This window comes from Pristiophorus japonicus, chromosome 7 (genome assembly GCF_044704955.1).
Source record: "Pristiophorus japonicus isolate sPriJap1 chromosome 7, sPriJap1.hap1, whole genome shotgun sequence".
Taxonomy (NCBI): domain Eukaryota; kingdom Metazoa; phylum Chordata; class Chondrichthyes; family Pristiophoridae; genus Pristiophorus; species Pristiophorus japonicus.
The window spans coordinates 200,073,446-200,217,624 of NC_091983.1; the positions used below are offsets into that span (position 1 = coordinate 200,073,446).

The following is a 144,179-nucleotide window of genomic DNA, read 5'->3' on the forward strand; positions in this document are numbered from 1 at the left end:
TGTTTACCGCCCGAGAGGGGCGCTAACGGGCCGCTAAGCGTTTACCACCCGAGTGCCGCGCTGTCGGTGCCTTCCGTGTACTTCAGTGGAGGTGCTAAGAGTTAGCACTGTACACCCTAGCGCCACCCACTTGGCGACGTCAAGCGTGTGCAACGCCCTCATAGGGCCGCGGTCGTGAACTTGACTGCTTTCGCCTGCCGTAGCGCTACTCCCGTCAGGGAAAGCAGGCATCACGGAGAAGCTGCCGGGGCGATATGTCTGAGGGGGAGCGGGTAGGCAGTTAAAATGCATTTTCTTTACATTAATGCATTTCTCCGAGATGCTGGACACTGTTGTTCAGCTGCCTTGGCTTTTCTTTAACTTTTCGGGTGGTCCAGCTGACCTCCCTTTTAGGCGCTAGGATGCCGGTTTCCCAGTACCAGAACTTCAGCAGCACTCCCGCGATAATGCCCCAGGAATCAGGGTTAGCACCCTCAGAGGGGTGTGGAATGTTCCCCTTAGTGCTCCACTCCCCTCTTGGGGCGCTAAAGGTGACTATCCCGGTTGGAGGCGATAAAACATCACCCAGTGCTAAAGTTAGCAACCAGGCGGTGTCACCGCCTTAAACCGGGCCATCTTGAATTTTTAACCGATATGTCTTGTCACCTGCCCTAATGTCTCCTTATTTCGCTCGGTGTAATATTTTGTCTCAACACTCCTGTGAAGTGCCTTGGAACATTTTACTACAAGATTAAGTGAAAGTGAACTCTAGAACAAGGTTTAAGAGGCAGGTTAGTGTTTATTCTACAAATTATACTACAAGACAAACCAATTGAAAGATACAGTCCTCGGCCCCCTTAGTCTAATTAAGCACTCACCGTTTATCATGGCTGCCATTTTTACTTCATTGCTTTGGATGGATGAACAGTTGGAGGAAGATTAAGATAATTGGCAAAAAAGCCAGAGGGGAACGACCCACAGCAGAGACTTGAGATCAGAAATCTAGGCTGACACTCCAGTGCAGTGCTGAGGGTGTGCTGCGTTGTTGGAAGTGCCATCTATCGGGTAAGATGTAAAACCAAGGCCGCATCTGCTCTCTCAGATGGACGTGAAAAATCCCATGGCACTATTTTGAAGAAGAGCAGGGAAGTTCTCCCCTGTGTCCTGGCCAATATTTATCACTCAATCAAAATTGCAAAAACAGATTATCTGGTCATTATCACATGGCTGTTTTTGGGAGCTTGCTGTGTGCAAATTGGCTGCTGCGTTTCCTGCATTACGACAGTGAGTACACTCCAAAAGTACTTCATTGAGTATAGAGTGCTTTGGGATGTCCGGTGGTCGTGAAAGGTGCTATATAAATCTAAGTCTTTCTTTTTCTTTTCTTTATGAGGGGAATATTTTTAACACAGCGAGTTGTTATGATCTGGAATGCACTGCACAAAAGGATGGTGGAAGTAGATTGAATAATAACTTTCAAAAGGGAATTGGATAAATATTTGATGGGGAGAAAATGGCAGGGGAGTGAGTCTATTTGGATAGTCTTTCAAAGAACCAACACAAGCACGATGGGTCGAATGGCCTCCTTCTGTGCTGTAAGCTTCCAATTCAGGCCTCTTGTGTATCCCTGATTTTCTTCGCTCCACGATTGGTGCCTAGGCCCTTGTAATGTATGTATGCCTGCGTTTACCTGGCATTCTCCCCCCAAGATCTTGCTATCAGTCCTATTTACAAATTGAGACAGTCCAGGGCTTTCCGCTCCCTAGTTGATCGTCTCAGTTCAATTCCAGACCTGGGTGAGCTGGGTAGCCGATCTAATGGGAGTGTCGGGGATTGAAGATTCAGATTCATTGACAACAGCAGCGTCTTCTGATGGCTGAATATGAATCGGTTGGTCATTGATGGTGTCTTCTTCAAGCTGTTCCAGTTCATCTGTGTGCCGCAATTTCGTCTGATCAGTGTGCCTCCTGCATGTTTGCCCATTAGTGAGCCTGACAATAAGCACCCTGTTCCCCTCCTTGGCCGTAACAGTGCCAGTGACCCACTTGGGGCCTTGACCATAATTTAGCACATACACAGGATCATTAATAGAGATGTCGCGTGACACGGCAGTGCGATCATGATACCACTGCTAATGTTTTCGACGTGATCGTTAAGATCAGGGTGGACAAGCGAGAGCCTGGACTTGAGACCTCTCTCTTCATCAACAGTTCACAGGGAGGACCCCGGTAAGCGTGTGCGGTCTCGTCCTGTAACTAAGCAGTATGCGTGACAAGCAAGTCTGCAAAGAACCATGAGTTACGCGTTTCAGGCTCTCCTTGATGGTTTGGACAGCCCGCTCAGCTTGACCATTGGATGTGTATTTGAATGGTGCTGACCTTACGTGCTTCATACCATTGAGTTTTATAAACTCTTGAAACTCCAAACTGGTGAAGCACGATCCACTGTCGCTCACAACGATGTCGGGCAGACCAAACATGGCACGAAGGCTCTCAATGGTGGCTGTGGATGTGCTGGATGTCTTGATTACACATTCTATCCATTTGAAATAAGCATCCACCACCACCAAAAACATTTTGCCCAGGAAAGGACCTGCATAGTCGATGTGGATCCTTGACCATGGTTTGGATGGCCATGACCACAGACTTAGCGGAGATTCCACTGGTGCATTGCTTAACTGCATCCAAGTGTTGCACTGATGCACACATGACTCCAAATCAGAGTCAATGGCAGGCCACCAAATGTGAGACCAGGCAATGGCTTTCATCATCACAATACCTGGATGGGTACTGTGTAAATACTGTACAAATCTCTCCCTGCCTTTCTTGGGCATAACAACACGATTACCCCATAGCAAACAATCAGATTGAATGGATAGTTTGTCTTTGCAATGGTTGTAAGGTTTGGTCTCATCACACACTTCCCTGGGAATGGCCGACCAATCACCACTAAAAAGACAATGTTTTACAACTGATAAGATCGGATCCTGGCTGGTCCAGGTCCTAACTTGTTAAGCAGTGACAGGCGACCCTTCACTCTCAAAGGCATCCATGACCTACAGTCATGGGCTGTGGTGTTTCCACCTCCAGCGTGGGAAACGGTAAACGGCTCAATGCATCGGCACAATTCTCGGTGCCAGGTCTATGGCGAATGACATAATCATCGGCAGATAATGTCAGTACCCATCTCTGAATGCGGGACGACGCGTTGGTATTGATACCGCTATGCTCTGAAAACAAAGATATGAGCGGCTTGTGATCAGTTTCAAGCTTGAAACGAAGCCCAAACACATACTGATGCATCTTTTTGACCCCATATACGCAGGCTAAAGCTTTTCTCTCTACCATGCCGTAGGCTCTTTCCACTTTAGACATGCTGCTCGATGCGTAAGCATTGGGTTGTAGTTTGCCTGACTCATTGGATTGTTGGAGCACGCAACCAACCCCATGTGATGAAGTGTCACAGCCAATACTAAACGCATGCATGGGTCATAATGTACCAGCAATTTGTTGGAATAAAGCAGATTTCTAGCCTTCTCGAAGGCCCTGTCTTGAGATACAGAAGGGAGCAGAAGGGAGGGATTCAAATTCCTGGGATATTGGAATCGGTTCTGGGGGAGGTGGGACCAGTATAAATCGGACGATCTGCACCTGGGCAGAACCGGAACCAATGTCCTAGGGGGAGTGTTTGCTAGTGCTGTTGGGGAGGGGTTAAACTAATATGGCAGGGCGATTGGAACCTATGCAGGGATACAGTGGGAAGTAGAATGGGGGCAGAAGCAAAAGATAGAAAGAAGAAAAGTAAAAGTGGAGGGCAAAGAAACCCAAGGCAAAAATCAAAAAGCGCCACATTACAAATTCTAAAGGGGCAAAGTGTGTTAAAAAGACAAGCCTGAAGGCTCTGTTCCTAAATGCGAGGAGTATTCGTAATAAGGTGGATGAATTAACTGCGCAGGCAGCAATTAATGAATATGATATAATTGGCATCATGGAGACATGGCTCCAGGGTGACCAAGGTTGGGAACTCAACATCCAGGGGTATTCAACATTCAGGAAGGATAGACAGAAAGGAAAAGGAGGTGGGGTAGCGTTGCTGGTTAAAGAGGAAATTAACACAATAGTAAGGAAGGACATTAGCTTCGATGATGTGGAATCTGTATGGGTAGAGCTGCGAAATACCAAAGGGCAGAAAACGCTAGTGGGAGTGGTGTACAGACCACCAAACAGTAGTAGTGAGGTTGGGGACAGCATCAAACAAGAAATTACGGATGCGTGCAATAAAGGTACAGCAGTTATCATGGGTGACTTTAATATACATATAGATTGGGCTAACCAAACTGGTAGCAATACGGTGGAGGAGGATTTCCTGGTATTAGGGATGGTTTTCTAGACCAATATGCCAAGGGACCAACTAGAAGGATGGTCATCCTAGACTGGGTGATGTGTAATGAGAAAGGACTAATTAGCAATCTTGTGTGCAAGGCCCTTTGGGGAATAGTGACCATAATATGGTAGAATTCTTTATTAAGATGGAGAGCGACACAGTTAATTCAGAGACTAAGGTCCTGAACTTAAGGAAAGGTGACTTCCATGATATGAGACATGAATTGACTAGAATAGACTAGCGAATGAAACTTAAAGGGTTGACGGTGGATAGGCAATGGCAAACATTTAACGATCACATGGATGAACTTCAACAATTGTACATCCCTGTCTGGAGTAAAAATAAAACGGGAAAGATGGCTAACAAGGGAAATTAAGGATAGTGTTAAATCCAAGGAAGAGGCATATAAATTGGCCAGAAAAAGCAGCAAACCTGAGAACTGGGAGAATTTTGTAATACAGCAGAGGAGGACAAAGGGCCTAATTAGGAGGGGGGAAATAGAGTATGAGAGGAAGCTTGCTGGGAACATAGGCCCCAAGTTTCGACATGATTTGCTCCTGATTTTTAGGAGCAACTGGTGTAGAACGGAGTATCTTAGAAATCGGAATTCTCGCCATTTAGTTTGCTCCAGTTCTAGTCAGTTAGAACAGTTTCACTTTGGAACAGAATTTTTTTTTTCAAAAGGGGGCGTGTCCGGCCACTTACGCCTATTTTCAAAGTTTCGTCAGTGAAAACTTACTCCAAACTAACTTAGAATGGAGTAAGTGAAGATTTTTGTACGCTCCAAAACACCTTGTCTACACTTTAGAAAATCAGGTGTAGGTTACAAATCAGGCGTAGGGAATGGGGGGGGGGTTAAAGGGAAGTTTACAAACATTAAACACTTCAGTTTTACAAATAAAGAGCCATCATCAATAATAAATGATAAAAACATCAATAAATCAATCAAAAAAAAATGAATAAGAAATAATTTTTTTTTTAAATCAATAAATAAAACATTTTCTACTTACCGACTGCAGCACCGGGAGCCCTCCAACAGAGTGCTGGGATGCCCCCCCCCAGTGTGTCTCTGTCAGTGTCTCTATCTCACTGTCTGTCTGTCTGTGTGTGTCTCTCATTCTCTGTCTGTCAGTGTCTGTGTTTCTGACAGCGAGGGGAGGGGGAGGAGGGGGGTAGAGGGAGAGAGGGGGGGGGAGTAGAGCAAGGGAAGGGGGAGAAGGGGGAGGGGGGAGAAGGGGAGGGGGAAGGGGGAGGGGGAGGGGAGAGGAGCGGGGAGGAGGGAGGGAGAAAGGAGATGGGGGGGGAGAGAAAGGAGATGGGGGGGGAGAAAGGAGATGGGGGGGGAGAAAGGAGATGGGGGGGAGAAAGGAGATGGGGGGGGAGAAAGGAGATGGGGGGGTGAAAGGAGATGGGGGGAGGAGAGAAAGGAGATGGGGGGGGGAGAGAAAAGAGATGGGGGGTGGAGAAAGGAGATGGGGGGTGGAGAAAGGAGATGGAGGGTGGAGAAAGGAGATGGGGGGGAAGGCTGAACGGGCCGGGCCCGAGACTTCGGGCGGGGCCCAAGACTTCGGGCAGGGCCCGTCCCCAGCACCAGATTTACAGGTAGGTGGCGGTGGGTCGGGTCGGGGGTCGGTCGGTTCGGGTCGGGTGGAGGGAGGGAGAGGGAGGTCAGGTCAGGTCCAGTCGGGGGGGAAGCGGGAGTCGGGTCGGTGTCGGGTCCGGAGGCGGGAGGTGGGGGGTGGGGGGGGGGGAAGCAGGAGTCACGTCTGGTCCGGTCCAGGGGCGGGGGGGGCGGGAGTGGGAGTCGAGTCGGGTCGGGAGGAAGCAGGAGCTGGGTGTGGGAGGAGCCTTATTCACGCAGCCCCAGTGAGGCCATTCGGCCAGGGCTAGGGGCTGCGTGCTTCGGCCCCTCCCACACAGTTTTGGGCACCTCGGGCTACTGCACATGCGCGCCCACTGTAGCGCGCATGTGCAGAGGTCCCGGCACTGTTTTCAGCGCAGGGACCTGGCTCCGCCCCCTACAGCTCGTACTGCGCCGCGCCGAGCTGCAAACGACCTGCAGGGAGCTGGAGAACCTGGAAGTTTTTTTAGGCGCAGTTTGTGGCGCGAGAAACGGGCGTCCAGTTCAGGACTGCACTGTTCTAGGCGCGGCTCGAAACTTGGGCCCATAAAAACTGACTCCAAAAGCTTCTGTAGATATGTGAAAAGAAAAAGATTAGTGAAAACAAAAGTAAGTCCCTTGCAGTCAGATTCAGGTGAATTCATAATGGGGAACAAAGAAATGGCGGACCAGTTAAATAAATACTTTGGTTCTGTCTTCACGAAGGAAGACACAAATAACCTTCTGGAAATACTAGGGGACCGAGGGTCTAGTGAGAAGGAGGAACTGAAGGAAATCCTTATTAGGCAGGAAATTGTGTTAGGGAAATTAATGGGATTGAAGACCGATAAATCCCCGGGGCCTGATAGTCTGCATCCCAGAGTACTTAAGAAAGTAACCCAAGAAATAGTGGATGCATTGGTGATCGTTTTCCAACACTATCGACTCTGGATCGGTTCCTATGGACTGGAGGGTAGTTAATGTAACACCACTTTTTAAGAAAGGAGAGAGAGAGAAAACGGGTAATTATAGACTGGTTAGCCTGACATCAGTAGTGGGGAAAATGTTGGAATCAATTATTAAAGATGAAATAGCAGCACATTTGGAAAGCAGTGACGGGTTCTGTCCAAGTCAGCATGGATTTATGAATGGGAAATCAAGCTTGACAAATCTAGAATTTTTTGAGGATGTAACTGGTAGATTGGACAAGGGAGAACCAGTGGATGTAGTGTATTTGGACTTTCAAAAGGCTTTTGACAAGGTCCCACACAAGAGATTGGTGTGCAAAATTAAAGCACGTGGTATTGGGGGTAATGTACTGATGTGGATAAGAACTGGTTGGCAGACAGGAAGTGGAGAGTCGGGATAAACGGGTCCTTTTCAGAATGGCAGGCAGTGACTAGTGGAGTGCTGCAGGGCTCAGTGCTGGGACCCCAGCTATTTACAATATACATTAATGATTTGGATGAGGGAATTTGAATGTAATATCTCCAAGTTTGCAGATGACACTAAGCTGGGTGGCAGTGTGAGCTGTGAGGAGGACGCTAAAAGGCTGCATGATGACTTGGACAGGTTAGGTGAGTGGGCAAATGCATGGCAGATGCAGTATAATGTGATAAATGTGAGGTTATCCACTTTGGTGGCAAAAACACGAAGGCAGAATATTATCTGAATGGCGGCAGATTAGGAAAAGGGGAGGTGCAGCGAGACTTGGGTGTCATGGTTCATCAGTCATTGAAAGTTGGCATGCAGGTAAAGCAGGCGGTGAAGAAGACAAATGGTATGTTGGCCTTCATAGCTAGGGGTTTTGAGTATAGGAGCAGGGAGGTCTTACTGCAGTTGTACAGGGCCTTAGTGAAGCCTCACCTGGAATATTGTGTTCAGTTTTGGTCTCCTAATCTGAGGAAGGACGTTGTTGCTATTGAGGGAGTGCAGCGAAGGTTCACCAGACTGATTCCAGGGATGGTAGGACAGACATATGAGGAGAAACTGGATCGACTGGGCCTAAATTCACTGGAGTTTAGAAGGAGGAGAGGGGATCTCATAGAAACATATAAAATTCTGATGGGATTGGACAGGTTAGATGCAGGAAAAATGTTCCCGATGTTGGGGAAGTCCAGAACCAGGGGACATAGTCTAAGGATAAGGGGTAAGCCATTTATGACTGAGATGAGGAGAAACTTCTTCATTCAGAGAATTGTTAACCTGTGGAATTCCCTACCGCAGAGAGTTGTTGATGCCAGTTCATTGGATATATTTAAGGTGGAGTTAGATATGGCCCTTACGGCTAAAGAGATCAAGGGGTATGGAGAGAAAGCAGGAAAGTGGTACTGAGGTGAATGATCAGCCGTGATCTTATTAAATGGCGATGCAGGCTCGAAGGGCTGAATGGCCTACTCCTGCACCTATTTTCTATGTTTCTATGTTTCGAAAGTCGACTGGCTCATAATTGACTGACTCGCACCCGTGTCTAATTCCATAGAAACCAGCATGCCGTTCAATTTTACTTCAATCAGTTTTGGTTGGCTCTTTGTCAGGAACAAATGTACACTATACACTTCCTCCTCCGGTATCTCGGGTTGCATTGCCGGATCCGCTCCGGATCGATCATCATCATCCACATGGTGTGTCGCAGCACGCTTGATGAGCTGCGGACACATCCGCTGAAGGTGCCCCATTTTCGCACAGCCTCTACAAATATACAGGGTGAAATTGGATTCGTGTCCAATGGCGGCCTTCGAGCAACTACAGGTTTCGCAAACACAGTCAGGTAGGCCCTGCCAGGTGCAGCTGTGCCAACCGACGACACAATCTGGCGCACAGTACTTACTGTGGAGTTCCGACTCTGCGAGGATATCTGCTTTGTACTATCGACTGTGGTCAGGCAAGCCTAGACGATCGTGATAACCCTGCTCAGATCCAGCGTCTCCGCAGCCAGCAGCTTCCGCAGGATCACCTCGTGGTTTATGCCTATTACAAAGACGTCGTGCAGCATGTCTTCCAACGCGGTTCCAAACTTACACGGCCCAGCGAGGCGTCTCAGGTTGGCAACAAATTCCGCCACGTCATGGCCTGCAGAACGAACATGCTTGTAAAAGCGATATCTCGAGATAATGATGCCTTCTTTAGGTTTGAGATGGTCCCGAATCAGAGCACACAATTACTCATAGATCTTTTCCGTTGGATATGCAGGTGAGAGCAGATTCTTTATGAGGCCATAGATTTTTGGACTACAAACCGCGAGGAAAACCGCCCTGCGCCTAACTGCGTCAGCATCTTTATCCATCTTGTTGGCCACGAAGTACTGGTCGAGGCGATCTGTAAAATCCTCCCAGTCTTCTCCCTCCACGAATCACTCCAGGATTCCAAGGCTGCTCATTTTTTTTTGTGCGTGAAAGTTCGTATTGTGCCTCCTTGCCAAATGTTGGATATGCAATAACGCAATAGGCTTATTACTGTGAACTCAATCAGGTGCGACCTGACTCTACTTTCTTCGCTCTCAAAGTGAGGATTAAACATGGAGGCTTTCTTTATATACAAGGGCTATACATGTGTGTCTGTGGCCCAATTACCTCCGACGGTCGCTCCCCCTGGTGGCAGGTAAATCCAGGCATACATACATTACAGTCCTAAACTGTAGAATTCCCTCACTAAACCTCTTCACCTCTCTACCTCTCTCTCTCCTCCTTTAAGATGCTTCTTAAAACCTACCTCTTTGACCAAACTTTTGGTCATCTGCCCTAATTTCTTCTTATGTGGCTTGGTGTCCAGTTTTGCCTCCTGTGAAGTGCCTTGGGATACTTCACTACCTCAAAGGCGCTAGATAAATACAAGTTGTTGTTGTAATAAAAGGAGCAGCAGCCTCAGTAAGATGGACAAGGAGTGGCAGGGCTGTAAACTACCCATAGAAGGCTTTACCCAGCCTGCAGCATCGACGGGCCAAGACTTATTTCTTCAGATATGACGGCGGAATACTGCATCAGGAGGCTGCGTTTCACCAGTCAGGCTGTCATGGATCCGCGCAGCCTCCAGCAACAGGCTCGCTGACTGCTGGTCTGGGACGGGCGGCAGTGGCTGCTAATGTCACCCTTAGCTTTATTTGCCTCAGGCTCCTTCTAAGCTGTCACAGGGGACGGCCAGCGCACCTCCCAGCGCTGCTCCGTTTGCAAGGGCCAATCAATACATCACCGTCACCATGGATGCCAACACTCGAAGTGGGAGCGCTCTAGGATATGCAGCAGGGGTCGGCTTCCCTTGTGTCAGGGCCGGCGCAAGGGTAATCGGCGCCCGAGGCAAACTGTTCACCTGGCGCCCCGCCAATCCCACCCATTTCAACCAATTCCAATATAAAAGGAAAAAAACATTGTAAGATATTTTACATGTATTAGTTTATTATCCTATCCAAAGTCAGTGCTTCGATGCTGGGGATGTTGGCCTGATCGAGCACACTGACGTTGGTACGTCTGTCCTCCCAGGGGATTGTAGGATCTTGCAGAGACATCGTTGCTGGTATTTCTCCAGTGGTTTGAGGTGTCTGCTGTATATTCTCAACGTCTCTGAGCCATACAGGAGGGCAGGTATCACTACAGCCCTGTAGACCATAAGCTTGGTGCCAGATTTGAGGTTCTGATCTTCAAACACTCTCTTCGGCAGGCGACCGAAGGCTGCGCTGGCACACTGGAGGCAGTGTTGGACCTCGTCATCGATGTCTGCCCTTGCTAATAGTAGACTCCCGAGGTATGGAAAGTAGTCCACGTTGTCCAAGGCTACGCCATGGATCTTGATGACCGGGGGGCAGTGCTGTGCGTAGCATCTTGAGTCTCATCGCTAAGAGCATGCAGAAAACAAGCGCAGACAGCGGAAGGAGCGTGCGGAAAACCAGACTCAACCAGTTTCAACCAAGTCATATAAATACTTATCTCGGCCTATATCAATTTAATAGGTTAACATTTGGAGTGTCTTCCGCCCCCGCCATATTTCAAGGGGTGATGAACCAGATTTTGCAAGGTATCGAAGGTGTAGTATGTTATTTAGATGACATACTAATTTCAGCACCAATTCGGCAAATCCATAATAACATATTGAATGAAGTGCTCAAACAGCTAGAGAAACACAGAGAAACAAGTGACTGCTCGCAAGTGAGAGTTATTTCAAAACTCAGTGGAATATTTAGGGCACAGAGTAGACAAAGATGGTTTACATTCAACCAAGGGAAAGCTGGATGCAATTAGAAATGCACCCACTCCCAAGAGTATCACTGAACTTCGATCACTTTTGAGTCTTTTGAACTATTATAGGAAGTTCCTACCAAATTTGACTGCAGTGTTACATCCACCGAATGAGCTGTTGAAAAAACAGGTCCATTGGAAGTGGTCAGAAGAATGTGATGCGGCATTCAAGGAGTGTAAAAGCTAGTTGGTAGAGAGTACCATGTTAGTTCACAATGACGTATCTAAGGAAATTAAGTTAGTATGTGACGCCTCTCTGTATGGAGTTGCGGTAGTGATCTCTCATATACTACATTGTGGGGAGGAGAGACCAATTGCTTTTGCTTCACACACTCTCAGTGCCAGTGAGCGTAATTATGTGCAAATTGAAAGAAAAGCTTTGACATTCATTTTTGGGGTGAAGTTCCACAAATAAGTTTACCATCGTTACGGACCATAAGCCCCTGACAGCAATCCCCCATCCAAAGTTCCCAGTTCCAACCTTAGCTGCAGCCCGAATGCAGAGATGGGCTTTGATTTTGACAGCAAATACGTATGACATCGAGTACAGATGATCGGCTGTTCAGGGTAATGCTGATGCTATGTCTAGGTTGCCATCCCCATCACAAGTTACACCCGATAGGGAAGAAGTGTTCTACTTTTCATACATTGTTGAACTGCCTGTCACAGCTGAAGAGATTGGTAGAGCAACCAAATGTGACCCAGTTGTGTCAAAGGTGTATGATTACATAGCAAATGGCTGGCCAAACCAGGTATCAGAGAAAGATATTCATCCATACATCGTTCATAGAAATGAATTGGCCGTGGATAAAGATTGTATCATGTGCAGTGCAAGAGTGGTTATCCCAATAAATTATTAGGAGATCTTCACAACCAGCACCTGGGAATGTGCTTGACCAAGAGATTTGCACGCAATTACTTATGGTGGTCAGATCTAGATAAGGATATAGGGCCCAAAATTGATGAACATACCAACGGCTGCCGCTGAGTTTTCTTCATATGGCCTCCCAGAAGAAATTGTGTCTGATAATGGAGCACAATTTAGTTCAGAAGAATTTGCACAGTTCACGAGCAAAAATGGTGTGAAACATACCAAGGTTCCACCATACCACCCTGCTTCAAATGGTCAAACTGTACAAATTGTAAAATGTGCTCTCATTAAACAAATGTTGGATCCAAATCCAAAGAAATGACAGTTGTCGTTGGACCATAAATTGGCTAATTTTCTAAATACTTATTATAATATTCCTCATACAACTATTGGTAGAACATCAGCAGAGTTGTTTGTCAAACGACAGCCGCGAACCAGGTTCTTGTTGTTAAAGCCAAACCTGGCACAATCAGTAGAAGAGAAACAATTAAGACAGAAAGAGAATCATGATAGAGGTAGAATAAGAGAGAGAAGTGTGAAATTAAATCAGAAGGTGAGAGTGAAGAACCATCACCATAAATGGTTAAACTGGTTACCAGGAAGAGTAGTGAAGATATGTGGTCCTCGCACATATTTGGTCAAGATGTTTGATAATGGACAGGTTAGTTTTGCTCACATTGATCATATTTTAACAACAGATGTGGAAGGAGTTGGAAATTGGAATGATTTGATTACTTTTGACTCCTCAGGTAATCTTATTACAAGAACAGTACCAGTAACATATCCTACATCAAATGTACTAGAAACAAGTCCAAGAGAAAGTCAGAATTTAAGTCTGAGTCCGAGACAGGCAGACAAACAGTCTGAAGTTGTAGAGTTCAAATGTAGATCAAGGGTATCCCTTGGAGGAAAACTTTCCTCAGGATCAGCCTAGAATGAGTCTAAGTTCGACACCATGTTTGGAAGGTTCTGTTCGAGAGCGAAGGTATCCTCTTCAAAACAGAAAACCAGTGGTTTGATTTGTAAATATGGCATAATAAGTCCATATCTTGTTATGTATAACCATGCAAGTTGTGTATGATGATTGTTTGTTAGAATTATTTCTTCATTAAAGAGGGAGAAGTGTAATATCGGTTCCACCTAGTGGACTACTGCTCCACCTAGTGGATTATTCTGGTAATGCAGCCTCTGCTGTTTACAACAAGAATAAAAGGAATGGAGCCATCTTGGAGTCTGTGTGTGTTGTGATATGATAAGGAATACACCACAGGATAAATATTGGCCAGGATATCAGGGATAACTCCACTGCTCTTCTTCGAAATAGTGCCATGGGATCTTTTACGTCCACCTGAGAGGGCAGATGGGGCCTCGGTTTCATCAAAAAAAACGGCACGTCCAACAATGCAGCGCTCCCTCAGCACTGCACTGGAGTGTCAGCCCTAGATTATGTGCTCAAGTCTTTGGAGTGGGATTTGAACCCACAAACACCTGAGTCAGAGAGGAGAGTGCTACCCACTGAGCCACGGCTGACACCTTGAAACAAAGGTTCAGGTGTCTGGACAGGACTGGAGATTCCTACAATAAGCCCCACGCAAGGTCTATCACATCACTGTAGAGTGCTGTATGTTGCACAACATGGCAACAGAGAGAGGATTGCAGTTTGAGGGTCAGAGCAACAGGACGAGTCACCATTTGACGAGGAATGGACGGGTGAAGGAGAAACAGAAGAGTGAGGGAGAGATTGACACAATGCAGCCCGAAGGGTCAGGGATCAGTTGGTAGAACATTGCTCCCACTGATCGGCTGAGTCCAGACCCTGTGAATAGATAGAGAGAGTCCCGCTCCATGAACAGTCCTTGTTACCCCCAACATTCACTGCTCCCTTAATCCTGCATTACACAACATTGAAACCATGCAGCCAACTTTTATATCAATGGTCTACTGCCAACGCAGAAGCTGCAATGAAAAGACACTGTAGACCAAAGTGCCAAATATGGAACAGGATGATTAATTTAATGCGAAAAACAATAATTCTCTTTAATTAATTTATCATTAACCCATAATAAAACCAGATTAAACACTCAGCCTCTGTGGAGAGAGAAACAGAGTTAACGCTTCAGGTCGATGGCTGTTCATTAGAACAGCACCATGGGATCTTTTGCATCCAAAAGATGGCATCTCTGACAGTGCAGCACCAGCCTAGATTTTTGTGCTCAACTCTCTGGAGTAGGGCTTGAACTCATGACCATTCTGACTCAGCGCCAAGTGTGCTACCCACTGAGCCACAGCTGACACCCTAAACACCTATAGTGCATTTCTTAAAAGATAGTCATCTGTCTTAATATCTCCTTCTGTGGCTCGGTGTCAAATTCTGTTTGATTAAGCTCCTGTGAAGCGCCTTGGGACAATTTACTCCGTTAAAAGCAAGTTAAATTCAAGTTGTTGTTGTTGAAACGAACAGAGCAGTTTAAGACGCTATTAATTGGCAATGTTGAAATTGGCTAAGGATTATGCCGATTTGGTCGATATAAGCCACTGCCTGTTTTAAATGTAGACATTTTCAGTGGCGGGCACGGTACGTACTTGGCCGTTGAGGATTACCGTGGTAGGAATGGCCAGGAATTAGGATTGAAAGGACAGAGCTGTCGTGGCAGGGTGCGGTCAATAGGTCGAGTGGCCGACTCCGATTACTGTTAAGGGAGCGCAGTACTTTGACCTCTGTTAGACTTCCCTTCCCCTTTAAGCACCATCTACCAGTTCCAGGCGGAGAGGCCGCAGGGAGCCTGGTGGGGAAAATGGCAATGCCACACTGGGGCAGCAGGGGGGGCCCTTCTGAGGCATGTTGTTGCAGCAGAGTGAAGAGAGCCTTACTCAACCGACAGTGACTAGCACTGTCAAAGCACCCCAGCGCTGACATCCCTTAAATGACACACACATAATTTACACCCCACTCCACCCCCCCCACACACACACACACAATCAGCAGTACTATAATTGCTCCTGCATTTAAGGGAAAGTTCAATAAGTACATGAGGGGAAAAGGAATAGAAGGTTATGCTGATAGGGTGAGATTAATAAGGGTTGGAGATGGCTCGTGTGGATCATAAACACCGACATGGACCAGTTGGACTGAACGGCCTGTTTCTGTGCTGTAAATTCTACGTATTCCTGTTTTCACCTCCGTAACATCGCCTGTCTCCCCCCTTGCCTCAGCTCATCCGCTGCTGAAGCCCTCATCCATGCCTTTGTTACCTCTAGACTGGACTATTCCAATGCACTCCTGGCTGGCCTCCCACGTTCTACCCTACGTAGAAGGGATTTAGAAGAATGAGAGGGGATCTCAAAGAAACATAAAATTCTGACGGGATTGGATAGGTTAGATGCAGGAAGAATGTTCCCGATGTTGGAGAAGTCCAGAACCAGGGGTCACAGTCTAAGGATAAGGGGTAGGCCATTTAGAACTGAGATGAGGAGAAACCTCTTCACTCAGAGAATTCTCTACCACAGAAAGTTGTTGAGGCCAGTCCGTTCGATATATTCAAAAGAGAGTTAGATGTGGCCCTTACGGCTAAAGGGATCAAGGGGTATGGAGAGAAAGCAGGAAAGGGGTACTGAGGTGAATGGTCAGCCATGATATTATTAAATGGTGGTGCAGGCTCGAAGGGAAGAATGGCCTGCTCCTGCACCTATTTTCTATGTTTCTATATAAACTAGAGGTGATCCAAAACTCGGCTGCCCGTGTCCTAACCCACACTCACCCATCAGCCCTGTGCTCGCTGACTGACATTGGCTCCCAGTTAAGCAACGCGTCGATTTCAAAATTTCCATCGTTGTTTTCAAATCTGGCCATGGCCTCACCCCTCCCCATCTCTCCTCCAGCTCCACAACCCCCCCCTGAGATATCTGTGCTCATTTACTTTTACCCTCTTGAATCATAGAATCATAGAAATTCACGGCATGGAAGGAGGCCATTTCAGCCTATCGTCTCCATGCCGGCCAACAAGAGGCTATCCAGTCTAATCCACTTTCCAGCTCTAGATCCATAACCCTGCAGGTTACGGCACTTCAAGTGCCCATGCAAGTACTTTTTAAATGTGGTGAGGGTTTCTGCATCCACCACCCTTTCAGGCAGTGAGTTCCAAACCCCCACAACCCTCTGCATGAAGAAATTTCCCCTCAAATCCCCTTTGAACCTTCTACCAATAACTTTAAATGTATGCCCCCTGGTTGTTGACCCCTCTGCTAAGGGAAATATGCCCTTTCTATCCACTATATCCCGGCACCTCATAATTTTATACACCTCAATGAGGTCTCCCCTCAGCCTCCTCTGTTCCAATGAGAACAAACCTAGCCTATCCAATCTGTCTTTATAGCTAAAATTCTCCACTCACGGCAACATCCTCATAAATCTCCTCTGTATCCTCTCTAGTGCAATCACATCTTTCCTGTAATGCGGTGACCAGAACTGCACGCAGTACTCTAGCTGTGACCTAACCAGTGTTTTGTACAGTTCAAGTATAACCCCCCTGCTCTTATATTCTATGTCTCGACTAATGAAGGCAAGTATTCCATATGCCTTCTAAACCACCTTCTCTACCTGGCCTGCTACCTTCAGGGATCTATGGACATACACTCCAAGGTCCCTTTGTTCCTCTACACTTCTCAGTGTCCTACCATTTAATGTGTATTCCCTTTCCTTGTTATCTCTCTCCAAATGCAATACCTCACACTTCTCCAGATTAAATTCCATTTGCCACTGTTCTGCCCGCCTGACCAGTTGATTGATATCTTCCTGCAGTCCACAGCTTTCTTCTTCATTATCAACCACACAGCCGATTTTAGTATCATCTGCAAACTTCTTAAGCATACCCCCTATATTCAAGTCTAGATCATTGATGTATACCACAAAAAGCAAGGGGCATAGTACTGAGCCCTGCGGAACCCCACTGGAAACATCCTTCCAGTCACAAAAACACCCATCAACCATTACCCTCTGCTTCCTGCCTCTGAGCCAATTTTGGATCCAACTTGCCACTTTTCCCTGGATCCCATGGGCTTTTACTTTTGTGACCAGTCTGCCATGTGGGACCTTCTCAAAAGCTTTGCTGAAATCCATGTACACTACATCGTACACACTGCCCTCATCGACCCTCCTGGTTACCTCCTTGAAAAATTCAATCCGGTTAGTCAGACATAACCTTCCCTTAACAAATCCATGCTGACTGTACTTGATTAATCCATGTCTCTCTAAATGAAGATTTATCCAGTCCTTCAGGATTTTTTCCAATAATTTTCACACCAGTGAGGTTAGGCTGACTGGCCTGTAATTACTCAGTATATCCCTTTATCCCTTCTTAAACAAAGGTACCACATTAGCAGTCCTCCAGTCCTCTGGCAGCACACCTGAAGCCAGAGAGGATTGGAAAATGATGGTCAAAGCCTCTGCTATTTCATCTTTTGCTTCGCTTAATAGCCTGGGATACATTTCACCTGGGCCTGGGGACTAATCCACTTTCAAAGCTGCTAAACCCCTTAATACCTCCTCTCTCACTATATGTTTATTTCATCTAATATTTCACACTCCTCCTCCTCAATATCACTGATTATAATCGCTCAACCATTGGTGGCTGTGCCTTTTGTTGCTTTGGCCCCAAGCTCTGGAATTCCCTGCCTAAACCTCTCTGCCTCTCTACCTCTCTTTCCTCCTTCAAGACGCTCCTTAAAACCTACCTCTTTGACCAAGCTTTTGACCATCTGTCCTAATTTCTCCTTATATAGCTCGGAGTCAAATTTTACTTCATAACGCTCCTGTAAACAAGTTACTACGTTAAAGACGCTGTATAAATACAAGTTGTTGTTGTTGGTCTAAATCTCATTTTCGATCCACCGCTGCTTGTTCTGTTGGACACTGCTGCCCCCTACTGGTTGAACATAGATACACACTGACTGACTGCTGCTGACTGAAAGAACTGCTTTGTAGCAGTGATTCAGTCGCTTCAGCTGGGCTGAGCACTGCTGCACGAATGGATAATGCCTGCTGTCGCAAGCTGAGCTGATCTAACAAAAATGTACCATGTGGACTGAACTTGCCTGGCCCACTGCCGGACAAACTTGGAATGCTGTTCCCTTCCAGTGCCTGTCATCCTCCGAGCCCCCGAATGATGCCAAAGGCAATTAACACAGGCAGGAGACCATCCCAATATTTACTGCCTCCTCTCTGATGTGGGATGTCTGCGACCAGCTCAGTCAAGGGTCAAGGCTCCAGGCTCCATACTGAGGTGCCTGCTCCTTGCTGTGGTTCTGTTCATTTTACCCTCTATTTCTGTTCTTCCCGCTCTCTTGAAAGTGCTGATTCTGACTGGGTGATATTTCACTCCATGGGCACCAGCTGCTGCCTCCTATCTCATTCAAGTGGCCCTTCGTCATGTGTAATCCTCAAGTATCGGCCAGCTGTTTGACCGTGGGGGCATCGCAGCTGAGACTGACTGTCCTCACTCAACACAGAGACACACACACACACACACTCATACTTGCGCACACACACACACTTACTTATTTACACACACTTGGCACACACACTTGCAGACACACACTCGCACAGACACACACTTGCACAACATTTTTGCACACACTTGCGCACACAGACTCGCGACGAGTCACACACTCGCACGGACACACTCCCAAGCAGCTGGTCGATGTTAGCAGAGGGCGTTAGGAAAAGCGCTAGCCTCCTTAATGAGCACTAGCGGGGAATCTCATTGTCAATCAGCCCCCTAATGATCCTCCATTCTTTAGCAAGATGACGCCTTGCGCAGGCTAAACCGGCATTAAAGGATAAGATCCCATCTTAGCCACCTTGGAGGCTCTTTAGTAGGTGGGGAAAATCGCTCCCTTGAGCTCCTGATCTTGGCCGACATTTCAGTGCAATCCTGAGGGAGTGCTGCGCTGTCAGAGGTGCAGTATTTTGGATGACATGTTAAACTAAAGTCTTGTCTACCCTCTCAGGTGATCGTAAAAGATCTCACGGCACTATTTCGAAGAAAAGTGGAGGTCTCCCTGGTGCCCTGGTCAATATTTATCCCTCAACCAGCATCACTAAAAACAGATTCTCTGGTTATTATCACACTGTTCTTTGCGGGAGCTTGCTGTGTGCAAATTGGCTGCCATGTTTCCTGCATTACAACACTGACTACATTCCAAAAGTACTTCATTGGCTTTAAAGCGCTTTGGGACACTGTGAGGTCATGAAAGGTGCAAAAGAAATGCAAGTCTTTCTTTCTTTCGCTTACCACTTCAACATCAGGGACCAAATGTCTACCCACTATTATGACTAGTTAACAGGACACACAAACAACAGCTCCCATGCTTCTGTTAATGCTGCAATAAAAATTCTGCTGATAACTACTTAACTCAGTTGGTAGCACTCTTGGGTCTAAAGGCTGTGAGTTCAAGCTCCACTCCAAGATTTAAGCACACAATCTAAGCTGTTTAATCATCGCAACCCCAAGGGAGTGCTGACTTGTGGCTATGTCTGCCTGTTCTGGTGATATCAAAGACCCCGAAGCACTATTTGAAGAAAGGTAGTGAGTGCTGACAAACATTTCTCATTCATAGGTACATAGGAATTGCGAGGCAAAATGACCAAAGCCCATCTCATTTGCCGGCTAGCACCCTGGTAGTCACATGGTACATCCATAATACATAAGAATTAGGAACAGGAGTAGACCATCTAGCCCCTCGAGCCTGCTCCGCCATTCAACAAGATCATGGCTGATCTGGCCGTGGACTCAGCTTCACTTACCCGCCCGCTCCCCATAACCCTTAATTCCCTTATTGGTTAAAAAATGGAGTTGTTGACTGAGTATAGCAATCACCCTCCAGCAATTATCGACAACAGACCAAGGAAACACTCTGTGGTGGAGAGCGTTGGGAACCAACAGAAGTCAGCTGTTCCTCCTGAGCACGCTACACTTACCACATGTCATGTCTCAAATTACTCATACACTGTATCCCAAAACGTTATTTTCTGAAAGAAATCTATCTGATTTGCATTTGAATGATTCAACATTATTTGCTTCCACTGTCTCCCGAGGACACCCATTCCAGAGATTGATCACTCAGTGAAATATTGGGGATGAAATTGCGTATCGCTTCATTTAGGGGTGGTAACCCGCTCCGCGACCTAAATTGGAGTTACTGCCCGCGAGAGGAAGTGTCGGGCAATGTCGGGCGCTCCACTTCTTCGTGGGGGCGGCTCTGCGGCGTTAGGTGCATGCAAGTCGGAGCGTTCCTGTGGCCTCCCCGCGATACGATCACAGGGCCCTCCCCTTACGTTAATGAGGGGGGGGGGCGCGCTGCGAGTTCTGTATGGGTCTCGTGGGCCTCCAACGGACCACCGGGCTTGCGGGGTGCCGTGGCTGCCCCATCATGGCACGGACCTCGTGAAAAATCACACGGAGCCTGGTAAGCTGGAGGACAACACAAAATGGCGCTGCGATCCTCCCCTTTATATTTTGCCCTGTGGGCGGAGTGCAGCTTGGTTTGTGGCCCGCGAGGCTGGTGCTAACATCGCCCGCGGCTGCCTCACTGGGCGCTACCCAATGTCCGCCACGGGGCGCTGTGCAGACCGATGAATTCATCGCCCGAGGCTCAGTGGCCCGGGGGCACTACCGGCGGGACGGGGCGTTACCGGTTCTGCGCCTCCGCTAACTCCCGTGCAATCTCACCCCCCACCCACCCACCCCCCGGATGCGCTAATGGCAGTCGCAAACCATGCGAATTTCTCCCCCATCGTTTCTGTAGATTTGTTTTGAATTTTACTCCCTTCAAGCAACAGCAGTGCACTCTGGTCCTACAGTTCTGGACAAGGTGAGACAGCTTCAAAACATAAGAAATAGGAGTAGGCCACGAGACCCCTGGAGCTTGTTCCGCCATTCAATAAGATCATGGCTAATCTGATCTTGGCCTCAACTCCACCTTCCCGCTGGATCCACATCACCCTAGGATTCTTCTAAAGTCCAAAAATCTATATTATCTAATCGCTCTAGATTAGTGCTAAAAACAGCAAACAACCAGTGAGAGATGAACTGGTTATTTGTCCGATATAGTGTTGTGCAGATTGCTGTTTGCCTACACAGTGACTACACCTCAAAAGCACTTCTGAGCTGCTGGGCTCCACAGTTTCCACCTCGAACTCATTCGTTCCCAGAAGGTAAAAACTATGGGACTCCCCATCTCCCTCAGTCCTCACTCCCCCGCCCCCCCGCTACAATCTCAAACAGGAAGCTCGATCACGCCCTTCACATCAGCCATAGTGATCTGTTTTAGAAAGATCGGAGGCAGTTGTTCATTGGCTGTAACTCTATTTATCTAGAGTGTAGACAGTAGGGAGGGCAGGGAGTTATGGACCTCCACTTTGAGTGCCGTCTATGGGGTCTGTAATGTATGCACTTGTCAATATGCTCACAGGTTTTTAGAACTGTTGACTCTGCGCGCTTTCGGGTTCGGGACGCATTTCGTCACTCGGATCTGACTTTTGTACGCCGCCGCGGAGTGTCTGATTAAGGTTAACGGGACCAAGCGCAGCTCTCCACCGGCTGGAGTGGCGGCTGTCCTGCAGGAGCCGCTGCTCGGGAATCCGTACCTCCACGACCGAGGTTTCAGGTGGCAGTCGGACGAGAGGGCTGTGAATGGCGAGGTGACCAGGGTCGGGGACCTGCTCGATGGCGGAGGAACGGGCTGGATGGCGCCAGACACGCTGGCACAGCGCCTAAATTGGGCCGACGTCTGCCGCGCGGCCGATGCCATCGAGTCACTAAAAACAGCTCTGGGCCCTGACTCCGTTAGGTGTGTCGAGGAGGCTCAAGTACATGGGGAGATCCCGTCCGAACTGACCCCCGTCGGATGGAATTCCTTATCGGCGCCAAACCCTGAAACCTCCCTCGTGAGCCGGCGTCTCACAAATTGAGCCGCCTCGGGGAAATCCCCTCCGTGCCTTTCAGTTCTGCACGGAGGGGTTTCCTGTACGGGCTGCTCCTGCACACCCTCAACTTTGCCATCCTCGCCTGCCGTCCGGACACGCCATGGCGTACCATCTTGCCGTCCGGAGGAGGCGGGGGTCCCCGATGGAGGGCACTCTACGCGGGAGTCCTCCCAGTATTTATTGGGGACTTGGCCTGGAGGGTGGTGCACGGAGCAGTCCCGTGTAATAAGTTTTTAAGCCGGTTCACGGGCTCCCAGGCCGTCTGCAATTTCTGCGGTCTGGAAGAGTCCGTGTTCCACGTTTTTATTGAATGTATGAGGTTGCAGCCCCTGTTCCATTATTTAAAGGGGCTGCTCCTCAGTCCCACACTCCTGATCTTTGGACACCCTGTGCGGAGGGGAGCGGGTAGGTCCGAGGGCCTCCCCGTAGGACTGCTCCTGGGCACGGCCAAGGGTGCCATCAGCCGGTCCAGGCAGCGGACGGTCGAGGGGGTCGTTCAGCCTGACTGCCTGCCTCTCTTCCGCGCCTACATCCGGGCCAGCGTGTCCCTAGAGATGGAGCACGCGGTGTCCACCGGTACGCTCGCGGCCTTCCGCGAGAGGTGGGCACCGGAGGGACTGGAGTGCATTATCACCCCCAGCAACCAAATTGTAATTTGATTTTATATGTTTTAAAGTTTAATTTGTTTTAATTGCCGGGTTTTTAGTGCCCCCCTCCCCTTTTATAGGGGACACTTGTAAAATTTATGATTTTAATGCCTCCAAAATAACTCAAAAAACCCCCCAAAAAAACAAAGAAAAAGGGCAGTTGAAAAGTATCTGGAGTGTCCCCTAGATCGGGGGCACTTGAACTAATGTTTATTTTGTCTCCTTTAAAAGAGTTTTAGAACTATTGACTCTGCGTGCTTTCGGGTTCGGGACGCATTTCGTCACTCGGATCCGACTTTGGTACACCGCCGCGGAGTGTCTGATTAAGGTTAACGGGTCCTTGACGGCGCCCCTTCGCTTTGGGAAAGGAGTGCACCAGGGATGCCCCATGTCTGGCCAGTTATATGCCATCCGTGTGGAGCCTTTCCTGCGCCTCTTGCGGACGAGGTTGACGGGACTGGCTCTGCAAGAGCCGGGCGTGGAGGTCGTCCTCTCGGCTTACGCCGATGACGTGCTCCTCACGGTAGAGGATCCCATTGACCTGCGGAGGATACGTGAGTGCCAGGAGATTTACTCAGCCGCATCCTCCACCAGGATCAACTGGGAGAAATGTTCCGGACTCCTGGTGGGTCAGTGGCGGGTGGACTCCCTGCCGGAGGAGCTCAGGCCTTTTGCCTGGAGCACGACCCATCTCCTCTATCTGGAAGTCTACTTTAGCCCTGACGAGGAAGCCTGGCCGGCGAACTGGCAAGAGCTGGAGGCCAAGGTCGCCGCTCGCCTAGGGCGCTGGACAAGACTGCTCCGAGTGCTGTCCTACAGGGTTCGAGCGCTAGTCATAAACCAGCTGGTGGCCGCTATGCTGTGGTACCGGCTGGTCACTTTGACCCCTCCCCCTGCGTTTGTCGCCAAGATACAGAAGAAGCTTGTGGACTTCCACTGGAACAACAGTAAACACTGGGTCTCTGTCGCGGTCTTCAGGCTCCCGCTTGGGAAGGGCGGTCAGTCGTTGGTGTGCGTCGGCACCCAGCTCGCGACTTTCCGTCTTCAGACCCTGCAGAGATAGCTTTACGTTGAGCCCCCTCCTAGGTGGTGTGCTCTGACGACGTATTTCTTCCGCCAGCAGTATAGCCTCAATTACGACACGCAGCTCCCGTTTGTGAAATTGGGGGGCGTCAGGACCGCTGTCCAGGGGCTGCCTGTCTTTTACCAGGAACTCACCAGGGTCTGGAACAAAGTCTCCACCAAGCGCAGCTCTCCATCGGCTGGAGTGGCGGCTGTCCTGCAGGAGCCGCTGCTCGGGAATCCGTACCTCCACGACCGCGGTTTTAGGTGGCAGGCGGACGAGAGGGCTGTGGCTGGCGAGGTGACCAGGGTCAGGGACCTGCTCGATGGCGGAGGAGCGGGCTGGATGGCGCCAGACGTGCTGGCGCGGCGCCTAAATTGGGCCGACGTCTGCCGCGCAGCCGATGCCATCGAGTCGCTAAAAACAGCGCTGGGCCCTGACTCTGTTAGGTGTGTCGAGGAGGCCCAAGCACGTGGGGAGATCCCGTCCGAACTGACCCCCGTCCGGACGGAATTCCTCATCGGCGCCAAACCCCGAAATCTCCCTCGGGAGCCGGCGCCTCACAACTTGAGCCGCCTCGGGGAAATCCCCTCCGTGCCTTTCAGTTCTGCGCGGAGGGGTTTCCTGTACGGGCAGCTCCTGCACATTCTCAACCTTGCCATCCTCGCCTGCCGTCTGGACATGCCATGGTGTACCATCTTGCCGTCCGGAGGAGGCGGGGGTCCCCGATGGAGTGCACTCTACGCGGGAGTCCTCCCACTATTTATCGGGGACTTGGCCTGGAGGGTGGTGCATGGAGCAGTCCCGTGCAACAAATTCTTAAGCCGGTTCACGGGCTCCCAGGCCGCCTGCAATTTCTGCGGTCTTGAAGAGTCCGTTGTCATGTATCTTACATTATTATATATAACTGTATCCTAACATGCTATACATTACTGTAATAAGATATGACCTGTAACCACCAGCATACCTTACCACCAGGGGTGCACTTGCAAGAGACAGGTATATAAGGACAGGTCTCAGGCAAGTGCAGCATTCCAGAGCTGTGAAATAAAGGTGCAGGTCCAGAGTGACCTTGACTTCACTACATGCCTCGTGTGAATCTGTACTGAGAGGACAGGACTTTACAGTGGCGACGAGTTACGGGATAACAGAATCCACAGAATGGCGAACAACAGATCAGATGAAAAGTACAATGCTGGAGACAATTGGGAGGACTTTATTGAAAGGCTCCAGCAAAGCTTTGTAACCAAAGACTGGTTAGGAGATGACAAAGCAGACAAGAGAAGAGCCCATCTCTTGACCAGCTGTGGCTCGAAAAAATACGCTTTAATGAAGGATCTGCTGGCACCCGAGAAACCAGCAAGCAAGTTGTTTGAAGAATTGAGCACACTGGTAAGAGACCACCTGAAGCCAGCGAGCAGCCTACACATGGCCAGACACAGGTTCTACAACTACAGACGCTGTGTGGGCCAGAGCATACCCAACTTCGTGGCGGAACTTCGGAGGTTGGCTAGTTTATGTGAGTTCTCCGATGAACTGAGGAGAGAAATGCTGAGAGACTTTTTCATTGAAGGAATAGGTCACGCAGGCATATTCCGAAAGCTCATAGAGACCAAGAACCTGACCTTAGAGACAGCAGCACTGGTTGCGCAGACATTCTTGGTAGGGGAAGAAGAAACGAGGTTGATTTACAATGCAGGTACGACAACTAACGAAATAATGGAACAAGGAGTTCACAGCATTAGACAAGCTGCTACCCCCACACACAGACAAAACTGGGAGAATAGGCTCTCGACAGCAGGCAGTGGCGCCAGAAGCCCTCAAGGGCCACAGGAATGGCCGTTCACACCTCATCAACCCACAATGCGAGCAATCAACTACAAACTGCGAGAAGCTCAAGAGAGATCAGCCATACGCAGCTCATTCTTTGGGAACAATGAAAGCAGTCTGTGCTGGAGGTGTGGGGGTGGGCACTTGTCAAGGGGATGTCGATTTCAGCAGGCTGTTTGCAGGAACTGTGAATATACAGGGCATTTGGCCCGCATGTGCAAAAAAACGGCAGCTCGGCTGGTATACGAATCGGATGGGTCGGAAAGCAGACCAGAAGACGGTGGGGACAGTACCCGGGACACCAATGTACAACGGGCCAACACGATCAATGGCCGCTGCTCCTACAACAGGACGCCTCCTATAATGATGAGGGTCCTACTCAACGGGATACCTGTCAACATGGAGCTGGATACGGGAGCAAGTCAATTTCTCATGGGCGCTCAACAATTTGAACATCTGTGACCGCATACAAGAAACAGACCAAAACTCACAAGGGTCGATACCAAACTAAGGACCTATACCAAAGAAATCGTACCAGTCCTCGGCAGCGCCATGCTCTCTGTCACACACAAAGGGACAGTGAACCAACTTCCCCTGTGGATTGTCTCCGGAGACCCCCCAGCACTGCTGGGGAGAAGCTGGCTGGCAAAACTAAACTGGAAGTGGGATGATGTCCATGCCATGTCATTAGAGGAACAGACCTCCTGCTCAACAGTTATAAAGCGATTTGAACATCTCTTTCAGCCAAGTGTGGGCACTTTCAAAGGGGGCAAAGTCAAAATCTACATCACACAGGATGCTAGACCAGTCCATCACAAGGCCAGAGCTGTACCCTATGTGATGAGGGAAAAGATTGAATACGAACTAGACAGGCTTCTGCGGGAAGGCATTATATCACCTGTGGAATTTAGCGACTGGGCAAGTCCCATCGTCCCAGTCATGAAGCCTGATGGATTCGTACAAATCTGTAGGGACTACAAATCTACTATAAACAGAGTCTCCCTACAGGACCAGTACCCGCTGCCCAGAGCAGAGGACTTATTTGCCACATTGGCTGGAGGTAAACTTTTCTCAAAACTAGACCTCACATCTGCGTATATGACGCAAGAATTGACGGAAGAATCCAAGCTACTCACCACCATCAACACACATCGAGGCCTTTTCATGTACAATCGATGCCCATTCGGCATCAGGTCGGCAGCTGCCATATTCCAGCGCAACATGGAGAGTCTGCTCAAGTCCATCCCAGGGACGGTTGTATTTCAAGACGACATACTTATCACGGGCAGGGACACCGACTCCCATCTCCGTAATTTGGAGGAAGTACTAAAGCGGTTGGATCGAGTAGGCCTACAAGTCAAGAAATCCAAGTGCCTGTTTCTCGCACCCGAGGTTGAAGGATTGCTGCTGATGGAATCCGCCCAACAGAGTCCAAAACAGAAGCAATTCGCCTGGCACCCAGGCCCCGGAATGTCTCAGAACTGCGCGCCTTTCTCGGGCTACTCAATTACTTTGGGAACTTTATGCAGAACTTAAGCACGCTGCTGGAGCCTCACCATGTGCTACTCAGGAAGGGGTGCGATTGTTTTTGGGGGGACGCCCAGGAACGCGCCTTCAATAAGGCACGCAACCTCTGTGTTCCAACAGTGTTTTGACTTTCTTTGATCCAGGTAAAAAGTTAGTTCTCACATGCGATGCATCAGCGTATGGGGTCGGGTGCGTTTTACAACATGTCAATAGTGCGGGCAAATTACAACCCACAGCTTATGCCTCCAGGTCACTTTCGCGGGCGGAGCGCGGGTACGGTGTCAAAAAGATGCATCAATAGCTTTTTGGGGCCAAGTTCGCGTTAGAAACCGACCACAAGCCCCTCACATTCCTCCTATCCGAGAGCAAGGCAATAAACGCCAACGCCTCGGCGCGAATTCAATGGTGGGCACTCATGCTGGCGACCTACGACTATACCATAAGGCACAGACAACTGTGCCAACGCGCTCAGCAGGCTACCCCTGGCGACCACGGAAGGGTCTGACGAACAGCACTGTGAGATAGTCATGGCAATCAAGGGGGCAGACAAAAGGCAGGTAACTATAGGCCGGTTAGTTTAACATCTGTAGTGGGGAAAATGCTTGAAACTATCATTAAGGAAGAAATAGCGGGACATCTAGATAGGAATAGTGCAATCAGGCAGACGCAGCATGGATTCATGAAGGGGAAATCATGTTTAACTAATTTACTAGAATTCTTTGAGGATATAACGAGCATGGTGGATAGCAGTGTACCGATAGATGTGGTGTATTTAGATTTCCAAAAGGCATTCGATAAGGTGCCACACAAAAGGTTACTGCAGAAGATAGAGGTACGCAGAGTCAGAGGAAATGTATTAGCATGGATAGAGAATTGGCTGGCGAACAGAAAGCAGAGAGTCGGGATAAATGGGTCCTTTTCGGGTTGGAAATCGGTGGTTAGTGGTGTGCCACAGGGATCAGTGCTGGGACCACAACTGTTTACAATATACATAGGTGACCTGGAAGAGGGGACAGAGTGTAGTGTAACAAAATTTGCAGATGACACTAAGATTAGTGGGAAAGCGGGTTGTGTAGAGGACACAGAGAGGCTGTAAAGAGATTTGGATAGGTTAAGCGAAATGGCTAAGGTTTGGCAGATGGAATACAATGTCGGAAAGTGTGAGGTCATCCACCTTGGGGAAAAAAAACAGTAAAAGGGAATATTATTTGAATGGGAGAAATTACAACATGCTGCGGTGCAGAGGGATCTGGGGGTCCTTGTGCATGAATCCCAAAAAGTTAGTTTGCAGGTGCAGCAGGTAATCAGGAAGGCGAATGGAATGTTGGCCTTCATTGTGAGAGGGATGCAGTACAAAAGCAGGGAGGTTCTGCTGCAACTGTATAGGGTATTGGTAAGGCCGCACCTGGAGTACTGCGTGCAGTTTTGGTCACCTTACTTAAGGAAGGACATACTGGCTTTGGAGGGGGTACAGAGACGATTTACTAGGCTGATTCCGGAGATGAGGGGGTTATCTTATGATGATAGATTGAGTAGATTGGGTCTTTACTCGTTGGAGTTCAGAAGGATGAGGGGTGATCTTATAGAAACATTTAAAATCATGAAAGGGATAGACAAGATAGAGGCAGAGAGGTTGTTTCCACTGGTAGGGTAGACTAGAACTAGGGGGCACAGCCTCAAAATATGGGGAACCAATTTAAAACAGAGTTGAGAAGGAATTTCTTCTCCCAGAGAGTTGTGAATCTGTGGAATTCTCTGCCCAAGGAAGCAGTTGAGGCTAGCTCATTGAATGTATTCAAATCACAGATAGATAGATTTTTAACCAAGAAGGGAATTAATGGTTACGGGGAGAGGGCGGGTAAGTGGAGCTGAGTCCACGGCCAGATCAGCCATGATCTTATTGAATGGTGGAGCAGGCTCGAGGGGCTAGATGGCCTACTCCTGTTCCTAATTCTTATGTTATCAATGCCTTTGAGTCCACAGGTTTGCCCATGACAGCTCGCCAAATCAGAGCCTGCACGGCCAGCGACCCCACGTTATCCTTAGTAAAAAGATGTGTCCTAACCAGTGACTGGGCAGAGGCTCGCGATGCCTGCCATGAGGAATTAAAACCCTTTCACAGGCGCATGCATGAGCTATCAGTACAAGCAGACTGCCTGATGTGGGGCAGCCGAGTAGTCATGCCTCTGCGAGGCAGAGAGGCATTTGTCCGGGAGCTCCACCGCGAGCACCCGGGGATCGTTCTCATGTCTGGTGGCCTGGTATTGACGCGGACTTGGAGCTCTGCGTCCAAAGATGCACCATTTGTGCCCAACTCAGCAATGCCCCCAGGGAGGCTCCGCTGAGCCCCTGGCCCTGGCCTACCAAACCGTGGTCACGGGTGCATGTAGACTATGCGGGCCCATTCATGGGCAAAATGTTCCTCGTAGTCGTAGATGCATTTTCAAAGTGGATCGAATGCACCATTTTAAACTCGAGCACAACCTCCACCACTGTGGAGAGCCTCGCAACCATGTTTGCAACGCACGGAATCCCTGAGATATTGGTCAGTGACAATGGTCCGTGCTTCACCAACGCAGAATTCCAAGATTTTATAATTGACCACGGCATAAATCACGTCAAAACGGCACCGTTCAAGCCGGCCTCCAATGGCCAGGTGGAGAGAGCAGTGCAAATCATTAAACAAGGCATGCTTAAAATCCAAGGTCTCACGCTGCAGGGTCGCCTGTCGCGACTGCTGCTGGCATACAGATCTCGTCCGCACTCATTGACTGGGATCCCCAACGCGCAACTGTTGATGAAAAGGACTTTAAAAACAAGGCTCTCATTAATCCTCCCAGACATGCACAAAATCGTTGAGGCAAAGCGCCGTAAGCTGACTGAGTACCATGACAGAAATTCGAGGGGGAGATGGAATGAGATAGGGGACAAAGTGTTTGTACCTAACTATGGCAGGGGTCCCAAATGGCTTGCAGGGACAGTAACAGGCAAGGAAGGAAACAAGCTACTGGTAGTACAAATGGACAATGGCAAAACCTGCCGGAGGCATGTAGACCAAGTCAAAAGCAGATTTACCAACAACACTGCGGAACCAGAGGCAGACTACAATGTGGAACTCGCACCACACCTGGTGGACAGACAGAGGGAACAACCTGAGGAAAGGGCAATCCCAACAGACAGCCCAGGTGAGTCAACAACAATCACACCAATTGAAACAGACAGCCCAGGTGAGATACCAGCAACCACACCCAAAGAAAAACAGACACCAAGGCAAACAACTGAACCACAACTCAGATGCTCAACGCGAGAGCGTAGACCACCTGAGAGACTGAACCTATAAAGACAATAAGACCTTGGGGGAGGGTGATGTCATGTATCTTACATTATTATATATAACTGTATCCTAACATGCTATACATGACTGTAATAAGATATGACCTGTAATAACCAGTATACCTTACCACCAGGGGTGCACTTGCAAGAGACAGGTATATAAGGACAGGTCTCAGGGAAGTGCAGCATTCCAGAGCTGTGAAATAAAGGTGCAGGTCCAGAGTGACCTTGACTTCACTACATGCCTCGTGTGAATCTGTACTGAGGGGAAAGGACTTTACAGCCGTGTTCCATGTTTTTATGGAATGTTCGAGGTTGCAGCCCCGGTTCCACTATTTAAAGGGGCTGCTCCTGAAATTCTGGTTGCACTTCAGTCCCACACTCCTGATCTTTGGGCACCCTGTGCGGAGGGGAGCGGGTAGGTCCGAAGGCCTCCTTGTAGGACTGCTCCTGGGCACGGCCAAGTGTGCCATCAGCCGGTGCAGGCAGCAGGGGATCGTTCAGTCTGACTGCCTGCCTCTCTTCCGTGCTTACATCCGGGCCAGGGTGTCCCTGGAGATGGAGCACGCGGTGTCCACCGGTACGCTCGCGGCATTCCGCGAGAGGTGGGCGCCGGAGGGACTAGAGTGCATCATCACTCCCGGCAACCAAATTTTCATTTGATTTTAGATGTTTTAAAGTTTAATTTATTTTATTGCCGGTTTTAGTGTCCCCCTCCCCTTTTACAGGGGGCACTTGTATGTATTTATGTTTTAACTGCCCAAAAAAAAAGCAAAAAACCCCACAAAAATCACCCACAATCCCAGTACTGAGACCACAATCCCAGTACTGAGACCACAATCATAGAAACATAGAAAATAGATGAAGGAGTAGGCCATTCGGTCCTTCGAGCCTGCACCGCCATTCAATGACTTCATGGCTGAACATGCAACTTCAGTACCCCATTCCTGCTTTCTCGCCATACCCCTTGATCCCCCTAGTAGTAAGGACTACATCTAACTCCTTTTTGAATATATTTAGTGAATTGGCCTCAACAACTTCCTGTGGTAGAGAATTCCACAGGTTCACCACTCTCTGGGTGAAGAAGTTTCTCCTCATCTCGGTCCTAAATGGCTTACCCCTTATCCTTAGACTGTGACCCCTGGTTCTGGACTTCCCCAACATTGGGAACATTCTTCCTGCATCTAACCTGTCTAAATCCTTCAGAATTTTAAACATTTCTATGAGATCCCTTCTCATTCTTCTGAACTCCAGTGAATACAAGCCCAGTTGATCCAGTCTTTCTTGATATATCAGTCCCGCCATCCCGGGAATCAGTCTGGTGAACCTTCGCTGCACTCCCTCAATAGCAAGAATATCCTTCCTCAATTTAGGAGACCAAAACTGTACACAATACTCCAGGTGTGGCCTCACCAAGACCCTGTTCAACTGTAGTAACACCTCCCTGCCCCTGTACTCAAATCCCCTCGCTATGAAGGCCAACATGCCATTTGCTTTCTTAACCGCCTGCTGTACCTGCATGCCAACCTTCAATGACTGATGTACCATGACACCCAGGTCTCGTTGCACCTCCCCTTTTCCTAATCTGTCACCATTCAGATAATAATCTGTCTCTCTGTTTTTACCACCAAAGTGGATAACCTCACATTTATCCACATTATACTTCATCTGCCATGCATTTGCCCACTCACCTAACCTATCCAAGTCACTCTGCAGCCTCATAGCATCCTCCTTGCAGCTCACACTGCCACCCAACTTAGTGTCATCCGCAAATTTGGAGATACTACATTTAATCCCCTCGTCTAAATCATTAATGTACAATGTAAACAGCTGGGGTCCCAGCATAGAACCTTGCGGTACCCCACTAATCACTGCCTGCCATTCTGAAAAGTACCCATTTACTCCTACTCTTTGCTTCCTGTCTGACAACCAGTTCTCAATCCACGTCAGGACACTACCCCCAATCCCCGTGTTTTAACTTTTCAATTTAATCTCTTGTGTGGGACCTTGTCGAAGGCCTTCTGAAAGTCCAAATACACCACATCAACTGGTTCTCCCTTGTCCACTCTACTGGAAACATCCTCAAAAAATTCCAGAAGATTTGTCAAGCATGATTTCCCTTTCACAAATCCATGCTGACTTGGACCTATCATGTCACCTCTTTCCAAATGTGCTGCTATGACATCCTTAATAATTGATTTCATTATTTTATCCACTACCCGGTACTGAAACCCACAATCCCAGTAATGAGACCACAATCCCAGTACTGAGACCACAATCCCAGTACCGAGACCCACAATTCCAGTACCGAGACCCACAATTCCGGTAAGGAGACCACAATCCCAGTACTGAGGCCCACAATCCTAGTACTGAGACCACAATCCCAGTGCTGAGACCCACAATCCCAGTACTGAGACCACAATCCCAGTACTGAGACCCACAATCCCGGTACTGAGACCCACAATCTCGGTACTGAGACCACAATCCCAGTGCTGAGACCAACAATCCCAGTACTGAGACCCACAATCCGGTACTGAGACCCACAATCCCAGTACTGAGGCCCACAATCCCAGTACTGAGACCCACAATCCCGGTACTGAGACCCACAATCGCAGTACTGAGACACACAATCCCGGTACTGAGATCCATAATCCCGGTACTGAGACCCACAATCCCAGTGCTGAGACCCACAATCCCAGTACTGAGACCCACAATCCCGGTACTGAGACCCACAATCCCAGTACTTGGACCCACAATCCCAGTACTGAGACCACAATCCGAGTGCTGAGACCCACAATCCCAGTACTGAGACCACAATCCCAGTACTGAGACCCACAATCCCGGTACTGAGACCCACAATCCCAGTACTGAGGCCCACAATCCCAGTACTGAGGCCCACAATCCCGGTACTGAGGCCCACAATCCCGGTACTGAGACCCACAATCCCAGTACTGAGGCCCACAATCCCGGTACTGAGACCCACAATCCCAGTACTGAGACCCACAATCCCGGTACTGAGACCCGCAATCCCAGTACTCGAATGCACAACAACAACTTGCATTTATATGATATATAAAAACAGAAAATGCTGGAAATACTCAGCCGGTTAGGCAGCTTCCGTGAAGAGAGAAACAGAGTTAACGTTTCAGGTAGATGACCTTTTTGTGAGCTCTGATGAGTAATATGACGCAAAGCCACTGAGCACACCCAGTACACATTTTCAGGGCTCTGGGGACAGAACAACGGAGTGGGTCTAATCGGATAGCTCTTTCCAAGAGTCGGCACAGGAGCGATGGGCTGAATAGCCTACTTCTGAGCTGTGTGATTCTATGTAAACCCAGTACTGTACCAGACAGAACCATTACAGCACTGTGGAAACGCAGTACCATGCAGGACAGGTCCAATACTGGACCGGGCAAGGTCAGTACTCCTGCAGGCAGTCTCAATTCAGCTTTTCCCGCTCAGACACACACACATAATTCTCAGGAAAAGTACTCACAGCCCTGGCAAGCTCAATGGCATTTTGACATAGAGCTGACTCCCCCACAACACTGGGTCCAAAATGTCAGGGTTGTACTTGGCTTAATTCACAAACCAAGAGTTGTGTGGGAAGCCTCATTCCTTCTGGATACGTCATTTCCAATATTAAAAGAAATGTAACAAAACAAAATCATTGCGTTAAACATTACTGCTCGTTTAAGTGTTTAACATTAGAACCTCAATTCCTCCACTTGGTTCAAAGTAAAAGCATTTGATGTATGTGTACATTTTGCTTTAATTTATTCACACAATGTGGGCATCACTGGCAAGGCCAGCATTTATTGCCTTGAGAAGGTGGAGTCCGAGTGAAGACCGCTTCAGTCCGTGTGGTGAAGGTACTCCCACAGTGCTGACTTTGGTGTAACTGTTTTGCCTTGCCAGGCCATTTCAGAGTCAACCACATTGCTGTGGGGTGGAGTCACATACAGGCCAGACCGGGTAAGGATGCCAGATTTCCTTCCCAAAAGGACATTAGTGAACCAGTTGGGTTTTTCTGACAATTTGGTAGTTTCATAACTAGTTAGCTTTTAAATTCCAGATTTATTTAATTAACTGAATTTAAATTCCCCAGCAGTCATGGTGGAATTTGAACTCACGTCCCTGGATTATTAGCCCAGACCTCTGGTTATAGGCCCAGTGACATAACCGCTATGTTACTGTACACTTTACATAGATTACTTTGAAGATTTTAACTAGTTGTCAGCACAGCTTATTAACAGGAGTCGCAGGCTGTGTGGAATCTGTGTGGAAGGCTTTTCCTTGTCTACCAGAGGCTATCCTCTGTAGTACAGATGTCAAAAGATGCACTGCTTTCCAATTGCATTATAACTTGTGAGGTATGGTGCATTAAAGAATATAAAATACAACTTACATTTATAGAGTGCCTTTAATGTAGTAAAACGTCCCAAGGCGCTTCACAGGAGCGTTATATAACCTAAAATTTGACACCGAACTATATAAAAAGAAATTAAGGCAGATGACCAAAGGCTTGGTCAAAGAGGTAGGTTTTAATGAGTGTCTTAAAGGAGGAAGGAGAGGTAGAGAGATGGAGAGGTTTAGGGAGGGAGTTCCAGAGCTTAGGCAGCTGAAGGCACGGCCACCAATGGTAATGGAATTCCTGTGGCACAATCACTGGACGATTTGCCTCGCAAAAATGGCGGCTCAGTGAATTTTGAGAAGTTGCTGCATTTTCACATTAATTGCCAATTAAGCTTGCTGCAGAAAGCTGGAACTTAACAGCGCCAGTACCTTTTTAATGAGGCAATGTATGTTCCTGCACTGCCACCTGCAGCCCAGAAAGGGAACAATTTAAATGTGGGAGCTCATTCCCACAGGTAGCAAATTGTTCTTAGAGAGGTTTCAAAGACATTTTACTTTATCTTTCTGACTCTTTTCTCCTTATTTCTAATCAAATCATTCTTTCCTTCTCTTTAGTTCTTATTCTATACCGGGTTTGACTCTAATTCATTCTTTCCTTCTCTTTATTTCTTCTTCTGTACCGGCTTTGACTCTAATTCATTCTATTTTCTTCTCTGTTGTTCCTATGTTTATTTCTCAATCCTTCAATCCTATTTGTTAAGGAGATGCACTGTTGGTCTCATCGTTCACCAAGGTCCCAGAAGCCCTGTTGCCCTTGCACTTCCAACAACTTACAGGGCTAAACATTTTCAAGCTGAAGGGTGAGGGAGAACGCCTAACAGTGCACACAGTGAGATGCCTCACTTCAGCAAAATCTGGGCCATTATCTGTTTATGATTACATTGCTGCTTGTGGGAGCTTGCTGTGCGCATTGTAGCTGCAGTGATCCCCTACATTACAACAGTGACTACATTTCAAAAAGTACTTCATTGGCTGAGGATATACTGAGGACGTAAAAGATGCTATAGAAATACCTATTCTTTCTTTCTCACTGATATTCTTTAAAAAGACTTGGCCTTTGCACAAATTACCCTTTTCGAACAGATGTAGCCTTTGCTCATTGATAAAATGGGAGAGTGTGCAGAGTATGGGACCAGCAGACAACAACCAGAATAATTCCTGTACTTCAACTCACGCTGGCATTCATTCATCCAGCTGGGCCTTTAGCCCCCACCCTTCCCCCATCCCTCTACCCCTCCAACCCCTCTCTCGTGAACCTCCTCCGCCACCCAACCCCACCTCCACCTCCCCTCTCGTGAACCCCCTCCCCCGCCCAATCCTACCTCACCTCTCGCTACCGCCCCACTCCACCCCACCACCCCTCTCGATACCACCCCCACCTCGCCTCTCGATAACCCCCCCAACCTCCCCTCTCGATACCCTCCACCCCACCTCCCCTCTCAATACCCACTCCACCTCCCCTCTCGATAATCCCCCCCCACCTCTCCTCTCGATATCCCCCACCTCCCACCTCTCGATACCCCCCCAACCCGCTCGATACCCCCCCACCCCACCTCCCCTCTCGATACCCTCCACCCCACCTCCCCTCTCGATACCCTCCACCCCACCTCCCCTCTCGATAACCCCCCCCACCTCCCCTCTCGATATCCCCCACCTCTCGATACCCCCCCAACCCACTCGATACCCCCCCACCCCACCTCCCCTCTCGATACCCTCTTCCCCCACCTCCCCTCTCGATAACCCCCATCCCAGCTCCCCTCTCGATACCCCGCACCCCACCTCCCCTCTCGATACCCCCCTCCACCTCTCATTACACCCACCACCTCCCCTCTCGATCATCATCATGGGCGGTCCCTCGAAATGAGGATGACTTGCTTCCACGCCGAAAAAAGGAAGAGTTCACAGGTGTTTCAATGAAGGACCCAAACTACATCATGAAGGGTGGAAGATGCCTGTGCGTGCATTTTTTTTAACGTGGGGTGGCCGTTGCATTCCAGCTACCACACGGGCTTGACAGAGCTAGGTCTTGGTCCAGAGTGGGGTATCGAGAGGACCTCCCCTCTCGATAACCCCCACCCCACCTCCCCTCTCGATAACCCCCACCCCACCTCCCCTCCCACCACCCCACCCCCCTCTTACTATTCTCACCACTCCTCTCTCCACCTCCCAACCCCATTCTCACCTCCCTTTCACCCCATCCCCCTCTCACCACCCCCTCACCCTCTCACCACCCCCTCCTCCCACTCCCTACAACTCCGCTCCCCCAACCCTAACTCCCCTCTCAACATCTCCTTCCCCACCCCCTCCCCCTTCTCCACTCCTCTCACACTACCCCCCCCTCACACTACCCCCCTTGCCAACCCCCTCACCCCACCTCCCCTCTGCCCACCACCCCCTCACCCTCACCCCTCTCACCATCCCCCCAACCCCATCTCCCATCACACATCAACCTTGAACATCCTCTGAGCTACAAAGCAACATGAACAACTGCTATCAGGATTGCTTCCACTGGAGTTTTGTTTAACATTTCTAAATTAATTACTGACTAAAGGAGTCAACAAATACCATTCTTTATGTCATATTTTCCATGAGTAATATTTCCATTGTGAAGCACATTTTTGAATTAGTTGACCTTTACAAGCTTTTCCAACTAACTTCTTCAGAGAATCGTCGCATGCAAGTACTGCTTGTCTGGCCACAGAATTCTGCCATTCCTCAAATTGTCCAGACGTTTGAACCACCGATGCCAGTCTGCTTCAATCCAAAGTAGGAGACTATAAATTAGGGAGAAGGCCATTCACTACTGCCCTGTGTGCAGAAGTTTCCCCATGATCCTCCTGAATGGGCGAGATCTATATTTAAGATAATGTCCACTCGTTCTTGATAGCTCCCACCATATCGACCCTGTTGAATCAATTTATCATTTTAAACAACTTGATCAGATCACTTCTCCGCCATGTTTACTAGCACAGTTTACCTTCGGACAGCTTCTATTAACGGCCCCTCAACTTATTCTAATGTAATTAATGAAGAACCAGAAATGAATTTTAAGCGGTAATGCAAAATGGGCGGTATCACATCAACCGCATGTTATAGGCCTTACCTGATAGTCTATCCATTGACTGCCAGTGCAAGAACATCCCCTGAATTACAGGAGAGAGCCAGAACAAGAATAAAATAGAGTAACGTGATTCGATATGAATCCCCATGGGATACCATATTTTGGTATATACATTAAATGTCAATTAGTACAAGATTACAAACTGGTGATTGATCAGTTAGTGTAAGTATAGTGTGTGACTGAGATAACCCTTTCTTCTCTCAATTAAAAATATAAGTTGTCCCTTCAAAACAGGTATAGAATCATGTCAACAAACAAGAGGAAGAATTCATTGGAAAAAAGGAGCAGCACTGATCTTTGACACTCAAATTTGTTGGAAATTATTCTCGGGAATGCTGGAACAGGTCAGTTCACAGTGACAAGATGCCAACAAACTCCCGACAGGCTCCACTTCCCTCCCCTTAAATTGTTCTCAACTGGAGGCCCTACAAAGGGTTAAACCCAAATCTGCAGGCCCAAGATTGCATTGTGATTGCAGAAAACAATCACTTGTGCTGTGTATGTTGTGATATTCTGACCTGATGATATAATCCCTTCCCTTCACTCAATGGGCAGCAAGAGATTAAGGAACAGTGCAGAGTCTCTGTCTGGGGATATCTTGCAGGGCAGTCCATGGACACTTGGAGAAGCAGATTTACCGATGGGGAAAGGGGAGGGAAAAGGTGGATTATGAGTATCCACAATATAGATGAGCCTTTTTCCCTTTAAACACTGATGCAAGCATTTCTTCCAAACAATGCCTTGCTTAAATTTCTTGTCTGATCTTGACGGCCATACCTTACGTATTTTGGCTCGTACTCCTCGCTGATTAACTCAACTTCAACTGCCCAGTCCCAAGTAAACAGAACACAAGCCTCGAGGGCAGAGTCGACAGGGAGAAGGTTTCGTTGCGAGATCCACCAGATGATTTAGCACAATGAAATTTTGTTGAAATCTTTCAATCTACCAAGCTGTCTCCAATGGGCCGTTAATGCAGAAAAGCTGCAAGATCAGGAAGAAACTTGTTTTTCAGAACCACTTGAAAGGGTTTCAAAATAAAGCGAGAGAGCAGTGCTGAATTACCCAGTCTGCCATAGAAGAAAGACTTGCATTCATATAGCGCCTATCACAACCTCAGGACGTCCCAAAGGGCTTTACAACCAATTAAGTACTTTTGATTGTAGTCACTGATGTAATGTAGGAAACACAGTAGTCAATTTGCGCACAAGAAAGCTCCCACAAATAACAATGGGAGAATGACCAGATTATCAGTAGAGGGACAAATATTGTCCAGTACACCAGAGAGAACTCCCTTCCTCTTCTTCGAAAGTATACTGTGGGATCTTTTATGTCCACCCAAGAGGGCAGTCTGGGCCTTGACTTATTGTCTCATCTGAAAGACGGCACCTCCGGCAGTGCAGCACTCCCTCAGTACTGCAGAGGAGAGTCAAATAACAAGACAAGTTTACAGTGCTGAAGGAGGCCATTTGACTGTACCTGTGCCAGCTATTTGCTGGACCAACCGTGAACAAATTCTACTGACCTGCTCTGCCCCCACTGCACTGTACGTTCTACTCCAGGAACGACCGGGAATTTCCTCGGCTCCGGCCTAAGGCAGTTGTTATGTCAGGATGAACAAAGCCCAGCTCAGCGTTAGTGGAGCCCACCCACAGGTACACTGGAACTGTAAAGGAACGAGATCAGCCCCCTTGTAAAGGGGGAGGGGGAGAGAGAGAGCTACAGAGATATTAAAACCGATGGGGGGGGGGGGGGGGAGGGGGGGGGAAGTCTCCACCCTCCCCCCACGAATGTCCAAAGTGATGCGGCCACCCACTGCTAACACTCAAATGAGGTAGCATCGGCCCATCGCTCAGGCTGCGTCCATGGCGGACATTTGTGGTTGGAAGGTCAAAGTACTTACACTGAGATCCACAAGCCCAAGATTTTCAGACCCTTGGCTGGAGGACAGCAGGCAGAGGGCAGGTTTCCATATTTACAAAAGGATATACTTGCTTTGGAGGCAGTTCAGAGAAGGTTCACTAGGTTGATTCCAGAGATGAGGGGGTTGACTTATGAGGAAAGGTTGAGTCAGTTGGGCCTTTACTCATTGGAATTCAGAACGAAACATATAAGATTATGAGGGGGCTTGACAGGGTTGGTGCAGAGAGGATGTTTCCACTGATGGGGGAGACTCGAACTAGAGGGCATGATCTTAGAATAAGGGGCAGGCCCCTATTAAAACAGAGATGAGGAGAAATTTCTTCTGAGGGTTGTAAATCTGTGGAATTTTCTGCTTCAGAGAGCTGTGGAAGCTGGGACATTGAATAAATTTAAGACAGAAATAGACGGTTTCTTAATCAATAAGAGGATAAGGGGTTATGGGGAGCGGGCAGTGAAGTGGAGCTGAGTCCATGATCAGATCAGCCATGATCTTATTGAATGGCGGAGCAGGCTCGAGAGGCCGTATGGCCTACTCCTGTTCCTATTTCTTGTGTTCTTATGTAAAAGTTACGTTTCTAGGACTGGAAAGGTGCAGTTTCCACAGGGGTTGTGTTTTGGGGTCACTCATACTTGCTACATACACAAATGATCTGACCTTTGGAAATGAATGAACGATATTGCAACTGGGAGGTATGTAAAACTGTGGAATGCTGGATGGGCAGATAGGCGACAGGCACAGTTCAACATAGAAAAGGGTGATATTGTACACTTTCTGGAAGCAAGAATCGGCAAATACACCTTAAATGCATATTCAAGACTGAGAAAGATTTTTATTCGGCAAATGTATCAAGGGATATGGAGCAAAGTAATTGAGGTGCAGATCATCCATGATCTAATTAAATGGTGAAACAGGTTCAAGGGGCTGAATGGCCTACTCCTGACCCTATGTAAGAATTAAAAAAGAGGGACAAGGGTGTGCTGATACACTGGTCATTAAAGGTGGTGAGTGGTCCAGGCAAATGGAAATCCCTGGTTTTGTCTCTAGAAATATCAAGAACAACAGGAAAGTGGTGATTTTCAACTTGTTTAAAACTTTAGTTAGGCTGCAACTGTAATATCGTGTGCAGTTTTGGCCACCCCATTATAGGAAGGCTATGGAAGGAATGGAAAAGGAGCTACGTAGACTCTCTGGGATATTACCAGGGATAAGGAATGAGAGTTATGGGGCTAGACTTTCGGTACATCACCACCCATTTATCGGCTATTTAGTGCCCATATAAGCGCTGAGATTCAGGCTATCGACCATTTTGGATAAAAAATGGAAACTAGCAACCGATAATAGCCCGTTTATCTCTGTGCAACTTTCGGCATACAGGAATGAGCTGCATCGCTTGGCCTATTTAAAAAAAAAAGACATCATCCTCGTGCAAGGCCGAGAACACTGGTTATAGTGGAAACTAGCGCCCGATTATGGCCCAGATGATCGCTGAGTGCTACTTTCAGCATTTCGCCCATAATTCGCCCAAATGATCGCTGACCCAAAAAGACACTGAAGAAAAGTTGCAATCACCTGACCTTAACTCAGCACTACAGATGCCATTTTGTAACTCGGAGGATCTTTAATAAAAGGCTGCTTAAAGTGCTTGTCAGTGGAAGCAATTTGAGAGTGATTTTAAGGATGTTTTTGACTCTTGCCAATCACCTAATCACATTTGTATTTGTTGAGGACAAATTAATGGTATTTATAGTGATGGGGCCTATAATTTTTAACCAGTATTGATGAATAATCAAATGCTGCAGAATAGAGATGGGAGAGCGTATATTGAAGAGCATTATGTGCCCAAATAGGTGGCAGACTGCTCACGAGGAGACGTTATACCCAACGCATTTACAGGGATATGTGATCATGCCTAAACTTATCCGATAACACATGCGTTAAAAGGCTACGATTCCGAAAGTTCATCAGTGAGATATACCAGCTAATTAAGGGAGATTTGCAGCCTACCAGCACCATCAGGACTGCACTGCCCGTTGAGGTTAAGGTTACTGCGGCACTTTCCTTCTATGCATCGGGCTCCTTTCAGGCCTCAGCTTGCGTCATTTGCGGTATCTCTCAGCACGTCACACATTGCTGCATTCGACAGGTGACCAAAGTCCTTTGCACATGCAGGATGGACTTTATAAACTTCCCTATGACCAGAGAGGCACAGACTGAGAGGGCTTTGGGTTTCTCCAGAATAGCAAACTTCCCCAAGGTGCAGGGAGCAATAAACTGTACGCACATCGCCCTGCGAGCACCTTTACAGGATGCAGAGGTGTTTCAGAACCGAAAGGGATTCCACTCCCTGAATGTGCAGCTCGTTGTCGACCACAAGCAAATAATCATGGCAGTAAATGCAAATTTTCCAGTGAGCATCCATGATGGGCACATCTTGCATGAGAGCACTGTCTCTGACCTGTTTAAGAGCCAGCCACAAGGTCACGGTTGGATGCTGGGGGATAAAGGATATGGCCTTGCCAGCTGGCTCATGACCCTCCCTGCGTAAGCCCCAGATGGAAGCAGAGAAGTGCCACAACGAAAGGAATATAGCTACATGCAATATCATTGAAAAGACAATTGGAGTGCTTAAGCAGTGCTTCAGATGCCTGGACCACTCAGGAGGCAACATACAAGATCACCCTGAGCAGGTCGCTGAGTTCATTGTGGTGTGCTGCATGTGGCATAACCTAGCTATCAGGAGAGGACAACAATTGCCAGATGGGACTGTCGGTCCACCTCAGGAGAGAGGGGAGGCAGAAGAGGAGGATGAGGAGGAGGACAAGGACTTTAGGGAGGACAATCAGCCTGGCAATGTACCCATGCACCCCGCCTCCCACACCACTGGAAAAGCCCCGTGGTAGTTACGCAGCTGAAAAACTATTGCGTCTGCAGCTCATAAATGAACGCTTTGCATAAAGTTACGTTGATGACAGTTACAGTTGCGTTATGTTTCACCCTTGCCTGGCTATGGCCATTGTTTCCAACCATTGTATTGATGTTTTACCTTACATTATTAGAAGACACTTCACAACAATTGTAAACTTAAATAAATGTTTTAAATAATTTAACAGATTTTTTTTTAAAAACAAACGTATATAACACAACAGATATTGCAATCCACAATTAGTCACCCCCATATGTTATTTATTGTTAATGTTAACGTTATAGGCTAATACGGTTTGTATCCACAATGGATGCATGGTTATAACATCTATGTTCAGAGAAAATATTTAATAAGATCGTGTTTATCAACTAATGCTTGACACCAAACATCTCGCGTACAATTTCCACGAAAGGCCCCATCCACGGGCCGTGCCATTCGGAGCCTGTGCGGAGGTAGGTGGTTTATTTGAATCGGTGGAGGTCCCCCAGGGGGGGAAATCAGGACCGTCGGCAATGACAGGAGTGTAATGGGAGGGGTCACCATGTCTATGGGTGCTCAGAGACCTCCGTATAGCCGGAACTAATGTCCCAAAGTATCCCAGGACAGAGAGAGAGCCAGGGCAGCTCTCCCCCAGTCTAGGCTGGGTCATTGTGTGAGTGACAGCAGCCGGAGAGACTCACAGAGTCTGGGTAAAGGTGACCGGACCCCTTGGTGCTCAGTCGTGCCCCATCTACCAACATAACCAAAAAGGAGACTTCCTCACAGCACACAAAAATTCTTCCTCTAAAGTAAAGTGGTAGAAACGCCGAATGTTTGCGGTCTGTCTGTTTCCAATCATTACTTTGGCCACAATTTTTGATCAAAGCCTTTAAATAATAATAATTCTGTTAATTGTATGTAAGGCATCTCAGCAAAATTAGACTTAAAGGGCGCAGGTTCCGACCCCAGTCCAAATCTTAGCAGGGAAGCTACCCAAGATTACCCATCTTAATTACAATCTGGCAGATTTACATTCTAATGAACGAGTCAGTACATTATTACAATTTAAAATGTAATAATTGAATACTTACTCTTGCCGATGCAACCCGACTGTTCCATCGCTTGCGGCACTGGTCTGCCTCACGCCTATCATGGGCTACCGATGAGACTACGGCAGTGATATCAGCCCATATTTTTTGATATACATGGGGGGGGGGGGGGGAAGGGTGGCGGTGGCTTTCCACGCCCATCCCGGATTAATTGGCACCACCGATTTTCGACCAGGGCCTCGTTGGCCTCATCAGAGAAGGCTTTCGCCCTCCTTCTCCCCGACAGCTCCTGCTGCATACTACAATTGCTCGATTGGTTTGACATTTTTCACCCTCCACAGACTGCTTTTCAGCTTCCTTTTCTCTCACCCTCTGTTTCAGTCTACTGAGCATGTGCAGATGACCCCTGAACTCCCGAATTGCGGGAAAAATTCTTTGCTGAAAAAAAAACACGCGCATGCGCAGAACGGCTGTTGCTATGGATGCCAGCCTTGCACGACTGAATATATCGCTAAGGCCCACTTCACATCGTAAGGTTAACACCCAAATGAAAAAGCCGAAGCTAGCGGTTTTAAAAATGGGCGATATTCCAGTGATCCTGAAAAATAACAAAAGCACTAAGGCCGGAAATATCGCCCATTTTTGGGTGATAGCGATAATAGTGAAAAGTATAGCCCTGTGCTATCTTTCATTAGAGTGGAGAAGGCTAAAGGCTAAAGGCTGACCCGAGAAAGTTCTTCCAAGATTACAAAGGCTTGTGATGAGGTAGATAGTGACAGATTGTTCCCACTGGTTGTCGAGATAACAACATCTCACCAATTGAAGTCATGGAAAGAATTAAAGGAGAGGCTAGAAAAAAAATCTACAAATTTGTGTTCTCCACCACAAACATTGTAAAGCAGAGTCTATAACTATCCCACCGTAGGCAACTAGGCCCATACAGTACAGCCTGCTCTCCAGTCATCTTGGGCCCCCTTGCCACTGGACCTTGCTCTTCTAAGCCCGTGTGGTAGCTGGTGTACAACGGCCACCCCACGTTAAAATAACTCACACACAGGCATCTGCCACCCTTCAAAATGAAGTTCAGGACCTGGAATGTCAGGACATTCGTGGACAACCCCAACAGCGACAGACCGGAACGTCGCACTGCTATCGTTGCTCAGGAACTTAGACGCTTCGTCATCAACATCGCCGCCCTAAGTGAGATCCGGCAGGCAGGGGAAGGCCAGCTCAAAGAACAAAGTGGAGGTTACACCTTCTTCTGGTTCACCCTAGCCCGGTACCAGTGCGTTAGTTATCAGCGCATATGCCCCAACACTCGACGCAACAGATGAGACCAAAGAGGAATTCTACTCCAATCTTAAACAATTTCTGTCCTGAGTCCCTACGGACAACAAACTGATCCTCCTCGGTGACTTCAACGCCAGGGTCAGAAAGGACGCAGATCTCTGGGGAGGCGTGATCCACAGAGAGGAGATAGGGAAAACCAACTCCAGCAGTAACCTGCTCCTGACAAAATGCTTAGAACATGACCTTGTCATCACCAACACCTTGTTCCATCAAAAGGACAAGTACAAGGCATTGTGGCAATACCCTTGCTCCAAGCACTGGCACCTGCTTGACTATGTCATCGTCCGAGCGAGGGACCGCAAGGACGTGCGCATCACCCGACAACTGTTGGACGGACCGCCGCCTAATCCGCTCTGTCATTATCAATATAGCCCCAAAGCAGCGACGGCAACAGAAACAATGCCGCAGAAAAATCAACGCCAGGGCACTCAAAGACCCAGTTAAGAAAACCCTATACAGCCAGCGCCTCACTGCCAACCTGACCCTCAATGACCCTGAGACACAGAGTGCCCACAGTGCCAGGTTTGCCCTCCAGGCCACCATAACCAGCACCTGCAAAGAGATGCTCAGTCACTCAACCAGGAAACACCAAGACTGGTTTGACGAGAACGACCAGGAGATCCATGAGCTAATAAGCTGCAAGTGCCAGGCATTTCTGAACTTAAAGCAGCAACCCAATTCAGGAGCAGCAAAGCAGCTCTGCAGGCGGCTGAAGGCCGAGGTCCAACAGAAAACCTGTGACCTAAAGAATAGATTGTGGGTGGAGAAAGCACAGGAGATCCAGCAGCTGGCCGACAGCCATGACGTGCAAGGATTCTTCACCGCAGTTAAGTCCACCTATGGTCCAAGCACCCAAGGCCCCACCCCACCCCACTGCTGGCCAAGAACGGGGAGGCACTCATTAAGGACACTGAGGCAGTCAGGGCCCGCTGGGAGGAGCACTTCGAAGATCTCCCTAACCGAGATTCTGCCTTCGACGCGAGTGTCCTCGGCTCCATCCCGCAGCATGCTACCCGCCACCACCTCAGCAAAACTCCAGCCCTGCATGAGGTAGAAAAGGCCATCCATCAGCTCAAGATGGAATCCTCACTGAGGTACTGAAGTGTGGCAGAGAAGCACTATTGGCACGAATGCATGACCTCATCTCTCTTATCTGGAAGGAGCGTGCCGGGAGATCTGAGAGATGCCGTAATCGTAACCATCTTCAAAAAAGGGGACAAGTCCGACTGCGGCAACAACAGAGGAATCTCCCTGCTGTCAGTCACTGGGACCGACCTAAGTGAAGGAAGTGCATCCGGGAGTACGTTGAGCACCTTGAGAATCATCGCCGAGAGCATGCACAGGCAGCGGATGGAGCGTGCGGCAAAGCAGACACCCCACCCACCCTTTCCTCCAACGACTGCTTGCCCCACCTGTGACCGAGACTGTAATTCCTGCATTGGACTGTTCAGTCACCTGAGAACTCACTTTTAGAGTGGAAGCAAGTCTTCCTCGATTTCGAGGGACTTCCTATGATGATGATGATAATGGCATTCTAGTTCTGACGTAATGTCAGAAATCCAGTTCTGATGTAATGTCATCGACCGGAAAGGTTAACTCTTCTTTCTTTCTCCATAGATGCTGCCTGACGTGATGAATATTTATGGCACTTTGTTTTTATTTTGGATTTCCAGCATCTGCAGTATTGTGCTTTTCTACAATTGCATTTTTTTTTAAGAAAAGAGAATTGGATAGTTTCTTGAATAAAGGAAATATCAAAGTTCATGGGGAGCAAGGAACGAGGGATTAGTGAACTGAGCGACATTGCAGCTGTATCACCTGTAATAGGACAAAGAACTTTGTTCTAAGTAAATGTTTTCCTCAGTATTTTGTGCGAAGGGGTTGGAACTGCTGTTTTTAAACCATGTTTCTGTTCCTGGCACAAGACAATGCCTCGGGCATTCAGCTGAAGATCTCCCATCTCGGATCAGCCCAGTGTCGGCCTGTGTGCGCACCAATGTTTCAGATACATTACAGTTTATATTGGCACACTTGTACCAGTTTTTGATGTTGTAACCTTTACAATTGGCAGTGTACAAGACTCTGTGGTAATTAAGGTAGAAAGAGACACGTGATGGTTCTAAAGCCTCTTGATTGGAAGTTGATGAAATGTTTTGGTGCTGCAGCAGACATGACACTCACTGACACTAGCACAGTATTTACAAGTGAGAAATACCCATCCAGTCTTTTCGTTTGAAAATAAAAATTCATTTTGGGGATGTGGGCATCACAGGCAAGGCTGGCATTTATTGCCCATCCCCACAGTTGTCCCAAGGAAGTGGTGGTGGTCTTCTTTACTGAACCACTGCAGAAGCAGTTTGATACAACACAAACGGCTTGCTAGGCCACTACATAGGACTGTTACGAGTAAACCAGGTTGTTTTGGGACTAGAGTTGCATACAAGGCAGACAGCAGGCTTCCCCCCAACCCCAACCAACCTATTAGAAACAAACCATCATAGAGATCTGATGAGGACAAGAATAGGGCGTGGCTAGGAAATAGCTCCACAAGTGAAATAGCCTCACGGTCCAGCCAGCGTCTCACAAAGAAAAATGGCCAGGTGCGTACAGTGGTGGAGGGCTACTCACGGATCCCTAACTGCGAGGAAGGCCAATGCTTTCAGAACAAATTGGAGGGAGGGAAAATGTTAATTCTTTTCCATTATCTAGCGATAACAGGATGAGAACTTAACGGCAAGATCTTTACCAAAGACATGATGGTACCCAGTCCCGATTTTCCCTCACACGATCTTTGAGACTTCATTCTTACAGCTACATAAGACTTTGTAATAATTTAAAAAAAAAACATAAATAAGTGCTTCACTTCCTTGTCCTTTAAGCTGTCAGTCAAGTGCTGGCAGTATGGCTTGGAGTGAAAGCCCAAGCTGATTGGAGCACGTGGTCCTGGTCACACCCATATGCTTGACAGATATGTCACAAGAACATCAATCAGGTGGGGTAATAGTGGGGATGTGAAATTTCCACTCATTGGGATGTTCCCCCCCATTGTATTTTCGGGATAATGGTGGTTGTGCAGAATTACTGTTAAATTGTAAGTCATCCAATTTTCCAATGACATATGTTGATCTTTCCAAATTTAAGTTTTTTTATTCATTCATGGGATGTGGGTGTCGTTGGCTAGGCCAGCATTTATTGCCCAGATGTAGATAAATTTGGCAGACATTTAAGGAGATATTTCATAACTCTCAACAAAAATATATTCCAGTGAGAAGGAAAGACTTTAAGAGAAGGGAAAACAATCTGTGGTTAACAAAAGAAGTAAAGGATGGTATCAATTTGAAAAAAAGGCATACAAAGTTGCCAAGATTAGTGGGAGGCCAGAGGATTGGGAAATATTTAAAAATCAGCAAAGCATGACTAAAAAAAGGGAGGGAAGATAGAGTACGAGAGTAAACTAGCAAGAAATATAAAAGCAGATAGCAAAAGCTTCGACAGGTATATAAAAAAGGAAGAGAGTAGCTCAAGTAAACGTTGGTCCCTCAGAGGAGGCTGGGGAATTAATAATGGGGAACAGGGAAATGGCAGAGACTTTGAACAGATATTTTGTATCAGTCTTCACGGTAGAAGACACTAAAAATATCCCAATAATTGATAATCAAGGGGCTATAGGAAGGGAAAAACTTAAAACAACCATCATTAAAAAAACGACTCCGTAAAATGGGATTAAAGGTGGACAAGTCCCCTGGACTTGATGGCCTGCATCCTAGGGTCGTAAAAGTAGAGGTTACAGCTAGTGGATGCATTGGTTGTAATCTACAAAAATTCCCTGGATTCTGGAGAGGTCCCAGCGGATTAGAAAACCGCAAATGTAATGCCCCTATTTTAAAAAAGAGGCAGACAGAAGGCAGTAAACTATAGATCAGTTAGCCTAACATTTGTTATTGGTAAAATTCTGGAGTCCATTATTAACAAAGCAGTAGCAGGACATAATACAGTCAAGCAGAGTCAACATGGCTTTATGAAAGGGAGTTCATGTTTGACAAATTTTCTGCAGTTCTTTGAGGATGTAACGAGCAGGTTGGATAAGGGGGGGGGGGGGGGGAAGGGGACCAGTGGATGTGGTGTATTTGGATTTCCAGAAGGCATTCGATAAGGTGCCACATAAAAGGTTACTGCACAAGATAAAAGTTCACAGGGTTGGGGGTAATAAGCATGGATAACGGATTGGCTAACTAACAGAAAACAGAGTGGAGATAAATGGGTCATTTTCTGGTTGCCAAACTGTAACTAATGGGGTGCCATAGGGACCAGTGCTGGGGCCTCAACTATTTACAATCTATATTAATGACTTGGATGAAGGGGCCGAGTGTAATGTAGCCAAATTTGCTGATGATACAAAGATGGATGGGAAAGCAAGTTATGAGGACACAAAAAATCTGCAAAGGGATATAGACTTGCTAAGTGAGTGGGCAAACATTTGGCAGATGGAGTATAATGTGGAAAAGTGAGAAGTTATGCATTTTGGCAGGAAAAATAAGAGCGCAAATTATTATTTAAATGGAAACTACAAAATGCTCCAGTAGAGGGACCTGGGGGTTTTTGTGCATGAAACACAAAAAGTGAGCATGCAGGTGTAGCAAGTAATTAGGAAGGCAAATGAAATGTTGCAAGGGGGATAGAGTATAAAAGCAGAGAAGTCCTGCTACAAATGTACATGGTATTGGTGAGGCCACACCTGGAGTACGGTGTACAGTTTTGGATCCTTATTTAAGGAAGGATATACTTGCATTGGAGGCAGTTCAGAGGTTCACTCGGTTGATTCCAGAGATGAGGGGGTTGACTTATGAAGAACGTATGATCAGGTTGGGTCTATACTCATTGGAGTTTACAAGAATGAGAGGTGATCTTATTGAAACATTTAATATGCTGAGGGTGATCTAAAGTGAGTAATCCTGCTGGAGGCATATAAAATTAAAAAATTACAACACAGGCCATTCGGCCCATTGTGTCCGTGCCAGTCGAGTTACCCGGTCTAATCCCACCTTTCAGCACTTGGTTGGTAGCCCTGGAAGTTACGACTAAGTGCACATCCAAGTAACTTTTAAATGTGATGAGGGTTTCTGCCTCTACCACCTTTCAGGCAGAGAGTTCCAGAGCAACACCATCTGGGTGAAAAAATGTTTCCTCATTTCCCCTCTAATCCTTCTACCAACTACTTTAAATCTATGCCCCCTGGTTATTGACCCCTCTGCCAAGGAAATTAGGTCCTTCCTGTCTACTCTAGGCCCCCCATTATTTTATACATCATCATTAAATCTCCCCTCAGCCTCCACTGTTCCAAAGTCTACCCAATCTTTCCTCATAGCTAATGTTTTCCATTCCTGACAATATCCTTGTAAATCTCCTTTGCACCCTTTCTAGTGCAATCACATCCTTCCTGGAATGTGGTGACCAGAACTGTACGCAGTACTCAAGCTGTGGCCTAACTAGTGTTGTATACAGTTCTAGCATAACTTCCCTACTCTTGTATTCTATACCTCAGCTAATAAAGGAAAGCATTCCGTATGTCTTTTTAACCACCTTATCGGCATGACCTGCTACCTTTAACGATCTGTGGACATATAATCCAAAGTCCCTCTGCTCCTCACCTCTCGGTATCCTCCCATTGTGTATTCCCTTCCTGTCCCTCCCCAAATGCATTACCTCACACGTTTCCAGATTGAATTCCATTTGCCACTTTTCTGCCCAACTGACCAGTTCATCGATATCGTCCTACAGCTTTCCTCCTCCCACGACCAATCTTTGTATCGTCTGCAAATCTCTATCATGCCCCTTACATTGAAGTCTAAATCATTAATATATACTACAAAAAGTAAGGGACAGAGTGGAACCCCACTGGAAACAGTCACAAAAACTCCCTTTAACCATTACCCTTTGCCTCCTGCCACTGAGCCAATTTTGGATCCAATTTGCCACTCTCCCTTGGATCCCATGGGCTTTTACTATTTTGATTAGCCTACCATGTGGGATCTTGTCAAAAGCCTTGCTAAAATCTATAAACTACATCAAACGCACTGCCCTCATCGACCCCGCTCAAAGAATTCAATCAAGTTAGTCAGAGACGACCTTCCTATGCTGACTCCTTGTGTCTTTCTAAATGAAGATTTGTACTGTCCCTCAGAATTGATTGCAGTAATTTGCCCACCACCGAGGTTAAACTAACTGGCCTGTAATTGCTTGGTTTAGCCCTTCCTCCCTTTTTAAATAATGGTACGTGAAACAAAATTAAACAAACTGGAAACGCAACTGGAGACAATGTGCAACTGGACAGAGCAATGACTTTAATACATAGGAAGAAAAAAAATGGCCAGCCCAGGGGCTCCAGGAATGGTGGTTTGAATTGGCTGAGTGAAGTTGAAAGAGTTCTAGTGGCTCTGGTAGGCTCGAGTGGTCAACAGGCCCAACTCTTGTAAAGCAGCAAGCGACGAATAAATATCACACACAATTATGGGCAACGGAAGCAACCAATAGAGAAGCTAAGCAGCTGGGCAAAGCCATCCGTTCAACACCCACCAAAAATCTCTCCTGCCACTAGTGCCACCCTCCCCTCTCCTACCACCCTCCTCTCTTCCTGCCACTGATGCCAACTTCCCCTCTCCTGCCACTCATTGACGCTGCACAATCTTAACATCGCAGTCGACCTTCACACCCCGCACCCCCACCTTTACCAAGAGTTCTCCCACCTGTACACCCGTCTCTTCCCCGACCTCAACCCCCACATCACCGCCTTTCATACTCCAATCCCAGCCTCCTGTGGATGGCCCCCACCCACTTTTGCCTCACCATTGGTGGCCCATCTTTCCATCGCTTATCCTCTACTCACTCCTTCGCTCAGCATTCCCTACATTAAAACAATGACTGCACATCAAAGTAGTACTTCATTGGCTGTGAAGTGTTTTGAGGTCGGGAAAGACAGTGTAGGTCTGTCTTTTCTGAGTGTCTCTGGTCTTTCTCCTCCTCTTCTCAAAAAACTCTTCAAAAACCAATTCTGTTTTCTGTCACCTCTTGACTTGAAGCCCACTCCCTTCTGCTGTTTCTCTACAGTAAGTGCCTCGCGACATCGAAAGATGCGATAGAATTGAACATTGTTGGGATAAGGTGGGCTGGAGAGCTTTTCTGATCCTGACTCTTCTCCCGCCTGCCCAATACACTAAATAAACAGAGTGACAACACTGCAAAGGCAAACAAGAGAGACGGTAAATTAAAGGCTGACGGTTGGCTTGGGCTTTTGGACTGTGATTTCAAATAGTGACCGGTCTCGGAACCTTTAATTCAACCTCTTCAAGAGGATTTCAGACGGGATTGAATGGGGTGAGAATTCCGGCGTGGCTTGGGGCTCAACGGGCCGGGGGAGGGGGAACGGGTTACCGGGCAGTGAACCAATCGCCGTCGCCGCGGTGAAAGTCGCCACGCTGCCCGCCTGTCTTGCTGATCAGCTTCACCTCTTCGATCACGATGCCGTGCGAGACCGCCTTGCACATGTCGTAGACGGTCAGGGCTGCCACGCTGGCCGCCACCAGGGCCTCCATCTCCACTCCCGTCTTGCCGTCGGCGCCGCAGGTGGCCGTGACCACCGCCGCCAGCCGGGCCTCGTCCAGTTCCAGCGTGACGTCGACCCGGTGCAGCTGGACGGGGTGGCACAGCGGGATGAGCTGGCTGGTCAGCTTGGCCCCGCCAATGCCGGCCAGCTGGGCCGTCACCAGCGCGTCGCCCTTGCGTAGCTGGTTGGCCCGTACCAGCCGGTAGGCCCGCTCCCCCAGCCGTACCACGGCCTGGGCCACGGCCGTGCGCCGTGACTCAGGCTTGCCGCCCACGTCCACCATGATGGCCTTGCCCCGCGCGTCGGTGTGAGTCAAGAGCTCGGTCTCCTCGTCGACCCCCGCCTTAGGTCCGCCTCTGGTCAGCCCTGGCTCAGCCGGGCCGCAGCCTTCCGGATCGGTCGCACTCTCTCCCCCGCTCGCGTGACGCTGCGCCCTTGGGCGGGCTGCGCCCCGGATGTCGGATCCGGCAGCAGTGCTGAGGCACTCTGAGCCCCTTTTGGCAAGTCTGCCCCTGTCAGTACAGTATGTTCGCAGCACAGGCCAGACGGTGCTGACTGCGGGTCCCACGCTGCCATGGAGAGTTGGCAGGCCTCCTTCACTTGTAAACACATCATTCCTGAATGTTCTTCCCTTTGGAGCAGGCAGCGGGCTGTTCCAAATTGGCCTCCGGTCCAGTCGGATTAAATTTACGACTCCCCGAGCTGCACTGGAAGGAAAAAGCTCTTCCCCTGGAAACAGAAAAAGAATTGAGAGAAGAGAAGTGAAATAAAGCACAGTCAACTGGGAGAGCGCGTTTGGTCTAAACGGTGGCTGCATGTTGTGCCCACGCAGAGGACACCGGGAGCGTTTCAGGTCACCCGTCATCCTTGGGAGCGTGAGAAGATGTCGCGGGATCGCGCGAGGAGCACTACGCTGTCAGAGGAACCGCCTTTTGGACGAGACGTTAAACCCAGGCTCTGTCTGCCCCATCAAGTGCCCCCGGCACTTGTTATCGCATTGCTGCTTGTGGGAACTTGCTGTGCGCAGATTGACTGCCGTGACTCGCTCACAGTGACTACACTTCGGAAGTACCTCACTGGCCATAAAGCGCTTTGGGTCAGAAAAGGCACTACAGTAATGCAAGGTCTTTCTATTCTTTTGAGGCCCTGTTCACATCAATTTACATTCATCTTCGAGAGAAATGTGCAGACAAGTTGGATTGAAGCAGAGGGGATTTGACACACTTCAGGAATGTAACTCTCAGGGGGATAGGGACAAATAAGCCCACGCAATTGAGGGTGACCAAAGCAGCCATTAGAGTAGCTCGGAGATCTCTGGAAAAAACGATGGTGCGTAATTGTGGTAGTCTGGAGTCAGAAGACCACTAAAAGTTTTGATCGTCCAAGGGGGTCGGAGAGGAATTTTCCAGTGAATTGTTTCCCTTAATGGCCTTGGGATTTTGAGATCCCCCTGGAGATTACATGGCTGTGGGTGTCTGGGGGGTGGGGAGGAAGTGACTGGGCACAGCGTTCCAGCCATCATGCATGTTGGGCAAGGTTTGATGGACCCGCTGGTCTTTACCTGTCCATCAAATGCTCATATCTGGTGAGTGTGCTGCAAAGTCCTCGTGTGTGGACACGGGTTGTAGGCAGGATCAGGCTCAGAGATGGGTTTCTTGCACAAACAAATAGCTTCTTGAAGCACAGCGTCTAAGCTCCTTGACACAAGTACATTAAAAGTCTTACATTTCTATCCCACCTTTCACAACCTCAGCTCATTCCAAAGCACTTAACAATGAAGTACTTAAAAAAAAAAATGTAGTTACTTTTGTCATCTAGGAAATGCGGCAGCCAATTTGCACACAGCAAGATGCCAGAAATAACAATGTCCTAATGACCAGATAATCTGTTTTACTGGTGTTGGTTGAGTGATGAATATTGGCCAGGATACCGGGAAAAACTCTCCTGTTTTTCGAAATCGTGCCATGGGATCTTTCACGTCCACCTGAGGGGGAAGATGCGGCCTCAGTTTAACGCCTCATCGAAAGACGGCACCTCCGACAGTGCAGCACTCCCTCAGTACTGCTCTGGAGTGTCAGCCTAGACTTGGTGATCAAGTCTCTGGATTGGGACTTGAGCCCACAACCTTCTGACTCAGTTTCGAGCGCGAGCACTGAGCCAACACACATGCACATGTAGGATAATCGGTAAAATAACCGGGGCAGATAATATTTTATTTTTATGCAGATTTATGATGACCTGAAATGTACGCTTGAAAGGGTGGTGCAAGCAGACTCCATGGTAACTTGCAAATGGGAATTGGATAAATACTTGAAAAGGAAAAAAATTGCAGATCTATGGGGGAAAAAGCAGGAGGAATAGGACTAATTAGATAGCTCTTTCAAAGGACCAGCACAGTCACGATGGGCCTAATAGCCTCCTGCTGTGTCATTCTATAATAATAAAGTAGAGCACATGGTTTTGCCTGTGAACGATTACTGATTCAGAATTTCCAAGGCATCTGTGACTCTCACAGGGCCCAGAGTGTGTGTGGGGGGGAGGTGAGGTGAAACAGAGGATCTGTATATAAAGTTACAGAGGCACGCGAGGGGCTGCTGTTGAACAAATTTGCTCATTTTCTTACGTTGCCTCAAAGAAATTTTAAAAACAAAATTTAAAAAAAAAATACAGAAACCTAGCCAAGCCAGTACGTCACATTCCCTCCTCACATCCTCTTACTAAAAATAAGAAAAACATTTGGCTGGATTCTTTTGAGCCTGGAACAGGCGATCCGCCTGGGGATTAAGCATATGGACATATTTGTATTACATCCCAAAATTATTTCTTGCTTCAACAAAAAGGCAGCGGATTCCTAGGAGCTATGGCAATGCTCACTTGCTGAGCGGCCGGTGAGAATTGCTAAGCAAAAGCAACCATGCACTTGACAGTATATTGGACGCCATTTTACTCTTAGTTGCAACTTGCTCTTTGAGTCTGCCTCTGCTGTTAATGGAGGGTTAGAATCATAGAAATTTACAGCACGGAAGGAGGCCATTTCGGCCCGTTGTGTCCCTACCAGCTGACAGAGAGCTATTCAGCCTAATCCCACTTTCCAGCTCTTGGTCCATAGACCTGTAGGTTATGGCACTTCAAGTGCACATCCAAGTACTTTCTTAAAAATGTGGTGAAGTTTTGTGTCTCTACCACCCTTTCAGGCAGTGAGTTCCAGACCCACACCACCCTCTGGGTGAAGACATTTCCCCTCAACTCCTCGCTAAACCTCCCCCCCCCAATTACTTTAAATCTATGCCTTCTGGTTGTTGACCCTCTTACTAAGGGAAATTGGTCCTTCCTATCCACTCTATCCAGGCACCTCATAATTTTATACACCTCAATCAGGTCTCCCCTCAGCCTCCTCTGTTCCAATGAAAATATCACCAACCTATCCAATCTTTCCTCATAGCTAAAATTCTCCAATCCAAGCAACATCCTTGTAAATCTCCTCTGTACCCTCTCGAGTGCAATCGCATCTTTCCTGTAATATGGTGACCAGAACTGCACGCAGTACTCTAGCTGTGGCCTAACTAGTATTTTATACAGTTCAAGCATAACCTCCCTGCTCTTGTATTCTATGCCTCGGCTAATAAAGGCAAGTATTCCATATGCCTTCTTAACTACCTTATCTACCTGACCTGCTACCTTCAGGGATCTGTGGACATGCACTCCAAGGTCCCTTTGTTCCTCTACATTTCTCAGTGTCCTATTATTTAATGTGTAATCCCTTTCCTTGTTAGCTCTCCCAAAATGCATTACCTCACACTTCTCTGGATTGAATTCCATTTGCCAATGTTCTGCCCACCTGACCAGTTCATTGATATCTTCTTGCAGTCTACAGCTTTCTTCATTATCAACCAGCCAATTTTTGTATCATCTGCAAACTTCTTAATCATATTTCCTACATTCAAGACTAGATCATTGATATATACCACAAATAGCAAGGGACCGAGCACTCTGAGCCCTGCGAAACCTCACTAGCAATAGCCTTCCAGTCACAAAAACACCCGTCATTGAAGGTTGGCATGCAGGTACAGCAGGCGGTTAAGAAAGCAAATGGAATGTTGGCCTTCATAGCGAGGGGATTTGAGTACAGGGGCAGGGAGGTGTTACTACAGTTGAACAGGGCCTTGGTGAGGCCACACCTGGAGTATTGTGTACAGTTTTGGTCTCCTAACTTGAGGAAAGACATTTTTTCTATTGAGGGAGTGCAGCGAAGGTTCACCAGACTGATTCCCGGGATGGCGGGACTGATATATCAAGACAGACTGGATCAACTGGGCTTGTATTCACTGGAGTTCAGAAGAATGAGAGGGGATCTCATAGAAACGTTTAAAATTCTGACCGTTTAGACAGGTTAGATGCAGGAAGAATATTCCCAATGTTGGGGAAGTCCAGAACCAGGGGTCACAGTCTAAGGATAAGGGGTAAGCCATTTAGGACCGAGATGAGGAGAAACTTCTTCACCCAGAGAGTGGTGAACCTGTGGAATTCTCTACCACAGAAAGTTGTTGAGGCCAATTCACTAAATATATTCAAAAAGGAGTTAGATGTAGTCCTTACTACTAGGGGGATTAAGGGGTATGGTGAGAAAGCAGGACTGGGGTACTGAAGTTGCATGTTCAGCCATGAACTCATTGAATGGCGGTGCAGGCTCGAAGGGCCGAATGGCCTACTCCTGCACCTATTTTCTATGTTTCTATGTTTCAACCATTACCCTTTATTTCCTGCCTCAGTCAATTTTGGATTCAACTTGCCACTTTGCCCTGGATCCCATGGGCTTTTACTTTTGCGATCAGTCTACCATGTGGGACCTCATCAAAAGCCTTACTAAAATCCATATACACTACATTAAACACACTACCCTCATCGACTCTCCTTGTTACCTCCTCAAAAAATTAAATCAAGTTAGTTAGACACGACCTACCCTTAACAAATCCATGCTCAGTACTTGATTAATCCATGTTTTTCTAAATGAAGATTTATCCTGTTCCTCAGAATTTTCTCCAATCATTTTTCCACCACTGAGGTTAAGCAGACTGGCCTGTGATTACTCGGTCTATCCCTTTCTCCCGTTTTAAAAAAGGTACAACATTAGCAGTTCTCCAGCACCACACCTGTAGCCAGAGAGGATTGGAAAATGGTCAGTGCCTCTGCTATTTTCTCTTTTGCTTCTCTCAAGAGCCTGGGATACATTTCATCTGGGCCTGGAGATTTATTCACGTTCAAAGCTGCTAAACCCCTTAATGCTTCCCCTCTCTCTGATTATTTCATCTAATATTTCACACTCCTCCTCCCTGATTACAGTGTCTGCATCACCCCCTCTTCCTTTGTGAAAACAGACGCAAAGTATCCATTAAGATACATACCAGCGTCTTCCACCTCCACACACAGGTTACCTTTATGCATTAGAGGGAGCAGCGTGCGGTGACCCGGCCCGGAAATTGGCACGGTCCCGGCCTGCAAGACCATCAACAGGCCGGGGCCATTGGAGGGAGCAGCGTGCGGCGGTATACCACTACAGGAGGGTGACGGCTGTGAAGTCAGGTCGCTGATTGCAGTGTGGGCAGGCACAGCAGGAGGGGCGAAGAAGCGGCAAGAGTTTGTAGAAGGAAGTGACCGGGGCCCGGGGCAGCACGAGCCAGCCCACACTGCTATATGTGTGCGCGCTCGGTCCGTGCAGCAGAGCTGGTCTCCAGTCGTCTTGGGTAATACTTGCCACTGGACCAGGATCTAGCTCTGTCAAGCCCGTGTGGTGACTGGTGTGCAACGGCCACCACACGTTAAAAAAAATCCAAGCATTGGCATCTTCCACCCTTCAACATGTAGTTCAGGATCTGGAATATTAGGTCCTTCATTGAAACACCTGTGAACTCATCCTTTTTGGCGTGGAAGCAAATCATCCTCACTTCGAGGGATTGTCTATGATGATCTTTAATAGGCCCTACTCTTTAGTTATCCTCTTGCTCTTAATGGATTTATAAAACCTCTTTGGGTTTTCCTTGATTTTACTTGTCAAAATTTTTTCATGCTCCCTTTGCTTTTCCAATTTCTTTTTTAATTGAACCCCTGCACTTTCTATACTCCTCTAGGCTTTCTGCAGTATTTAGCACTCGGTGTCTGTCACAGCATTTTTTTTCTACCCTGTATGCCCCGCGACATCCAGGGGGCTCTAGATTTGTTAGTCCCACCCTTTTTCTTTAAGGGAACATACTTGCTCTGAACCTTCAGGATCTCCTCTTTGAATGCCTTCCACTGCTCAGACACTGATTTACCTTCAAGTAGCTGTTTCCAGTCCACTTTGGCTAAATCCCATCTCAGCTTTCCTCCAATTGAGAACTGTTATTCCTGGTCTATCCTTGCCCTTTTTCATAACTACCCTAAATCTAACTGAATTATGATCACTAGCACCAAAATGCTCTCCCACTGATATCCCTTTCACCTGCCCAGCTTCATTCCTTAAAACGAAGACCAGAACCGCCCCGCAGTTGGGCTTGCTACATATTGGCTAATGAAAGTTCCCTGAATGCATTTTAGGAATTCTGCATCCTCTTTTCCTTTCACACTAATTCTTTCCCAGTTAATATTAGGGTAGTTGAAATCCCCTATTACTGCCTGATAGTTTTTGCACTTCTCAAAAATGTGCCTATATATTTGTTCTTCTATCTCCCTCTGACTGTTTGGGGGTCTATAGTACTCCCAGCAGTGTGATCGCCCCCTTTTTGTTCTTCAATTCAACCCATGTGGCCTCATTGCCTCATTTGATGATCCCTCTAACATATCATCCCTCCTGACAGATATAATAGCTTCTTTAAATAATACTGCGACCCACCCTCCCTTTTTGTGGGAGCAGCGGGGGCAATGGAACATTTTTAACAGGACGAGGCCATTCAGCCCCTCGGGCCGAGTTCAGCCATTCAATTGGATCATGGCTGATCTATACCTCAACTCCATTATCCCGTCTTTGCACCACAGTCTTTGTTACCCTTACCATCAAAAATCTATCGATCGCAGTTTCAAACACCCCATTCCTCCGACCTTGTAATATGCAAATCGGGGGCCCAAGACGGGCTCATACATCCTGCCCTCTCATCTTCAGCCCAGTCTTCACTGATCTATACTGGCCCTCCATCACCAGAAGTCTTTAGTTCGAAATCCTAGTCCTCATCTATTAATCTTTCCGTGGCTTCGCTCCACCCTATCTCTCGTTGAGAATCTGCTTAAAAACTATCACATCAATCTAGCTTTCAGTGACCGTGCCTAACCGCCCCAGTCTTGAGAATTTTAGAATTCTCATCCTTGCTTTAAGAACATAAGAAATAGGAGCAGGAGTAGGTCATTTGGCACCTCGAACCTGCTCTGCCATTTAATAAGATCATGGCTGATCTGATCTTGGCCTCAACTCCACTTCCCCACCTGCTCCCCATAACCCTGGACTCCCTTATCATTCAAGAATTTGTCTATCTCAACCTTGAATATATTCAATGACCCAGCCTCCACAGCTCTTTGGGGTAGAGAATTCCATTGATTTACAACCCTCAGAAGAAATTCCTCCTCATCTCAGCTTTAAATGTGCGAACCCTTATTCTGAAACTATGCCCCCTAGTTCTAGATTCCCCCATGAGGGGAAACGACCTCTCTGCATCTACCCTATTGAGCCCCCCCAAGAATCTTATATGTTTCAATAAGATCACCTCTCATTCTTCTAAACTCTAGTGAGTATAGACATAAGTTGCTCAACCTTTCTTCATAAGACAACCCCTTCATCTCAGGAATCAACCTAATGAACCTTCTCTGAACTACCGCTGATGCAAGTATATCCCTCCTTAAATAAGGAGACCAAAACTGTACGCAGTACTCAGTTTTCAAATCTCTTCATGGCCTCAGCCCTCCCTATCTCTGTAACTGGATGGGCAAATAAATACTGGCTGTGCCAGCAACGCCCACATCCCAGGAACTAAAAAACCCATCTCCTCCAGCCCTACAAAACTCAGATCTCTGCGCTCCCATAATGCTGGCCTCTTGTGCATCCCCGATTTTAATTGCTCCACCATTGGCGGCCATGCCCTCAGCAGCCTAGGCCCTATGCTCTGGAATTCCCTCCCTAAACCTCTTTCTCCTCCTTCAAGACACTCCTTAAAACCTGCCTCTTTGGTCAGCTGTCCTAGTATCTCCTTATATGGCTTGGTGTCAAATTTTATTTGATAAAATGTTCCTGTGAAGCACCTTGGGACACGTTACTACATTAAAGGCGCTGTATAAATGCAAGTTGTTGTTGTTGGCTTGGTGTCTTTTTTCATTACGCATTGGGTTTTGTTTTACAGTAAAAGTGCTGTGCAATCCCAACTGTGATGTTGTCTCACACTGTTGAAAGAGTGGGTAGGCAAGGGTTGGCAGAGGGGGGGCGGCGAAGGATGTAAATTATCTACCACTTAACCAAACCACGGAAACTCCTGTGGAGCCCCTCGCTTGAAGATATGCGTGCAGAACAAAGGGAGGAAGACGACCGTATTGAATGGTAAATTAAAAAGTCAATAGTACGTACTGCTGCGTCACCCACCAATCAGGATCATGGGCCTGTTCTTCATCTGCGATATGTTGAACATCCCTGAAAAGGAACCAGCAGGTGGAAGTGAACAACTAAAATGGCCTGTCTTCCAGCAATCGATTTGAAAACCTGCCCTCCTTAACCCCAGTTCAGATTTCGATGAAAGAGCTGGCATAATGCTTCGCAAGTCACCCAAATTAGCCGTTTACAACGAGAGTCTAGTCGTTTTCTTCAGAATCATAGAATGAAACAGCACAGGAGGCCATTCAGCCCATCGTGCCTGCGTCAGCTCTTTGAAAGAACTATCCAATTACTCTGCATCCCTTTCCCCATAGCCCTGCATAGTTCCTCGCTCGTGTCTTCAACTGTGAGCCTGGATAGTATCGGCGAGCTATTTGACTAGAAGCGATGGAGCCAATCCCAATCGTGTCCTCGCCAATGTTCCCTCGAATTTTCCCCCCTCCTTTAAACTTGCGCGGGATCGCTTCCAGCAGTAGCAGCTGGTGAGCAGCCTGTACGGGACCTCGTGCGACTGCACACCTCAGGGGGAACATTAGGCCCTGTCAAACATCCATGCAGGGAGCAGCCAGGCTGTGGGCAATAGTTGGGAACCCCTGGGTAGATTTTGTTATACCCCCACCCCCGAAACCCAACTGCAGCGTCCATTGCCACTGGCCGAGTGGCCATCAGCTGATGCAGCATAGATTGGGGACTGAACCAAAGACCCTCCCCCCTCCTATCGATGGGCTCCTCGTGGAGATTCCCCACCCCCCCCACCCCACCAAACCCGGCTTCATCCTGTTTTACATAACCTCAGGGTCTCCTGGTTGAGAGTTCAACATTCAGATCTGAACCTCTCAAATGACTGATTAGTCAACCCCCGTCTCCAAGCCTGGATCAGTGATTTTAAGCCCTGGACAGAGGTGGCTATGGTACCCTAATGGTTACGTGCCTGTGTCAGCTCTTTGAAAGAGCTATCCAATTAATGGCCTGTTTCTGTGCTGTAAATACTATGTGACGTTACACTTTGTGAAGACAGTCGTTGGTGTTTATTATTTACCCGACATATTTTCTTCCTTCCAAAGCTGATACCACAATTTTAAGGCCCTGAGTTTTCGGATTGTGGACTTTTAGATTAGTTTTAACGCAGATTTTCCCCATAGCTCTGCAAAACTTTTCCCCTTCAAATATTTATCCAATTCCTTTTGGAATGTTAATATTGAATCTGCTTGTGCCATCCTCAGGCAGTGCGATCCAGATCATAATAACTTGCTGCGTAAAAACAAATTCTCATCTCCCAATCTGCTTCTTTTGCCAATTATCTTAAATCTGTCCCCTCAGGTTACCTCCCCTCCTCCCCATTTAATGGCCTGGGTTTTGTATCTTTTTTTTTGCCTCTCCCAGGAGATCACATGGTTTCGGGTGGGGTGAAGAGTATATGTTGTGATACACAAGGTATCGTGATTGTGTGGCTCAGGATCGATGGACTAGATGTTCGTTTTATGTCCGTTATTTTTCGTATGTCGTATTCTATCAAAACCCATCATAATTTTGAACACCTCTATTAAATCTCCCCTCTTGGAACAATAAACAGCCTCAGTAACCTTACCCGCATGTTGCTGCTTCTTCCTGCCCACTGCGGCTCCGATGATCTCCAGTATGGCCTCCTCTGTGGCTCCGGACCGCAGCACGTCCCTCAGGGATACTTCGGTATTCCCGAAGAGGCACACCTGCACATTGAAACATAACCGGCAACTAAACAACGTGACCGTGGAAATCCAGAGAATTCCCGTGAAACACGGTCTAAGGAGGACTTGCAGTTTGAGGTTGCCTTCGTCTCCTGAATTCCAGACTTATTTAATTCAAGTTCCGGGGGAAAAATCGAGTGAAAATCAGCAGGGAGCAAACCTGGGTTAAAACTAAAATGGGAAGTCCACAATATGAAACATCAGGGCCTTAAAATTACTGAGATAGCCTCGGAAGGAAAAAAGTAAATATATCAGGTAACTAATAAACACCTACACCACTGTCCTCACAAAGTGTAATGTTACATAGAATGTACAGCACAGAAACTGGTCCACGCTGGTGTTTAAGCTCCACATGAGCCTCCTCCCACCTTACTTCATCAGCATAACCTTTTAGTCCTTTCTCCCTCATGTGTTTATCTAGTTTCTAGTGACTAGTGGGGTACCGCAAAGTTCTGTGCTGGGGCCCCAGCTGTTTACATTGTACATTAATGATTTAGACGAGGGGATTAAATGTAGTATCTCCAAATTTGCGAATGACACTAAGTTGGGTGGCAGTGTGAGCCGCGAGGAGGATGCTATGAGGCTGCAGAGCGACTTGGATAGGTTAGGTGAGTGGGCAAATGCATGGCAGATGAAGTATAATGTGGATAAATGTGAGGTTATCCACTTTGGTGGTAAAAACAGAGAGACAGACTATTATCTGAATGGTGACAGATTAGGAAAAGGGGAGGTGCAGAGACCTGGGTGTCATGGTACATCAGTCATTGAAGGTTGGCATGCAGGTACAGCAGGCGGTTAAGAAAGCAAATGGCATGTTGGCCTTCATAGCGAGGGGATTTGAGTACAGGGGCAGGGAGGTGTTACTACAGTTGAACAGGGCCTTGGTGAGGCCACACCTGGAGTATTGTGTACAGTTTTGGTCTCCTAAATTGAGGAAGGATATTCTTGCTATTGAGGGAGTGCAGCGAAGGTTCACCAGACTGATTCCCGGGATGGCGGGACTGACCTATCAAGAAAGACTGGATCAACTGGGCTTGTATTCACTGGAGTTCAGAAGAATGAGGGGACCTCATAGAAACGTTTAAAATTCTGACGGGGTTAGACAGGTTAGATGCAGGAAGAATGTTCCCAATGTTGGGGAAGTCCAGAACCAGGGGACACAGTCTAAGGATAAGGGGGAAGCCATTTAGGACCGAGATGAGGAGGAATTTCTTCACCCAGAGAGTGGTGAACCTGTGGAATTCTCTACCACAGAAAGTTGTTGAGGCCAATTCACTAAATATATTCAAAAAGGAGTTAGATGAAGTCCTTACTACTAGGGGAATCAAGGGGTATGGTGAGAAAGCAGGAATGGGGTACTGAAGTTGCATGTTCAGCCATGAACTCATTGAATGGCAGTGCAGGCTAGAAGGGCCGAATGGCCTACTCCTGCACCTATTTTCTATGTTTCTATCTTTCTATGTTTCTCCTTAAATGCATCTATGCTATTCGCTTAACTACATCTTGTGATCTATAAAAAAATTATTTGTTCACGGGATGTGGGCGTCGCTGGTAAGGCCAGCATTTATTGCCCATCCCTAATCGTCCTCGAGAAGGTGGTGGTGGGCCGCCTCCTTGAACCGCGGAGGGAAGGTAAAAGTCGACCACATTGCTGTGGGCCTGGAGTCACCGATAGGCTAGTCTGGGTAAGGGCAGCAGATTTCCTTCCTTAAAAAGGACATTAGTAAACCAGATGGGTTTTTACGACAATCTGGTCGTTCCAATATTACTGATACAAGCTTTTTATTCCAGATTTATTTAATTAACAGAATTTCAATTCCCCAGCTGCTGTGGTGGAACTTGAACTCTGGATCATTAATCCAGACCTAGTCCAGTAACATAACCACTATGCTACTGTATCCGATAACGAGTGCCACCTTCTAACCACTCTCTGGGTAAAGACGTTTCTCCCGAATTCCCCATTGGATTTATTAGTGACTATCTAGCTTGTATTTATGGCCCTTAGTTTTGGTCTCCCCACACAAGTGGAAACATAAGAACATAAGAAATAGGAACAGGAGTAGGCCATACTGCCCCTCAAGCCTGCTCCGCCATTCACTAAGATCATGGCTGATCTGATCATGGACTCAGTTCCACTTCCCCGCCCACTCCCCATAACCCCTTATCGTTTAAGAAACTGTCTTTGTCTGTCTTAAATTTATTCAATGTCCCAACTTCCACATCTCTGAGGCAGCGAATTCCACAGATTTACAACCCTCAGAGAAGAAATTCCTCCTCATCTCTGTTTTAAATGGGCGGCCCCTTATTCTAAGATCATGCCCTCTAGTTCTAGTCTTCCCCATCAGTGGAAACATCCTCTTTGCATCCACCTTGTCAAGCCCCCTCATAATCTTATACGTTTCGATAAGATCACCTCTCATTCTTCTGAATTCTAATGAGTAGAGGCCCAACTTACTCATAAGTCAACCCCCTCATCTCCGGAATCAACCTAGTGAACCTTCTTTGAACTGCCTCCAAAGCAAGTACCGTATATACTCGCGTATCATGCGACTTTTGAAGACCTAAATTGTAACCTAAATTTGGGGGGTCGCATGATACGCGAGATACAAAATTTGCGGGTGTGAAGTGCTGGCCAAGATTAGGCTGTTAAGCTGTTAAGCAGACCGTATCCACGCTGAATCTCGGCAGGTATCTCCTGGGCTGGATTGCAGCCTCTATTGTCACTTGTACTGTATCTTTGCTGTGGTCTAGAGATCGCCACCCACAACTCCCTCTGAAGTTTGCTGCATTATTAGAGGCTCCATCTATCTCAGCCCATGCTTCTTTTACCCGCAAACACAGTAGAGGCTGTGGCTGAACGATGCTCGTCAAGCCAGCTGGAATGATTGCTGTATCGGTGTTCGATTCGCGAACAGCTTTCACAGCAGAATCCACTCGATGTTTCATGATTCGGTTGTTAAGGTCTGTATTCGATCGTTGTTATGTGTTAGGGTACTTGTTACGTGTTGGGTACTTGTTAAACTTGTTTGAAAGCCTAGCCTAGTGGCATCTGGTATCTCAAAAAAGTGACTCGCATGATACATGAGATATATGATAAAATCATGTTTTGGGGACGAAAATTTAGGGGTCGCATGGTACGTGAGATCGTAGGATACGCGAGTATATACGGTAGATCCTTTTGTAAATATCTTCTCTACGTCTACCCCATCAAATCCTTTCATAATCTTGAAGACCTCTAACAGGACACCTCTCAATCTTGTCTTTTCTAGAGAAAAGAGCCCCAGCCTGTTCGATCTCTCCTGATAACCCCTCAGTTCTGGTATCATTCAAGTAAATCCTTTTTACACCTTCTCCAGTGGCTCCATATCCTTTTTATAACATATAGACCAGAATTGTACGCAGTACACAAAATGTGGTCGAATCAAGGTGCCATACAAGTTTAACATAATGTCTCTGCTTTTCAATTCTAACCCTCTAGAAATAACTCCCATTGCTTTCTTATTGCTTTTTTATGGCCTTATTAATCTGTGTCGCTACTTTTAGTGATCTGTATATTTGTACTTCGATCCCTTTACTCCGCTACACCATTTAGATTCTTATTTTCCAAGGGGGGAGGTGGGAAGATGGACCTGTACAGGCCGAATGGGTTGCTCCTCAAAAGAGCTGGAACGGGGGGGAAAAAAAGAGAGAGGAGGTTTGTTAGTGCTGTTGGGGAGGGTTTAAACTAATTTGGCAGAGGGATGGGCACTAGGATGTAGCATTAGAACGCAGAAACAAGGTGCACAAAGGATTAGGAGAGACAGATAGCACTAGAGTAAGAAATAGTACGGTAAATAGTTAGGTATGGTCAGACCATGAGAGAATACAAGGAGGTTTAAGATAGGTTTACAGTGCATGTGTGTGTGAATGAACAAAGTGTGGTAAATAATGTTGCTGAGCTGTAGGCTCAAATAGACACATGGGAATATGATGTTATGGTGATAACAGAGACCTGGCTCAAAAAAGGGCAGGATTGGGTAGTAAATATTCCTGGAATATTACAGGTGTTCAGGAAAGATAGCGAAGGAAAGAACGGAGGCAGGGTGGTAATATTGATGAGAGAGAATATTAGTGCTGGAGAGAGAGGATGTCCTGGAGGGGTCAAGGACAGTATCTAGTTGGTTAGATTTGAGAAACAATACAGGTGTCATTACACTATTAGGTGTATTCTATAGGCCACCAACTAGCGGGAAGGAGAGAGGAGCAAATTTGCAGGGAAATTACAGAGAGTGCAAGAACTATAGTAGTGATAATGGGGGACTTCAACTATCCCAATATAGACTGGGATAGTAATAGTGCAAAGGGGAGAGAGGGGCAAGAATTTCTGAAGTGTGTTCAGGAGAACTTTCTTGATCAGAACGAGAGAGGAGGCATTACTGGATCTGGTTCTGGGGAATGAGGTGGATCAAGTGGAGCAAGTGTCAGTAGGGGAACATTTAGGGAACAGTGATCATAGTATCATAAGGTTTAGATTAGCTACGGAAAAGGACAGGGAGAAATCGAGAGTAAAAATACTTAATTGAAGGAAAGCCAATTTCAGTGGGTTGAGAATGGATCTGGCCTGAGTAAATTGGATTCAAAGATTGGCAGGCAAAACTGAACAATGGGCTGCCTTTAAAGAGGAGATGGTTCGGGTACAGTCGAGGTGCATTCCCACAAGGGGGCAAGGTAGGGCAACCAAAGCCAGAGCTCCCTGGATGACGAAAGAGAGAGTGAGTAAGATGAAGCAGAAAGTATGACAGATGTCAGGTTGAGAATACAAGTGAAAACAGGCTAAATACAGAAAGTTCAGAAGGGAAGTGAAAAAGGAAATAAGAAGGGCAGAGAGAGTATGAGAATAGATTGTCAGTTAACATAATAGGGAATCCAAAAGCCTTCTATAGGCATATAAATATCAAACGAGCAGTAAGAGGGGTGGGGCCGATTAGGGACCAAAATGGAGACCTACACATGGAGGCAGAAGGTATGGCTGAGGTACTACATCAGTGCTTTGCATCTGTCTTCACCAAGGAAGATGCTGCCAAAGTCATAGTTAAAGAGGTAGTGGAGATACTGAATGGGTTAAAAATTGCTAAGGAGGAGGTACTAGGAAGGCTGGCTGTACTTAAAGTAGATAAGTCATCAGGACCGGATGGGATGCATCCTTGGATGCCGAGGGAAGTAAAGGTGGAAATCGCAGAGGTACTGGCCAGAATCTTCCAATCCTCCTTAGATACAGGGATGGTGCCAGAGGACTGGAGAGTTGCAAATGTGACTCCTTTGTTCAAAAAAGGGTGTAAGGTTAAACTCAGTAACTACAGGCCGGTCAATTTAACCTCGGTAGTGGGGAAGCTTTTAGAAAAATAATCCAGGACAAAATTAAGTCACTTGGATAAATATGGATTAATTAAGGAAAGCCAGCATGGATTTGTTAAGATCCCCCATAGCAGACTGGTCGTGAATGTAAAACCCCATGGGATCCAGAGCAAAGTGGAAAATTGGATCCAAAATTGGCTCAAAGGCAGGAAGCAAAGGGTAATGGTTGATGGTTGTTTTTGTGACTGGAATGCTGTTTCCATTGGCTCAGTACTAGGTCCCTTGCTTTTTGTGGTATACATCAATGATCTAGACTTGAAATATAGGGGGTATGATTAGGAAGTTTGCAGATGATACTAAAATCGGCTGTGTGGTTGATGATGAAGAAGAAAGCTATAAACTGCAGGAAGATATCAATAAACTGGTCAGGTGGGCAGAACAGTGGCTTCAAAGTGGCCTATTATGTGGCACTTTATCAACGCCTTTTGGAAGTCCATGTACAACACATCAAACGCACTACCCTCATCAATCCTCCTGGTTACCTCCTCAAAAAATTCAATCTAGTTAGTCAGACACGACCTTCCCTTAACAAAGCCGTGCTGACTCTCCTTGATTAATTCATGTCTTTCTAAATAAAGATTTGTCCTGTCCTTTAGAATTTTTTCCCGATAATTTTCCCACTACTGAGGTTAGGCTGACTGGCCTGTAATTCTCAGTCTATCCCTTTCTCCCTTCTTAAACAAAAGGTACCACATTTGCAATCCTCCAGTCCTCTGGCACCACTTGAAGCCAGAGAAGATTGGAAAATAATGGTCATAGCTTCTGCTATTTCCTCCTTTGCTTCGCTCAACAGCCTGGGATACATTTCATTTGGGCCTGGGGTCTTATCCACTTTCAAAGCTGCTAAACCCCTTAATACTTCTTGTCTCACTATGTTTATTTCATACTCTTCCTCAGCAATAGCAGTGTCTGCATCGCCCCTCTCCTTTGTGCAAACAGACGCAAAGTATTCATTAAGAACCATACCCACATCTCCCGCCTCCACACACACAGATTACCCTCAAGGTCTCTATTAGGTCCTACCCTTTCTTTAGTTATCCTCTTGCTCTTAATACATTTATAAAACATCTTTGGGTTTTCCTTGATTTTACTTGCCAAGAATTTTTCATGCTCTCTCTTTGCTTTCCTAATATCGCTTTTAATATCACCCCTGCACTTTCTACACTCCTCCAGAGATTCTACAGTATTGAGCCCTCGGTATCTGTCATAAGCCTCCCTTTTTTTCTTTATCCTACCCTGTATGTCCCTTGACATCCAGGGGGCTCTAGATTTGTTCGTCCCACCCTTTTTCTTTCAGGGCATATATTTGGTCTGAACCCTCCGGATCTCCTCTTTGACTGCCTCAACTGCTCCGACACTGATTTAGCTTCAAGTAGCTGTTTCCAGTCCACTATGGCCAAATCACCTCTCAGCTTAGCAAAGTTGGCTTTTCCCTAATTTAGAACTTTTATTCCTGGTCTACACTTGTCCTTTTTCAAAACTACCTTAAATCTAACTGAATTATGGTCACTAGCATCTAACTGCTCTCCCACTGATACCCCTTCCAGAACAGTGACGAGGAGAGTGATCGACTTCAAGAAGACATTGACAGGCTGGTGAAATGGGAAGACACATGGGAGATGAAATTTAACGCAGAAAAGTGCACATTGATACATTTTGGTAGGAAGAACGAGGAGAAGCAATATAAACTAAAGGGTACAATTCTAAAAGGGGTGCACGGACAGAGAGACCAAGGGGTATATGTGCACAAATCATTGAAGGTGGCAGGGCAGGTTGAGAAAGCGGTTAAAAGAGCATATGGGATTCCTGATTTCATAAATAGAGGCACAGAGTACAAAAGCAAGGAAGTTATGAAGAACCTGTATAAAACACTGGTTTGGCCTCAACTGAAGTAGTGTGTTCAATTCTGGGCACCGCACTTTAGGAAGAATTTGAAGGCCTTAGAGAGTGTGAGAGAAGATTTACGAGAATGATTTCAGGGATGAGGGACTTCAGTTGCGTGGATAGACTGGAGAAGCTGGAGTTGTTCCCCTTAGAGCAGAGAAGATTGAGAGCAGATTTGATAGAGGTGTTCAAAATCATGAAGGGTCTAGACAGGGTAGATAGAGAGAAACTGTTCCCATTGGTGGAAGGGTCGAGAACCAGATGACACAGATTTAAGGTGATTGGCAGAAGAACCAAAGGCGACATGAGGAAAATCGTAGCGAGTGGTTAGGATCTGGAATGCACTGCCTGAAAGGGTGGTGGGGGCAGATTCAATTGTGGTTTTCAAAAGGGAATTGGATAAGTACCTAAAGGAAAAAAATGTGCAGGGCTATGGGGAAAGAGCAGGGGAGTGGGACTAGCTGAGGTTCTCTTGCACGGGCTGAATAGCTTCCTTCTAACCTGTAAACATTCTATGATTCCAATAATAAGTTATTAATAATAACTTATTTATATAGAGCCTTTAACACAGTAAAATGTCCCAAGGCGCTTCACAACATATTAGATATTTTATGTGGCCTTCTTACACTTCCTTCCAAAATGTACCACCTCACACTTCTCGATATTGAAGTTCATTTGCCAATTGCATGTCCATTCTGCAAGTTTATTAATATCTTGCTGTATTTTGTCACTGTCCTCCTCTGTATTAGCTACAGCCCCCAATTTGGTGTCATCCTCCAATTTTGAAAAAGTACTTCTGATTCCAGAGTCCAAATGTTTTATGTAAATGGTTAGCGGTCCCAGCACCGATAGCAGTGGAACACCACTTGCCAGCATTTGTCAATCCGACTAACTGCTTTTAACCCCCACTCGCTGTTTTCTGTTGTGTAGCCAGTTTCTGTACTGTGCAATGCATCAAAATCATTTGGAGCAATTCCGGATGGGGAAATGGGATGGGGGAAGCTGATCCACCTCGGATCAGCAGGCCTGAACAGCCACCCCTCAGGGAGGGCAAACTAAAAGGCCCAGTGTCCGGGCCCCTTACCTTCAGGTTGCCATCGGCGGTGATCCTTAGTCGATTGCAGGAGCCACAGAAATGTTCGGACATGGAGGTGATGAATCCAATCTGGCCCTGGAAGTGAGGCACTTTGTAAGCCTGTGGGAAGTTACGGGAGGGAAAAGATGAAAGGTAAAAGTCCTGGAGGTGAATTCTCGCCGCTCACAAATATCCAAAAGCATTCCTGGGAGTCAGATTCCCTTTTTTTTTTTGCTTTCAAGGCTCGCCCTTCCTGCTAGCTGACCCTTGAGTGGGGAAAAAGTCCGCGTGTGGTGGGTGTAGGTCATGGTGGGACAGCTTCAGGCTTGCTCCCAAGGCCTCTGAGATAATTAGACCACAAGAACTAAGGAGTGGAAATTGTCCCCCTCCTTAAGCTCCATTACCACCTCCAAGAGGCAGTAATGGGACGGAGAGGCCTCACCGACTGGGGGCAGACAGATGGGGTGACCCTTCCTATGTTGCCCCGGGCCGGGAGCGGCAGGAATGGGTTTCCGCGCTGCCCGTTGGGCACGCACCGACCCCGCGGGGAATTGCCCCGAAGGAGCAGAGCCCCCGACAGCTTTCCCCTGCGGGAAGCCGTGTACACCTGGGCGGCCTTAAAGGGGAGGGCACTCTGCCGCGGTCGCCATCTTATTTTAATTGTCGGCTGACTGCCAGGTTGGCCCGGCAATGGTGACCACGGGTTCGGTCAGGCCACCATCAGGCAGCCCGGCAGCCCCTCTTGGGCGCCAGACCGCTGGCCCGGCCAAAACCCTCCCTGGTGGGCCTAACTAAACCCCATGCAGAGTCTATAGCGGCCCTCGCAGATCGGATTCATCACCTCCATGTCCGAACAGAAAGGGAAGGATGTTGTGACGCGTCAGCGTGACGCTGATGTCCGAGAGGGACGGCTGCCCCGCTCCAAGGGAACTTACGCCCCTCAACACCATCCCAACTGGAAATAAACACCAAAGAGGTGAATATCGGTCCAATAAGCCCCCCACCCACGGATTGGGGCGGAGACAGACCGAAGGAATCAGCGAGTGCGCTTACATTCTGGCTGGGGGGCAAATTTGGCCCTGAAATAGCTCCGGTATTCCCTTCAACTGACTCTACTGGAGTCACCCCGGCTGCCCTGGGGTACCTCGCCCAAGATCTAGTCTTCACTTGAGTGCCTGGAGAGTGTTGGTGGGTAGCAGGCTATTCGACCATAGAGGGCGGGGGGGGGAGGGAGCCGTGCAACCCAGCCCGAACAGTGGGCTTGACTGCGCACCCTCTACAATCGAATAACCTGACACTCTCAGTCCAGGCTGGGTAGAGATGGGCAATACCAGCTTCCCCTCAGAGAATCCCAAGACATTCCACCTAGCAGATCGGACATGAAGCAACGAAACTCATTCCGACCGCGTCACGCAACAACAGCTTGCATTCATATAGCGCCTATAACGCAGCAAAACGTCCCAAGGCGCTTCACAAGAATGATTATCAAACAAAATTTGACACCGAGCCGCAGGAGGCGATATTAGGACAGGTGACTAAAAGTTTGGTAAGAGTTAAGTTTAAGGACAGGGAGGAGAGAGAGGCAGAGAGATTTAGGGAGGGAATTCCAGAGCTTAGGGCTTAGGCAACAGAAGGCACAGCCACTCATGGCGGAGCGATTAAAATCGATTTGGAAATGGTTAGAGAGATAGGGAGGGACAAGGCCATGGACGGATTTGAAAACAAGGATGATAATTGCCTTGAGATTGAGGCAACGTAGGTGCAAGTAACATACAATCAATCCACAGCCAGCTAGCTTCAGACCCCAGTACAGAAGCTGTATGGTGTCAGGCTGTAGATCCTGTGTGTGAACTTTCTCATTACTAAGTCCAAATTTTTTAAAAGTCAATATTAAAAGTAGTTTTTAAAACTCGTTTTTTTTACTTGGTATTTTTCAGATTTTTTTTTAAAAACTGGATGGAACCCTAAAAACCAGGGTAAATTTGGTGAAAAAAACCCCCCAAAATTTAGACCAATACTAAACTTCAGGAAGACAAGCAAGAGATTGGCTAAAAGACACAGTTATATTAAGTAACAGCCCACAATTATTTACACAGTTCACAGACGCCAATTCTATGGTCTTTGACTGCAGTTCCCAAAGTTCAGGTTTTTATTTCTAGGCGCTTTTTATTTGTGAACCTGTAAGGTCGGCACCATTGTGGGCAAGAAAGGGGGACTTTGCAGAGCAGTGAGATTTGTAAAAAAGCAAAGGATGCTGAAAATCTGAAATAAAAACCGAAAATTCTAGAAACACTCAGCAGGTCAGACAGCATCTGTGGAGAGAGAAACAGAGTTAACGTTTCAGGTCGATGAACCTTCGTAAGAATTGGAAAAAGTTAGAGGGGCAACAGATTTTAAGCAAGTGTAGGGGCAGGGAAAGAGGGGGTGGAAGAGGGGAATAAAGAACAGTCACAGAAACTGGATACACAACAGAAAACAGAGAGCAAGGGTTAAAGGTCGTTGGTCAGATTGGCAAATGGTGGGAAGTGGTGTTCCACAGGGATCGGTGCTGGGACAACTGCTGTTCACCATTTACACAAACGATTTGCCTCACCATTGGTGGCCCAATTGCAACTTACGATTTGTAAGTTCAGTGCGCAGTTCCCCATCTTTAAAGCTGCACATAGCAGCATGCTTGGCTCAGTGTAGGACTCTGGCAGCTCAATCAGCAGGTCCAGTACGCAATCTAGGTTGATGCTCCAATGCAGTGCTGAGGGAGTGCTGCACTACCGGTGGTGAAATATCCCAAGGCACTATTTGATGTAGAGCGGGGGAATGCTGACCAACATTTATCCCTCAACCAACACCACAAAGACAGATTTAATCGCCTTGCTATGTGCAGATTGACTGCCACATTTGTCTGCATGCCAAATATAGCTACTTGTTGGCCATAAAGCGCTTTGGGGCGTTCGGAGGACGTGAAGAGCACGGTATTAAAAGTAAGTACTTGCATACTTTTCCAAACTGCTGAAAGAATCACCTGAAGTTACCTCCTGGTCAGGATTTAGCCCTGCAATCGGATCCTGGAATGCGCACACATCAGTGACATCATCACGCCCGCTGCACGATCCACATTCGGTGCCATTATCCACGGGTGTGATGAGATCACTAATCCACACGCGTCCCAGGACCCACGTAAACCAGGGAGAATCCGGAGGGAACTGCTTTTGACTGGTGAACAAAAACTGCAAACCTAGCGTTAAAAAAACCCCCCACTATTTTAACACACTTATTTTAAAGATATGATGACGGCAGTACGGGAACTGGAATAAATTCCCACGTTTTACAGCTAGCGCTCCTAAATCAAGAAAAGCACAGGCGGTACAGAAAAAAAAAGTTCCTCTTTTATGCTCTGGGGATGTGGCTGTTGGTATTTACTGCCCAGTGTCCCGAGAGAATCAAAGGCCAAACACATTGTGTGGGGACTGGGGTAGGGGTGGCAGGTTCCCTTCCCTGAAGGATACTCAAGCAGGTGGGGTTTCCATGGTTATTTTATCTGGTGCCAGCCCACAAATTACCAGATTTATTGAATTTAATTTCACAACTTGGAACGTTGGGATTTGAACTCCTTCAACCTCTGCGTTGCTCGACCTTAACCGTAACTAGGCTACTGTACCAGAGCGTTCTCTGCCCCCAACCAGCTTGACCTCAATCTCAGAAAAGTCCATCAGTGTTTAACTAATTTGCCACTTCGACAATCCTGTACAGTCGATCGGATCGAGTGGGACGTGGCCTCATGCCCACCGGGATTGGGAGGGGGAGGGAAGGTGGAAAGTGGCTTAGGCCTTCCCCAAGTTCAGTTTGGCCAATTATTTGTGCAGATTGTAGGGAGAGGAGCCTTGTGTCCGTCACTCTGAGATTAAGAGAGTAAGTGGCAAATTTCTTGAACCCAATGCAGAAAGTTCTGGAAATGCACTGCAGCGCAGTTAGCTCTCAAAGAGATAAAAGACACAAGAACAGGAGTAGACCTATCAGCCCCTCGAGCCTGTTCCGCCATGCAATGAGATCATGGCTGATCTGTATCTTAACTCCATCCACCTGCCTTGGCTCCAGATCCTTTTTTGCCCTTGGCTAGCAAAAATAAACGGGTTAAAGTCTTGGCATCGAGATACCTTTTGACTGAGCACAAAGGATCTTTTCTCTTTTTAAACAGGCCTGTAGTGGCAAAATTTTCTGCATCCATTAGTCTGGTCTCAATCCAAACCCAGATGTCAGAGGATTGTGTGTAACGGTTTTGTTGTACAAAAGACTTACTGTGACCTTGAAGTACAGTCTCCCCTCATTAATAATTATTAGGTCTCTTAACTTGTTAAAAAAAACAAATGGATCAGAGAAGCGTTGAGAACTTGCCGACACATTTATGGGCTTTCGGCCTTGATCCCACCCCTTTCTGGACATGGCCCAGGATCAGAACGGCGCTGGGCAGGAACATTAACAGATGCCAGAGCTGGCCAAGGGCCTGCAGAATGAGTGGGTGTTGAACCTAGACTATGGAACGGGTTCACAGCCTGCATGCAACCTGGTGACAAGCCGAGGATAGAATAATCAAATCTGGTCTGTGGATGGAGCAGGCTCTTGGGCCTAGTGGCCTTTTCTGGCTCAGGTGCGGGTCTCACTGCTCTTGGCGCGCTGTGATTGGTGCGCCAGTTCACACGTTCACGCTATTTACTGTCACTGCCATTTCACAATGAAGAGAAATAAAGAACAAAAAAGAAGGAAAGAAAAAAGGAAACAAATAAAGAGAGAAAGAAACCATTGCATTTTTATAGCGCCTTTCACGACCTCTGGACGCCTAAAACACTTTACAGCCAATGAAGTGCTTTCAGAGTGTAGTCAAAGGCGAGAGTGCTGCCACCTAGCCACAGTTGACACCATTGAATAGGTTAATGGCCTCATTAAAAGGGACTCGGAACTCCTACACAGCAAGCAAGCCCCAGGTGGGCAGAGGAAACGTTTCACCGACACCCGCAAAGCCTCCCTGATAAAATGCAACATCCCCACTGACATCTGGGAGTCCCTGGCCCAAGTCCGCCCTAAACGGTGGAAGAGCATCCGGGAAGGCACTGAGCACCTCGAGTCTCATCGCCGAGAGCTTGCAGAAATCAAGCGCAGGCAGCGGAAGGAGCGTGCGGGAAACTAATCCCAACCACCCTTTCCCTCAACCACTGTCTGTCCCACCTGTGACAGAGATTGTAATCCCCGTATTGGACTGTTCAGTCACCTGAGATCTCACTTTCAGAGTGGAAGTAAGTCTTCCTCGATTTCGAGGGACTGCCTATGATGATGATGATGATGATGAAAAGGGACTTAGTGCGAACAAGGTTTTACAACTCTTTTGGGGGGAACAAAATAAACATTAGATCAAGTGCCCCCCCCGATCTGGGGGACACTCCAGACACTTAATTGCCCTCTTTTTTCATATTTTTTTGTGTTTTTTTTAATTTTTTGGGGGCATTAAAATTACATATTTTACAAGTGCCCCCTATAAAAGGGGAGGGGGACACTAAAACCCCGGCAATTAAAACAAATTAAACTTTAAAACATGTAAAATCAAATTAAAATTTGGTTGCCGGGGGTGATAATGCACTCCAGTACCCCCGGCGTCCACCTCTCGCGTACCGGTGGACACCACGTGCTCCATCTCCAGGGACACCCTGGCCCGGATGCAAGCATGGAAGAGAGGCAGGCAGTCAGGCTGAACGACCCCCTCGACCGCCCGCTTCCTGGACCGGCTGATGGCCCCCTTGGCCATGCCCAGGAGCAGACAAGGTTTTACACAGAGGAAATGAAACCTGCAGGTGTCTTAATTACTGTTTAGAAATTTAGGGACTGCCCACTTGGACAGCAGGTGACCCTCCCTCCCCCTCCCCTCACCTGGATAATTGCACTCACCTTTGCGGTGTCGGAGGTTCCTGAAGGCAGCAGCTCCAGCTCGGGCCACCTCTGCTGGATGGTGCCCAGCATCTCCTGGTAGCTCACCATCTTCTTAAAATTCCACTTATTGCCTAGCAAAACAAACAGCAAAGATAACAGGAGCCGCACAGAGCGTGACCACGTCAGACCCAATCCCAGGCAACCTTTTCTTTTGTGTTAGCCAGATGCACAGAAATTCACTGTCCCCAAACTAAACTGAGAAAACCCAAAGCCGGTGCTTGGGTGGGGACTGCGTGTTGGAGCCCCGGTGACAGTGGGCGAGTCTGCACCCATGGTGTTGACCTTTCACCTTCTCCTAGGCTCCTGGAACAGTGCTTTCTGTCTCCATTTCTCCCTACCTCACCCCCAACACCGTAGCTCTTCACACGTTCTCTATGCTTCGTAAATGTCTTTGACTTCCTCTCATTTTACCTCGAGTGAATATCACTTCGCCATTTAACCGTATCTGCTTGTCCATTTAAGCACTTTATAGACCTTTCTACTCTCTCCCCCGGGGCGGCTGCTGGGTGTTTGCACTCCATTTTAATCGCTCCACCATTGGCGGCCGTGCCTTTGGCTTCCAAGGCCCTAAGCTCTGGCATTCCCTCCCTATATCTCGTGTGTAACTGAAGGCTTGAGCAGACTCTGGATAGACGCCAGCCCACCCTACCCCATAGCAATGGCTTATTCGACTGCTAACTACCATCTGGAAAGCTTCATTAGGAAGGAAAAAGGGAAAGGGAGGGGTAGCCTTTCCACAGCTGACACGATTAAATTTAACAACGCATTAATAAAATTTTACAATTTAATGGTATTGGGCAGCTGTATAACAAATTCTCTTTAAAGTTTTACAGCCTAGTCGGGTGGAACCAAAATCCGAGCAGGAGAGGATATATTTAAGCACGTCCGCAATTGGCAGACATTCTAAAATTCCAGGTACCCGAGCGTGCCGTCGACAAGATGCACTGCAGCAACTCGCCAAGGCTCCTTCGACAGCTCCTCCCAAACCCGCGACCTCTACCACCTGGAAGGACAAGGGTAGCAGGCGTATAGGAACACCATCATCTGCAACGTCCCCAAGTTACACACCACCCTGACTTGGAAATATATTGCTGTTCCCTCATTGTCGCTGGGTCAAATTCCTGGAACTCCCTCCCTACCTTCACCACACGGGCTGCAGCGGTTCAAGGCGGCGGCTCACCACCATCTTCTTAAGTGCAAATAGGGACGGCCTTGTCAGTGACGCGCACATCCCATGTACAAATAAAAAAAAACGCAGGTGGAGGTACGTCACCCCACCAACCTGAGAACACAAGAACATAATAGGAGCAGGAGTTGGCCACCAGGCCCCTCGAGCCTGCTCCGCTATTTAATTAGATCGTGGCTGATCTGATCATGGACTCAGCTCCACTTCCCTGCTCTGGCAAAGGGATGCACGGTAGCTGGCCCAATGGTCTAGTGGGTGAAAGGCACTGTGTGAAGCTTCAGCCTGGCAGAAGCTCCCTGATCTGTGCAGGATTAGCCAGTCTCTGCTGGAGTGACGGCTCGATTTGTACAATTAGTCTCACCGCCCCGGAGCTAGAGAAGGAAAACTCAGTCTCGGTCAATTATTCCCGGTGGGAAACATGGGCGCCTGGACCTTGGGCAAGGGCTCGCCTACAACGTACCCATGGTTAAACATGGTTGAATGGGGAGAAATGACAACATGCTGCGATGCAGAGGGACCTGGGGGTCCTTGTGCATGAATCCCAAAAAGTTAGTTTGCAGGTGCAGCAGATAATCAGGAAGGCGAATGGAATGTTGGCCTTCATTGCGAGAGGGATGCAGTACAAAAGCAGGGAGGTCCTGCTGCAACTGTATAGGGTATTGGTGAGGCCGCACCTGGAGTACTGCGTGCAGTTTTGGTCACCTTACTTAAGGAAGGCTATACTAGCTTTGGAGGGGGTAGAGAGACGATTCACTAGGCTGATTCCGGAGATGAGGGGGTTACCTTATGATGATAGATTGAGTAGACTGGGTCTTTACTCGTTGGAGTTCAGAAGGATGAGGGGTGATCTTATAGAAACATTTAAAATAATGAAAGGGATAGACAAGATAGAGGCAGAAGGTTGTTTCCACTGGTCGGGGAGACTAGAACTAGGGGGCACAGTTGAGAAGGAATTTCTTCTCCCAGAGGGTTGTGAATCTGTGGAATTCTCTGCCCAGGAAGCAATTGAGGCTAACTCATTGAATGTATTCAAGTCACAGATAGATAGATTTTTAACCAATAAGGGAATTAAGGGTTACGGGGAGCAGGCGGGTAAGTGGAGCTGAGTCCACGGCCAGATCAGCCATGGCGGAGCGGGCTCGAGGGGCTGGATGGCCTGTTCCATGTTCTTATGTTCTCCCGCGGCACTATTTCGAAGAAGAGCAGGAGAGCTCTCCTTGCTGTCCCGGCCAACATTCTTAGGGGAGGACGAAAACCCCCTCATTTTACCCAGAAGGAAAAGGACTGTGGGATCAGTCTGTGCTGTGAATTGAAACCGATACAGTTTGACCTTGGCAGAGCAGTGATTGGACGGGGGAGGACACCGGAGGGCCAATGGTGGGACAGAGTCAGCCCGAAGCATGGGGCTTTCAAGCCAATGGGAGAGCACTTGCTCGAAAACTGTGGGACTGACTCATCGCCATTATCGGGCTATTGTCTTCCCCATGTTTACACTATGGAAGGAAATTATGCAGACCTTCAGAAACCAGGGAACCCAAAACAACCCAAGGGCCTACACAATGGCTACAGGAGGCCAACGAAATCAACACCCACTCAAACCTTGAATAGGTTAACATCAGTGGAAAAAAACCCGCAATAATCTAAAACTGCTGCATTTTTCAAAATCACAAAGCCCACCAATGGGAAGAATCGATTTCAGCAGGAGAGGCGGACTGGATAATCTGGCTATAAAAAGGGGTTTCTGACATAGTGGGTGGTTCCCTGCCCTCGATCCAACAACCAGCAAGTCTCTTGACACTGAAGGAAAACCAGTGTCCGAAGACACCGAAGATAGAAGAAACAAACCACCAGACTACAGAAGGCACAGTAGTGAGTATAACCTCTGGTCCCCGGAACTCCCAACTCAGTTAGGCCAGGAAAGGTGGGAGGTTGGGCATTGTACTGCTAAACTTGTGTAAAGATTTTTGTTGTGTTCGTTAGTGGGATTTAGGGGGATTGTTTTGTTGGTCTATCTTCGGTGTCAGGCCAGGCATAAGCTGTGAGGGCAGAAGCCCAGAGAGAGACACCCAAGGCACAACAACACTCCCCGAGAACCCCTTACAGAACATGGTGACTGCGGCAGGACATAAGCAAACAGGAGATGTTAATATAACAGATGAGGTGATGAGAGGAAACTAAAATGGAGGAGAGAATTTCTTCATACATTTTTGGCAAGGTGAACCTCACCAAACCTTGGGTGCAAGCCCTCACTCGGGCAGAGCGCCCAGTGGATGCTGCTGCCCAGTGGACAGCAGGGAAGGACCACAACCGCAGGGTGGAAAAGGCCATCTGGCTTACCTGCTTCACCCGCCAAGTCCGAAAACTCGACCAGCGGGTGAAGGACTTGGAACAGAGTCTTCAGAAATCAGAGGAGCTCTCTGCTAGCCGGGCTGCGGTTGGGGACAACCTGCTGGCCGGGGACAACCTGCTGGCCGAATTAGCTGGGGAGCAGCAAGGGAAGAGGCAGTTGGAGGAGACCTTCTGATATAGCCGGGACTATCTTCAGTGTCAGGTCACTGAGGCCAAGGGTAGTGAGGGGTTCCTCCAGGAACAGAACTCTCGGTACACCCAGAAAATTTGGGAACTAGAGAATAAATTAAAAGACGTACAGGCAGCCTATAAAGTGGCCAGTAGCAGTGAATTTGCAGATCACGGTCCCTGCCAGGAGAGGATTAAAACTCTCACCCACGCTCTATCCCAGGCAAAGGGGATGGTCGCCCTGATAGGACCTGGAGTGTCCACAGGGGACAAAGAAGAGTATTGGGGGGTAGAGGAGAATCCAAAGGCAAGAGACGCCCGACCACCTCCTGAGGCACCGGTGGTTTGTCCGGTGGGGTACCAGGAGGAGCGGGGCGCGCAGGAAGTAGCATACCCAGGGCTGGGGGCAGGACCAATGTGTCCCGCTCGGCAGCAGGGATGTGAGGCTCCAGCCGAGGGTCAGTTAAAGGCTGGATCAGGCGACCAGGCACTGTCTGCTGCACCGGGTATGGTGAGACAGCCGGTGGTAGAAGTACCAGCGCAGAAAGATCCTGAACAAGGGCGGATGTGCCCGGTCAGGCAGCGCAAGTATGGTCCTCCACAGACAGGTGGCCAAGGTCGGGGAGCGCTGGAGAGCGACTTTATTATTCCCCACGGAGTTCAATCACTCAGGGCCATGGTGGCCCACTTGGCCAAACTCACTCGCAGCGGGGACCCGTCTATCCACTTCATGGAGGTGATGCAGGCAGGGGAAATTAATGGGTGCCAAGCTGCTGCTCTTCTCTCTGGACAGCAAATTGTACCAGGCCCTACCGGTAGAATGCCGGAGGGGGCAGCGCACATTTACTGAGGTCCAGAAGGCTGGCCCTGAGGCTATGGGCTTCGATGACGGCAGTCCTTTCGAACGGGTCGAAAGGACAAGGCAGCTCGCAGGGGAAAACCCCGCAGGCGTTTGCAGACAGGCTGTGGGTGGTATACCACGCAGCCTGTGGGGAGCTTCTCGACCAGGCAAATCTTTCCGCGGTATAGACTGGCCGCTGGCTGAGGATGCTGGTGGCAAACTGCTTGCCCCGGCTCAAGGCCAGGGCAGAACTGTGGTTCGATTCCCGGGACCCCAACCTCACCGAGGAAGCAGTGGTCAGGCAACTGGCACTGGTCCAACGGAATGGAGGAGGGGAGGAGGAGAAAACCTCCAAAGGTCGGGCAAATGAAGTAAAACCCAACTCGATTCCCAAAAGGGAATGGCACCAGGAGGGTGACCGCTCATCTGTTAAGGAGGGAGTGTGCTGCGGGTGCAGGAAAGCTGGGCATTTTAAAAGGGATTGCAGGAGCCCAGTAAAGAGATATGGGGGGAGAAGTCCTTCAGGAGCCGCCTAGAGTGGGGGAAGTGGAGGGAGCTCCTCACCATCCCTTGACGAGATAGTAGCTGCAGTGAGGACAGCGCTGGAGGGGACTGGGAAGGTAGCCACGGCAACAGGCAGGGAAGCACCAGCAACCCTGCCAGTACAGAGGCCGTGACTAGCCCAGACCCAGCCTGCATACCTGTGCCCACTAGAATACGACCCCTGGGGACGACCCTGGGTCAAGATGGAGGTTGAGGGTGTATAGGGTACTTACCTTTTGGACACTGGTGCTTCCAGCACGATAGTCCCATTCGGAGGACCCCGCAACCTCACCTCTATCAAACGGGGTGCCGTATCAACTAGTTGGGTTCACAGGAAAGGAGAAGGCTGGGTTTTTCTCAGTCCCGCTCGCAGTTCGTTTAGGAGCACTCCAAACACAATGGAAGTGCGTCCTGATGAACTGGGAGCAGGTGGGAAAAGGGATCTTGGGGGCTGATTTCATCATCGCTCGCCAGATCCTAGTAGACTTGAGGAATCATTGTCTATGGGGCACAGTGGGCACGGGAGCAGAGGGAGAAGTCAAGGGAAAAGGGACTCTGTACAATGAAGCCAAAAGTGTGTTGCGACCTGGAGGTTCTGGTCGGTAACATCCCGGCCGAGTACCAGGCCTATGTGCAAGCAAATCTTGCAGCATTTGCCACCCATAAACACGACTGTGGGAGAGTCACAGGAGTGGAGGTTAGAATAGATGGGGATCCCATGTCCCGCCTGCAAAAGCAGTATGGCTTTCCCAGAGAGGCAGAAGCAGGCTTGTCGAGCAGGGTGTTTTGAGACCCATAGCTACCCATGTCAACTCCCCGCTTTGGACGGTTAGGAAACCGGACAATTCTTGGAGGGCTACGGTGGATTATAGGGTGCTCAATAAAAACATCCCAGCTTGTGCTCACACAGTAGTGGCAGTTGCGGATTTGATAGGGGAAATTCCTGCATCCGCAACCACGTTCACAGTGTTGGACATATCCAACGGGTTCTGGTCTATCCCTGTACGGAGGGAAGGCCAGTACAAGTTTGCCTTCACCTTCCGGGAACAGCAGTATACATGGAGCTGCCTCCACAGGGCTTTCATAATAGTCCCAGCATCTTTCACCAATGCATGGCAAACTGCTTAAAAGGCTTCAGCCAGCCACACCAGCTGGTCCAGTATGTGGACGACCTGTTGTTGTTCACAGACAGCAGTGAGGAACACGGTCCACTGCTGGCCGAACTGCTGGTCTTACTGAAGGAAGGGGTTTTAAAGTTAACCCCAAGAAAGCCCAGATAGGTCTAGGAGAAGTAAAATTCCTGGGCCTGACGATAAGGGCAGGAGAAAGGGCCATTGATGAGGCTAGAAGAAAGGCAGTGCAGGAACTCCCTGTCCCTAGGGATGTGTCGGGGGCAAGGTCTTTCCTGGGAATCACTGGTTACTGTAGGGATTTCATCGAGGACTATGCAGCCACTGCCGCCCCTCTGCTCAGACTCCTACACAAGGGGGTCGAGTGGGAATGGGACGAGGGCTGTGAGGCAGCATTCGTCCGTTTTAAGAGAGACCTGCAGGTAGCACCAGCCCTAGGGGCAATTGATGGGGGGGGCTGGAATTCTTCCTGGAGGTGGCAGCCAGTGGCGACAGCTTAAGTGCAGTGTTGCTCCAGGGGCGAAACGGTCAGCTGAGACCAGTGGTGTACTCCTCCAGGGTCCTCAAGGAGGTAGAAAAGGGATACTCCAATTGTGAGAGGCACTTGCTTGCCACCCACTGGGCAGTAAAGAGAGCTCAGATCTTTACCGGAGTGTCCCCCATTACACTCCTCACCCATCATACCCCGACACAGATGCTGTTGGACGGGAGGATTAAGGACGGGACAGTGAGCAGTGCTAGAATCACTCGCTGGACCCTCCTCCTCTCCCAAATGACTTTAAAGGTCAAGGGCCTCTGCGGGCCCAGGCTCGCAGCAAATTTAATCTATCCAGGGCAGCCGCATCGATGCTCTGTGGAGGGAGTATGGGACATTAACTTTGGATTTCGGGCAGGGATACACCCCACATGCCGCGGGATCTACGTTGATGGCTCCAGTTCAGTGTCCGCGGGTACAAGACTCACGGGCTGTGGTGTTTGGGATCCCAAGGCAGGGATTGCCTTGGCTCTTAAACTCCCATGCACCCTGAGCGCCCAACAGGCGGAACTCTCGGCGGTGATGTATGTGGTCACACACCCCGAGGAATTCCCTACCCCATACACGATTTGCTCGGACAGTATGTTCACTTGCAATTCGTGTACAGAGTATCTGGCGATTTGGTCACGCCGGGGGTACACCTCTGCGGATGGGAAGCCCCTTGTGACCAAACCCCTGCTAGAAAAGACCGTGGCTGCAGTGGGAGAAACCGGGGATGTATATATCTATAAGGTAAAGGCCCACTCCAAAACTGAGCCACGGGGGGAAGGTAACCAGCAGGCAGACCTGCTGGCAAGGGAAGGTGCTCGCACAGGTCGCCCATGGGACCCATACGAGGCAGGCAGGATATCAGCAGCAAGAAGCAAGCCAGGGACACAAGGGAGCGTAGGGGCGGCTGCGGCCCCGGACCTTAAAGTAGTCCAGATGCAGGATCCGGTCCTGAAGGCTGCCTTGGCTGCTATCAAAAAGGGGGAAAAGGCGGAGGGCCCATACAGTGCTGCAGATATTGCTGTGCGGGAAGGCATGTTGTTTAAAGGGGACAAATGGGTAGTGCCGCCACAACACCGAGAGAATTCCTTCAGCTGGCCCATGAGGGTCCAGGTGCGGGACACCCTGGGCCGGAATCTACCTAGCAACGGGTAGAAAAGGCAGGGTGGTGGCCAGGCCTCCGGGAAGACGTCCGCAACTTCTGTGCGGGCTGTCTGGTTTGCGCAGCAAACAACCCAGACCCTCAGAAAAGGAAGGTGTCTATGGGACACGTCAGGCGGGTAGAGGGACCGTGGCAGTCGATCCAGATCGACTACATCGGACCCCTACCGGTTGCCTAGGGAGGTTATAAATACTGCCTCGTCCTGGTGGATGTGTTTTCCAAGTGGGTGGAAGCCTTCCCTTGCCGAACAGCTACCGCGGTGGGGACTGCAAAAATCCTGGTGAGGGAGGTGTTCTCTCGGTGGGGTCTACCTCAAATCGTGGAGTCCGACCGGGGAAGCCACTTCACCGGCCAGGTGATGCAGGCCACCCTAAAGGTGCTGGGGAAAAGAGCCAAATGGCATGTCGCCTACAACCCTCAGTCCTCAGGCCCCGTAGAACGCCTGAACCGGACCCTAAAGGAAAGGCTGCGCAAGGAGACGGGAGACTCATCGAACAAGTGGGTGGAGGTCTTACCGTTGGTCCTCATGGGAATCCGGGCCAGTCAGTCAAAGAGCACAGGGTACTCACCCCATGAGCTGATGACGGGTCGGATCATGAGAACCCCAGTGCATGTGTTGGCGCCGGTTCTCACCGAAGGGCAGCTTCGAGAGGTGAACCGTGACCGCTTCGTCAGGAATCTGTTTGAACAGCTTCAACAGCAGGTGGACAACAACATGGGTAAACAGCACCGTGCCAATCGACTGCTGCTGGAACCCCGTGGTCACCATGATTGGGAGGTGGGCGACCAGGTGATGGTGAGAAGCTTCGCCCGGGTCGGGGTATTTGAACCACTGTATATGGGACCATACACAACACAGACAAGGCTAGCCCTATGGTCTATGGGTTCAATTGCCTCGCCGGGTGAAGTGGTATCACATTAATCAGTGTGACCCCAAAAGAGGTAAAAAAAACCGAGGGGACGAGCAAGGGAAGGGAATCAGGCACTTGGGGAAGAACAGGCCCCGGTGGATTTGGAGGCTCCGGTGGATTTGGAGGCTCCGGAGGAGGCAGCGGGCCCCGAAGCTCTACAGCCGGGGCTGGTTCACTGCTCCTGTAAGGCTATCCCACCACTGGATAGAGGTTCCCAGCCCACTAACAAAAGTAGGGAGAAAGACTCTACCATTAGCAAGGTCCAAGGGGAAGCTGAACCTCCCATGGTGGATCAGCTGGGGCTAGCCCAAGAGGTGGAGGAGATAGCATTGCAGCCCATAATTTGGGACTGCACCAACAGTAAGGAGGAGTAACAGAGTGCCACAGCCCAGGGCGCCGTGGTCCCCTGTTTACTTAGCTCCCCGCCCCAGACCGAGAAGGCGAAAGACAACAGGGAGGGTGCTCTGTTGCGCTAGCAAGGGTCCCCTACCGATTATCCGGGGCTCGGGAGGGCCTTGGAGGGCAGCACAAGACTCATTAAGGGGGACTATACGAGCCCCTCAGCGGAGGGCATCCTGGTCCCCAGGGTACGGTCAGCCGAGTGGTCGACGACGCCTGTACAGTGACAGGATATAGCCTGGTCACCCGGGGACGGGTGGCGGTGTGTATATGTTCCCTTCCTGTTTTGTTACTTTGTGTTGTGTGCAGATGTGTTTACGTAAGGCAGTGATGGTTGGGTACAGCATTTTTGTGTTCGGAACATGTTAGGCGGGCCGAGCCTGGAGAGGTCTTTCAAGGCAAGGCCATGTTCTTCTTGCCTTTCAGATGTCAACACCTCCCTACTGGACGTTAGTGATGCTGGTATCGCTAAGGATCTGCACCGGGCACCGAGGGGACACCGAGGACTCCCTGGTTTTCGGATGCTCCGGGGACAGAGCGCCGACAGTGACCACAGGAGAAGGGACTCCGGCGGCGGATGGCTGGGTCACCTACTCCCACGAGGGGAGATGGTCTGGGTGGTTGGGATTGAACTCCACCAAGTACTCCAACCATAAGGACTTTACCTATGGAGAGGCCTCCATCCCCTGCCCGGAGATCACTGTGGCCACTTCCAGAGTGAGAGTGACAGAAGGCAGGAAGGTATGCCTAACTTGCCAAGGGGACATACCTCAGAAAGCTCAAGAGGGACATGGAAGACTGACACTCGGACTGGGAACGTCTGGATAATGATACCTACAGAACCATCATGGGGTCATCTGGCGGGGTCACGGTGTGCTGGGAGAAATGGTGGGCGTACGACCAAGGAATTTATTTGTGTATGTGGGGATCCACTCGCGTGTATTCAGAGGGGGTCTCCATTGCTTTCTATAGGTGGTGGCACGATGTCGGGAAGGGGTGGTATGGGATCGCAGCGGGGAGGCGTGTGTGATCCCCAATCCCCGGGTACCAGTAAACGCCACCGAACTTGTAGTTCGGGAAAGAAAAACCCACCCACAGCCAAGCCCACCGCCACACGGGTGCCCGACAACAATCAGGGGGCCGGGGAATGGTTAAGTGTTGGTCCCTACCGAGAAACTACTTTATCAGGGGTTACACTAAGCGGTGGCATCAGTGGTGCTAAATCTGACAGAAGTCCGCCTACCTACGTGGTGTCCCCGGGAAACCGAGCTGTTATACCAGGCTCTGCTGCGGGAGATGTTCCGGAAGTTCTATGAACTGGACTTCGGGGATGTCAAAGTGACAGACTTGTATAAACAGTGGGATAGGGCCGAACTGGGCAGGCAGAGGCGTGGCACTTTAAATGACATTTTCACGGGGTTTAACACTGGGGCGTCCGCCATAAACAGTTTGGATAACATGCAGCTGGCCCTCCAGATAAATGGGTTAAAGAATCAGCTGCGCAAAGTCCTGGGGGACGAGAATACCGTAGTGGGATCCGCGCTCCACGAAGAGGTGGCAATGACAGTTCACTTAAAGGAGATTATCTCTCAATTGGAGGAACAGGCCAGGGCTGTAAACGCCTTGATTCGGGAAGATAGAAACGCCTCCGATCAAGCCGCCCAAAATGAGGTGTGCGTGCTCTATGGGGCCTGGTTGCTGGGAAAGGGACGGAGTAACCTTGAGGATCTGAGACAGGGACACGTCTCCTCCTGGATCAGCAACCAGCACTTAATAGCACTGCACCCTTATGATAATGTTTTGAGTCCTTGCCAACTTCGTGTAACGTCGGAAGCCTACCCGGTGCCGGTGGACTGTGGAAAGTCAAACCATACCATCATAGGTGTGGTGGTCAGGATGCCAGTGATGGGGTCGTGCCCACGACCAGCACCCCTGTACAGAGTGGAGAATGTGGGAGTCATTCGTGGAGGGGTGCATGTTCGATTCCAAGAGGTCCCATCTTATGTCACAATGTGGGAGCACACTGACAGGTACAGACCTCTCGGGTTGTCGGAGCAGGGGAGCACAGGTAATCCTGTGCCCCCAGCACCTGAATGCTTTTGTAAGGCCACAATGCGGGTTTCAGCACTGCTGGGGCAGAGCCTATCAATTGCACAATGGAGGTAATGGCCCCTAACCACATGCCTCCACAGGTAGCATATGTAGTCGGTGGGACATATTGTGTCACCACAAGTGCCCAACAGCATGAACACGGACCGGGAAGGTGGTGTCCAATACCGTACAGCAGCTTTTGCTTTAAACCCAGGGCTGAGGTTCAAGTGGCACACACCAGAATCACACCCATCCCTGAACCTTCCACGATTCACCTCATGGTACAAAACCTCAGCCAGCTACAACAATATGTCGCCCAGTTTGGCTATCCCATTGCCCCACTACCTGAGAAACTTACAGCCCTCCTCCAGGCAGTGGATTTGTCTCAAAAACATTTTTACACCATGGAGCAGAAAACTGAAATTCTAGCAGGGGAGATTGCCCAGATTAAACCCAGATTAAATGGTGGGATTTGGGGATACGGGAATTTGCGTGGATCCGGATGGGATCGCATGCCTTAGTAATCGGCCAACTCCTGATTGTAGCTTATCTGCTAGTTACAAGCTGTAAGCTCAGGATAAAAAGAAAAAGAAAGCAGTTCCTCAGGCTACTACACAGCCAGCAGAGCCGTTGCTAAACACTCAAGGCGTGTAAACAAAGCTTGACCGCGACACTTAGACGGTTTTGTTATTCCCAGGGATGACTGCGTTTTCATACATGGCCCCTGGGGAGTTTGCAGGGCAGGTTTCTTTGTTTTACGGTTAAGACTGAAATGAGACTCAATGTACAATTGCTGCTGTAACCTTATGTATATTACTGTCGCATATTGTAACCTGTTGGATTCTGTGTTTTGTACCACGTTAAAAGGAATTACGATATATATCGACGGGATCAGTTTAGAGTTAAACTGGGGAAAGTTGGGCAATTTGGGAGACCTAGGGTTTTCTCACCACCCTGAACTTTGACACACTCGAGTGGTGTCTGACTGTGTCAGATGGGGGATTATGTAGGGGAGGACAAAAACCCCCTCATTTCACCCAGAAGGAAAAGGGCTGTGGGATCTGTCTGTGCTGTGAATTGAAACCGAGACGGTTTGACCTTGGCAGAGCAGTGATTGGACGGGGGAGGACACCGGAGGGCCAATGGTGGAACAGAGTCAGCCCGAAGCATGGGGCTTTCAAGCCAATGGGAGAGCACTTGCTCGAAAACTGTGGGACTGACTCACAGCCATTATCGGACTATTGTCTTCCCCATGTTTACACTATGGAAGGAAATTATGCAGACCTTCAGAAACCAGGGAACCCAAAACAACCCAAGGGCCTACACAATGGCTACAGGAGGCCAACACAATCAACACCCACTCAAACCTTGAGTAGGTTAACATCAGTGGAAAAAACCCACAATAATCTAAGACTGCTGCATTTTTCAAAATCACAAAGCCCACCAATGGGAAGAATCGATTTCAGCAGGAGAGGCGGACTGGATAATCTGGCTATAAAAAGGGGTTTCTGACGTAGTGTGGGTGGTTCCCTGCCCTCGTCATCCAACAACCAGCAAGCCTCTCGACACTGAAGGAAAACCAGTGCCCGAAGACACCGAAGATAGAAGAAACAAACCACCAGACTGAAGGCGGCACAGTAGTGAGTATAACCTCTGGTCCCCAGAACTCCCAACTCAGTTAGGCCAGGAAAATGGGAGGTTGGGCATTGTACTGCTAAACTCGTGTAAAGATTTTCGTTGTGTCCATTTAGTGGGATTTAGGGGGATTGTTTTGTTGGTGTATTGCTGTTTGTTGAGATACACCTTGTCAAATAAATTGGAAGCCAAAAGTTCCTCTTGGAATCACCTTGTCTCAGTTCTATTGTATTACATCTCCTGATCATGAGTCTTATGTGAGAACAGTGTAAGGGAAGCAAGGAGCGCCTCGAAAACGCTCAACTGTGTGTCACAGGCTAGGGAAGAAGGGGTTAGGAGTGTTTGATACTCACAGGTGCCTCACAGGCTAGGCATAAGCTGTGGGGACGCACAAGTCTCAAAACCCTCTTCATAAGCTGTGGACACAGTCTCTCCAGGGGTGCTCTTGCAGCACTCAGGGTACCTCACAGGCCAGGCATGAGCTGTGAGGGCAGAAGCCCAGAGAGAGACACCCAAGGCACAACAACACTCCGAGAACCCCTTACAATTACTCCCTCAATCAACATAACAAAAACAGATTATCTGGTCATCATCACATTGCTGTCTGTGGGAGCTTGCTGTGCCCAAATTGGCTGCCGCGTTTCCTACAGAATAACAGTGACTGCACTTCAAAAAGTAACCCATTGGATGCAAAACGCTTAGGGGAGGGGGAGACACCCTTAAACAGCTGATAGCTAAGAACTGTGAAAATGGGGTAACAAAAACTGTTCCACAATGACATGAATGGTTTCTTCATAGTGGAACAAACTTTTCATAGGCTATGGGAGGGATTAGCCTCTCAATTTACAGACAGGGAGCGGGGGGGGGGGGGGGCGACATGTACCATTATAAAGCTACACCACCCCGACGTCACACCTTGGGGGGACACCTCGGACCTCGCGCATCCCAGCCCCAGTCGGTGCCAATTCAACCAGGGATGCAGCATCAGCCCCGAGACACGGCCCGGCCGATCGAGGGTCGGTCACCGACACGGCCCGGTCACCGACACGGCCCGGCCGATCGAGGGTCGGTCACCGAGTCACGGCCCGGTCACAGACACGGCCCGGCCGATCGAGGGTCGGTCGCCGACACGGCCCGGCCGATCGAGGGTCGGTCGCCGACACGGCCCGGTCACCGACACGGCCCGGCCGATCGAGGGTCGGTCACCGACACGGCCCGGTCACCGACACGGCCCGGCCGATCGAGGGTCGGTCGCCGACACGGCCCGGCCGATCGAGGGTCGGTCGCCGACACGGCCCGGTCACCGACGAGGGTCGGTCACCGACACGGCCCGGCCGATCGAGGGTCGGTCACCGACACGGCCCGGCCGATCGAGGGTCGGTCACCGACACGGCCCGGCCGATCGAGGGTCGGTCACCGACACGGCCCGGCCGATCGAGGGTCGGTCACCGACACGGCCCGGCCGATCGAGGGTCGGTCACCGACACGGCCCGGCCGATCGAGGGTCGGTCACCGACACGGCCCGGCCGATCGAGGGTCGGTCACCGACACGGCCCGGCCGATCGAGGGTCGGTCACCGACACGGCCCGGCCGATCGAGGGTCGGTCACCGACACGGCCCGGCCGATCGAGGGTCGGTCACCGACACGGCCCGGCCGATCGAGGGTCGGTCACCGACACGGCCCGGCCGATCGAGGGTCGGTCACCGACACGGCCCGGCCGATCGAGGGTCGGTCACCGACACGGCCCGGCCGATCGAGGGTCGGTCACCGACACGGCCCGGCCGATCGAGGGTCGGTCACCGACACGGCCCGGCCGATCGAGGGTCGGTCACCGACACGGCCCGGCCGATCGAGGGTCGGTCACCGACACGGCCCGGCCGATCGAGGGTCGGTCACCGACACGGCCCGGCCGATCGAGGGTCGGTCACCGACACGGCCCGGCCGATCGAGGGTCGGTCACCGACACGGCCCGGCCGATCGAGGGTCGGTCACCGACACGGCCCGGCGCTGCAATAATATTTAACCCGACGTATACGCACCATCAAAAGGCATGTACTCAATAAACCGTACATCCAGAGGCTTCTTCTCGGTCAGCTTCACAAAGTCCAGTAGCTCATCCTCGTTCAGACCCCTCATTACTACACAGTTCACCTAGACAAAGGTTAAAGAACAAAGGTCACTCGCTGTTGGTGACTTCCATCGTTTCAACACTGTCTTTCGGATGAGATGTTAAACTGTCTGCTCTCTCTCAGGTGAATGTAAAAGATCCTATGGCACAATTCTAAGTCTCCAGTTAGCTATTGAACCGATAAGTAACATGGCACCAGCCCTCCAGTCAAAATAACTCCAACCCTAAATCATCAGCAGCTTGTCTGACTTGCTAGGAGAATCTCCAAGCCAATTGGAAGGGTTAAACCCATGCTGGCCTCCAAGATATGGCTTGGATTATTTTGTTGGGTACAATGGAGGAGTCTAACAAGCTGGCCTGATCCAATCTGGGTCAGATTTGGGGAAAAGCCCAATCACACCCAGCATTGCAACGTTCCCTTTGGCCAACCTCTGTCGGAGAGAGTTTTAGACATATGCCTGCTCGCTTTCAGGCACCAGTGTCCCCTGTACGTTCACTGGCCTCGAGCAACATCCCCACCGACACCTGGGAGTCCCTGGCCAAAGACCGCCCTGAGTGGAGGAAGAGCATCCGGGAGGGCCACCTCAAGTCTCGTCGCCGAGAGCATGCAGAAAACAAGCGCAGACAGCGGAAGATGCCTGTGGCAAACCAGACTCCCCGCCCACCCTTTCCTTCAACAACTGTCTGTCTCACCTATCAGAGACTGTAATTCCTGTAGTGGACACTGTACAGTCACCTGAGAACTCATTTTTAAGAGTGGAAGCAAGTCTTGCTCGATTTCGAGGGATTGCTTATGATGATGGCCTCGAGCATGCTGGGTGCTCACAAGGAGGAGCTCGGTGATCACATGTTAGGATTAGGAGAGTTAGTTTGCTTGGAGAGAGGAAAAGGGAAGTTAATTGAAGGGGTCCAGTTAGCTCAACAGGGACCGGTTAAAGAGAAAAGGACCGGCTAAACTGGGAAGGGCACAGGTTAAAGGGAAACAGACTAGTTAAACCGGAAAGGACTAGTTAAACTGGAAAGGACTAGTTAAACCGGAAAGGAATCATAGAATCATAGAATCATAGAAGTTTACAGCACGGAAGGAGGCCATTTCGGCCTATCGTGTCCATGCCAGCCAACAAGAGGCTATCTAGCCTAATCCCACTTACCAGCTCTAGGTCTGCAACCCTATAGGTTACAGCACTTCAAGTGCACATCCAAGCACTTTTTAAAATGTGGCGACAGTTTCTGCCTCCACCACCCTTTCAGGCAGTGAGTTCCAGACCCCCATCACCTTCTGGGTGTAGAAATTGCCCCTCAAATCTCCTCAACCTTCTACCAATTACTTTAAATTTATGCCCCCTGGTTGTTGACCTCTCAAGGGAAATAGGTCCTTTCTATCCACTATATCTAGGCCCCTCAATTTTATACACCTCAATCAGCCTCTTCTGTTCCAATCTGTCCTCATAGCCAAGATTCACCTGGCAACATCCTCGTAAATCTCCTCTGTATCCTCTGCAGTGCAATCACATCCTTCCTGTAATGCGGTGACCAGAACTGCACGCAGTACTCTAGCTGTGGCCTAACTCATTTTTTTTCAGTTCAAGCATAACCTCCTTGTTCTTGTATTCCATGCCTCGGCTAATAAAGGCAAGCATTCCGTATGCCTTCTTAACCACCTTATCTACCTGACCTGCTACTTTCAGGGATCTGTGGACCTGCACTCCAAGGTCCCTTTGTTCCTACACACTTTTCAATGACCTACCATTTATCGTGTATTCCCTTGCCTTCTTAGACCTCCCCACATGCATTACCTCACACCTCTCCTGATTAAATTCCATTTGCCACTGTTCTGCCCACCTGACCAGTTGATGGATATCTTCCTGATTAAATGGGAAAGGACCGGAAACGGGAAAGGACCAGTTACTTCAAAAAGTCTTTTGGGAAATTGGAAAATAAAGATAAAGAAAGAGGACGACAGAGAATAATGAGGCCAAATAATGTTTGTTGTAAACATTTACTGTTTTAGACTATTGATTCTGTTATGATAAAATGTCAATTGACTTGAGTTGGGTCCATATATTATATTTAGTGTAACTGCACATTGGACTTTTGACACAGTATATCCAATCAATAAATAAACGATAAATTTATAAAACGGCTCGAGAAATGTAATTGTGCCCCAATTGGCATCGCACCAGGAAAGGAATCGCAATAATTACCAGCTCAATAATGCATGCAATTAAATTAGCGCTGATTAACTTATTACATACTTCCTAATCATGGAGAAACTGAATTGAAAGGTCAAAGTTCATAGTTGCACATCCACAACTAGGCTGATGAGCACAACAGCTGATATGGTAAAACTTCAAACACTTGCCTTAACTGGATTATAGCCCAGATCGATAGCTTTGTTAATACCCTCCATCACCTTGTGAAAACCTGAGTAAAAAGGGACGACAAGGTGGTCAACTGAACCATCAAGAACAACTTGCATCTTTATAGCGCATTTAACACCAAGAAACGTCCCAGGCCACTCGCTACTTGGTGGGAGGAAGACAGCGACGAGCAGAGCCGACGGGATGGGCCTTGAGGAGGCTTCTGAGGAAAGAGAAGTGGAGTAGCAGAGGGATTTAGGGAGGGAATTCCAAGGTGGCTTCATGTTAAGAGTGGGGATAGGGAATGCTGCACAGAAGTCAGAGGAACAGAGCGTTTGGAAGGGGATACAGAGTTAGAGGAGACTGCGGACATAGGGTGGGACAAGCCCAGTGGGAGTGGGAGGATTTATGATCAAGAACAAGATCTGGGGGGCGGGGGGGAAAGAGGAAGCCAGTGTAAGACCGAGTAAGGACAGGGTTGAAAAGTAAGTGGGACTAGGTGCAGGACAGAATACATGTCGCAGAGTTTTGGAGGAGTAGAGAGTTTATGGAAGGTGCAGGTTCGGTGGGGGGGGGGGGGGGAAGACACAAGCACAGGGGTGGGGGTGGGCAGAAGAGTTGCAGTAGTCGAGTCCTGGTTTCACCAGCGGCGGAGTGGAGGTAGGGGCGGAAGCTGGCGGTAATTAGCCGCCTCGGTGATGGGTAGGTTTAAAACCCAGCTCAGCGTCCAACCAAACAAGAGGATTGCGGACAGCCTGGTTCCATTTGACGAGAGTGGAATGGGTTCAGTGGCAAGGGACGGGCGCTTGTGGTGGTGGGGGGGGGGGGGGGGAAACAAAGGCGATTGCTGCGGTTTCCCAGATGTTGAGCTGCGAGAAGTTGGTGACTCACCCAAGGCTCGGGTGTCAGGTAAGCAGCGTGATGGGAGGAGAGGCAGTGAAGAGATCGAGGGACGAGGTACAGGGAGGGAGCTGGGGGCTGCGTGTGAAAGTCGAGCTGAGGCCTGATGTCACCGAGGGGTAACTCAGATCTTCCAGGGGACACCGGAGATGACAGGCTGGGGAAAGGGAGGAGAAGCGTTTGCTTGGAGATTTGCTGGCTGGGCTTAGATAGGTAGGAAAGGAACCATGGGAAGAGCTGAGTGATAGGTGCTGGAGGAGGAACGTGTGGTCAAGCAACACCAACTACTTGCACTTGCATAGCGTGTTTCACATAGTAAAATGTCCCAAGGTACATCACAGGGGAGTTATCAAACAAAACTCAACACCGAGCCTCGAGGAGATATTAGGGCAGGAGACCAAAAGCTTGGTCAGAGAGGTAGGTTTTAAGGAGTGTCTTAAGGGAGGAAAGAGAGGTCGAGAGGCGGAGAGGTTTAGGCAGGGAATTCCAGAGCTTAGGATCTAGGCACGCACGACCATAGATGCTGCAGAAAGGGGCAGTCAAAAAGAATGGGCTGTTTTTGACGCCAAGGGCAAAAACCAAACTGGAGGGATTCAAACAGGGAGTCTCCAGAGAGATGGGCCAGGATGTGGAGACATGTTCACGTGGGAGGTGGGGAGAACTCCTTCGAAATACTGCCATGGGATCTTTTATATCAACCTGAGCGGCCAGTTGGGGCCTCGCTTAACATCTCATCTGAAAGGCAGAGCCTCTGACAGTGCAGCACTGCCTCAGCACTGCCCTGGAGTGTCAGCCGAGAGTGTGTGCTCAAGTCACAGGACTGGGACTTGAATCAATGACCTTTTGGCTAGGAGGCGAGCGTGCTACCAACTGAGCCACATCTGACACAAAATGAAGACCATGCTTTCCCCTGATAGCCAGAAGTGAGAGGCAGATACTAGGGAAAAGGGAGAGAGTCTGGGGGAAAGGCTCGAGTGTGGTTTGGAGGCAGCTACTGATTTTCTAGGTACTGAACAGACGGCCTGCACTCGGGGCTATCGTCGTTGGGCTTATAGCACCACCATGTGGCAGCTGGGTGCAACTACAGCACCATTGTTGGGGAAAGCTTTGGAAAAAAATAAGAGATCAAATTGAAATTATACAGTCAGTATAAAGGATCATGTAAATAATCAAATGTAATCATTCAAATGAATAACGACAGCATGTGTTTGGAGTACAAGGCTGGTTTGGATATTGAACAATGGGATGGATTACAAGGGCTGGAATCTAATCGAGGGGGTCAACAATGCACGAACTGTGTGCTATAGCGCCAGATGGGCACAGTTGGTGTCACACGGTGCACATACCCTGCAATTGTAGTGTCTGAGTGACGTAGTCTGGCTTCCTATTGATATTCCAGTTATAGGGTCTGAATCCAGAGTCAGAACCCGAGGCAGCACCAGAGTGAAGTGGAGCGAGACTCTCCGAAGGCGACTCAGTGAGGGAAGAGTGTTTTAAATCCCTCTTCACTTCGGAATACGTTTGGGCCTTGCCACCCAATTTACACTCAACAACTTGCATTTATATAGCGCCTTTAACGCAGTAAAATGTCCCAAGGCGCTTCACATATGCATAGTCAAACAAAATTTGACACTCGCTGAGTTTAGCCTCGCTTTGCTTGGCCGATAAATTGCAGTGAGAGTGTGCACAGTTGGTATATCGAAAACAAAAAATCCAACTAGAAAGACATGCATTATATAGCGCCTTTCACAACCTCAGGATGCCCCAAAGCACTTTACAGCCAATGAAGTACTTTGGAAGTGCACTCACTGTACTAATGTAGGAAACACAGCAGCCAATGTGTGCACTGCAAGCTCCCACAAACAGCAATGAGATAATGACCAGATAACCTGTTTCAGTGGCTGAGGGATAAATATTGGCCAGGATACCAGGAAGAACTCCCCTGGTCTTCTTTGAAATAGTGCCATGGGATCTTTTACATCCACCTGAGAGAGAGTAGACATGGTCTCGATTTTATGTCTCATCGGAAAAATGGCTCCTCCGACAGTGCAGCTTAGCACTGCACTGGAGTGTCAGCCTAGATTTCGTGCTCAAATCTCCGGAGTGGGACTTGAACCCACAACCTTTTGACGAAGAGGCGAGAGTGCTACCCACTGAGCCACAGCCGACATCAAGGTCAGAGGAATCTCGATAATGAAACCCGGGCTGGATCTGTGACTCGAGGCGCTGGGTGAGCATTCGAAGTTGCTGTCCTTTTCCGTCATCTTTTTCCCCCCCCTTCCATTTCCTCCTTTCTTGTATTCAGTTCAGCAGCAGCAACACCTTAATTGAGCAATTACTATCGTTGGCGGAGCTTCGACAGCAGGTTATACAGCCATGGGGGTCATCAGTCAAGTTTGATCTGGTCTACACATGGGTCCTTACAAGGGTCAAGTGATCAGGAATGGGAACTCTGGCTGGTTGCCAAGCACCCACTGCGCCCCCTCCCACCCACACCAGAGGGCACAAGTGCTTTTTGTAGCAATCCCACCATCTCCCCAGCAGAGACAGGAGATTTGTGACAGTCTCGCGTGGGACCCGACATCAGAGCCAGTCTAGACACAAGGTCAGGGGGCACGACCTCCAGGAGAAAGGCAGCTGGGAACATGGGAACCCTCCAAGTTACACACCATCCTGACTTGGAAATATATTGCCGTTCCTTCACTGTCGCTGGGTCAAAATCCTGGAACTCCCTCCCTAACAGCACTGTGGGAGTACCTTCACCACACAGACTGCAGCGGTTCAATAAGCGGCTCACCACCACCTTCTCAAGGACAATTGGGGACGGGTAATAAATGCTGGCCTTGCCAGCGACACCCACGTCCCATGAATTTTTTTAAAAAGAAAGTCAACCTGGGACTTTCCAGGGATCGGTATAGCCCAGCTGGTCACTGGACACATTTGCATAGGTGCCTAACTTGTACTTTTAGTCAAGGAGTATCGGCAGGGGGTGTGACTGCATTTGCCCATCAGACTTTGAACAAGTGGAACAAAAGCAGTGCACTAGCATAAAGCAATGGGGCATCAACCCGATCTGCTACTGCAGGAAGGGAGGGAGGGAGAAGGGTCACTGGGAGGGAATTTGGGTGGGGGGGGGGGGGAAATTAGACAGTTATGATTCTCCCCCGTTGAAGTTACTGACCAGCCATTACACTTGCAGGAGTCAGGGCCAGAGCAAGAGCCAGGCTCCTGCCTGAGTGAAGGCAGGAATATCAGAAGTGGGCACTGTTACCTAGCAACCTGCTCTATATGGGGGGGGGGGGGGGGCCTTGGAACAGGTTGTCCAACCAGCTGCCTGCTGAGCTGCATGGTGATCTAGGCGAGGGAAGAGGGGTGTGAAACCAATAAAAAAGATATTTAAACCTTCCAAAAATAACTTTCGCCCTCCCATTTCATTCTCCGGCACAAGCGCCCAGAAGAAATGAATGCAAACAAAAGTCCTTGATAGTAAAGGCACTTGCAGGTGTTTCCCTGGCCTGGGCGATCTCAACTATCTAGAGAGCAGGAGCGGGGTGAAATGGCCGGGGGGGGGGGGGGGGGGGAAAAGAGGGGTTGTTCCCTGTCGGAGTCATCGCCCAGCAGTCTATCACTGAAGGGCGCACGTTGGAGGATGACAGAATGAGGATTGTTCCTCCGCACGGGTGAACAGCCTGCCGGTGGTGGCTGTCTGGGGTTCAGTCACAAAGAACGATCACTCGGGTGTTTTGAAGACTGAATCCCAACGAGAAGTCAGCACCGACGACAGAGAGAAAGCTGCGAGGTGGGGATTATACAAATACGTGGATCCGTACCTCTCCTTCGTGCAATAAACTCAAACTTGGCGGGGACCAGCGTATCCAGGCTGACGTTGAGCAGGTTCAGACCAGCCTCCTGTAGGCCCGGCAGCAGCCTGGCTAAATTGATGCCGTTGGTGGTAACAGCGATAGTTTTGAGCTTTTCCAGTTCCCGCAGTCGAGCTGTTTGGGAGGTGGGGGGGGGGGAAAGCAAACATGAGGAAGAAGGAAAGATGGGAATCGCCCAGTCAAAATGAACATACATACATTTATACAGCGTCTTTAATGTAGTAAAATATCCCAAGGCACTTCACAGGAACTTTACCAAACAAAATTTGACACCGAGCCACACAAGGAGATATTAGGACAGGAAGAGGTAGGTTTTAAGGAGCTCCTTAAAGGAGGAGAGAGGTAGAGAGGTGAAGAGGTTTAGGGAGGGAATTAAGGAGCGTAGGGCCTCGACAACTGAAGGCACGGCCGGCAACGGTGAAGCGATTAGAATCGGGAATATGCAAGAGGCCAGAATTGGAGGAGCGCTCAGTGTGTCTGAAGATGTAAAGAAAGAAAGTCTTACATTTATATAGCATCTTTCACGATCACCGGACGTCTCAAAGCGCTTTACAGCCGATGATGTGTTTTTGGAGTGCAGTAACTGTTGTAATGTGGGAAATGCGGCACACAGCAAATTCCCACACACAGCAATGTGATAATGAGCAGGTAATCTTTCTTTTGTGATGTTGATTGCGATATAAATATTGGCCAGGACACTGGGGATAACTGCCCTGCTCTTCTTCGAAATAGTGCCATGGGATATTTTATCTCCACCCGAGAGAGCAGACGGTTTAACATCTCATCCGAAAGACGGCGCCTCCGACAGTGCAGCACTCCCTCAGCCTAGATTTATGTGCTCAAGTACCTGGAGTGCGACTTGAACCCACAACCCTCTGACTCAGAGGCGAGTGTGCTACCCACTGAGCCACAGCTGACACTGAACAGACAGGAGTGTTATACTATGCATGTTATTATATAGTAACAAGGGCAGTGGATGTGTCTCGATTGCCCTTTTCTATGGGGCGTCAAGCAGTTGCCTGGAGGAAAGCTGCCTGCTGCTAATCTGGAGCGGTGTTTGAAGATAAGCAGCTTGTCCTGACAGAGTGAGCTGAGCCAAAAACCTGACCATCCAGGGGACCAACTGCGCTCTCTGGGGGAAAGGTTGGAAATAGGCACAATCTGATGCCAATTAGAAGCTTCTGTTGGTGCAGTTCAGGGAAGTTCCTTGTAAATCCCCAGTCTCTCCACCCACCCGCCCAAACCCTGCTCCTCCCACTCGGGGACAGACAAAGTCATCAAGGTCAACAAAAAACAGACAGAAATACTGGCTTTCCTCTTTTTAAAAAAAAAACATTATTTCCAAAATGTTCCTGTTACGACTGTTTTAGGAATACGATATCTGATCCAATCAAGTCCAAGCGCGACATCCTGCAATGGCCCTGATACGGGAATTTCGATCGCCCATGGCATTGCTCACACTCCTTGTACTCCCAGATACCAGCACCCCGCTCCCCACCATGGGACGGGGGCTAGCCAGGTGGACTCTCCGCATCCTCCTCCCGAGTAACCTCAGCTTTCGCCGGCCGTCGGTAAACATAACCTACGTCATTTGGAGGCACATCTCAACTTACTGACAATTTGCACCACATCGGGCCTGATGAGTGGCTCGCCGCCCGTCAATCGGATTTTATCGACTCCTTCCCTCACAAAGAGCCCGGCAAGGGTGACGATCTCCTCAGTGGTGAGCACCTGCGATCTAGGGGTGAGCTTCACCCCATCCTCGGGCATGCAGTACTGACCTACAGGGGCAAGGCAGAAACAGCTGGGACATCAATCACCAATAATTCTGGGCTGGGGGGGGGGGGGGGGGGGGGGGAAAAAGAGGGGTGTCCGTCCTCCGACAGTGCCGCGGGAGGAAAAAACCAAAAGTGGCACTGCAGGAGGGAGGGAAGTAGACTGTGTCCGTTTCACTGGATAACTTGGTAATAATTACAGTGAAACACAGAATCACGGAGCACATCCCGAGCTGTCCAACTTACAGCCGCTTCCTATAATCTGTCACATTCAGCACTTGGATATCCCTGTGGCCCAGTGTGTCAATGCCTGTGGAGCTGCACTCCAGAGTCAATGCCAATAATGTTGGCAGTTGGCGGTGCGGCCCCTCCCAGGGGCACTAATCTTCAGGCCGTCCTTTCTTCTGCCCGTGCGATGGACCAAGAGTCGACACGGCCGGCTTTTCTACAACTTCAATCTTTTAACTCAGTTCCTCTGCGTACCTTTTTAAAAACGTTCAAAGCGTTGGCACTGAGGGAGGGAACATTTCTCAACCTCGGGCACTCGGTCTCAGCACCGAGCTCTCTCAGGCCAAGGGACGGCACCGACTGGTGCTGTAAAATAAAATGAGACCCAGCCCCAAACGCAGAAGAGAGCCTCCGCTTCATCAAACCGACTCTGACATCTTAACCCCTCCCGCCCGCACACATCGCTCCCGCCTGGGGAGGGGGCTAAAATGGAACCTCACACATTGGGACAATGTAGAGGGACCTTCACTCTGCACCAAATCATGCTACAGCTGACCAGAATTGCTATTTTAACAATAATTCTCCTTTCTACAGCACAAGCATCGTTCATTCGATCACACAACGAATTTACAATTTGAAAAGCACACTCCGCCACCCGAACTGAGTATCTAATGTTTTACGAGGGGAACAGACCGTGCTGGTGACCAGGACATTGAAGGGTTAAAGGTGTACTTACATCGCAGGTTACACTTTTCCGTCACTGAGATCCGCAGGTAGCTGTGCTGCCTCCCAAAACTGTCCGTCAGGAACGCGGAAAAGGGCAGCGGCTCACGGATGAAACGACTCCTCACCTGTGGGCCAATTGGGTGCTAAATGAGAAAAGAAATGTTGGGGAGGTGCACTTTTCATTTCTAAACTAGTCCGAAAGGATTTCTTTGCAGCCAACTCATGCTGTCGGGGGGGGGGGGGGGCGCGAGAGGGGGGGGCGCGGCGAGGCCAGACAGACAGACAGACAGACAGACACAGAGCATGCCTGGGATAGATAAAAAGAGACACACTTACAGAAAAAGATGAAAGAAGTTGAGGGATAAGTGAGTTAAGGGTTACAGAGAGCGGGCAGGGAAGTGGAGTTGAGGCCAGGATCACATCAGCCATGATCTTATTGATTCGCGGAGAAAGCTCAAGGGGCCAAATGGCCTGCTCCTGCTCCTATTTCTTATGTTTAAAATAGACGCTTTGCCGGGTGAGAGAGATAAAGTGAAAGTCCTTTGTACAATCTGATAGAACTTTGTTAGTTGTAACAGTCTATGCTCACCCAGTGACCTCTCCAGGTATCGGACTTTGGATTCGTCAATAAGAGAAGCAGGAAATGAAGAGCAAGAGCACCGAGACCTTAGATTACTGAAACCTGTTACGATAAAGAACCTTTTTCCCGATTCTTGCATATTCACAAACATCACTCGGGCACATGGTGACCTTTTACCGTAGGAACAACTGTAAACAACCCTGTCATTGTATTGTGACTCATTTCTCAAATAGTTCACGTATGTTTCTTATGTTCTTATGAAGTTCATTCCCCGTCTACCACTCCCTTCCTGAGGGGCCTTGACCCTGCCAATAACAAATTGCATTTATATAGTGCCTTTAACATAATAAAACATCCCAAGGTGCTTCAAGGTGCTTTATCAAACAGAAACTGGAACATGAGGAGATATTAGGACAGATGGATAAAAGCAGAAAGAACAGACTGAGGCAATGCAGTGGAGACATACAGTGGCATTCCCGAGGTTCAGCACTAGGAACACTGCTGCTTTTAATACACATTAATGACGAACTTGGGGGCACAGGACACAATTTCAAAATTTGTTGATGGCATGAAACTTGGAAGTGTAGTCACAGTGAGGAAGACAGCGATAGACCTGGAGGACATCGACTGGTGGAATGGGCAAAATCACGAGTAGTAAAAGTAGAATTTGACTTTGTCACCATAAACTGGTGACCCTGAACATTGGTTAAGATTTGGGGCAGCTTTAACCAGAAATAACTCATCTGTGACAACTGAGCTGTGACTGACAAATTGTTGGGCTTGTTTAGCTGCCGAGGCAAGAGCTGTGTTCAACCTGACCTGTCCCTTTAAGACCATGGCCCAGGCACTGTCCAAGGGTGGAGGGGGGAAATGAATTACAGGCAAGTTGCCAACCAATGTTTCTGCGGCTTAGCAGCTCTGCCTACCCTTAAGGAGAGGCCAGGTATTTAAGATTGGAAGAAAACAGCAGGAAATGACTGGCTTTTCACCGCTATCCCACCTTCTTAAATATACTTTTGATATTTTGAAAGGCGATGTCTGAACTTGAACACCTGAAGTGTGGCAGATGGAAGAGGAAAGACGATCAAAGAGAGCGAGGCAGATGACCAACACTCGCACACGAAGCTGAGACTTTTTGACGAGAAAGACTGACGTTCATTTAAATTTTTTCGCAGCCAATCTTTCCAATTCTTTGTCAGATCACAAACGCCAGAGGTCACCTTGCACACATCAAGGATCACCCTGCGCTAATGCTCTTAGCCAAAAGGCCTAGAGCCCAAGCACCGTTCCTGGAAGTACTGCAATACCAGGTTCGTGCCATGGAGGTGGATGGGTCAGCAACCCCACACACCTCCGTGGAGGTGGATGGGTCAAGCCACCCCACCCACCTCCTATTTCCAAAAAGCATAGGAGAACCACCTTCCTGATCCAGGGAGAACCACGTTGGGGTCATGGTTACTCCCCTGTCAGGTCAGTTACGCATGATCTTAGCCAAAAGGCCGAGAAGCGATACTGACGTCCATTTATACAGTGCCTCGTGACCTCAGGTGTCCTAAAGTGCTTTGCAGCCAGCAAAGTACTTTTAAAGTGTAGTCGCTGGTGCAATGCAGGGCAGCTACCACTTTTGTCAAAACTGCCAATTCTCACTATCGAGCGTGCTGCGACAGGTTTGCCTCCATGACAAACTGCAACTGGCAACCTAGCAGTTAAAGGGCCCCACCCTAGTGTTAAACTGGCTGTTTCCTGCTAGATGTCGACTGACCTGCTCTGTACTTCCATTAGATTTTGTTTCTATTCCAGGCCCGACATTCTTCCTTCCCCCTCGCCCTCTTTGGCTCACGTCAATTCGTAAATAACATAAATGACGTATGCTTGGAGCCTTGTTTGCATATCACTCATCACAACAACTTGCATTTATATAGCGTCTTTAAAAGTAGTAAAACGTCACAAGGCGCTTCATAGGAGCATGAAGAAACAAAGTATGACACCAAGCCACATAAGGGGATATTAGGATAGGTGACCAAAAGCTTGGTCCAAGAGGTAGGTTTTGCACAGCGTATTAAAGGAGGAGAGAGAGAGGTAGAGAGGCGGAGAGGTTTAGGGAGGGAATTCCAGAGCTTAGGGCCGAGGCAGCAGAAGGGACGTCCGCCAATGGTGGCATAATGAAAATCAGGGATGCACAAGAGGCCAGAATTGTAGGAGCGCAGAGATCTGGGAGGGTTGTGTGGCTGGAGGAGGAGGCGACAGATAAGGAAAGGCAAAGGAGGGATTTGAACACTGGGATGAGAATTTTAAAATTGAAAAGTTGTTGGACTGGGAGCCAATGTTCTCCCTCCCAAACCCAACAAAAGTTACTAAACATTTGGCAAACAACAATTTGTATTTTGATAGCGCCTTTAACACAGTGAAACGCCCCAAGGTGCTTCACAGGAGTATCATGAGATAAAAATTTGACACTGAGCTGCATAGCGAGGGGATTTGAGTACAGGGGCAGGGAGGTGTTACTACAGTTGTACAGGGCCTTGGTGAGGCCACATCTGGAGTATTGTGTACAGTTTTGGTCTCCTAACTTGAGGAAGGACATTCTTGCTATTGAGAGAGTGCAGCGAAGGTTCACCAGACTGATTCCCGGGATGGCAGGACTGACATATCAAGAAAGACTGGATCAACTGGGCTTGTATTCACTGGAGTTCAGAAGAATGAGAAGGGATCTTATAGAAACGTTTAAAATTCTGACGGGTTTAGACAGGTTAGATGCAGGAAGAATGTTCCCAATGTTGGGGAAGTCCAGAACCAGGGGTCACAGTCTAAGGATAAGGGGTAAGCCATTTAGGACCGAGATGAGGAGAAACTTCTTCACCCAGAGAGTGGTGAACCTGTGGAATTCTCTACCACAGAAAGTTGTTGAGGCCAATTCACTAAATATATTCAAAAAGGAGTTAGATGTAGTCCTTACTACTCGGGGGGTCAAGGGGTATAGCAAGAAAGCAGGAATAGGGTACTGAAGTTGCATGTTCAGCCATGAACTCATTGAATGGCGGTGCAGGCTCGAAGGGCCGAATGGCCTATCCTGTACTGATTTTCAATGTTTCTATAAGTAGAAATTAGCACAGATGACCAAAAGCTTGGTCAAAGAGGTAGGTTTTAAGGAGTGCCTTGGAGGAAAGAGAGGTAGAGAGTTAGAGAGGTTTAGGGAGAGAGTTCCAGAGCTTTGGGCCGAGGCAACAGAAGGGCACAGCCACCAATGGTTGAGTGATTATAACCAGGGATACTCAAGAGAGCAGAATTAGAGGAGCACAGACATCTAGCAGGGTTGTGGGGCTGGAGGAGATTACAGAAATGTATCTAAAATAAATATATATTTTTTTTTATTGTGGGGGACTCCCTGCAAATATTATCACAGGTCCACAGACAGTCACGCAAACACTGGCACATGCCCCAAGTACCCCAGGACAATATTGACATATTCTGGGAACTCACTACAGTTACTGGCACACTGCTGGGAAACGCTTGCTCTCCAGTTGTTGATGAATGATTGGTGGCCCCTGCCCAACAAATACTGACAATCTCCCAGTGACCCTGTTACAAGTACGGACACCGTCCATGAAAATCCAATACATGCACAATGCTGGACAGCCTCTGCATATAGTGAACCCCACCCCTCACTCATTTCTACAGGACAGTTTTCCTTTGGGGAGCTGATGATGCCATGGCAGAAAACAGGGTTTTTTTCCCCCTCCCAGAAACAATGCAACAGAAACAAGATGCTGGTAAATAAACATATTGAAAAGTGGAGAATTCAGAATTCGAGGGGTTCTATGCCCGAGTCTAAGAGGATAGAAATCAGAGTGGTAGCCAAGTCAGAAGGTTGTGGGTTTGGAGTCAGAAACTCTAAAGACACTTAAGCCCTTTATTCAGGTTGACACTCCCAGTGCTGTACCGAGGGAGTGCTGCACTGTCGTAGGTGCTGTCTTTTGGATGAGATGTTAAACCTAGGCCCCGTCTGTCCTCTCTCACCTGATGTAAAAGATACTATGCCACTATTTTGAAGAAGAGCTGGTGAGTTCTTCCCAGTGTTCTGGCCTATATCCTTGAACCAACTAAAAACATCTGTAACCGGGGGCATAAATTTAAAGTAGTTTGTAGAAGGATCAGAGGGGAGATGAGGAAACATTTCTTTACCAAGAGGGAACTCACTGCCTGAAAGGTGGTAGAGGCAGAAACCCTCACCACATTTAAAAAGTACTTGGATGTGTACTTGAAGTGCCATAACCTACAGGGCTACAGACCTCGGGCTGGAAAGTGGGATTAGGCTGGATCATCATCATAGGCAGTCCCTCAGAATCGAGGAAGACTTGCTTTCACTCCTGAAGTGAGTTCTTTGGTGACTGAACAGTCCAATATGAGAGCCAGTCTCTGTCACAGGTGGGACAGATAGTCGTTGAGGGAAGGAGTGGGTGGGACTAGTTTTCCGTACTCTCTTTCCTCTTTCCGCTGTCCGCGCTTGATTTCTGCATGCTCTCGGCGTTGAGACTCAAAAGTGCTCAGTGCCCTCTCGGATGTACTTTCTCCACTTCGGGCAGTCTTTGGTCATGGACTCCCAGGTGTCAGTGGGGATGTCGCACTTTATCAGGGAGGCTTTGAGGGTTTATGGAGTGTCCTCCTCCGTTTTGGATGCCCCCAAAACATTTGTCAACATCCTTCGCCTGCTGCATGACGACATGCAGGCCGTGATCCTTACCAACGGATCCATTGCAGTCCCAATCCACGTCCGGACCGGGGTCAAACAGGGCTACATCATCACTCCAACCCTCTTCTCAATCTTCCTCACTGCCATGCTCCCCCTCACAGTCAATAAACTCCCGGCTGGAGTGGAACTAAACTACAGAAGCAGTGGGAAGCTGCTTAACCTTCGCCGCCTCCAGGCCGGGTCCAAGACCATCCTAACCTCTGTCGTATGCTGGATAGCTCTTGGTCGGCCGGCGCGGACACGATGGGCCGAATGGCCTCCTCCTCCGCTGTAAATGTCTATGAAAACAGGTGATTTGGCCATTTTGCACATTGCTGTTTGTGGGAGCTTACTGTGTGCAAATTGGCTGCCGTGTTTCCCTACATTACAACAGTGACTACACTTCGAACAAAGGACTTCATTGGCTGTAAAGCGCTTTGGGATGTGCTGAGGCACTATGTTATATATTATACACAGACACATGGACATTCTCCCTTTCACCCCTCGAAGGGAGGTTGAAAACCTGTATCGCGCACACTACTCCCGAGGACCCAGGAGTTTGCAGAACATCAGTGACAGCCGTGGCCGGGAGAAAATGCTCAATTGCCGGGATTGTAAAACAAAGCAAAGCTTCGGAGCCCGACAGTGCGGAGGGAGGAGGGAGGAGGGGGCGACCGTGCACCGTGCACCGGGCCAAGGGAGCAGCCAACCAGGCGGTAAACAACTTGACAGATTATAATATCATTAACAAACTTTTGCAAACTCACTCCGGCGACCCGCTCCAACGCCGGCTGCGGCTGCGGCTGCCGGGCACTCGGCGCCGATTCCCCGCTCAGGCTCTGGGTACCGCGGTGAAGCTGCTGGGTGCGAGCCGCCCGCGGGAGGGGCTGGGGCCGGGGCAAGGGCAAGGGCAAGGGCAGAGCCGGCAGCCTCATGCTTCCGAACACCGTGCCGGCAGCTTCGCACTCGCAACACAACCCAGCCCGACCCGGCCCACAACCTCAATCTAACCGGGCTGTGGGCGGGCCTGCCGTCGGCCCACTGCGCATGCTCGGCCCCGCCCCCGCCCCCGCTGTATCCTGGGACCTGTAGTCCGCCCGCCCGGTGAAAGCCAAGGCCGGGGGACAGTCTGCGAACTACAACCCGCGCTAGCGGGCCTAACATCACCCCGCACCGCCAAACAAAAACTGAGGCTGCAGAAAGGAGTGTCCTTATTTGGAAGGAGGTTTTTTTTTTGGGGGGGGGGCGGAGTCATGTTACAACTCTTTTGGGGGAAACAAAATAAACAATAAATCGAGTGCCCCCCGATCTGGGGAACACTCCAGACACTTTCAACTGCCCTCTTTTTTTTTCCCTTTTTTTTTGTGCGTTTTTTTTTGTGATTTTTTTTTGGGCATTAAAATCATATAATTTACAAGTGCCCCCTATAAAAGGGGAGGGGGACACTAAACCCCGGCAATTAAAACAAATTAAACTTTAAAACATAAAATCAAATTAAACTTTGGTTGGTAGTCATGTTACAAAGGGCGGAAAGCCCGTCGTCTCTCCCGCACCGCAACTGTCTGTGGGACTGAGAAACATCATCATCCATGTTTTGTATGTAAACACAACCAATGTGTAAGGCTTGCCACCAGGGGGCACACCTGTGGGAGACCCAAGGGTCACCTGCACACCCTGGGCAAGCAGGTATAAAAGGCAGTCTACCATGCTGCCTCCGCACTCTGGAGTTACAATAAAGAGACCAAGGTCACAACAGTTTGAGCTGAAGATGTACAGTCTAAACATAACAATTGGCGACGAGTAACAGATCACAAACTTTCACGCAGTTATGGCTGCTGTTGGTATTCTTGAGAGATTTGTTGAGGCTGATAATCGGGAAGCCTTCGTTGAGCGTCTTGACCAGTACTTTGTGGCCAACGAGCTGCAAAAGGCAGAAACCGCGATCAAGCGCAGGGCGATTCTCCTCACCGTTTGCGGGTCCACGATATATGGCCTCATCAAAAATCTGCTAGCACCGATGAAACCAACGGACAAGACATATGAAGAGTTGTGCACGCTGGTTCGGGAACACCTCAAGCCGAAGGAGAGCATCTTGATGGCTAGGTATCGCTTTTATACGCACCACCGCTCCGAGGGCCAGGACGTGGCGAGCTATGTCGCCGACCTAAGGCGCCTTGCGGGACCGTGCATATTTGCTGGATTTTTGGGGGAAATGTTGCGGGACATTTTCGTGCTTGGAATCGGCCACGAGGTCATTCTTTGCAAACTGCTGTCTGACGAATCCCTAGATCTGAGCAAGGTCATCACGATAGCCCAGGCTTTTATGTCCATGAACGATGACACTAAACAGATATCATTGCAGCATCGGAACTCACCAGCAAGTACTGTGCATAAAATAATGCCTTCAGCAGGCAGAACTGTACATGGCAGGGCTTACACGTGCGCAGAGGCCAGACCCAGGATGATTCTGCTGTGGGATGTAAATGTGAATCTATTAGCACCGTGTTGGCGCTGCGAGGGTAATCATTGAGCCAATAATGTCGATTCAAGCACAATGTGTGCAAGGGCACCTCCAGCGAATGTACAGATGTACTGCGACTCACCACGTGGCAGAGTCGGCAGAAAATGACCGATCCGGCGCAGATCACGCTGAACAAGTAAGAGAAGCACTCAACCCGAGGCTGAAGAGGAAGTGTATGGGGTACACACCTTCACCACCAAAAGCCCTCCAATAATGTTAAAAGTCAAATTAAACGGAATTCCAGTTTCCATGGAATTGGACACAGGGGTGAGTCAGTCAATTATGAGCCAAGGCTTTTGAGAAACTGTGGGGCAACAAGGCACAAAGGCCAAAACTAAGTTCGATACACACCAAACTGCACACTTACACTGAAGATCTCATACCAGTCATTGGCAGTGCAGCAGTGAAGGTATCGTACGCTGGAGCTGTGCGTGATTTACCACTATGGATTGTACCAATGCTGTTCGGCAGAAGCTGGATAGGAAAGATCCGATGGAACTGGGACAACATCAAAGCACTGTCTTCAAAGGATGACGTCTCATGTGCCCAAGTGCTAAACAAATTTCCGTCGTTATTCGAGCCAGGCATCGGCAACTTCACAGGCGCCAAAGTGCAGATCTAGACCCTGATGCAAGACCGTTCATACAAGGCCCGAGCGGTTCCATACATGATGCGAGAGAAAGTCGAGATCGAGCTGGACAGACTTCAACGAGAGGGGATCATATCGCCAGTCGAGTTCAACGAGTGGGCCAGTCCAATTGTTCCGGTGTTGAAGAACGATGGGACGGTCAGAATCTGCAGGGACTACAAGGTAACGATCAACCGAGTCCCTGTAGATTACAGGACCAGTACCCACTAACCAAAGTGGATGACCTGTTTGCAACGCTAGCAGGAGGGAAGTCGTTCACCAAGCTGGATCTAACCTCTGCTTACATGACACAGGAGCTGGCTGAATCTTTGAAAAAACTGACGTGCACCAACACGCACAAAGGACTGTTCATATACGAAGGTTCACCAGACTGATTCCCGGGATGGCGGGACTGACCTATCAAGAAAGACTGGATCAACTGGGCTTGTATTCACTGGAGTTCAGAAGAATGAGAGGGGACCTCATAGAAACATATAAAATTCTGACGGGGTTAGACAGGTTAGATGCAGGAAGAATGTTCCCAATGTTGGGGAAGTCCAGAACCAGGGGTCACAGTCTAAGGATAAGGGGTAAGCCATTTAGGACCGAGATGCGGAGGAACTTCTTCACCCAGAGAGTGGTGAACCTGTGGAATTCTCTACCACAGAAAGTTGTTGAGGCCAATTCACTAAATATATTCAAAAAGGAGTTAGATGAGGTCCTTACTGCTAGGGGGATCAAGGGGTATGGCGAGAAAGCAGGAATGGGGTACTGAAGTTGAATGTTCAGCCATGAACTCATTGAATGGCGGTGCAGGCTAGAAGGGCCGAATGGCCTACTCCTGCACCTATTTTCTATGTTTCTATGTTTCTATGAAGATGCCCCTTTGGGATTCGTTCGGCGGCAGCCATCTTCCAGAGGAACATGGAGAGTCTGCTGAAATCGGTTCCATGCACCGTGGTGTTCCAAGACGACATCTTGATCATTGGCCGCAACACCACCGAACACTTGCACAACCTGGAAGAGGTTCTCAAGCGACTGGACAGAGTGGAACTCAGGTTGAAATGCTCCAAGTGCGTTTTCCTGGCACTAGAGGTCGAATTTCTGGGGAGAAAGATTGCGGCGGACACCATCAGACCCACGGACTCCAAGACGGAGGCTATAAAAATGCACCCAGACCACATAATGTGATGGAGCTTATTCGTTCCTGGGACTCCTCAACTATTTTGGTAACTGTAAATGCCTTACTCTACAGCATGAAACCACACGAGGCACATTCTGGGGACAAGGTCACTCTGTGAACTTAACTCTTTATTCACAGGACTCCAAAGACGATGACCCTGCATGGGACCTCCCTTTTTATGCCTGTGAGATCAGGTAAGGAGTGTCTCCCACAAGTTCACCCCTTGTGGTCAAGGTGTGTATCTAGGTTGAGAGTATACAGTAATACAGTGGTGTTACATTGTGGTTACATACATGACATCACCTTTCCCCCCTCAAAGTCTTATTGGGATCATAGGTTTAGTCTTTCAGATGGTCTGCGCTCCCTCGTGGAGCGCCGCAGTTGGGGCTCTGGTTGTTGGGCACTGACGTGAGTGTCTGTCACCTGTGGCGATTCCAGTCTGTCCGGGCTGACGGCAGAGACTGTGCATTCTTCTGATTGCTCTTGTTGCGCGTTCACTGACGGTGTTGTGAGCTCCAGCTCATGGTCTTCTTCAGGTTCCTCCGTGTCGATGCTGAACCTTTTTTTGACTTGGTCCAGATGCTTACGGCATATCTGACCATTGTTGAGTTTAACCACGATGACCCTATTCTCCTCTTTGTCAATTACAGTGCCCTTAAGCCATTTGGGCCCCGTGGCGTGATTGAGGACGAATACAGGATCATTTATTTCTATATATCTCCCCCTCGAAATACGGTCATGGTACTCGTTTTGTGACTTGCGCTTGCCCTCAACTATGTTGGTTGGGACTGGGTGAATGAGGGACAACCGAGTTTTGAGTGTCCGTTTCATTAGTAGCTCTGCGGCCGGGACCCCCGTGAGCGAGTGCGGTCGGGATCTATAGGCCAGCAGGAGACGCGATAGGCGGCATTGTAGGGAGGGTCCTTGAATCCTAAGCATACCTTGCTTAATGATTTGGACCGTACGTTCCGCCTGGCCATTGGAGGCTGACTTGAACGGTGCAGTCCTGACGTGGTTGATGCCATTGCCCGACATAAACTCTCGGAATTCGGAGCTTGTGAAACATGGGCCATTATCACTAACCAGGATGTTCGGCAAGCCATGGGTTGCAAAGATCGCACGTAGGCTTTCCATGGTGGTGGATGACGTGCATGAATTCAGAATGATGCACTCGATCCATTTCGAGTACGTATCTACCACAATAAGGAACATCTTACCCATGAACAAGCCCGCTTGGCCACGGGCTGAGCGGGGGCATTACCCAGTTGGGCACACGTCGTGCACCTGTGAACATAGTGTTCCAGGTCTGAATCAATTCCAGGCTACCAAACGTGTGACCAGGCAATGGCCTTCATCAGCACAATGCCTGGGTGCTCGCTGTGGAGTTCCCTGATGAATGCCTCCCTACCCTTCTGGGGCATAACTACCCGGCTGCCCCATAGTAGGCAGTCGGCTTGGATGGAGAGCTCATCCATCCATCTGTGGAACGGTCTGACCTCCTCAGGGCATGCTCCGTGTGCGGGCGCCCAACCGCCAGTCAGGACACATTTCTTAATCAGGGATAGGAGGGGATCTCTGTTTGTCCAGATTTTGATCTGGCGGGCTGTGATGGGGGAGCCTGCACTGTCAAAGGCATCAACAGCCATGACCATCTCAGCGCTTTGCTCCGCTGCCCCCTCAGTGGTGGCCAGTGGAAGCCTGCTGAGCATGTCAGCGTAATTTTCAGTGCCGGGCCGGTGCCGGCTTGAGCAGCCAGCGTGAGAGCCATCGCTGTATGCGAGCTGATGCGTTGGCATTGATAGCCTTGCTGTCTGACAACAGGGATGTTAATGGCTTGTGGTCCATCTCCAATTCAAACTTCCTACCAAAGAGGTACTGATGCATTTTTTTTACACCATAGACACATACAAGCACTTCCTTCTCGACCATCCCATATCCCCGTTCTGCTTGAGCGTGCGACCTGGAGGCATAAGCCACAGGTTGTAGTTGACCCTCAGCATTGCCCTGCTGCAACACGCACCCAACCCCATAGGACGATTCACCACATGTCAGAACCAACTTTTTACAGGGGTCATACAGGGTCAACAACTTGTTTGAACAAAGTAGGTTTCGTGCCCGATCAAAAGCCCGTTCCTAACAGTCCCCCGAAAACCAATCGCAACCCTTATGCAGGAGCACGTGTAGCGGCTCCAACAATGTGCTCAAGTTCGGCAGAAAGTTCCCGAAATAGTTCAACAGTCCCAGGAATGAACGCAACTCTGATGTGTTGCAGGTCCTGGGTGCTCGTCGAATCGCCTCTGTTTTGGATTCGGTGGGCCGAATCCCATCTGCAGCAACCCTCCTGTCCAGAAACTCAACCTCAGAAGCCAAGAACACATATTTAGACTTCTTGAGTTGCAGGCCTACCCATTCCAGTCGGCGTAGCACCTCCTCCAGGTTGTGGAGGTGTTCCTCGGTGTCTCGACCCGTGATGAGGATGCAGTCCTGGAATACGATCGTTCCAGGAATAGATTTAAGCAGGCTTTTCATGTTTCGTTGAAAAATCGCGGCCGCTGATCGATTGCCAAATGGGCACCTGTTATAAACGAACAGTCCCTTGTGCGTGGTGATGGTGGTCAGTAGTTTAGATTTGTCGGCCAGTTTCTGGATCATATAGGCTGAAGTGAGGTCCAACTTGGTGAACAGCTTGCCGCCTGCCAGCGTGGCGAAGAGGTCCTCCGCTCTCGGGAGCTGGTATTGATCTTGTAGGGACACCCGATTGATAGTGGCCTTGTAGTTGCCACAGATCCTGACAGAGCCATCCGCTTTTAGGATGGGAATGATGGGGCTTGCCCAGTCGCTGAACAGCCGGTCCAATTCGCTCTCAATCTTTTCCTGCATCACATACAGCACCACTCTGGCTTTGTGGTGCACTGGCGTCCGGGGTGATGTGTATCACTACTTTAGTGCCTTTGAAAGTCCCGACGTCAGGTTGGAATAGTGAATCGAATTGTTGTAAGACTTGTGAGCACAAACTTCGCTCCACAGATGACATTGCGTGAACATCCCCCCATTTCCTGTTCACCTCGGCTAACCAGCTCCTCCCCAACACTGCGGGACCATTGCCCGGGACAATTCAGAGCGGCAGCCGATTCACTAACCCATTGTGTGTGACAGCCAACATTGCACTGCCTAGCACCGGAATGATTTCTTTAGTGTAAGTCCGTAATTATGTCTCAATACGTGCTAATTTGGGTCTACTGGCTTTAAGTGACCATCGCTTCTCAAATTGCTGAACGCCCATGAATGACTGGCTGGCTCCAGTGTCCAGTTCCATGTGTACAGGGTTTTAATAAAACCCTCATCATCACTGGTGGCGTTTTGGTGTATGAACTATGAATATTCGCCACATGGACCCGCTGAACCTCGGCGTCCATCGATTTTCCCCAAAAGTCATCCTGTCTCAAAGAACCCTCTTCTGGTCCATCCGCCTCATATATATTAGTCTGGTAGCAGACTTCCTGCACATTTGAGCTAAGTGGCCACTGAGATTGCAGTTCCTGCAGGCAAACTGTTGAAATCTGCAAGTTCTAGCTGAGTGTTTTTCCCCACACCTCCAGCATGAGTTAGTTTCCATTGTTGGGAACAAAGGGACTATGGCCAGGCATTCCGCGCTGACTGTCCCTTTGACTGCTCTTCAGTACCCTATTAGTGGGTGTCAATGGCCCCATCCCGGGCTGCATTGTCCACTGTGATGGCGTGAATGTCCGTTCAACCTGCCATTGCCTCTGTTGAAGTCCTATTCTGGGGTCTATTGCTGCCTGGGGAGTGTCGGACTGCCCCTGCCTGCCTGCGGGGCTCTGAGTCACATTGATGATGTTGACTCCCTGATCCATCATCGCGTTAGAGGCAGAATTGCGCGCGTAAATTATTTTTGTCTCTTCCTCCCCCGCCATGAAAGTTTGAGCTATCAACGCCGCCGCTTCCAAGGTCAAATCCTTGGTCTCAATTAATTTGCGGAAAATTCCCGCATGACCGATGCCCTCGATAAAGAAGTCCCTCAGCATCTCCCCCCCTGCAGGCATCTGTGAACTTAGAGACTGGCCAAATGCCGGAGGTCCGCTACGAAGTCTGGTATGCTCTGTCCTTCACGACGTCGGTGGGTATAGAATCTGTGTCGGGCCATAAGTATGCAACTCACCGGTTTGAGGTGCTCCCCGATCAATTTGCTAAGTTCTTCAAAGGTTTTGTCCGCCGGCTTTTTGGGTGCTAGTAAGTCCTTCATGAGCGCGTAAGTCTTTGGTCCGCAGCTGGTCAAAAGATGAGCCCTTCGCTTGTCAGCCGCTGCATCCCCCAGCCATCCTTTCGTAACGAAGCTTTGCTGAAGGCTCTCGACAAAATCGTCCCAGTCTTCCCCAACATAGTACCTTTCCTCTGTGCTACCGGTGGCCATTCTCGTGGGCCATGAATTCCTGTTTCTCGTCGCCAATGTAAAGTCCTTACTCTACAGCATGAAACCACACGAGGCAAATTCTGGGGACCAGGTCACTCTGTGACCTTAACTCTTTATTCACAGGACTCCAAAGACGATGACCCTGCATGGGACCTCCCTTTTTATACCTGTGAGATCAGGTAAGGAGTGTCTCCCACAAGTTCACCCCTTGTGGTCAAGGTGTGCATCTAGGTTGCGAGTATACAATAATACAGTGGTGTTACATTATGGTTACATACAGGACAGTAACTTTCTACCGAGGTTGAGCACTTTGCTGAAACTATTGCATTTATTGCGACGCAAGGGTGACGACTGGGTTTGGGGTAAAGCTCAAGAGACAGCCTGTAACAAGACCAGAAACCTGCTATGTTCCAACAAGTTACTTGTATGTCTCGTGTAAACATTTAGTACTAGCTTGTAATGTATCTTCGTACGGGGTCGGGTGTGTGTTACAGCAAGCCAAATAGGTCAGACAAACTGCAACCGGTTGCATATGTGTCCAGAAGCATATCTAAGGTTGAAAGAGCCTATAGTATGGTTGAAAAAGACTCATTAGCATGCGTATACAGGGTTAAGAAAATGCACAAATACCTGTTTAGGCTCTGGTTCGAGCTTGAAACCGACCACAAGCCGCACATTTCGTTGTCCTCAGAAAGCAAAGGTATTAACACCAATGCTTCATCCTGCATCCAAAGATGGGCACTAACGTTATCTGCGTATGACTATGTAATCCACCACAGACCAGGCACGGAGAACTGTGCGGATGCCCTCAGTCGGCTACCATTGCCCACCACCGGGGTGGAAATGGCGCAACCCGCAGACTTGCTCCTTGTAATGGATGCTTTTGAAGCGAGGGGTCGCCCGTCACAGCTTGCCAGATCAGGACCTGGACTAGCCAGGACCCGGTGCTATCACTAGTGAAAAGCTGTGTCCTCAATGGGAACTGGTCGGCGGTCCCAGGGGAAATGCAAGACGAAATTAAGCCGTTCCACCGACGCAAGAATGAAATGTCCATCCATTCGGACTGCCTCCTATGGGAGAATCATGTAATTTTGCCAAAAAAGGCAGGGAAATGTTTATACGTGACCTTCACAGCACCCACCCAGGCATAGTCATGATGAAGGCTATCGCCAGGTCACATGTTTGGTGGCCCGGCATTGACATGGAATTGGAGTCATGCAACACTTGCTCACAGTTGAGCAATGCACCAAGAGAGGCCCCACTGAGTCTGTGGTCATGGCCCCTCAAACTGTGGTCAAGGGTCCATGTAGATTTCGCTGCCCCCTTTCTAGGAAAGATGTTCCAGTAGCAGTGGACGCTTACTCTAAATGGATTGAATGTACAATAATGTCCTCATGTACGTCCACTGCCACCATTGAAAGCCTCCGGCCATGTTCGCCACCCATGGTTTGCCCGACGTCCTTGTTAGTGACAATGGACCATGCTTCATCAGCTCGGAATTCAATGAGTTCATGACCTGCAATGGCATCAAGCATGTCAGGTCTGCGCCGTTTAAGCCCGCATCCAATGGTCAAGTGGAATGGGCAGTCCAAACCATCAAAACGCGTGTCGGACGGTTCCCTGCAGACCCGGCTGTCTCAGATTCTGCTCAGCTACCGCACGCGATCCCACTTGCTCACCGGGGTTCCCCCTGCAGAATTACTAATGAAGAGAGCACTCAAAACCAGGCTCTCCTGAGTCCACCCGGATCTCAATGATCATGTAGAAACCCGGCGTCACCGGCATAAAGTGTACCACGATCGCGCAGCTGTATCACGTGACATTGAAGTTAATGACCCTGTGTTTGTTCTTAATTATGGTCATTAATTATGTTAGCCAAGGAGGGGAATAGAGTGTTTGTTGTCAAACTTTTGAACGAACAAACGTGCAGAAAGCACTTGGATCAGACCAAACTGCAGTTCACTGACAACCAAGAACAGTTTGAAGAGGACGTTACCATCATTGATCCACTCACACACACCCAACCAGCAATCGACCTCACGGTCAAACATGAGGATGAACCCACCATGTCCGACAGTCCGATCAGACCAGCCACACCACAGTGCAGCAATGATCTGACCGACTCACCCATACCAGGACTTCAGCTCAAGAGATCAACCCGGGAACGCAGAGCCCCAGATCGCCTCAACTTGTAAATATCTTGTACATAAGACTTTGGGGGGGGAAATGATGTTATGTATGTAAACATTACCAATGTGTAAGACTTGCCACCAGGGGGCACACCTGTGGGAGACCCAAGGGTTACCTGCACTCCCTGGGCAAGCAGGTATAAAAGGCAGTCTACCATGCTGCCTCCTCACTCTGGAGTTATAATAAAGAGACCAAGGTCACAACAGTTTGAGCTTAAGATATACAGTCGTGTGGAGTTATTCTAAACATAACAATCATCATAGGCTTTCCCTCGAAATTGAGGAAGACTTGCTTCCACTCTAAGAGTAAGTTTTCAGGTGACTGAACAGTCCAGTACGGAAATGACAGTCTCTGTCACAGGTGGGACAGACAGTCGTTGAAGGAAAGGGTGGGTGGGACTGGTTTGCCACACGCTCCTTCTGCTGTCTCCGCTTGTTTTCTGCATGCTCTCGGCAACGAGACTTGAGGTGCTCAGCGCCCTCCCGGATGCTCTTCCTCCACTCAGGGCGGTCTTTGGCCAGGGACTCCCAGGTGCCAGTGGGGCTGTTGCGTTTTATCTAGGAGACTTTGAGGGTGTCCTTGAAACGTTTCCTCTGCCCATTTGGGGCTCGCTTGCCATTAGGAATTCTGAGTAGAGCGCTTGCTTTGGGAGTCTTGTGTCAGGCATGCAAACAATGTGACCCGCCCAACGGAGCTGGTCGAGTGTGGTCAGTGCTTCGGTGCTGGGAATGTTTTACAGGGCTGTAGTGATACCCGCCCTCCTCTATGGCTCAGAGACCTGGACTATATACCGTAGACACCTCAAATCCAGCTTCTGACAGGAAGTGTTGCTTACTGTTTTCTTCAGTTTATTTGCAGACGTGCTGTTTTCACAGCTATAAAGCTGCTGGCTAAGTTTTGCATTGAAAGGCGACTAGTTAGGGCCAAAAGCAAAATACTGCGGATGCTGGAAATCTGAAATAAAACCAAAAAATGCTGGGAATACTCAGGAAAAACCCTATATGGGATCCTTGGCTATAAACAGACATAGAGTACAAAAGCAAGAAGCCTTTATAAATACAAAAGCAAAATACCGAGGATGCTGTAACTACTCAGCCGGTCGGGCAGCATCTGCGGAGAGAAAAACAGAGTTAACGTTTCAGGTCGATAACCTTTGGTCAGAACTGGAAAAAGTTAGAGATACAGCAGGTTTTAAACAAGTGCAGGGGCAGAGAGAGGCGGGGAGGGGAGTAAAGAACAAAAGGAAATTCGCTTGGTTTGCGACTGCCATTGGCGCTAACGGGATGCAAACCATTTCTCGCCCGGGGGGAGGGGGAAATTGCGTGGGAGTTAGCGGGAGCGCACAACCAGTAACGTCCCACTCCCGCTTGTAGTGCCCCAATCATCGGCCTGCGCAGCTCCCCGTTTTCACCCCACGACGGAAATTGGCCAGCGCCCCACGAGGCCGCCGCGGGCAATGTTAGCGCCAGCCTCGTGGGCCGCACTCGGCTCGCGGGGCGAAATTTAAAGGGGAGATGTGCGCTGCCATTTTGATTTTTCGGCCAACTTACCGGTCCGGCCTTCCATGCCGCGATGGTGCAGCCCAGCACTCCGCTTCTGTGCCGGGCTGCGGCCACGACACCCCGCATCCCCGAGGCCCCTCAAAAACCACTGCAGAGCTCGCAGTGTGCCCTTCTCCTTTAACGGAAGGGGAAGGCTCTGTGATCACGCCAGCACTACATGGTTAGCTCCTCCTCTTGGGGCGGTAATCCCAATTTTGGTCGTGGGGCGGGACTTCTGCGCCGGGCACTGCAAGTCCTGCCCCATCAAGGTTACCCGCCCCCAAACGGGGCGATACGCAATTTCGGCCCCAAGTGTAGAGATCATGGGAACTATGGGAGGATACTTTGGTGTAATATATGCTAAAATGCTATTGTTGAATTAAACGTAGCTCTGCAGGAGTTAAATTCGTCAGAAAGCAGGAGCGAGAATTATAGATTATGAATCAGACGGAGTGTCTGAGACACTGTGTATCATGTGGGTGGAGCAGAGAGAGGAAAGTTGGGTGGGGAGAATCACACACCTGTTACAGAACCAGCCTAACTTTCTTCCCATTCAGTTGGTTCTGAACATCGTGAAATTAAATTACGAAGGAAAATTGAGGAAGCCCAGTCTTGTTTTTCTTTCAAAGGAAGAAAGACTTGCATTTATAGAGCACGTTTCACAATCTCAGAACATCCCAAAGTGCTTTAAAAGAAAGACTTGTATTTATAATGCGCCTTTCACAGTCTCAGGATGTCTTAAGGCATTTTTTTTTTAAATGTAGTCGCTGTTGTTATTGTGTTCCTAACACAGATGAGACTGCACACAGGGAGGTTAAAGTAACAGTGACCTCAGTCTTTATTAAGACACTCCAGAGTGAGGAACAGGCCTTAGGGGGCCGGCTTATGTACAGTGCTCCCAAGGGATGCTGAGATCCCTTGGGACTTCAGGGGATGCACTCCCTGGTGGCGGAACATGGGAGTGCATGCTTTACAGATACACAACATCACTCCTCCGCCAAAGTCAAAGTGAAAACTATTTACAGGGTGAGGCGGTCGGGAGCCTTTCTTTCCCTGGTAGACCGCCTAAGTACAAATGTCTGTTCTGGTGTGTTGGCTGTGCCTTCGATGAGCTGGCGTGTTGTTGGCCCTGCAGGGCTGCTCGGTGAGCCTGGCCTTGCTGGGCTGTTGGGCGTGTTGGGTTCGATTTCCTGGTCCGGGGTGGTGTCGTTGATCCTTTGGATGTGTGTTGAGGGCTCGAAAAAGGTGGTGTCTGCTGTGGGTTGTTCAGGGCAGTCTGTGAACCGCAGCCTCGTTTTGTCCAGGTGCTTTCTGAAAATTTGTCCATTGTCTAGTTTGACTACAAACACCCTATTCCCTTCTTTAGCTATCAGCGTGCCCGCGATCCAGTTGGGACCATGTCCATTGTTTAGCACATACACAGGGTCATTCAGATCAATTTCCCGTGATACAGTGGCGCGACCATCATTTACATTTTGTTGCTGCCTCCTGCTCTCTACCTGATCATGCAGGTTGGGGTGAACCAGCAAGAGTCTGGTTTTAAGTGTCCTTTTCATGAGTAGCTCAGCCGGGGACACCCCTGTGAGCGAGTAGGGTCTCGTGCGGTAGCTGAGCAGTACTCGGGACAGGTGGGTTTGGAGTGAGCCTTCTGTGACTCGTTTGAGGCTCTGTTTGATTGTTTGTACTGCTCGCTCTGCCTGCCCATTGGAGGCTGGTTTAAACAGGGCCGAGGTGACATGTTTGATCCCATTGCGGATCATGAATTCTTTAAATTCGGCACTGGTGAAACATGGCCCGTTGTCACTGACCAGTATGTCAGGCAGACCGTGGTTGGGAAACATGGCCCTCAGGCTTTCAATGGTGGCGGTAGCGGTGCTTTCCGGCATTATTTCACATTCAATCCATTTTGAAAAAGCATCCACCACCACCAGAAACATTTTACCGAGAAACGGGCTCGCATAGTCGACATGGATCCTCGAGCATGGTCTGGAGGGCCAGGACCACAAACTTAGTGGTGCCTCTCTGGGCGCGTTGCTCAACTGAGCACACACACGGCATTGCCGTACACAGGACTCTTAAGTCACAGTCTATACCAGGCCACCACACGTGGGATCTGGCTATCGCTTTCATCATTACTATACCCGGGTGTGTGCTGTGGAGATCCAAGATGAACGTCTCCCTGCCCTTTTTTGGTAGCACTACGCGGTTACCCCACAACAGGCAGTCTGCCTGAATGGACAGCTCGTCCTTTCACCACTGGAACGGCTTGATTAGCTCTTGCATTTCAACGGGGATGCTGGCCCAGCTCCCATGCAGTACACAGTTTATTACTAGGGACAGCAGAGGATCTTGGCTGGTCCAAGTCCTAATCTGACAGGCCGTGACAGGCGATTTATCATTTTCAAACGCTTCCATGACCATCAACAAGTCTGCGGGCTGCGCCACCATCAACAAGTTTGTAGGCTGCGCCATTTCCACCCCCGTGGTGGGCAATGGTAGCCGACTGAGAGCATCCGCACAGTTCTCGGTGCCTGGCCTAGAGTGGATGGTATGGTTATACACTGATAGCGCGAGTGCCCACGAGTGATATGCGGGCTGAGGCATTCGTACTTATCCCCTTGTTTTCAGCGAACAGGGATGTGAGGGGCTTGTGATTGAATTCCAGCTCAAATTTGAAGCCAAACAGGTACTGATGCATTTTCTTTACTCCGAACACACACGCTAATGCCTCTTTCTCAATCATGCTGTAGGCCCTAGCGGCCTTAGACAAGCTCCTGGAAGCATAGGCGACAGGTTGCAACTTCCCCGCAACGTTAGCTTGTTGTAATACACACCCGACTCCGTACGACGATGCATCACATGCTAGCACAAGTCTTTTACACGGGTTATACAATAGAAGCAGCTTGTTGAAGCATAAAATGTTTCTGGCTTTCTCAAAAGCAATTACTTGTTTTTTTCCCCATACCCAGTTCTCACCTTTACGCAATAACACATGTAGAGGCTCTAAGAGGGTGCTTAACCCCGATAGTTACTTACCAAAAAAGTTGAGGAGTCCCAGGAACGACCACAGCTCCGTGACGTTCTGTGGCCTGGGCACGTTCCTGATAGCCTCTGTTTTGGCATATGTGGGCCGAATGCCTTCCGCCGCGATCTTTCTCCCCAAAAATTCCACTTCTGTTGCCATAAAGACGCATTTCGACCTCTTCAGCCGCAGCCCGACTCGATCCAGTCACTGGAGGACCTGCCTCCAGGTTTTGTAGGTGCTCGACGGTGCCCCAACCCGTGACCAATATGTCGTCCTGAAAAACCACCGTGCGTGGTACCAACTTGAGTAGGTTCTCCATGTTTCTCTGGAAGATCGCTGCAGCCGACTGAATTCCAAATGGGCATCTGTTGCAGATGAACAGACTCTTGTGCGTGTTAATGCAGGTGAGGCCCTTCGAAGACTCCTCCAGCTCCTGCGTCATGTAGGCCGAAGTCAGGTTGAGCTTGGTGAACGTCTTGCCTCCTGCCAGCGTCGCAAATAGGTCGTCTGCCTTAGGTAACAGATATTGGTCCTGTCGCGGAAATGATTAATAGTTACTTTATAATCGCCGCAAATCCTGACCATGCCATCACTTTTGAGTACAGGAACAATCGGGCTGGCCCACTCGCTGAATTCCACTAGGGAAATGATGCCCTCGCGTTGCAGCCTGTCCAGCTCGATTTCCACTCTCTCCCCCATCATGTGAAGTACCACTCGCGCCTTATGGTGAATGGGTCATACCTCTGGGACCAAGTGGATCCGCACCTTCACCCCAGAAAAGTTTCCTATGCCTGGCTCAAAAAAGGAAGGACATTTGTTAAGAACCTGGGTACATGAGGCCTCGTCGACATGTGATAGCGCTCGGATGTCATTCCAGTTCCAGCGGATTTTGCCCAGCGAACTCCTTCTAAGCAGTGTGGGGCCATCGTCCGGGACAATCCAGAGTGGCAGTTCGTGCACCGTGCCCTCGTAAGTGACCTTGACCATGGCGCTGCCCAGGACAGTGATGAGCTCTTTGGTGTACATTCTCAGTTTTGTGTGGATGGGGCTCAGGGCTGGTCTGAATGCCTTGTTGCACCACAGTATCTCAAACATTTTTTTACTCATGATGGATTGGCTAGTGCCGGTGTCCAGTTCCATGCCTACGGGTAAGCCATTCAATTTTGCGTTTAGCATTACAGGTGGACATTTCGTCGAAAATGTGTGCACCCCGTGTACTTCAGCATCTGCCTCCTCTCTCTGAGGCTCGAAATTGCTTTGATCCACCATGGACTGATCTTCCTCTGCCACATGGTGGTTAGCAGGTTTTGCAGAGCTTGCAGCTCGTTTGCAAGCTCGTTGGAGGTGCCCCATTGTTCCACAGCTCTTGCAAACATACCCTTTGAAGCGGCATGAATAGGCTGAATGGAAGCCTCCACAACGCCAACAAGGTGTGAATTGCTTTGCATTCATCCTTTGTTGGGGACTCTGAGTCATCTGGGTCACCTGAGGCCTGCTGGCAGTTGCAGACCACTGGGTTCTGCCCTGTACATTTCTGCTCGCAAACACAGATCCAGTTAATTTATGAACATTGCTAGCACTTGTGTGCTGAGAGATTTGTTTGGTGTTATCACTGGTGGACATAAACGCCTGTGCTATCGCAATGGCCTTACTGAGGGTCGGTGTCTCTACAGTCAAAAGTTTTCGTAGGATGGTCTCGTGGCCAATGCGCAGTACAAAAAAGTCTGAGCATCTGCTCCAGGTAGCCATCAAACTCACATTGTCCTGCAAGTCGCCTTAGCTCGGCGACGTAGCTCGCCACTTCCTGACCTTCAGATCGTTGACACGTGTATAACCGATACCTCGCCATCAGCACGCTCTCCCTCGGGTTAAGATGCTCCCAAACCAATGTACACAGCTCCTCATACGACTTGTCTGTGGGTTTCACCGGAGCCAGAAGATTCTTCATGAGGCTGTAGGTCGGTGCCCCACAGACCATGAGGAGGACCGCTCTCCTTTTTGCAGCGCTTCCTTCTCCGTCTAGCTCGTTGGCTACAAAGTACTGCTCTAGCCGTTCAACATAGGCTTCCCAGTCCTCACCCTCCGAGAACATCTCCAGGATGCCCACAGTTTGCTGCATCTTTGCGTTGGATTCGTATACTCAGTCTTTATTAAGACACTCCAGAGTGAGGAACAGGCTTTAGGGGCCGGCTTATATACAGTGCTCCCAAGGGATGCTGGGATCCCTTGGGACTTCAGGGGATGCGCTCCCTGGTGGCAGAACATGGGAGGGCATGCTTTACAGATATACAACAGTTGTAATGTAGGAAAGATGAGGCTTCAAATTGACCTAATTGTACTTTTAAAGATTCTGAATGAGTTGGATGAACTCGATCCAGGAAAATTGCTCACTTTACAGCAAAATTCTAAAGGGTCAAAGTGTAATAAGGCAAGCCTGAAAGCTCGGTGCCTCAATGCGAGGAGTATTCGGAACCCAGGAGAGGGCTCTGAGCTAGTTAGAGTGGGTGAGAGCTCAGATGCACAGGATCCCAAGAAAGAATGCAAAAGGCAGGAGGCAACAGAGCAGAGTAGCACTCGGGTCAGTGTAAACCACAAGGTGATAGGAAGGGACAATATGTATGAATATTAAGGGGCTGCAGGAGGGGCCAAAACTAAAAATCATGGTTTAAAAACTAGTATTAAAACACTCTACCTAAACGCACGCAGCATTCGAAATAAAGTAAATGAGTTGACGGCACAAATCATTACAAATGGGTATGATTTGGTGGCCATTACAGAAACGTGGTTGCAAGGTGGCCAAGACTGGGAATTAAACATACAGGGGTATCTGACAATTCGGAAAGATAGATAAGAAGGGAAAGGAGGTAGGGTAGCTCTGTTAATAAAGGAAGATATCAGGGCAGTTGTGAGAGACGATATTGGCTTGAATGAACAAAATGTTGAATCATTGTGGGTGGAGATTAGAGATAGTAAGGGGAAAAAGTCACTGGTAGGTGTAGTTTATAGGCCCCAAAATAATAACTTCACAGTGGGGCGGGCAACAATCAAGGGAATAATGGAGGCCTGTTAAAAAGGAACGGCAGTAATCATGGGGGATTTTAACCTACAAATCGATTGGTCAAATCAAATCGCATGGGGTAGCCTTGAGGAGGAATTCATAGAATGCATACGGGATTGTTTCTTAGTACAGTATGTTACAGAACCTATAAGGAAGCAAGCTATCTTAGATCTGGTCCTGTGAAATGAGACAGGAACAATAAACGATCTCCTCGTAAAAGATCCTCTCGGAATGAGTGATCACAGTATGGTTGAATTTGTAATACAGATTGAGGGTGAGGAAGTAGTGTCTCAAACGAGCATACTATGCTTAAACAAAGGGGACTTCAGTGGGATGATGGCAGAGTTGGCTAAAGTAGACTGGAAACACAGACTAAACGGTGGCACAATTGAGGAACAGTGGAGGACTTTTAAGGAGCTCTTTCATAGTGCTCAACAAAAATATATTCCAGTGAAAAAGAAGGGTGGTAAGAGAAGGGATAACCAGCCGTGGATAACCAAGGAAATAAAGGAGAGTATCAAATTAAAAACCAATGCGTATAAGGTGGCCAAGGTTAGTGGGAAACTAGAAGATTGGGAAAATTTTAAACAACAGCAAAGAATGACTAAGAAAGCAATAAAGAAAGGAATGATAGATTACGAAGGTAAACTTGCGCAAAACATAAAAACAGATAGTAAAAGCTTTTACAGATATATAAAACGGAAAAGAGTGACTAAAGTAAATGTTGGTCCCTTAGAAGATGAGAAGGGGGATTTAATAATGGGAAATGTGGAAATGGCTGAGACCTTAAATAATTATTTTGCTTCGGTCTTCACAGTGGAAGACACAAAAACCATGCCAAAAATTGCTGGTCACAGGAATGTGGGAAGGGAGGACCTTGAGACAATGACTATCACTAGCGGGGTAGTGCTGGACAGGCTAATGGGACTCAAGGTAGACAAGTCCCCTGGTCCTGATGAAATGCATCCCAGGGTATTAAAAGAGATGGCGGAAGTTATAGCAGATGCATTCGTTATAATCTACCAAAATTTTCTGGACGCTGGGGAGGTACCAACAGCATTCGATAAGGTGCCACATAAAAGGTTACTGCAGAAGATAAAGGTACGTGGAGTCAGAGGAAATGTATTAGCATGGATCGATAATTGGCTGGCTAACAGAAAGCCGAGAGTCGGGATAAATGGGCCCTTTTCGGGTTGGAAATCGGTGGTTCGTGGTGTGCCACAGGGATCTTTGCTGGGACAAAACTGTTTACAATATACATAGATGTCCTGGAAGATGGGACAGAGTGTAGTGTAACAAAATTTGCAGATGACACAAAGATTAGTGGGAAAGCAGGTTGTGTAGAGGACACAGAGAGGCTGCAAAGAGATTTAGATAGGTTAAGCGAATGGGCTAAGGTTTGGCAGATAGATTACAATGTCGGAAAATGTGAGGTCATCCACCTTGGAAAAAAAACCAGCAAAAGGGAATATTATTTGAATGGGGAGAAATTACAACATGCTGCGGTGCAGAGGGACCTGGGGGTCCTTGTGCATGAATCCCAAAAAGTTAGTTTGCAGGTGCAGCAGGTAATCAGGAAGGCAAATGGAATGTTGGCCTTCATTGCGAGAGGGATGGAGTACAAAAGCAGGGAGGTCCAGCTGCAACTGTACAGGGTATTGGTGAGGCCGCACCTGGAGTACTGCGTGCAGTTTTGGTCACCTTACTTAAGGAAGGATATACTAGCTTTGGAGGGGGTACAGAGACGATTCACTAGGCTTATTCCGGAGGTGAGGGGGTTATCTTATGATGATAGATTGAGTAGACTGGGTCTTTACTCGTTGGAGTTCAGAAGGATGAGGGGTGATCTTATAGAAACATTTAAAATAATGAAAGGGATAGACAAGATAGAGGCAGAGAGGTTGTTTCCAGTGGTCAGGGAGACTAGAACTAGGGGGCACAGCCTCAAAATACGGGGGAGCCAATTTAAAACCGAGTTGAGAAGGAATTTCTTCTCCCAGAGGGTTGTGAATCTGTGGAATTCTCTGCCCAAGGAAGCAGTTGAGGCTAGCTCATTGAATGTATTCAAATTCACAGATAGATAGATTTTAACCAATAAGGGAATTAAGGGTTATGGGAAACAGGTGGGTAAGTGGAGCTGAGTCCACGGTCAGATCAGCCATGATCTTATTGAATGGCGGAGCAGGCTCGAGGGGCTAGATGGCCTACTCCTGTTCCTAATTCTTATGTTCTTATGTTCTTATGTTTAGTGAAGGGTTCGAGACCAGGGCACACAAGTTAGAAATAAGGAAGTTAGAAATAAGAAAGTAAGTCAGGTAGAAACTTTACATCCAAAGGGTGACAGAGTTGTGGAATAAATGACCAGGGACGGATAACCATTAAGTCGTTTTCTGTGTTAGCACTATCGATGGGCAAGTCTGTTTGATAGGCCATACATATCAACCTATTGCAGGCACATGGCCCATGATTTCCGTTTATTACTGATAGATGATCCCAAACTGAGCAGATACATTCTCAGGAACTATCGTAAGTGATTTGCACAGAATGTCTCGCTGATACTACAGGAGTGGTATCAGGGCTAGAGTTGCCAACTCTGGTTGGACATATTCCCGGAGGTATCATCACATGGCAGGAGACGGGTTGGCAATTTAAATGTTTTAATGAGATTGACAACCTCGAATTTAACCTGTTTTACAGGTTTAACTCTGGTTGGCTGGGTTTCCCAGCCTCAGGAAACGGAAGGGAAGCAAGGACAACTTCGGGAAAAGGTGCCTTTACAGCACTGCTTGTGGGCCAGGAGGAGGAGGAATGCTTCTCCCCAGTCCCCTAAACTCCCTCCCCCTTCAGACTCCCCACCTGCATACAAAGACCGCCGTGGTTGGGGGTCGGAACTCCCCAGGTTCGGGGATTGGACCCCTCCACCCCTGCCCCGGGATCGGAATCCCTCTGGGGTTGGGAATTGGGACCCCCCCTACTGGGTTTAGGGATCAGACCCTCCTGGGATCGGACCCCTTCCCCGGGGATCGGACCCCCCTCCAGAGTCGGGGACGGGACCAACCTACTCCTGCGACTTGCTCCAGAGTGCTCCCTGCCACACCTGTCAGTCAGGGTGAATTCCAGCGGGGAACCTGTCAGTCAGGGTAAATTCCAGTGGGGAACCTGTCAATCAGGGTGAATTCCAGCGGGGAACCTGTCAATCAAGGTGAATTCCAGTGGGGAACCTGTCAATCAGGGTGAATTCCAGCGGGGAACCCATCAATCAGGGTGAATTCCAGTGGGGAACCTGTCAATCAGGGTGAATTCTAGCGGGGAACCTGTCAATCAGGGTGAATTCCAGCAGGGAACCTTCAAGGACAAAAGATGCATGCTGAGCTCCACAGCATGCGGGCAAACTGAGTATTCTGTATGAAACTCTGCCTTCCACCTACGTAACCCATCCGTTAATATCCAGGTCCTTTAACTTTTAAACACTACTATTAAGACTCCCTTTAATATTCTCTGCTCTCTGCCCCTATTTATTTACTTGCAATGAAGTTCTAAATTATAATCCCGAACAATTAAAACATTGTCGAATAATTTTTCAATCAAATTATTTCTTAGTCCACTACAACTCTCTTAAATTTTACAATTAAACCAAGTGCCCCCTTGTTAAAGAGGCACAACAAATAGAAACTGCAAACTAACTAAAAATGTTTGAGAAAACTATACAAATCAAATCAAAATTTGGTTTTGAGGAATGATGACACATTCCAGTCCCTCCAGTGCCCACCTCTCGTGGAAGGCCGTGAGCGTACCGGTGGACACCGCGTGCTCCATCTCCAGGGACACCCTGGCGCGAACGTAGCCGTGGAAGAGAGGCAGGCAGTCTGGCTGAACGACCCCCTCGACCGCCCGCTGCCTGGATTGGTTAATGGCCAGGCTCAGGAGCAATCCTATGAGGAGGCTCTCCAACCTGCCCGCTCCCCTCTGCACAGGGTGCCCAAAGATCTGGAGCATGAGACTGAAGCGCAGCCAGAAATTGAAGAGCAGCCCCTTCAAATAATGGAAGAGGGGCTGCAACCTCACACACTCTATAAAAACATGGAACACGGACTCCACCAACCACAGTAAATGCAGGCGGCCCGGGAGTCCGTGAACCGACTTAAAAACTTATTGCAAGGGACTGCCCTGTGTAACACCCTCCAGGCCAAGTCCCCAATGGATAAAGGGAGGACTCCTGCGTAGAGAGCCCTCCATTGGGGACCCCCGTCTCCTCCGGATGGCAAGATGGTGCGCCATGGCGTGTCCGGATGGCACTTAGTCCACGACAGCCATAGGAACATATGAACAGCTATAATATATCACCTATTGACAGATATTAGAAGTTAGAATTAAGAAGCTTATTTTACATGTCTTTAATTAATGAATAACCTTTATGTTTGTAACTTCCTTTATAGGCATTGATTGTATGTAAAACTCGCTTATAAATGATAGAAAATGGCCAAAGGCTGAGAAGCAAAGCATCATGGTAAATTGAGCCATTATTATGTTAACCATTTTTGTAACTGCTGATACAGCTTCATTTAGAACTAGAGTGATTAAGGCCAAAATTATTAATCAATAAGATAAAGGTATGCAGCGTGTACTATTTCTTATCATAATTTTGTAAAGCCAAGCTCAGTAATGAATTCGGTGTGACATGGTCAGTATAATTGTTCCCAGAGAAGTGATTCCTGCCACAGAAATGGATTGGAGATAGAGATAACATAGAGGGTCAAAGGCCGTAGACTCAATACGATCTATTGTAAGGTGAAAACAGCTGCAGATTTTCACAGCATTTGAATGGGAGAAAAAGGGTATAAAGTAACAGCTATTGTACTCAGAAGGCAGAGCGAATCAAGACAACAGGAAGAAAGAATTTTCAGAAGGAAAAGAGGATAAGGGGCCACGGTCTCTCAAGAGGATGCTGTCGAGAACAGGCTGTGACTATCATTTGTTAAGTATTATCTTTTGTAACAGAACATAATTTGCTTGATAAATCTCTGTTGTTTTTACTCAATATACCTGTATTAAAAGCATTTGTTATAATCTGAATAAGTGTCTTCTAGTTTGAATTAAATATAAAGCCTGAGAATAGTCGAATTGCTATAATTAGCAAAGTGGCAAAAAGTTGCTTAGTAGTTAAAAACTACACAGCAGTAGGCCATTCAGCCTCTTGAGACTTTTCCGCCATTTAATTAGATCATGGCTGATTTGTAGCTTAACTCCATCTACCCGCCTTGGTTCTGTAGCCCGTCAAAAATCTATCAAGCTCAGTTTTGAAATTTTCAATTGACCCCCAGCCTCAACAATGTTTTGCGGGAGAGAGTTCCAGATTTCCACTACCTATTGTGTGAAGAAGTGCTTTTTGCTATCAGCCCTGAATGACCTTGTTTTAATTTTAAGGTTATAAGAATTAGGAGCAGGAGTAGGCATTCGGCCCCTCGATCCTACTCCCTTGTTCTGGACGCACCACTAGAGGAAATAGTTTCTCTCCAGCTAACCTATCAAGTCCTTGATTCGATCACCCGTTAATCTTCTATACTCAAGGCAATACAAGCCTAGTCTATGCAACCCGCCCTCATAATTTAACCCTTTTAGCCCTGGCGAATCTCCGCTGCTCCCCCTCAAAGGCCACTCTATTCTTCTTCAACGCCTCTCCACGTCATCTGGCTGGGTGGGACTGCACTCGCCTGGTTCCATTCTTACCTATCGATCCGTAGCCAGAGAATCACCTGCAACGGCTTCTCTTCCCACTCCTGCATCGTTACCTCTGGTGTCCTCCAACGATCTATCCTTGGCCCCCTGCTATTTCTCAGCTACATGTTGCCCCTTGGCGACATCACCCAAAAACACAGCATCAGTTTCCACATGTACACTGATGATGCCTAGCTCTACCTCAATACCACTTCTCTTGACCCCTCCACAGTCTCTAAATTGTCAGACTGCTTGTCCAACATCCAGTTCTGGATGAGCAGAAATTTTCTCCAATTGAATATTGGGAAGACTGAAGCCATTATTTTCAGTCCCCGCCATAAACTCTGTTCCCTAGCCACTGACTCCATCCCTCTCCTCAACCTCTGTCTGAGGCTGAATCAGGCTGTTCGCAACCTTGGTGTCCCATTTGACCTGAAATGAGCTTCCGATCACATATCCACAGTATAACTAAGACCGCCTATTTCCACCTCTGTAACATTGCCCGTCTCCGCCCTTGCCTCAGCTCATCCGCTGCTGAAACCCTCATCCATGCCTTTGTTACCTCTAGACTGGACTATTCCAACACACTCCTGGTTGGTCTCCCACATTCTACCCTAGGTAAACTAGAGGTGATCCAAAACTCGGCTGCCCATATCCTAACTCGCACCAAGTCCCGCTCACCCATCACCCCTGTGTTCGCTAACCTACATTGGTTTCCGGTTAAACAACGCCTCGATTTCAAAATTCTCATACTTATTTTCAAATCCCTCCCTATCTCTGTAATCTTCTCTAGCCCCACAACCCCCCGAGATGCCTGCACCCCTCTAATTCTGCCCTCCTGAGCATGCCTGATTATAATCGCTCATCCATTGGTGGCCGTGCCCTCTGTTGCCTTGGCCCCAAGCTCTGGAACTCCCTGCCTAAACCTCTCCGCCTCTCTAACTCTCTTTCCTCCTTCAAGAAACTCCTTAAAACCTACCTCTTTGACCAAGCTTTTGGTCACCTGCGCTAATTTCTACTTACATGGTTCGGTGTCAAATTGTTTTATCTGATAATACTCCTGTGAAGCGCCTTGGGATGTTTCACTGCATTGAAGGTGCTATATAAATACAAGTTGTTGTTGTTATATATTTCCTGAGGTGCGGTTTACAGAACTGAACGCAATACTCTAAATTGGGTCTAACCAGAGCTTTATATACTTGTAACATAACTTCCTCCATTTTATATTCCTGAGATAAAGGCCAGTATTCCATTAGCCTTTTTTAATTCTGTTTGTATCTGTCCACAAGTTTTTAGTGATTTCTGTACTTGGACTCCTAAATCTTTCTACACCTCCACAGTTTCTATCTTCTCATCAGTTATAAAATACTCTGATCTATCTTTCTTAGCTTCAAAGTGGATGACCTCACAGTTTCTCAAGTTGAACTCCATCTGTCCCAGCTTTGTCCACTCTTAATCTATCAATGTCCCTTTTTAACTTTCTGCTCACATCTGCACTATTTGCTGTGCCACCTAACCTAGTGTTGTCATCAAACTTGGATATCAGGCCCTCTTTTCCTTCATCTAAGTCATTTATAAACATAGTGAAAAGCTGAGGCTGCAGTACAGATCCCTGGGGGCCCCTACTAGTCACATCCCGCATGTTTAATGACACACCCTTTACTCCTACTCTCTGTCTCCTACCTCCGAACCAATTCCCTACCCATATCAACAGGTTGCCACCAACTCCTTGCTCTCTCACTTTTGTTAGCTTTGGCACTCTTCACAGAAAGGCACCCACCCATCATTCGTTCCTTGCCAGCTTTCCTTGAGTCAGCTTGTCTCATGTTTCCTGTGTCCCCTTTTCCCTGAAGTATCTCTCTGTCTTGTTGCCTGGCAGTTGACATCTATTATTATATTAGAAGAACGTGCCTTTGCTCCAGAAGTTGTTTGAAGGAGGAGTCCCCAGGGTGGAATCACCTTCGTGGCAGTGACTTGCCTTGCGCAAATACTGCTCTTATCGCCATTGATTGTGTGGGGATTAACTTGTATTCACTGCGACGAGTTAAATGTTAGGCTGTCTGCCGTGCCTTCAGCCACCTAAGCTCCAATTTCTGGAATTCACTCCCTAAATTCTCTGCCTCTCCGCTGCTCTCTCCTCCTTTAAGATCCTTTTTAAAATCCACCTTTTACCAAGTTTTCAGTCACCCCTTCCTAATATCCCTTTTTTGGGCTCGTGTCAGTTTGTTTGTTCGCTAACGCTCCTGTGCAGCGCCTTGTGACATTTTACTACGTTAAAGATGCTATATAAATGCAAGTTGTTGTTGTTGCAGTTGCTGAGAAATATCTGTCTCTGTGGACCAGCCAGTTATGTAACTGACACCCTGTGATGCTGAAACAAACACTGGTATTCCTGCAGGATTATAGACAGAATAACTAAAACAATACCTTTCCCAAGCACTGCCCCCAGGCCTGAGCACCATCATCTGTATTTCCACGGTGGTTCTGGACCCAGCATCTGGAAAATGTTGCATTTTAGATCAAACTAGCATTCTGATAAATGTATAGTATTTTTACTTATTTGCAATGATTTTCATTTGCAAAAAAAATATGTTTTGAGGCAATTTGTGTACCTTGCATCAATCTTTATTAATGGGATATAGGGGATGTAAGCATCATTAGCTGTGAGGAAAGATTGGATAGGCTGGGTTTGTTTTCATTGGAACAGAGGAGGCTGAGGGGAGACCTTATTGAGGTGTATAAAATTATGAGGGGCCTAGATAGAGTGGATAAGAAGGACCTATTTCCCTTAGCAGAGGTGTCAACAACTAAGGGGCATAGATTTAAAGTAATTGGTAGGAGGTTTAGAGGGGATTTGAGGGGCAATGTTTTCACCCAGAGGGTATTGGGGGTCTGGAACTCACTGCCTGAAAGAGTGGTAAAGGCAGAAACCTTCACCACATTTAAAAAGTACTTGGATATGCATTTGAAGTGCCGTAACCTACAGGGCTATGGACCTAGAGCTGGAAAGTGGGATTAGGCTGGATAGCTTTGTCGGCCGGTGTGGACACGATGAGCCGAAATGGTCACCTTCCGTGCTGTAAATTTCTTTGATTCTATGATTCATTCGTCTTGAGTTTTGAATTGGAGGATTTTAAGACCAGTTTCAGCCAATATAGAGGGCCACAATATTCTGATATAATATACTGATAAAACCGATTGCAAATCAGAGTGAAGATTTGTTAAACTGCTTCTCTGTCCGTTTAGCATCCCATCAATTTTGTGCTGATATTTCCTTCTGGTGCTGCAGCGCACCCACTAACTTGTTCATGATAATTTATTAACAGCGGGCTGTTACTGATTCATCCATTAGAGAGCCATATGTGAACATTGGTAGGAACATTTTGAGCTGCTTATGATTCTCTTTTGTTTCTAGTCCTTTGTTCACTTAGCTGGCGAGATACCTTTTGGGCTACTGCCATTGTCCCAATATAAATGGTAGTTCGCACCACCTAAATTGAGGTAAGGCTGACTTTGGAGGCACGAGGCAGGAATTGACCACAATAGCCTGGGCAGAACTATGAATGGGTAAAACTATGAATGAATAGTGGGTGGCATTCAGAAAAGTATTTGGTAGAATACACATCCTGTACATACCCTTAAATTTCATATTCTGGGGTGGAAACTATCGAGTTCAGGAGATTTGTCTATCTTCAGTATCATTATTTTCTCCATTACCATTTCCTTATTTAGTTTTATTTACTTTTCTTTGCATCTCTAGTATTTTATCTCATCCTCTGCTGTGAAGTCTGATACAAGGTAAGTATTTCGTAAATCTGCCAAATTGTAGATGCATCTCGTCCAAAATGCTCTGGATTCAGGAATTGTCCCCTTTGATTGGAAAATTGCCAATGTCACATCCTACATATTTTAGATGGGTAAGAGAGATAAACTAGGTAATTATAAGCCTATTACTTATCTTGTATCAGACTTCACAGTAAAGGATGAGGATAAAATACGAGAGATACAAAGAAAAGTAAATAAAACTAAATAAAAGGGATACAAAGAAAGTGTTACGAGGATATGAGAAAAAGCTTGCGAGGGATATCAAGGGCAACACTGAAGGGTTTTACAAATATATTAAGAGAAAGAGGGTGGCTAAATGGAACCTGGGCACCTTAATGACAGACATAGGTGATATTGTAATTGGAAATCAGGAAATGTCTGTGAGAATTCTGCATTGTGATTGGCTGCTTAGACAGCCGGTTGTTGCCACAGCAGCTCACATTAGGGATTTCCCATTAACTCGCACTGATTTCAAATGAACATCGGAAAAGCCGAATTTCTCGCCACAGAGGTCGTGAGATCTTTGTGGGAAGCTTACATCAGGGCCAGCGGCGAACGCCTTTGCTTCACTGCTGACAGCAAATTACCGGCCCATATTTATAAATGTCTTGGATTAAGGAATAGAGAGCCTTATAGGTAAGTTTGCTAATGACACTAAGTTAGGTAGCACAGTAAATAGCGTAGAAAGTTGCAAAGGGACATTGATAGATTAACTGAGTGGGCAAAACTGTGGCAGATGGAGTTCAATATGGGAAAGTGTGAGGTTATCCACTTTGGACCTTAGAAAGATGGATCAGACTATTTTCTAAACTGTGAGAAGCTAGAAACTGTTCGCCTTTATCTCAAGAGAGTGGGAATGCAAAAGGGTGTTACAGCTGTTCAGAGCTCTGGTTAAACCCAATTTAGAGTACTGTGTTCAGTACTGGGCACTGCACCTTCATCGGCCTTGGAGGGGGTGGAGTGCAGATTCACCAGAATGATACCAGGGCTAAAAGGGTTAAATTACAATGGCAGATTGCATAGATCATGCTTGCATTCCCTTGAATATAGAAGATTAAGGGGTGATCTAATTTGAGGTTTTTAAGATGATCAAATGAGTTGATAGGATAGATAGAAAGAAATTAGTTCCTCTGGTGGGGAATCTACAACTTTAAATTTAGCGCTAGGCCATTCAGGGGTGATATTAGAAATTTCAAAACTGAGAATGCTAGATTTTTGTGAGGAAAGGGCATTAAGGGTTACGAGACCAAGGCGGTAGATGGAGTTAGGATACAGGTCAGCCATGATCTAATTAAATGGTGGAACAGGCTCGAGGGACTGAATGGCCTTCTCCTGTTCCTTTGTTCCTATGTTCCTAATGGCCAATAAAAAGGAAATTCGGCAAGGTGTATAATAGGCTTCTGGTCCAACATCGCCCACTTCATGCCACTGCTGAAATTAGCCTGACTGTGCCCTCTACATGGGCCTATCTTAGTCTTCGAGGTCCAACAAACAGCAGTAATAAAAATGTCCAGTTAATCTGTTTTCAGTGTTTGAGGGATAAAAGATTTAAGGGTTGACAGATTTAAAATGATTGGCAAAAGGTCCAAAGGCGACATGAGGAAAAACCTTTTTACGCAGTGAGCGCTTAGGATCTGGAATGCACTGCCTGAAAGGGTGGTGGAGGCAGATTCAATCATGGCTTTCAAAAGGGAACCACATAAGTAGCTGAAAGAAAAGAAATGCTGGGCTACGGGGAAAGGGTGGAGGAGTGGGACTAGCTGAAGTGTTCTTGCAGGGAGCTGACACGGGCTCGGCGGACCGAATGTCCTCCTTCTGTGCTGTAACCATTCTATCATTCTATGGGCTGGATTTTCGGCTTTTTGCATTTTCGCCCGTTTCTGGGCCCAATTCGCAGCGGAGCCAAACATTTAGTGCCGGGTTTGTGCGCTGGAGCCGAAAGTTGCAGCACTGAAAAAAATTGGCCGTTCTGCAAATGTTTTTCTGGTCTCCAGTCGCAAGCGCTAATGCAGGGCACGGCCGTGCGCATGCGCAATACAACCGGGGCTGAATCTGCCATTTTACATTTGGACTTTGATCATGGAGGACGACGATTACAAACAGCGTGCCAGGCAATTCAGCCACGAGGCTAATGAAACTCTAGTGGGGGCTGTGGAAAGAAGGTGGCAGGAATTGCATCCTCGGGGTGGATCTAGACCACTGCCATCGATATTTAAAAGGGTTTGACGGGAAATCGCTGAGGTCTCTGCCTCAGACACTGTGGTCAGGACTGGCACACAGTGCTGTAAGAAGTTCAATGATCTGACAAGGGTCGTCCGAGTGAGTACAATTTTAATTCATGCACTCCTTCAATACTTCAATTATAAATCTGACACACTATTTGTTCTCATGCTGTGGTGCCTCTCAGCACTCTGTGGGTGCCTCCTAAAAAGCATTACACATAGGTAGGCTTAGTTCGGCACCCTATTTGCCAGAAATGATCTTTACACATTATTAAGATTGCTTTCTGAGATAATAATCATAATAAATTTTATTTATATAGCATCTTTAACGTAATAAAACGTTCCAAGGCGCTTCACAACAGTGTTACAGACAAACAGATAAATTTGACACCGAGCCACAGAAGAAATTAAGGCAGATGATCAAAAGCTTGTCAAAAGCTTGGTTTTAACGAGCGTCTTAAAGGAGGAAAGAGAGGTAGAGATTTAGGGAGGGAGTTCCAGAGCTTAGGGCTTAGGCAGCTGAAGGCACGTCCACCAATGGTTGAGCAGTTATAATGAGGGATGTTCAAGAGGCCAGAATTTGAGGAGCGCAGACATCTTGTGGGATTGTGAGGCTGAAAAAGATTACAGAGATAGGGAGGGGCAAGTCCATGGAGTGGTTTGTAAACAAGGATGAGAATTTTGAAATCAAGGCATTGTTTAACTGGGAGCCAATGTAGGTCAGAAAACACAGGGGAGATGGGTGATCTTGACTTGGTGCGGCTTAGTACACGGGCTGCTGAGTTTTGGATGACTTCAAGTTTATGTAGTGTGGAATGTGGAAGGCCAGCCAGGAGTGAGTTGGAGTCGTCAGATCTAGAGGTAACAAAGGCACGAATGAGGGTTTCAGCAGCACAAGGGTGGAGGCGGGCAATGTTACGGAGGTGGAAAAAGGCGGTTTTCGTTATGCTGCGGATATGTGGATGGAAACTCATTTCAGGGTCAAATATGACACCTAGGTTGCGAACAGTAATAATAATGTCATAAGATTGCTCCCCACTTCGATGTCCTCCTGATGAACCATGTGCAACTTCCAAGGCCATTAAACAGAGGACTGCATTACATTCAGACAGTATGGTACAAGTGCTTTGGTGGCTATCTGTGTGTGCCACAAGAGCAGATAGACCCTCTTGTAACCATTCCCATTTTCATCTTTGCAGGCCAAGAAGTCACACAATCGGCGCGAGCAGGTGTGGACAGGCAATGGTCCGCCTCAGACCCTGTCACTCACCGACAGTGAAGAAAGAATGGCAGGCCTCATCGGCGTCTCAGGTCAGGCAGCTGCCACTGGGGACGCTGACCCCTACTCGGATACTGAGGGTAAATCCTGCACACCCCCTGGGACAGGTTGGGGCAATGTCCTGCAGTGTCTCTAGACTAGATATAGTATAGTATTAGGCAGTCCCTCGTATCGAGGATGACTTGCTTCCACACCAAAAAGTGATGAGTTCACAGGTGTTTCAATGAGGGACCTGACATTCGAGGTCCCGAACTACATTCTGAAGGGTACAAGATGCCTGTGCATGGATTCTTTTAAGGTTGGGTGGCCGTTGCACACCAGCCACCACACGGGCTTGATAGAGCTAGGCCTTGATCCAGTGACAAGGGTTAACCAAGATGACTGGAGACTGCCATGTATTCAGGAAGCATTGTAACCCATGTATAAACTGACAAGTTGTACACTGTGAGAACAATGACCACTAGGTGGTGAACTTTTGGGAGACACTCCTAACCTGGACCTTCAGGTATAAAAGGGGAAGCTCCAGACATCTTCATCACTTGAGTGCTATGGAATAAAGGACAGGTCACAGACTGACCTTCTCTCAAGCATGGGCCTCGTGTGCATTTATACTGTACAATAAAGAAGTATCAATGGCGACGAGAAACTGGGATTTAAACCACGCGAGCATGGCCACTAGCAGAACAGATGAGAGGTACTGTGTTAAGGAATGGTTGGGACGAGAATCAACATTGTTAAAGCAGCACACAGTTCTCCAGGTAGACAAGGGCAATCGGGCATGCCCCAACATGTAGTCGAGCCCAGAGGGGGAGTTCGACAGAGACAATGGCTAGCCGAATGGTGATTCACGCCATTGCAAGGGACAATGCGACCAGTAATGGGGCCATCAACATCTGTTAATGGCGCACTTAAGGACAGTCACAGAGGCAGTCAGAGACAATCGACTGGCAAGGGGCCTTTTGTTTCCAACAACAGCTCATGTTGGAGGTGTGGAGGCACACACTCAGCTGGAGTTTGCAGAGATGAGCAAAATACCTGCAGAAATTGCAGAAATGAATGCTAGGGGAAATCGCTGAAACCTGAAGTTCAGCGAGTTCATGTGGAACACGTATACAGTTCATACACCAGGACCCCACTGATATTGATGAAAGTGCTCCTCAATGGCATCCCAATATCAATGGAGCTAGACACGGGGGCCAGTCAGTCCCTGATGAGTATCAAACAGTTCGAAAAGTTGTGGCCGTCCAAGGCCAGGAGGCCAAAATTATTTGCCGATTGACACACAGCTACGGACTTACACAAAGGAGATCATTCCGGTGCTAGGCAGCGCCACGGTAGTCGTGACCCACAAAGGTTCGGAGAACAGGTTGCCACTCTGGATTGTCCCGGGGGATGGTCCCGCACTACTGGGGAGGAGTTGGCTTGCTGTCATGAACTGGAAATGGGGCGATGTCAATGCAATTTCCTCTGTGGAGCGAGTATCATGCTCACAGATCCTGGACAAATTTGACTCACTGTTTCAACCCGGCATTGGCACTTTCATCGGGGCCAAGGTAATGATTCACAATGGGTCTGGGGGGACAGCCAGGAAAGGGCTTTTAATAGAGCATACAATTTGTTATGTTCCAACAATCTGTTAATGCTATATGACCCATGTAAGAAACTTGTGTTAACGTGCGATGCGTCGTCCTATGGTGTTGGGTGTGTGTTGCAGCATGTCAATGCCAAGGGTCAGGTCCAGCCGGTAGCTTATGCCTCCAGAAGTCTGTCCCAGGCAGAAAGGGGCTACGGGATGGTAGAAAAGGAGGCGCTTGCATGTGTATATGCAGTAAGGAAAATGCACCAGTACCTGTTTGGCAGGAAATTTGGGCTGGGGACAGATCACAAACCCCTAACGTCCCTTTTGGCCGACAACAAGCCCATAAATGCAAACGCATCGGCCCGCATACAGAGGTGGGCACTCACATTATCCGCCTATGACTATACAATTCGGCACAGACCGGGCACCGAAAACTGCGCCGATGCACTCAGCAGGCTCCCACTAGCCACCACTGAGGGGACTACTGGGCATGCTGCTGAGATGGTCATGGCTGTTGAAGCTTTCGGAAGTGAAGGCTCACCCGTGACAGCCCATCAGATTAAAGTCTGGACAAATAGAGACCCGCTATTGTCTTTAGTCAAGAAATGTGTCCTGAGTGGGGACTGGGCAGCCACATACGGGGCATGCCCTGAGGAATTTAAACCATTTCACAGGCGCAGGGATGAACTCTCGATTCAGGCCGATTGTCTATTGTGGGGAAACCGCATAGTCATGCCCCAGATGGGCAGAGAGGTGTTCATCAGAGAACTCCACAATGAGCACCCGGGCATTGTCATGATGAAAACAATTGCCAGGTCACACGTTTGGTGGACAGGGATAAATGCAGACCTGGAACTTTGTGTTCGCAGGTACAACACGTGTGCCCAGCTAGGCAATGCGCCCAGGGAAGTAGTGTCTCAAACGAGCATACTATGCTTAAACAAAGAGGACTTCAGTGGGATGAGGGCAGAGTTGGCTAAAGTAGACTGGGAACACAGACTAAATGGTGGCACAATTGAGGAACCGTGGAGGACTTTTAAGGAGCTCTTTCATAGTGCTCAACAAAAATATATTCCAGTGAAAAAGAAGGGTGGTAAGAGAAGGGATAACCAGCCGTGGATAACCAAGGAAATAAAGGAGAGTTTCAAATTAAAAACCAATGTGTATAAGGTGGCCAAGGTTAGTGGGAAACTAGAAGATTGGGAAAATTTTAAACAACAGCAAAGAATGACTAAGAAAGCAATAAAGAAAGGAAAGATAGATTACGAAGGTAAACTTGCGCAAAACATAAAAACAGATCGTAAAAGCTTTTACAGATATATAAAACGGAAAAGAGTGACTAAAGTAAATGTTGGTCCCATAGAAGATGAGAAGGGGGATTTAATAATGGGAAATGTGGAAATGGCTGAGACCTTAAAAAATTATTTTGCTTCGGTCTTCACAGTGGAAGACACAAAAACCATGCCAAAAATTGCTGGTCACAGGAATGTGGGAAGGGAGGACCTTGAGACAATCACTATCACTAGGGGGGTAGTGCTGGACAGGCTAATGGGACTCAAGGTAGACAAGTCCCCTGGTTCTGATGAAATGCATCCCGGGTATTAAAAAAGATGGCAGAAGTTATAGCAGATGCATTCGTTATAATCTACCAAAATTCTCTGGAATCTGGGGAGGTACCAGCGGGGATTGGAGAGCAGCTAATGTAACGCCGCTGTTTAAAAAAGGGGGCAGACAAAAGGCAGGTAACCAAAGACTGGTTAGTTTAACATCTATAGTGGGGAAAATGCTTGAAACTATCATTAAGGAAGAAATAGCGGGACATCTAGATAGGAATGGTGCAATCAAGCAGATGCAACATGGATTCATGAAGGGGAAATCATGTTTAACTAATTTACTGGAATTCTTTGAGGATATAACGAGCATGGTGGATAGAGGTGTACCGATGGATGTGGTGTATTTAGATTTCCAAAAGGCATTCGATAAGGTGCCACACAAAAGGTTACTGCAGAAGATAAAGGTACGCGGAGTCAGAGGAAATGTATTAGCATGGATCGAGAATTGGCTGGCTAACAGAAAGCAGAGAGTCGGCATAAATGGGTCCTTTTCGGGTTGGAAATCGGTGGTTAGTGGTGTGCCACAGGAATCGGTGCTGGGACCACAACTGTTTACAATATACATAGATGACCTGGAAGAGGGGACAGAGTGTAGTGTAACAAAATTTGCAGATGACACAAAGATTAGTGGGAAAGCGGGTTGTGTAGAGGACACAGAGAGGCTGCAAAGAGATTTGGATAGGTTAAGCGAATGGGCTAAGGATTGGCAGATGGAATACAATGTCAGAAAGTGTGAGGTTATCCACCTTGGGAAAAAAAACAGTAAAAGGGAATATTATTTGAATGGGGAGAAATTGCAACATGCTGCGGTGCAGAGGGACCTGGGGGTCCTTGTGCATGAATCCCAAAAAGTTAGTTTGCAGGTGCAGCAGGTAATCAGGAAGGCAAATGGAATGTTGGCCTTCATTGCGAGAGGGATGGAGTACAAAAGCAGGGAGGTCCTTCTGCAACTGTATAGGGTATTGTTGAGGCCACACCTGGAGTACTGCATGCAGTTTTGGTCACCTTACTTAAGGAAGGATATACTAGCTTTGGAGGGGGTACAGAGACGATTCACTAGGCTTATTCCGGAGATGAGGGGGTTACCTTATGATGATAGATTGCGTAGACTGGGTCTTTACTCGTTGGAGTTCAGAAGGATGAGGGGTGATCTTATAGAAACATTTAAAATAATGAAAGGGATAGACAAGATAGAAGCAGAGAGGTTGTTTCCACTGTTCGGGGAGACTAGAACTAGGGGGCACAGCCTCAAAAACGGGTGAGCCAATTTAAAACCGAATTGAGAAGGAATTTCTTCTCCCAGAGGGTTGTGAATCTGTGGAATTCTCTGCCCAAGGATGCAGTTGAGGCTAGCTCATTGAATGTATTCAAGTCACAGATAGATAGATTTTTAACCAATAAGGGAATTAAGGGTTACGGGGAGCGGGTGGGTAAGTGGAGCTGAGTCCACGGCCAGATCAGCCATGATCTTGTTGAATGGCGGAGCAGGCTCGAGGGTCTAGATGGCCTACTCCTGTTCCTAATTCTTATGTTCTTATGTTCTTATGTATGTCAGAACGGCACCGTTCAAGCCGGCCTCAAACGGGCAGGCAGAACGAGCAGTGCAGATAATCAAACAGGGCATGCTCAGAATCCAAGGGGGTTCCCTACAAAGCCGTTTAT

The 144,179-nt window shown here is 48.4% G+C and overlaps 1 protein-coding gene and 1 non-coding gene across 7 annotated transcripts; both read right to left on the reverse strand.

The window, feature by feature from the left end:
• Window positions 1–37,718: 37,718 nt before the first annotated feature.
• On the reverse strand, window positions 37,719–108,733 carry mocs1 (molybdenum cofactor synthesis 1). 6 transcript variants are annotated; one of them, XM_070885713.1, is made up of 11 exons: window positions 108,474–108,733; window positions 102,408–102,540; window positions 101,282–101,449; window positions 99,618–99,782; window positions 94,890–94,951; window positions 92,439–92,550; window positions 77,419–77,531; window positions 71,497–71,607; window positions 62,996–63,116; window positions 61,384–61,446; window positions 37,719–37,766 (listed from the first exon to the last, which is right to left on the reverse strand). In XM_070885713.1, the coding sequence occupies exons 1-10, from the start codon at window positions 108,639–108,641 to the stop codon at window positions 61,391–61,393; spliced, it is 1,209 nt and encodes a 402-aa protein (XP_070741814.1). In that variant the 5' UTR covers window positions 108,642–108,733; the 3' UTR covers window positions 37,719–37,766; window positions 61,384–61,390. The 6 variants fall into 6 exon arrangements, with proteins under 6 accessions (XP_070741814.1, XP_070741810.1, XP_070741809.1 ...); XM_070885709.1 differs by lacking the exon at window positions 37,719–37,766 and adding an exon at window positions 51,524–53,534 and having other exon boundaries at window positions 61,399–61,446; window positions 102,408–102,522; XM_070885708.1 differs by lacking the exon at window positions 37,719–37,766 and adding an exon at window positions 51,524–53,534 and having other exon boundaries at window positions 61,399–61,446.
• On the reverse strand, window positions 104,292–104,488 carry LOC139267579 (U2 spliceosomal RNA). The gene has a single exon (XR_011593922.1). It is a non-coding gene; the product is annotated as a U2 spliceosomal RNA (small nuclear RNA).
• Window positions 108,734–144,179: the final 35,446 nt, after the last annotated feature.

Excerpts from the sequence above, each read along its gene's own strand:
- mocs1 (XM_070885708.1), bottom strand. The coding sequence starts at position 108,641 with ATGAGGCTGCCGGCTCTGCCCTTGCCCTTGCCCTTGCCCCGGCCCCAG. Across the intron at positions 92,551-94,889 it reads TGGGCTATAATCCAGTTAAG|GTGAACTGTGTAGTAATGAG; the intron begins GCAAGTGTTTGA and ends ACCTTTGTCTAG. Across the intron at positions 77,532-92,438 it reads TGAGTACATGCCTTTTGATG|GCAATAAGTGGAATTTTAAG; the intron begins GTGCGTATACGT and ends TTGTTTTGCTAG.